The sequence below is a fragment of the Notolepis coatsorum genome, assembly GCF_963971535.1.
Source record: "Notolepis coatsorum genome assembly, chromosome: 13".
In the NCBI taxonomy this organism is placed as follows: domain Eukaryota; kingdom Metazoa; phylum Chordata; class Actinopteri; order Aulopiformes; family Paralepididae; genus Notolepis; species Notolepis coatsorum.
Window position 1 is genome coordinate 41,360,273 of NC_140177.1, and position 144,179 is coordinate 41,504,451.

At 44.8% G+C, this 144,179-nt stretch overlaps 2 protein-coding genes across 2 annotated transcripts; one reads left to right on the forward strand and one right to left on the reverse strand.

The window, feature by feature from the left end:
* The first annotated feature begins 20,310 nt into the window (after positions 1-20,310).
* LOC311238978 (TSC22 domain family protein 2-like) lies at positions 20,311-88,092 on the forward strand. Its single transcript, XM_084327192.1, has 3 exons — positions 20,311-22,779; positions 85,402-85,453; positions 86,003-88,092. The coding sequence occupies exons 1-3, from the start codon at positions 20,933-20,935 to the stop codon at positions 86,354-86,356; spliced, it is 2,253 nt and encodes a 750-aa protein (XP_084183318.1). The 5' UTR covers positions 20,311-20,932; the 3' UTR covers positions 86,357-88,092.
* Positions 88,093-89,085: 993 nt separating this feature from the next.
* LOC311238947 (UAP56-interacting factor-like) lies at positions 89,086-98,791 on the reverse strand. Its single transcript, XM_084327154.1, has 9 exons — positions 98,618-98,791; positions 98,129-98,260; positions 96,940-97,106; positions 95,438-95,574; positions 94,986-95,058; positions 94,021-94,148; positions 93,138-93,212; positions 90,723-90,849; positions 89,086-89,727 (listed from the first exon to the last, which is right to left on the reverse strand). The coding sequence occupies exons 1-9, from the start codon at positions 98,685-98,687 to the stop codon at positions 89,629-89,631; spliced, it is 1,008 nt and encodes a 335-aa protein (XP_084183280.1). The 5' UTR covers positions 98,688-98,791; the 3' UTR covers positions 89,086-89,628.
* Between the last annotated feature and the right edge of the window lie 45,388 nt (positions 98,792-144,179).

The following is a 144,179-nucleotide window of genomic DNA, read 5'->3' on the forward strand; positions in this document are numbered from 1 at the left end:
CCACCACATACATTAGGACGTACAGAAACATGTTTTCGTGACCATTCAAACTCATCTGCCGAAATCGCAGCCTGTCGGAGTGTTGACACCCCCTGCCCATGTAAATAGAGCACAGCTTCGACCGGCAGGGTGGCTTTGAACTGCTCCACAAGTACCAATTCACTCAATGACGCAAAGTCCTTTACCTCACACGCAGAACACCACCGATCAAAATTAAGTCTCTCCTCCCGGGAGAACTCAACATGGGTTTGGGAAGGAGACTTATGGCGGTTGCGAAAATGCTGCCTGTATGCTTCTGGTACCTCTTCGTACACGCGCAAGACAGCACTTTTCACTTTCTCATATACCACGCTGTCTTCATTCGATAATGACCCGCACGCCACCTGAGCTCTACCAGTGAGTCTGTATTTCAATAAAGTCGCCCACTGGTCCTTTGGCCAATGCAAAGCCCACGCCATCTGCTCAAAAGCAGAGAAAAATGATTCCACCTCAGACTCCTGAAAGGGGGGAACCAAGGATATATGCTGACTAATATCAAAGGGTGCCTGGGGGTCGGAAAGTACTGGAGAGGAAATGGTGCTACGTTTAGCGTCACCACACTCCAACTCCAGTTTCCTCATCGCCAATTGAAATTCCCTATCAGCCACCTCCTTTCTCTCCAGCCTGTCTCCCTCCTCCTTTATTTCCAGCCTGTCTCTCTCTCTGTCTCTCTCCCTGTTTCTGTCCTGCCTGTCTCTCTCCTCCATTCTCTCTTCCCATTCTCTCTCCTCCTTTCTCTCTTCTCTGTCTCTGTCTCTCTCCTCCTTTCTGTCCTGCCTGTCTCTCTCCTCCCTGCGCAAAGCCGCCCTCTCCTCTAGACAGGGTAAACGCAGCTCAGCGCTCAGTGCGCTCAACTCACCAGCAGAAGTAGTAGAACCATGGTCTGAACCTAATGCAGAGTCAAAACTCTCAGGATCCGACACACCAACATCCTGATCACAAACCTCCATAGCTCTACTCATGAAAAATCTATACTCTGCACTCTGCACTCTGCACTCTGCACTCTGTACTCTGTACTCTGCACTCTGCACTCTGCACTCTGAATACAGTTTATGAAAGAAAGTATACTGCCGTAGCAACACACAATACTACCCACAATACTACAACAAATCAGACTTCAATAAGCCCCACAAAATAGCCACTCACCTATAGAACTCAATAATGTCCCTGTGCAACACTCAACAGCCACATTATGCAGTATGACAACCTGACCAATTCGATTTAATATCCACATCTAACATTCATGAAAACAATAAATGTCGGTTCTAATCACCTAACTAGGATCACACTGGGTAACACTAACTACCCCGTCTAAACTACTTCCCTAGCAGAATGAGGACTACACATATCTTCAGTCGCTTACCGATTTCATTGCGCACTCCACCGGAATAGACGACGCGTGCCCCCCTCCCCCTAACCAAAGCAGTTGATCCACCCTTTACCTATGTGGAAAAAAAGTAGAATGGTTAAGAGCATAACTCACAACAACGGTTTACAACAGTTAAGTGTGCAGCACAAAAATATGGATATATAATAATACAACTTACCAAATGAAAAAACGCAACCTACCTGACACGCTCCAATCGACAAGTCCACATGTCACATAACAACAAGGAACTATACAATTGTGCAAACTAACGAGCCCCCATGTCATGTACGAAGGTCTAACGACCGCACAGAATAGTAGCTGGAGCAGGCTGTACATGAACAGAAACAGCCTCTCTCAGTAAATGCTTTCAAAATAGTCCCAGGCAGGTAGGTAATAATAAACACAAGACGTTGTTCCAAAAATAGTAAATTATATTTATTATGCCGGGTAGGGATTGAAACCTCCACTGATGTTTAAATAGGCAACAAAGGGAAAAAACAACCCACAAACAATTAACAAACAGGGAGAAGGGTAAGGGGAGAACAAACAAGGTGAGAATAATAGTTAAACTAACCAACCAGCCAGAGGTTGGTACTGGGAACCACCCAGCAAAACGTACCAACAGTATCACTCCACACTCAGTGGAAAATAGGCGCAAGGCCAACAAAAGGATACTCACTCAGGTAAAGAAGTGGCACAAAGGCCAACAATATATATATACATATACCAGTACTTTAGTCCACCCGAAGCGGTAGATAAGCACAGTATCAATTCCACCACAGTGGCAAACAATGGCAACCTCACTCTACTCTGGTCACTGGCAATTGACAGAATGAGGCGCCCAGACGTGTGTGTGCTGTCAGGTATTTGGCTACCCATCCCTCTTGAGGTGATTGCCATCAGCTGTCATTCATTAGGCAATCAGCACTCTTCAGTGTAGGGACGGGCAGCACCTGACAGGGAGAGAAAAGAGACAGTATTAGCTCTCATGTTCACACACACACACATCACATACAAAACAACACATTAAATATACTAACCTGATGTTCAGATGGTGTCATAAATACAGTAATAATGGTAATGACCAACCCACGTACCCAGGTACGTCACATTCTTCTTCTTCATTTAGAGTATATCCGACAGTAGTCTGCCCGGTGGAAGTAGCTGTTCAGTGTTCTCTTGGATGTATAGACCTGAGACTGCGGTACCGTCTGCCAGACAGCATGAGCTCAAGCAGTTTGTGGTTTGGGTGGCTAGGGTCTTTCAGGATCCTGTGTGCCTTGCTGACGCACCGCTCTGTGAATATACTGTCTAAGGTGTGTAGCTTGCATCTGCAGATCTCTTCGACCGTTCGCACTACTCTCTCCAGTGCTCGGCGGTCATTCTGGTTGGCGTTTCTAAATCATGCAGTGGTTTCACATTGCCTTTGCCACATGTAGATGTCAAGATCCCTTTCCAATACATAAAACGAGTGATTGTATGTGGGATAATCCATTGGAACTTCTACATAATTCACAGTGAAATCACTAATGTTATTGCCTTGTGACATTTTCTGTCCTTTGTCAAGTAATTAGAGTCGATTCTGTGTCACAGAGAAGTAACGTAACATTTGTGTGACTGTGTTGTAAGGAGTGACATTTACAGGGGCCAGTTTCTAATTGAAGCCTCTCGTAGGTGCTCTTTGAGAGCGGTTTTGAAGGTGGGTAGGGATTCACATTATTTTACGGATGTGGGTAGGGCGTTCCACATTGATGTGGCATAATTGTCTAGTCCCTTGTTTGAGCCGAATCTGGGTTGAACATGATTTGTGGAACTCCCTCTGGTGTTGTGGTCGTGGTATTCACTGACCTTTGGGAAGTATTTCGACATGTACATGGGTACCTTAGTGGTGTAGTGTATCTTGTAGACCAGGCCCATTGCAAGTTGCTGTACTCTGTCGTCTACTCTAAGCCATTCTAGGTTGTCAAAATGAGCAGGGGTGAGGTGGGTTTTAGGAGTAAGGTCAAGCAGTAGTCTGACCAGTTTGTTTTGTGATGTTTGTAATCTTATTTTTAGTGCCTTTGAGGTGCTTTGGTACCATGAGGTGCAAGCATAGTCGTAGTACCCTTGAATGAGTGCTCCTGCCAGAGTCTTCAGGGTGTTCTTGTTTACCAGAGAGGAGATCCGGTACAAGAATCTTGTTAGTTGGTTGACTTTTTTGATTACATTGATTGCCAGTTTCGGGAGCAGTAAGCTACTGCTTGGTTTGACCAGACAGAGGCTCAATTTGCAATGTAAAAAATCACAGACAATGACACAAAGTATTGTTACGTCGTCTCTTCACTCAGCAGCTCCACCTCAACCAGAGTTGTGAGTATTCTTGAGGACCCCCCCAGAGCATGACAACCTGTGACACTTCCTCTTCAGTACTGATAGGGCAATTAACTGAGCTTTGGCCAACTCTCCAATTAAGGAGTTCCCCTCTGGACACCAGAGCTGCGCTGCTCCGGTCGAGCCAAGCCCCCGGCAAACACCACTGTCGCCACTGCTGCGGCCCAGTGACAGAAGCCTGCTGGCATGTGCTTCTTCTACCACATGCAGTTCGACCGCAAAGTAAGAGCTGCTGGCACATTAGCTGCCACGGGAAACGAGAAGGCTGGCACATTAGCTGCAGTTCCAGCGGTTTGACATACAGGCAGGGAACCATGGCCCTGCCCTCAAGGCCACAATGGCAGTTGCTTGTGAAATTCACATAAAGATCCTGATACCATCATTAAGGTCTTAAATGAAGAACTTAACAAACAATTGATAAACCTAGATCTCTGGACAATCCAGAGAGACTCCATGGGCAATCTGCGCATGCAGAGTTTGGGAGTAGGTGCGGAAAAGTGACTATAGCTCGACTGAAAAAGTGCAGATCGACTTGGGATTGGTCTCTCCGTGTTCAGGAGACTCAGGTGTATAAAAGTCTATTGGATCATGTCTCCAGCACCCCACAGCCGTAGCTACAACCACTTAATGTCAAGGCTCTCATCCACATTCATTCATTTTCTCCCCCCACTCTCTCCTCCATGAGCTCAATGTAACACGGAAGTGCAGTGGTCTATGTCATGGCCCATAATATTGCACTCAGAGCTTGAGCTTAACTACAGACTACTGATGGATAGACTAATTGGTTGGTAAATATTTGTATTGCAAACAGTGGCAGATTAGTATTCAAGGAAGGACAGTGCCACAAGCTAATACTCACTGTTGTTTATAGGTTATGGGTTGTTACTTTCATATATGGCTGTATCAAGCTTCCAGCACCAATGCCTGGCCAAACTATTAATTTTCACATGAGTATATATCCTGACCCTTAGTTATACAGTTACAAAATGTACTGTGCATATTCAAGACCTCTAGAGGAAGAAATGTGTTGATTTTGGTGATCTTGTGACTTTACCTCTAGCGCCACCATCAGGCCAAACATTACATTTGATGTTTGCAGCCACATAGACTGACTTTGAATAGCCTAGACATAACTGCGGTGAACTGTTATTGATATAGGCTATGTTATAATATATATTAAAGGCTCCATCCAATCAATTTAAATTAGGGTTATACTGTATTCACATACCCCATAAGAAAGTTTGGACTACTAGGATAAGATAAGATATTCTCCTTTATTGATCCCCTTGGGAAAATGCAGGTGGCATAGCAGCACGGGGGAAAGGGAAAGGGAGATACAGGCAGGGTAATAGATATTACAATAAATATAGACAATGAAAAATACAACATAAAATATGAGTAAAAAGTAAGCATTAAAAATAAAGGTACATGTGAGGGTCTGTAATCGGTCATAATACACGCTTTGCCACAGTCCTTGCAGGGTTTAGTAGTTAAGAGTTAAGTCAGACAGTTCTCACAGTTCTCGGGCTGCCGTTAGTTCTCCAGCTGCTGGCTGCAGTCCATGCCCTCGGTTGTGGAGCCTGATGGCTACTGGCACGAAGGACTGGCTGAGGCGGTTTGTGGTTGTCTTTTAAAGTGTTTTGAATATTCAGAGGAAGGAAAATGCCTTGTACAATATAATGTTTTTCATTGCCTTAGTTTAGAACAGGGGTCAGCAACCTTTTTGACATGGAGTGCCTGTTTGAAATATAGTTGTAACTAGTGTGCCTCAACAATATTCCATGCATCGTAATTTTTTCTCATAATCAGGTATTTTTAATGAGAATTTTTACATTATTACATCATTATTAGCAATTTTTTGTACTCAAAATGTACAAAAAAATTGTTTACGTTTGGATCACTGATTGGGCCTTTAAAAAAAATACAACAGCCAGCCTATAATATACAGTAGGCGTGGCGTTGCCACAGCCTCTGCCTGCACCTGTCCCTGATGACATGATAGGTCATCTCTGGCAACGTCATCCTGTGAGAGAGACGGGCATTGTCTGCCCATTCTTCCCTTCAATGGAGGCCTACGTGAAACAGGGACAGGTAATCTCCCGCATCACTGGCCTTACCCCCGCCTACGTGCCAGTCACACGGGTGGCGGGTTTGGTCCAGGGACTAAAGGATGGGGTGCCTCGGCTTGATAGCCCGATGACATCCATACTTTGTCCCGAAGTGGTGTGGGAGCCGTTGCGGAAGCCGGTTCCCCAAGGGAAATCGGCTAGGCAGATGGCTAATTGGAGTGACCAGGCGTACATCGCCGCGACTCAGAGCCTAGCTGCGACGTCTAACATCGCACAGCTAGTGCGCTACATGTCGGGGATGATGGCGGGCGGGTCGGTATTGGATGACCACCATCAATATCTTCACGCCCAAGCGGCTGGAGCCATCCTGCACTTTACCCAGCTGCAGGCGATAGCCGCCGGGAAGGGGCGCACCCTGGCCACTCTATCCCAGCGCCACCTTTGGCTGGAGCAGGCGAGGGTGCCGGAACAGAAGAGGATTCCCCTGCTCACGGCCCCCCTCTCCGATGCTGGGCTGTTCGGGTCGGCCATGCAGCAGATGACGGCTGCCTGCAGAGAGATGGAGGAGGAGCACTCTGTGCTCCAACCCCATTTCCCCCGACCCGATGCCACCGGTGATGGGCAACGAAAACAACGCCGGCAGAGGACCGCGACCGTTGCCTCCACCACCACCGCCGCCGCTGCTGGGCCTTCGTCTAAGAAGGCCAGGAGTGGAGGGAGTGCCTCGTCCGTCGCAGCCAGCCGCACCACGCCCGGAGGTGACGGTAGGGATCGACGTGACCAGGTTTCCCAGAACCGTCCCTCCGGGCCGGCTCCCCGTGGGGGCAAGCACCGCGCTGCACGCGGCAGGCGCCGCTAGTGACTCTTCCCGTTTACCCCTGTCCCCTTCCCCTCCCCAACATATAATTTTGTTACTAAATAAAAGGTCCGTCCTGGTGGGGGACTGTTTTTTGTTACAAACTGTGTGTTTATTCACTGTTATATATTGGGGATACGATGTGTAAACCCTCACCTAGCTGTGGGGTTGTGTGTTTGTTTAGGAGAGTAGGACAGTTTCTTGTCAATCGTTCTGGTCGCTATATATATGTGTGCTTGGCAAGGCCTGTGGCTAGCACTTGGTCGAAAGACTTGTCTTCCCTCATCATGAAGAAGACTGTGTTAGTGTGTTCTTCTTGTAATGGTAAACTTTACCGTTTTTTATCTGAGGGGGTTGTGTGTATTCTGTTACGTTGGAAACATGGCATCGAGTCCACAACTTGGTTAGAGTGTTAGCCTACAGAAGTGCTCATATATGTAGCTTGTACCGAGGTCTTGACCCTCTCTTAAACGTCTGTGTTTTTCTTTAGACATAAAACATGGGTGACGTGTTTCGCACATTACATTTTTACATTTTTACATTTACATTTATACATAAGCCTAAAGCCTTGTATATAAAACCCGTTCGCAAACGAGTTTATCGTCTGTGGCTGGCGTGCATTGGTTTAGCTTATCCTAGTGGATATACGCTTTTCATGTAGCATGCTAGGTACACGGGTATCATCGCTGCTGGTTGTTTTTCATCGTATCCGGGGTGTGGGGTCATGAGGGGGTGAACTGATAAACCCTCCCTCCCCTTTTTTCTGATTGGTCAGGGGGTTGGACCTCCTGTCCTTCGGGCTTCCTGTCACGCTGTTGGGTCAGCGTGTCACAGGGTAGGGAGGGGGGGGGGTTCCCTGGCCCCACGCCATATTTGGGCAGGTGGGTCACGGAATTCCCCCCGCCATAGAGTACGTCACTGGGCATGTTTCTATTGGTTGTGAGACTTCCGTGAGTTCTTTTCAGGATCCATGTTGTGGACCTCTGTTATTGTCAAGATGAGTTATGCGGTGCGTGAGAACTTAAAAAAATAAAAATAAACGTTTTCTGCTCTGCGCTCTCTTGCATATGTCTTGAGCTTTTGGTCACGTAGCTCAATGTTACCTTTTCAATTGTTACTCACGTGGGAAGTCTCTCTGGGGGTTCCCTGTCCCCTCTCTTTTATACAGAGCAGGGTTGACAGGGGTGTTTTCCTTCGGACGCGTCATATGGGACCCATTTCTGTGTCTCTTTGCCAGCTTCCTGCCGCTCTCCCAGGCGGTTTGGAGGGAACGTTATCTGGGTTCTTGTTAGAATTACCATTGATATGTTTTGGGTCTCGACGTGTACATAGTGCTGGCCCTGGGTGCTTCTGTGTGCAACCATGCATGGGCTTGCGCGCCTTGGTTACTCATCATGGAAACTGCGTTTTTTGTGGGGCAACTAGGATGGAGTTTGTCTCTTCCGAGCGCCAGTGTACTAGGTTAGTCTCAATGAATTCTCGTTCATCTCTGGGGGGAGATAACGGAATAGATCAAAGCATTGGCGGAAGGGTCTCACGCCCTTGGGGTGGGCCACCGGGCGCGGTGCTTTTATGTTCTGACCATCTTGGTGACGCCCTCTGTGATGTTTTAGATCGACACGCGTACCTACCCCTCTCTTAGGACTGGGGATGGTGGCGTGATTAGGACACAGGGCTGGTTCTGGTCGTGCCGGACCAGGTCAGTTAACCCGTTGTCTGCCGGGGCGCAGATCTGCTGTTCTGGTACCCTGAAGGACTTGTGCTTTTTCGGGGGGAAAATGTCGGGTTGGCCCGGGCGTTGCAGGGGTTGATGTTATGGAGGTGTTCGTGGTTATGTCACTGCGTATTATCCTTCACTGTTGCTTGGTCCATTTTGTGTTGTACCTTGCGCTGTGCTGAGGAGCCTGGTCCTTCTCCATTCTTTTTTCGCCCCTCTCTTCTCCTGCTTGGCGGGGCTGGGATGGGGCTGTCGAGGTGGTTCTTTGTACCCCTCTGGCATCCCTGTGTACGTCCCGGTCCGCTGGGCCCAGGTCCGGACTCGTTCTCGTCGACCTGTTGGCCTGGGTTAACCCCTTCTTGAGAACTGAAACACTTGTACTGCTGTATACCCGCAGTTGTGTTTTGGATTTTTTTCTTGCGGGGGTTATAGGAACAACCGCCTCCTGTTAAACTAAACATAGGGTGGTGGTTGGTTTCCAGGTGTGTTGGTAGCGGAGTCGACTCTCGGGTTAGGCCGGGCTTGACCCCGTCTGCCTGCCAGTGTGCCCCTGCACCTTTCATGACATCTGCCAATGGTGTCAGCCTTCTCTGCCTCTGCCTCTCTAGAGGGTCAGGTTTTTTTTGTGGAGGCTGCGACATGGTGCACAGCATACCGAACGCCCCTTTACGCCGGGGTGCTGTTTTCAGCAGACCCCTTAGTCCGCAGTGCTCCAGGCACAGGTCGAGTCCTTTTGACCTGTTGCCTGGATTGAGGGATCAACCTCTTTGGGGGTTGTCTCCCCGGTGCGCTGCCTGGTCCCGCTGTGGGGGTGTAGCCTCTTTGAGTGCTTCAGGGCAGCGTGCTGTAGGGGGGAAGGGCCTGCTCTTGGATGGGCCCTGTCCGATACGCTGGCGGTGTGGGGGGTGGTGTCACTAGTGACCGCCTGGTGGGGTCTCGATGCTGCGGCGTCGTTGGCCTCACCAGGCCCCCTTTTCCGGGGGGTCCTGACCCTTCCTGGGGCTGGGTCCTCCTTCGCGCTCCGCTGCTACGGCCTTGCCACGGGGTTGGGTTCTGGACCTTGACCCCGTGATATTAGGGATTGTAACAGGTTTTTTTTTTCTTCCCGTTCGTTCCCTAGTGGCATGTGGGTTGCGCGCCTGTGTAGTCGTGGGTTCTTCTGTGGGAAGGTAAGTCCCACGATCTGCTCACCCTGTGCGTTTGAGTTGCTAAACCCTCTTCGCACAGTCGGATCCGATTCCCTCCTGTCCCCCTCTAGGGGGGTCCGGGGGCTTGGGTCCTCCCCGGTTCTGATGGTTGTGGGGGCCTCAGCGGGTACATTTGTCGAGCTTCCGCTCTGCTCAGCTCCTGTCTTCCACTACAAGCAGAGCGTAAGCTATTACAATATATAACATACGGTTATTCTATAACCATAGTTATATGAGTATAGCGAGCGCTCTGCTCGGACTCATTGAGGACCCCGTGGTCTTCGCCTTTGGTGGTGAAAGACTTGGGAAGGAGCTGTTAGTGTGGCCACATCCCCGCTTATGTAGAGGAGCGGATGGGGGTGTGGCCAGGCGGATGGGTGTGTACATGTGAAGAAATGTATTCAGTATTAGACTGATATGGGATAGGGTTCCACTACGAGCAGAGCGCTCGCTATACTCATATAACTATGGTTATAGGATAACCGTATGTTATTCTGTATTTCCCTGTGAGTCCGTTCCTGCTGACTAGCCACGTTTTCCAGCACAGCTGAGGTTTTTGTTTCCGTGTTTGAAGTTTTGTTTTGTTTTGTACCCCTGTAACGTGTACCTTTGTTGACTACTGCGCAGTAAAGCCCTTTCATTGCACCTACTCCGTCGACTCTGCCTTCTCTCTCATTACCATTGTCCAGCATTTGGGTTCTCTCACCTCCCCTTGCCACAAACCCTAACAGAATGGCGCAACCTAACCTGAACCCAGCGGGCAACGGGAGAGACCGAGCAAGCGACGCGCTGCTCACCGTGGAGCGTTTCTTCAAGGGAGATTTCCGCTCTTCGTCGTCGGGGGGAAATGATGCAGCTGCACACGCTGCTCACCTGCGCAAGTGAGACGTGCAGCGTGGAGCAGGCTCCACTGCTCGCGGAACACGACCAGCAGCTGGGACTGTTGATTCTGGCGCTCTGGTCCTCTGCCCCCAGCGAAGCCACGGCTTCCAGCACGCCCTCCCCCTCAAGTAAGACCTCAGTAGCTCCGTCTGCTAGCATGTTAGCTCCGTCTGCTAGCGTAGCTCGCACTGCGCGTAGGTCTCGGAAAGCTAGTAGTGCTAAAAAGGCTAGCTTAGCCTCACCTGCTAGACTACCGGTGGTTAGCACCTCCGCTAGTCCTACTAGCATAGCCGCCACAGCTATTATTGCCCCTGTAGCAAGCGCCGCTAGTACCCCAGTAGCTAACACTGCTTCTATAGCGGTTAGCATAGGCCCCGCGGCCTTTACTGCCCAGGCAGCTAGCACAAGCCCAGTAGCTGGTACTGCCCCTATAGCAGTTAGCATAGGCTCCGCAGCCTTTACTGCCCAGGCAGCTAGCACAAGCCCAGTAGCTGGTACTGCCCCTATTGCAGTTAGCATAGGCTCCGCAGGCCTCGCTGTCCAGGTAGCCAGCTCAGGCCCTATAGCAACCAGAGCCTCTAATGGTGGGACCGCTCCGTCGGCCGGCAAGGCCCCTGTGGTTAGCTTAGCTCCTGTAGCCAATGTAGCTTCGGCAGCTACCCCCTTAGCTCTCTCAACTAACACAGGCTCCATAGCTAACAAAGCCTCTAATGCTGGGACCGACCCGCCGGCTGGCAAGGCCCCTGTGGTTAGCTTAGCCCCTGTAGCCATTGTAGCTTCGGCAGCTATCCCCTTAGCTCTCTCAACCAACACAGGCCCTATAGCTAACAAGGCCTCTGATACTGGGACCGCCCCGTCGGCCGGCAAGGCCCTTGTGGTTAGCTTAGCCCCTGTAGCCATTGTAGCTTCAACAGCTACCCCCTTAGCTCTCTCTGCTAACACAGCCCAGGCTACTAGCACAGCTGCTAGCCTAGCTCCCGTAGCTAGTGCAGCTAGCCCTCTCTCTGCTAACAGAGCCCAGACTACTAGCACTGCCGCTAGCTCCCGTAGCTAGTGCAGCTAGCCCCCTCTCTGCTAACACAGCCCAGACTACTAGCACTGCCGCTAGCCTAGCTCCCATAGCTAGTGCAGCTAGCCCCCTCTCTGCTAACACAGCCCAGGCTACTAGCACAGCCGCTAGCCTAGCTCCCGTAGCTAGTGCAGCTAGCCCCCTCTCTGCTAACACAGCCCAGGCTACTAGCACTTCCGCTAGCCTAGCTCCCATAGCTAGCGCAGCTAGCAGAACCTCTGCCCCCACAGCTAAGTCAATGGTTTCTTCTGTTAGGAGGCTCAGTGTAGGTTCGTTCTCTACCACTAGCTTACTCCCTCCTGTTACTGCTAGCGAGGCTTCTGCAGCTGGCAGAACATTTGGTGATAGAGCAGCCTCTGCAGTAGCTACCTACCTAGCTGCCCTCGCGCGCACAGGCCCTATAGCTAACGTAGCCTTAGATGCTGGGACCGCCCCCTTGGCCGGCATCGCCTCCGTGGTTAGCACAGCCCCTGCCGCTAGTGTAGCCTCGGTAGCTACCGCCTCAGTCCAGTCCGCTAGAGCCCCGCCTGCTAGCGTAACACGCACTGCTAGCAAGTCTCAGAAGGCTAGCAAACCTAAGAAGACTAGCATAGTCCTTCCTGATAGTGTAACCCCTACAGCTAGCACCTCAGTCTCCTCCACTAGGGTAGCCTCTACAGCTAGCACCTTAGCCCTTCCTGCTAGTGTAGCATCTACAGCTAGCACCATAGCCCTTCCTGCTAGTGTAGCATCTACAGCTAGCACCTTAGCCCTTCCTGCTAACGTAGCACCTACAGCTAGCACCTTAGCTCTTCCTGCTAGTGTAGCACCTACAGCTAGCACCTTAGCCCTTCCTGCTAACGTAGCACCTACAGCTAGCACCTTAGCTCTTCCTGCTAGTGTACCCTCTACAGATAGCACATCCCACACTGCTAGCAGACTCTCTGCAGCTAGTACTGCTCCTGCACTTAGCTTAGCCCCTGCTAGCTTACTCCAGATTGCCTATGTAGCCTCTGTAGCTAGCACCTCGGTCTCGTCTGCTAGAGCCCCTGCTGCTAGCACCTCAGTCTCGTCCGCTAGAGCCCCTGCTGCTAGCACCTCAGTCTCGTCCGCTAGAGCCCCTGCTGCTAGCACCTCAGTCTCGTCCGCTAGAGCCCCTGCTGCTAGCCTCTTAGTCCTGCCCGCTAGAGCTCCTGCTGCTAGCGTTTCAGTCCCGTCTGCTAGGGTTCCTACGCCTAGTCCCTCAGTTCCGCATGCTAGAGTTCCTACTGCCAGCGCCTTAGCCCCGCCGGCTAGTGTAGCCCCTACCGCTAGCACCCAAGCCCTCTCAGCTAGTGCACCCTCCGCAGCTTGTACAGGCCCTGCAGCTAGCACTGCCAGGGCAGCTAACCCAGCCGCTATTGCCAGCCTAGCCCCCGCTAGTGTAGCCCTAGCAGCTAGCACAGGTCCTGCAGCTAGCACTACCCAGGTAGCTAACCCAGTCTCTACTGCCAGTTTAGCCCCTGCTAGAGTAGCTCTAGCTGCCCCTGTTCCTCCTCCGGCTCCCGGGGAGACCCCGACGTCTGGACGGGTCGTGCTCCTGCTCCTGTCCCCGGGGAGTCGCCTGCCTCCGGCTCCTCGCCTGGTCCCGGCTCCTCGTCTGGTCCCGGCTCCTCGTCTGGTCCCGGCTCCTCGTCTGGTCCCGGCTCCTCGTCTGGTCCCGGCTCCTCGTCTGGTCCCGGCTCCTCGTCTGGTCCCGGCTCCTCGTCTGGTCCCGGCTCCTAGTCTGGGCCCAGCCCTGCGCCGTGGTCTGGCCCAGCCCTGCGCTGTGGTCTACGCCGTGGTCTGCGCCATGGTCAACGCCGAGGTCTGCACCGAGGTCTACGCCGGGAGGGACCCCCGTCCAGGGCCCTGCGCCCGGTCCCGAGATCTGCACCTGGAGTGTCCCCCGTCCGGGGTCCTAATCCGGGGTTGTCGCCTTCGTCCCTCTTCTCCGGCCCCCCTGGTTCGGTCCCGAGGTCTGCACCTGGATTGTCCCCCGTCCGGGGTCCTACTCCGGGGTTGTCGCCTTCGCCCCCCTTCTCCGGGACCCTGGTTCGGTCCCGAGGTCTGCACCTGGAGTGGCCACCGTCCGGGGTCCTACTCCGGGTTCGTCGCCTTCGCCCCTCTTCTCCGGGCCCCCTGGTTCGGTCCCGAGGTCTGCACCTGGAGTGGCCCCCGTCCTGAGCCCTGCTCCGGAGTTGTTGCCCTCGCCCCTTTGTTCCGGGCCCCCTCATCGGGTCTCTGTCCCCGTCTCCGGCCCCCCTCACCGGGCCCCTGTCCCCGTCTCCAGCCCCCCTCACCAGGCCCCTGTTCCCGTCTCCAGCCCCCCTCACCGGGCCTCTGTCCCCGTCTCCAGCCCCCCTCACCGGGCCTCTGTCCCCATCTCCAGCCCCCCTCACCGGTCCTCTGTCCCCGTCTCCAGCCCCCCTCACCGGGCCTCTGTCCCTGTCTCCAGCCTCCTCTCCGGGCCTCTGTCCCCCTCTCCAGTGCCCCTGGTCCCGTGCCCCGTGCGCCCTTCTCCGGGCTCCCCTCTGGTCCTGTTCCCCGGCCCCCCTGCTACTGTGCCCCTCCTGGGTTCTTTTCTCCACCCCCCGGCTCCAGTTTTCCGTGTCCTCGTCCCCTGTTTTTTCCAGGGTCTCGGCCCTTCACCCTGCCTGTCCCTGGTCGGTCTTATGGGTCGTCTGGGAGCCGCCCCTTCGGGGGGGGGTACTGTCAGAATCTGAACTATTTGGACACAGACAATCCTCTGCCACCCTCTGGCGCTCTGTTTGCGGTACTGCAGGAGTGCCTACTCTGGGGATTATTGAATGTGTGTATTAATGTGTTCCCCTTGTATTTGTTATCGGTTCTGTGTGCTCCCCAGTATGTTCAGATGTCTGCCTATTAGTCTAGTGTCCTTGTATTCATTGTATTATTTCTGTCCCTGTAATATTGCTCAAGTCTACTCCTCATGTATTCTTTGTGTTAGTGTTCTGTGTCCTAGCCTGTCAGCCCCATCTGTTTCTTGTCAGTCTAATTAGTTCTGTATATATTCATGCCGCCCCCTGTCTACCAGTGTTGCGCCATTGTTTTGCTGTCCTGTTCCAGTATGAATGAATGAATGAATGAATGAATGAATGAATGAATGAATGAATGAATGAAAACTTTATTTAACAGATTGCAGAATGGGTACAATACAGTACGGCTCAATACATACAATTGTTAAGGGGATGCAGACCTGAGAAAGACGTTTGTCTTGTTTCCATCAGGGTCCCCCCGTACTGTGTTCTGCCTACCCTGTGTTCCCCCCGTGATGCTCCCTGTGTTATCCTGCCGTGCTACTCTGCTTATCCTTCGAGAAAGCCTTGTTATTCTCTATTTCCCCGTGAGTCCGTTCCTGCTTCCTAGCCACGTTTTCCAGCACAGCTGAGGTTTTTGTTTCCGTGTTTGAAGTTCGGTTTTGTTTTGTACCCCTGTAACGTGTACCTTTGTTGACTACTGCGCAGTAAAGCTCTTTCATTGCACCTACTCCGTCAACTCTGCCTTCTCTCTCATTACCATTGTCCAGCATTTGGGTTCTCTCACCTCCCCTCGCCACCCACCGTAACCGTAGGCTACTTCTAAGTTTGGGCCATTATGACTATAGCCAAAGTTATAGCACCTAAAGACACATTACCACATTATTTTTTACATAGTTGATTTAGGAAATTAGTTTGGGAAATGCCTATTACAGGTTTCTAACCCCCGACTCATTGATCATATACCACACCTTGCATAATTCTTTCTGTTTTGTTTCTTTTTAAATATATGATTTATGCACAGAACTAGTTCTCCTCCAGAACTAGTTACCCTCACAGCGGCATGAAGTTGGATTTGCCTCAACTTGTTAACTCCCTCCCTATTCATGTCATGCAGCAAAGTGCTTATCAGTATAGCACTAGACATAGGCTGCGGTTACACTAGGGCCATTTCATTTTGTTTCATTTAGCTTTTCAGAACGCTGCGTATTGGCAGGCAAGTAAGAGTTAAGTTAGACGTTGTTTTGTCTCGTCTACTATATACATGTAGTACAATGCCAAAGCAGTAGGTGGCGATGTAGTTCAAACATGAAGGCCCTTTTCAACCAATCAGAAAGGTTGAATGTGCCACTACACTTCCTGCTCAAAAACAACAATCCACCATCTTTAAATACCTCGTGTGAGCCATTTAGCCAATGTAGCATTTATTTTTCAGCAAGAAAACAAAGTGCAATAAAAGTGCAATAAACAAAAACGGATACATTCACTGTGTGTTCTGCCTCTCATTTGTTGATGAAACAAAACCAACATCAACACAATTTACCACCAAGAGCGGATAGTTTAGTCTCACAAAAAGATCTCAGATGTTGTTAGCTACATGCTAATGTGAATGGCATTCTCCATGTATATAGTTAGCATCGACGCTATTAACATAGTAACGTTAACGCTAGTAGAAATGGATGAAAACTTTATTTAACAGATTGCAGAATGGGTACAACAATACGGCTCAATAAACACAATTGTTAAGGGTATGCAGACTGTTGTAGTTTGGACTGGGCTCCTTATAACAATAACTTGACAACACGTATAGCCGCAGCTACTTGGGACAGCTCTGCTGTAAACACTGGAAATAACCGTGCGTGTTATACATGAATACGCAATCTGAGGAGGACGCAGCTGATATACTGTATAGCCTCCCCATATGGCCGGTTGGTGTCGGGAGACAGCAAATTATATTAATTATAGCGCGATATTGCAAGTGACTCCCAGAAATAGTTCTGATGTTTGGACTACTGGACGGAGTCGAGGTCCAGCCAGGGGAGAATTTGGCGTCGGTCTCTACTGCGCATGGACGCTGGGCAGAACGGCTCCGTATCCGGCTTGCGCAAAAAACGCGTTTTCCTGCCAAAACTACGTTTCTTTTTAACGTGGACATGCAAACGTAATCATTCGAAAATAAAACGTTGCTGTGTTTCCCCAGTGTAACCATGGCCTCAGTAGGGAGCTCCCTGCACGATATCACCATACTTTGTTGAAATATGTTATTCTTAGTGTTTTGTGGTAAAATGTACAATGTAGAATCCATCGCTCCATTTCTCTTTGTTCTGAACACAGTAAGGAGCTGAAATAATATCCATTAGGGAAATAATATCAAACTCAACGAGTAGAAAATGTCATGAATCAGATATGTGACATTAAGGGCTTTTCTGATTTTCAGTGACTATATGACATTAAGGGCTTTTCTGATTTCCAGTGACTATGTGACATTAAGGGCTTTTCTGACTTCCAGTGACTACGTGACATTAAGGGCTTTTCTGACTTTCATGCAGTCAAGCTGACCTTTTATTATTTGACAGAATACCATTATGAGGTATTTCATTAAAAGCGCTGAAATACCATGAAAAATATTAAAATATGTGGGTCAACGTTCCAATTGGGAAAACATTAATCAAATAATTTACATCTGTTGCAGGTAATTCTTCCAAACCTGATCTGTGTCTAAACAGCCTATAGAAATTCAATGTGATTAGCATTTTGCATATCATTTTGGAACGGGTTAGTATTAGAAACTCCTGACTGCATAATTGTGTGATTTGTATTCAAAATTATTATTTCATTTTGAATACAATTATTATTTAGACCTATACAACTGAGTCTCTAAGCCCATGTCACTGTTGTTGGGTTGATAGCCCTCGGCTGGCTACCATAAAAAGCATGAAAATGTTTCCCATATGTGGCCAAATATTTTACTAAAAAGGACATTTAGATCAATAGTAAATTGTTCAACAATCAGAACTAAAAATCAACCTATAAGATGTATGACACAAATCTATTAGATACAAATGATATGTTTCTATAGCAGTTTTCTATAAAATATATCACACAGAACAGATATTCTAAAAAAACTATAATGATATGTAATGGTAGACAACAACAGAAACTATTGTCGTTGTTCTGGGTTAAAAGTCCTTCAAAAATAGTCTGTCTCCCATGAAAATGATTCATACACATGTCTCTATTTTCATAAGCAAACAATTCGACCATTCTAGTGAATAGTTCATGGCCTGCGCATGCTGAAGCACACAGCGACACGTGAAAGCTCAAATGACTCAACTCATTAAGATTTGCTTGGAGGTTTTTGTCAGACATGGTTCAACAAAGACAGACACTTTTGAGCGATCCCGTATTTGTCAGTGTGAAAAAAGACACACTTTTGCCACTAGGGACATATCCCATGGTTTGTCTTGTGAACATAACTGGTTCCCTTCAAGGGCCCTTACAATTTACAAAGCTCAATTATGTGTATTTAGAAAGTTTATACAGAGGCTATGCTGAATTTACAATAAAGATGTATGTCACAGGATAATATTTAAATTGATAAGATTGTCAATGTGATGAATAGCCCTCTTGCATAGGCTATAATGCTAGTCATACTGTATAAGTGTGTCAGAGTGCTTTCTTTTATTACCGTTCACTTAACGGTACAATGATGTTTTAATTCAGTTATAAATTGCTTATTGTGGGAGTTCCTCTAGTCTAAGGTCTATGGGTTCTGCTATATAAACATATCATTTGTATCTAATAGATTTGTCATACATCTTATAGGTTGATTTTGTAGTTCTGATTGTTGAACAATTTACTATTGATCTAAATGTCCTTTTTAGTTAAATCTTTGGGCATATGAGAAACATTTTCATGCTTTTTATGGTAGCCAGCCGAGGGCTATCAACCCAACAACAGTGACATGGGCTTGTAGAGACTCAGTTGTAGGTCTAAATAATAATTATATTCAAAATGAAATAATAATTTTGAATACACATATGCAGTCAGGAGTTTCGAATACTAACCCGTTCCAAAATGATATGCAAAATGCTAATCACATTGAATTTCTGTAGGCTGTTTAGACACAGATCAGGTTTGGAAGAATTACCTAACAGATGTAAATGATTTGATTAATGTTTTCCCAATTGGAATGTTGACCCACATATTTTGATATTTTTCATGGTATTTCAGTGCTTTTAATGAAAGACCTCATAATGGTATTCTGTAATAATAAAAGGTCAGCCTGACTGCATGAAAGTCAGAAAAGCCCTTTAATGTAACGTAGTCACTGGAAGTCAGAAAAGCCCTTAATGTCACATATAGTCAATGGAAGGCAGAAAATCACATAGTCACTGAAAATCAGAAAAGCCCTTAATGTCATATAGTCACTGAAAATCAGAAAAGCCCTCACTGATTCATGACATTTTCTACTTGTTGAGTTTGATATTATTTCCCTATTGGATATTATTTCAGCTCCTTACTGTGTTCAGAACAAAGAAAAACGGAGCGATGGATTCTACATTGTACATTTCTATGTTTATGGATATACATCAAAGGGCTTTAGTCATAATTTTCACAACAACAACAATAACAGCAGAGGTTACACAGTGTAATAGCGATGTGTCTATCATGCATTGTCTTTCATCAATGGAACGTGCAATAATGTTAATGTTACTGCATGTATAATTTCTTTTTTAAGATCTCCTTATGTTTAGCATTCGCTTGTATTTAAGTTGTTCATTCTAGTTAAGTATTGTGTGATTGTGTGATCTGTGTGATTTTGTCTGTTTAACTGTGCACAATAAATCATCTTGAATCTTGAATCAAAGCATAAATGAATAGCCACTTAGAATTCCTCAGTGCAGGCTGTTCACGTCCTACTTCATGGTGTGCTTCAACATTTTAATTCAGCATGACCAATTGGTGAAAAATATGAACTAGTGAAAGGAGGGGCTTCTGCATGATCTGCCATACGACTGCTGCATTATGACTGATGGTGATGGCATACCCTGCGCATGGCAAGTTAGGAAATATGCTTCAAAACAAATAAAAGTTGCCAATAGGCAAAAGAGAGGCTTAGGCCTCTAGGTTGAAAGTAGATGCTTTTCAGTATTGACCTTTCTTTTGTGTTATCTAAATAAAGGCTTTAGGTGAGCAATTCTGAGACACATATGACAAACTTTAAATAAATATCATCAAGTGTATGCAAGGTTAGGCCTACACTTCAGTCTTTATGATTATTATTTGAATCTTAACAAAAAAGCTTAAACAGTATATAGTGAATGGACCACTAAGTTTGCTAATGTGGTGTTTTGTTTGGTAATAGGCCTATCTGTCGAATTTCTAGCCTATACGCTGCATTATCTGGCAGTGTTCCCCCCAAAAAATAACACTGCTGCTTTACATGTTTGATGGGCAGGCTCTGTTGAGCTAGCTGAATAATTAGATATTTGCATATTGCGGTAAAGAATGTTGTGTAGACCCCCAGGGTTTCTTTTGGGGATTGCTGCTGGACTGGATTCCCTCTCTATAGTGTCATTCAAATCCCATGCATGACTGGTTAGAAAGTGGGGGAGTTTTCAGTGGTACTCCGAGAAAGAGGTTAAATACGGCAAATGCATTATTATACAGTATGTTGCCCACTTAAATGTACTTTATATTCCATGATCATTAATACAAACGCTTTTTGAGTTATCTTTGTGTACACATACGCACGCGCACACAGAGGAGAGAGAGAGAGAGAGAGAGAGAGAGAGAGAGAGAGAGAGAGAGAGAGAGAGAGAGAGAGAGAGAGAGAGAGAGAGAGAGCGAGAGATGGGGGGCGGGGCGGAATTCTCAATCTACTCGTACGTAAGTTTTGTTGCGTACGCTACCCACGATGCAGCGCGGTTACATGTATAGCCATCTTGTCAAGAATGAGGGAGGTACAAAGAGGGACGCTGTTTAGAAATTTCAGTTCCCTGGAGAGTGGTCATTTTATGACGATTTTCTTCGACTTTGAGCAAGAGATTTGCCTTGTAAACAAGTAGAACCTCAGAAGAACCTCAGTGTTGTTGTAAACTGAGCAGGCAGAGACGAGGCTTGTTTGTTTCGCAAGATGTCTTCCATACTTGTTCCAACGTAGTGTTGCAGCCGGTCAGCCAGCAGCTCGTTGGCTTGACGAGCAGCGAGCCTCCAGTAGCCCCTGCAGCGGGGAGCGCACTCTGCGACAGCGGCCGTCTGACAACTGCGGAGCCGGGACACCATCACTCCAATGGACAGGCCTGTTGTCTTTGGATCATTTATTAATAAGGTATTTGTGTTGCTGGACGGTCACAGGGGCGGTCTTGTGTTGTGAGCTCGAGAAATGCAACAGCAGCAGACCGAGAGGAGGAAGAGGGAGGCGCAGAGTCCTCTTTATTGTAGCTAACGTTGACTGTTATAGCTAGACACATTGGATAACCTAACGTTATAACTTTAATCTTTTGAAAGGTCGATACCAGCTCGTCCTTTTTTTTGGGCGGAAGACGCCCATTGCCGTACACGGGAGTTGCGAACACCACCAAGCTGTCAAAAATGTCGAAAATGCCGGCCAAGAAAAAGAGCTGTTTTCAGATCACAAGTGTGACACAGGCCCAGGTGGCGGCCAGCAGTGCCACCGATGACACGGAGAGCCTGGATGACCCGGACGAGTCACGGACTGAAGATGTCTCATCGGAAGTATTCGACGTTTCCCGGGCTGATTACGAGCCTGTATGTGACATAAGTTCGTCTGAAGAAGCCCTAAATCATGTAGGAGGAGGAGAGCCAGAAACTCCACAGAACATACCCCAGGTGGGTCAGTTATCGGCCTTATCGGGGCCTTTCAACGGGGGCTTTCGAAAGGTGGGAGTGGCAGCCTCCACTCCAGGTAGTCAGCCAGCACTGGGAACAGGCGCTGTAGCCGGCTTGCCTCTCATCACTCAGCCTGGGGCCGTGCAACAGCAGCCAGTCCCGGCCCCGGCAGTGGCTGGGGGGCTTACCACCAGCATGTCGGTGAACACGTCTCAGCCAATCCCTGCAACTATTTCAACACCTTCCTTCTCCACGACATCCACAGTGAGTTACAGTTCACGCTTCAGGGTCATTAAACTTGATCCTGGCACCCCAGAGCCCTTCAGAAGGGGCAGATGGACGTGTACAGAGTTCTACTTCTACGAGAAAGACTCGGAGGGCTCTGTTGTAAACAGGACTGTAGATAGCATTAGGCATGCCAACGCAACGGTGGACCCTAGCACAGACCGGGACAGTGGGCTCGGGCAGACGGGTGGCTCTGTGGTTGCCCCGACAACACACTCAGGCCAGGGACTATGCTCTCTGGCAGATGCTCCACTCTCTGCCTCTCACATACACCCAGTGGAGACACTGCTGCAGCAACAACAACAACAACAACAACAACAACAACAACAACAACAGATCCACCATCAAAATTATGGCACTGGGCAACCGGGTGGGAGTGGGACAGCCACACAGAATGCTCTCTCTGGCAACATGCCTGTTGCTGTTCAAACGCAGTCTGTGGGAAGTCTCCAACCCGCCGCACCCCAGAACCTGCTCGCTGTCGGACACAATGGCTTGCCTCAAGGTGGTATCCACTTGCAGACGTCGCCTATCGTACCCAGTACAGCTCAACCCCATCCTGTAGCCTACCCTGCCCAACAGCTGCAGCAACTCCCCCTGGGACACCTCCTGGTTAGCCAGTCCCCCGGAGTGCCACAGGCAGAATACTATCAACAGCACCAGCCTCCTGCTATGCATCCAGGGGCCTCCGCCGGCCAGACCCTCCCCGTGGCCAGCCTCTCCGCAGGGGCACAGTCCGTGGGACAGGGCCCCTCACCGGTAATGACCCCGGCCACCGGAGGAGTCTCTATGCTGGGTCAAGTCGGAGACCTAGCGGGAGGAGGACCTCTACCCACTGGCCAGCCTGCCTTAGGCCTGCTGCAGCAGCAGCCAGTGGGAGCGATGGGAGGCGCTGGGGGCTCACTCGGAGGGTCCACTCTGCAGCAGCAGCAGTCTGCGGGTCAGTACGCCGCTTCCGGACAGCCTCAGTCCCACAGCCTCCACCCTGCGCCTGCTGTAGCGGTGAACTCCAGTGTGCCCACGGCCGTGCCCAGTGCCTCTATTGCAGCCATGCCAAACTTGCCCTTTTCCATGTTGCCTCTGGGTCAGCACCCTCTGGTGCCCCGCAGCAACGCCTATGCTCCGGGGGGCCTGGGGGCTGTGGAGACTGGGAGCGGGAGGAGGTTGGAGGGCCTGGTCGGCGCCCAGTCTCCTTTTGCCTCCGGGAGAGACCTGGTGAAGATTCCTGAGAGCCTGCAGCTGACCACGCCTGGAGTCAACAGCCTGTTTGGAATATCCATACCTGTCGACGGGGACGAGGACAGGTAATGCCTACCGATCTTTACGCCAGTCTGTGTAGTGTCCTGGCACATTATACTTGTTTTCACAAATCGCTGTGTTATGGAATTGGCCGTGCCTCACTGCAAAACTTCACCCTGCCCGGCAGCATTGAATATTTAGGTCCGGGTATGTTTATGTCACTATAATGTGATGTATCTTCAATGTAACTGATAACATGAAGAGCAAGTTAATTGTTCTCGGGAGAAAACATGGAAAAGGCAGAGAGAAGCTAACTTTGGCAGCCAGACCGGGCCATTTCCAGTAATCATAAGGGTCTGTGTGTAATGGACTCAAAGGGGTGGGAGTGTGTTTTGAAATGACGAGGGGACACTGGAGAGGGTAGATATCGAATTGCTTTCCTCTTCCCCAGTGATCGCAATTAAGGTCTCATTACTATTGTTTGTTATGGTTTTGGTAGTAAAGCTGGTGGTCAGACAAGCCAGGCATAGGCTATACAAGGAGAGGAAGAGAAGGAGGGCTGTCATCCCGGTCTCGCAGGAAGGAAATTTAATGTTTGGTGTTTCTCATTAGGGCTCAGAAAAAGTGCTTGAGTGTAGCCGACTCTAGGAACACAGCCATGACCACCCCAGCTTGGAACACAACTGCTTATAGCATGCATTTAACCCCCTGACACAGTGCAAGTCAGTGTATTTGTGTGTGTGTGTGGGGCACAGATTCTGATGCAATTTAGCTCTTGATGTGAGCCTGATGTCTCCAGTTTATCTAACCTCCTCCTCCTCCCTCTGAAGTTATCACGCTCTCGAACAGTCTAAGGTGATGTCCTTGGTTATTATGAACTTCAAACATTTGTTCAAGTTTTGCCAGTCGCTACTGTGCATAGAGGAGCATTCCTTTAGTCTTAGGCTAGTCCCCCGCCCCCCCCCCCCCCCCTCTTACTGAATGTCTGTTTGACCTTTTAATAAGTTAGCTTAGTTCCTGCTCCGGAAAGGACTTTCTAATACAAACATGGCTGTGTGTGTTTGTGTGCGTTGCCATGTTTTATGATATCATGGTTTCCAGTCACAGCCCCCCTCAAGCTCCCCCCTCAGGAAAGTGTTACAGGGGATTTCAGGGGATTGGCAGAACTTGCTGTTGATTGGCCAAATGCTGTAGATATTATGTTGCTTACCCACTACATTGCTCAAGCCGTGTTCCCTGTATGTGTTAAGAGACAAATAACCTTTGATCAACAGTCTGATGGCAATGTTTAGGAAGGAAAGCGTTGCTTTCTTCCTACTAATGTCTTTACTATGCACTCATCACCGCAGCACCCAAGTTTCAGCACTCTTTGATGAACATTGTTACTCAGTTGTAAGAATTGTACCCTTCCTGCTGACCTGTCGTACAGAACTTGTAAGTCGCTTTGGACAAAAGCGTCAGCTAAATGACAAAATGTAAACATTTAATGAATTTCAGTCTTCGATCCAGTTCCGGATAATTCCGGCAAACCGAACACACTGTATCATTCTTGTAGTGTTACTGCAGTAAAGGGTCAAATATGACACAGTCCATATACTTATTTAGTATCCTATATGAATGATGATGGTGCACATGTCAGCAGTCTGTCATCGTTCTGTTTAAATTCAGTTGAAAGGTGCCACTGCACTGGCTTCCTTTTTCAAAAGCTACTTGGCTTTCAGTTCCTGAGTGCACGGTCACGTTGCGCTCAGCTTGGAGGGGGTGCGGGTGGCAAGCATGAGCGGAAATGGTAAAGTGCTTCAAATCTCTTGGTGGTTTCCATTTACAGGCTTTATAGACTAGAATATAGACCAGGCTATGTATGCAGAACATACGCTTTGCATTTTGTTTGCACACGGGCCAGCTACTTGTCTTGGCTTTGTGTTGATTTATTAGCCTAACCTCTCTTTCTAAGGACATAGTAAAGAGTTATTTATTTTATAGGCTTGCTTACCTAGCTTGACCTCCTAGTTGATTATTGAATTCAACCACTTGCCTGCTTAGTAGACGCCTAGTTTACCCAGCACGACCAGTCGTGTCATTAACTAGTAATAACTAGGGATGGGTATCGTTAGGATTTTATCGATACTACTACTCTTATCGATACTGCTTAACGGTTCGGTACTTTATCGATACTCTTATCGGTTCTTTTTGGTTCTTTTTTTGCAAGAAAAAAAGACAATTAATTAAGAACAGAATCAACATTGCTTTATTATTTATAAATACAACTTTATAAATAAGTATTATAAATAAATATAATTTCTTCAGCAACAGCAATGTTCTTTTATATAACTTTATAAATAAATATAATAAATTAATATAATTTCTTCAGCAACAGCAGCAACAATGTTTTAAATGTGTCTGACTCTGAATTATAGACTTTTTATAATAAACAACAAATGCAAAAGGCTAACAGAACTGTGACACTCGTTCACCCTATCCTCTGTCATCCTTCCTCTAGCAGCTGCTAGGGAGAAAGGACTTTGGGTGGTGGAGGGAGGTAGAGGAGGAGGATGTGTGGTGGCCCTGGGCTCACTGGCCTGGGACATAGTGGCTGACGCCTCAGCTTGACGATCTATAAAAAGTTTAGATTGTAGTATTTGTAGCTAAACAATTGTTTTGTTTATTAGCCTATTTGTAATAATTCGTTATTAGCCTAGGCAACTCCGTATCTTGGCTTACGGTTACGGCTGCAGTGGATGCAGATGGAACACTGCGCGCAAGGCAGTCGAATACGCGCATTTCTGCACACTAATATCATGTTTTGCCAACAGATGTTTTGATAAATTGATTTGCTCGTATTGCCACCCTTACTGGCAAATGTTTTGTTGCACTTGTGGCAACGTGCATTGTCGGCATTGACCCTTGTAAAGTATATCCATACTTTAGAACGCTTCGCTCTATCCGCCATGATCACGACTCAGTGCATGCAGAGCTGCTGTCTGTGTGCAGAGCGCTATAGCACGGGGCGTCGGGGACACTTTCATTAAGGAGTACCCGTATGTAGGACCCGTATGTCTATGTGTAGCACTAGCGAGCGACTCGCGAGGAGACTCGCTGGCTGCGGCTCGCTTCTCGTGCAGAGACAGAGAGAGGATCGTTCGCAACTTTTAAATAATAATAATAATAATAATAATAATAATAATAATAATAATAATTTCTCTAGAGTATCGATAGCAGTACCGAGGACGTCAGAGCTTATAAATACTCCGGTATTTTCTAATATAGAACCGGTTCCCGTTTAAAACCGGGGTCCGGGGGGCATCCCTAGTAATAACTAAAGCAATTGTTATTCAGGCTTCATAACAAGGTTCCTTTCTTTTCGGAAGCAGCTTTCTGTAGCTTGTGTGAAGAGCCCTCTCCCAGGCTGATAAGAGCAGGGGTCTCTCAGGGGTCTCTTACGACAGCATGGCCCTATCAGCCAGTGAACAGTGGTCTTTCCACCGGGCCCTCATGCTGCAGATAAGAGACCTGCCATTGGGGTGTGTCAACCAACTACTACTACTGACAAGCTACTAGCTACTCTCCTGCCACAGTCTAGGTTATATGTTATAAAGGATGTGCAGTGGTGTAGGCTGAACAGTTTTTCTTTTGATTTTACACACACACACACACACACACACACACACACACACACACACACACACACACACACACACACACACACACACACACACACACACACACACACACCTGTGTGGGGGAACTTCTAACAGACACACATGCCATCTGGTGAATTCCACATCATTGTGAAACCACAACATACTTAACACTTGGGTTGGCTGACATGACCTGCTGCTTCTCTGACTGTAGTTACCGTTGGTACGGCATCGGTCAGTACTGTGTATACCTCCAGAGTCTTTGTACCGGTTTGGGAACGTCCTCTGCTCTGTCTGGAGCCAGTTGTTCATGTACAGATAAAGTGTTGAATGACATTCCTGCCCAGTGTTGAATGAGTTGTTCACAGTAGTGGAGGGAAGCTGCAGAGTGAAGGCCATTGAGCCTCACTAGAGCAGGCATGTGAATTATGCTGTACCCCCCCCCCCCCCCCCCTGTCTCCGTCTCTGTCTCGGTCTCTTTGTCGGTCTCTCCCTCTGTCTCGCTGTCTCTGTCTTGCTCTCTCTGTCACTTTCTTTCTCTGTCTCTCTCTTTCACTCGCTCTCTTTCTGTCTCTCTCTCTGTCTCTTTCTGTCGTTTTCTCGCGTGCACCCATTATTTTGCATTCTTTTGTGATGCATTATATTCACATGTATTCTTTTTTATTTTTATTATAATAATTTTGTATCCACTTTTTCTCCTTTTTTCTATTTTTCTCCCATCCCAATTCCACTGTGCAAATTCTCCCATCCCCTGTCTTGAACGTTGCTCACATATGCCCCCCACTGGCCGGTTGTAGGGAGGATAGAAGCCTTGCATCACGTGTCCCCTCCGATACACGAGGAGGCAGCCTGTCACATCTTTTCACCTGCAAGCGCGGACTCTCATTGAGGTGTAACGTGTAGGGCTGACCTTCGAATTTGTTTTGGCAATCGAAGCTTCGGGGCCGAGCTTCGATTTTAATTCGAAGCTTTGAATAATTTTATTTTTTATTTTTTTAATCTTATGTTGTGGGACTTGTTAAATGTGCTCTATAAATAAAGTGGATTGGATTAATGAATTAAGTAGCCCCTTTCGTGACTGTGACACAGCCAACACGGCTGTGTGATTTAATTCAAGGTGGATCGCTGTTGTCGTTTGAACAACTTCAGATTTCATGGGAACTACCAATCCCCCAAATCAAGAATGTTTAACACTTTGACTGCCATGAAACGTGTTTAGATGTCATTGCTGGCCATGCTCAAGTTGCCGGAGGACGCTGTACAGCGTCCTTATATCAATATTTCAAAAATCTGCGATCGGATTCATATGTCCCCTCCGCTGGCCTGAGATCCACCAGCAGGACCCACTGAGCTCTCTGGCGGTTCAGAAGCGCCATCTGGTGGCCGATCAGCGCAATCGCTTAACAGGATGTGCCATAGAGGTTGTGCTAGACGTCCGTAGTACTTCCGGGCACTCGCTATAGGTCCCGGGACTCTGGCTCGTCACGCTACACAGTGATCGATTGCCAATAACTCGATAAACAACATGATTTGGACGTATATACCATTATACAAGCTGGAGATGGACCGGGTAAATTTACATCCCATAATGATAAGACTTCTACTCTACGATGATCGCCCAACGGCGCACAGAGACTGGGGTGAGTTTCAGCGTGTAACGTTACCGTCTTCGATACTAACTGCTATTATCAACATTTGACCCACATTAGATGATTGGTATAACGCTGCCCACGGAATTATAAACGCCCCCTAGCCCATCCGGTCAACATCAGATGACGTGTAGTAACTTCTAGAAGTACGTCTAGTTGGAATTTTTTATATCGCGCTGATTGCCATAAAACTGTATTGCATCATCAATATAATGCATTTGGGGCTATAGATCACGTTCTGGAGAAAGCTGCAGAAAGAGATGAAAACATACTTATACATTAGACCATACTTTACTATGAATATGTGAATGAAAAAGTTTAACGTTGCTACACAATGAACAATACATATAGGACTTTGAATGGGCCCTAATAATGGCAATGTAGCAATAGAATTTAAAAAGTTATAGCCATGCAAAGAAGGGGTACTTCTCCATAGACAAATAGAGCCGGCAACCTATGGTATATCATGAATTTAACCCAAGGCAACCAAAGTGTTAAGATGAATGAAGTAAGATTTTGATTATTTGAAATATGGCCTGTGTAGACTAAACTATGCACAGAATTATGTCAGTCTACAAGGTCCGGCAATGTAGACCTTGTAGACTCCACTACAGACCAATTATCAGTGAATGTTCATGCATTTTTAAGAAGGGCTACTTCCACAAAAAAACAAAGAACTCACCAAAACATCTCAGTAGCACCTTATCTAAATGTTCTATTTCATATATGGAGATTCATATTTATTTATGTATTGCATGCATTTCTACATTTTATTTCCTATTTTGTTTATTCATCCCAGTATCTTTCTTTCTTATGTGTGGAATTCTACAAGGTATTTACATTTAGTCATTTAGCTGACGCTTTTATCCAAAGCGACTTACAAGTTCTGTACGACAGGTCATCAGGAAGGATACAACTCTATTAGCTGAGTAACAATATTCATCAAAGTGTTGCGTGTTACAGTGTAGGTTAGTATATTAGGACAAGTGCATGACAGTAAGGTTAGTTAGGGTTAGATTTTTTATTTTTTTAATTTTATTTCAGATAATGGTTGAAGAAGTGCGTCTTTAGTCGACGGCGAAAGATTGGACGGGATTCGGCTGTCCTAACTGGGGTGGGTAGTTCATTCCACCATTGTGGGGCAAGGACTGAGAATAGGCGTGTAGGTGGTGTATATGTGTTTGAGGATGATATCCTTCAAACGGGCAATAGTGATGATATAATTTGGGCAGTGCTGAGCTGGGTTACTTTCCTCCAGTGTATTTGTCCCCCGGCCCCACGCACACACACACACACTGAAGTAAAAAAATAAAAATAAAAAATTGAATTTTTTTTGAAAAAAAAAATAATTTTTTTTTTTTTTTTTTAACTTCGATTTTTTTTTAATGTTCGAAGCTTGTGCCATCGAACAAAGCTTCGAAGTATTTAAGACAGCCCTAGTAACGTGTGGGAGGCTCACACTACCCCCGCCATTTCCTGTCTCTGCTGTGCAGGCGTCCCCAACCGACCTGTAGGAGTCGCTGTCCACAACGTCCAGATTACCACCCATTGACTTCCACCCGCTAACTCTGCCAATTGAGTTAGTATGACGGCTGGCCCAAGCCGGAGGCAACGCCAACAGCCGGAGTCGAACCCGGTGTCTCTTGCGTTGGTGACAAGCGCAATGTCCGCTGCGCCACCCAGTCGCCCTATTCACTTGTATTCTTGAAGTTTTATTTGTAAATGGAGAATAAGCTATTTGAAACATTCTTAACCCATCGTAATTTTTTTTAATTTTTTAATCCAGCAAATTACTATTATCATTATTTCTTCATAGTTCATACAAAGTTTCCTAACTGACTTGGATTAAACCAAGTTGTCTAAATGATTCAGTGATGATGAATGGTCTTTCCCAGTGGAGCAACAATTTCAAAGTAGCCTAAAGTTACACAGGTTGAGCTATGCTATGCTTGCTAATTATGCTAGATTAGATTAGATTCAAATCTATTGTCATTATACAGCACAAGTACAGTACAACAAAAATAAGTTAGGCATCCAACCCGAGTGCAAATCTATCCTAACAAACTAGCACTTCATGATAACTGGGGTGAATGCAACAGGGCGGAAGTCATTGTGGCTCGTGGCAGAGGAGTGTTTTGGCACTGGTACAATGGAGGTGGTTTTAAAGCACGCTGGAACAACTGCCTGGGCTTAGTGGGCTAGTGACAGGTTGAAGATGCCAGTTAAGATAGCAGTGTTGTTAACAAAGTTTGTCTGCCAACAAAGATATTTTTTCATCAAAGAACAAATGTATTCACAAAATGTATCCCCATTCAACATTACTGAAGACTCCTGTGACCAATAAGTAGGCCTACTTATGATTACTTTCACTAAACCATTTTGTCATGCATTTCTTTATGACCGCAGCCCCTAGAGACGCATTAACTGTACATTTTGTTAGCCTTTATGCATGCTTTTTAACAGCTCTGGATTTGGACATTCAATGCGGAGAAATCACAGGAATTTAGCGAAATCGGTTAAGATTAGTCGAATTTGCATTAATTATTGCGATTTGCAGGAGGGGCTGCCTATCCTTCTTACCCCCGGCTGGTAATTCCTGCATGTAATTATTGGGAAGCCGCGGTAGGTGAGAGAGTGACGATGGACTTGTCCTCTCCCACCGTTTATCATGTTCTCATACTTTAGAATTTGATCCGCTCAGGCCTAATGTCTCCCAGATGGCCTAGCAACTTATTCAGTTATTTAGCACAGCTTTTCGTGGTGCATCTTATGTTGCATTAACAGACACGGAGGAGTTCCTATGATTTTATGGCTTAATTGTTCGTGTGTAAATGTTTTATTATTGTAGTTGGGTCTGTTTTCTATTCAACCTCACAGTGGGAATTTTATATTGTCCTCATTCAGCCTAGCCCATGTGCAATCTGACTCCCTGGAGGGAGGGAGAGAGGGGGGCAGAAGGAGGAGGGGAGTGGGGGTCCTTGATGAAGTGAAGCAGTTACTGATGCTGTGAATTGAGCTTAACTGTGTGTGCTGCACGATTGTGAATCACCGTTTTTCCCCCAAATAATTTAGATCACGATTTTCTTGCACGGTTCTTGTTTTTTCAATAAAACATTTATTGTGCTCTTTTTAATATATATATTTTTAATAAACGCAACTTAACATAATTATATCAAAGTGCTTGGCATAAATTTAAACATAACATATATCAAAGTGCTTGACTTAAACGTAGTCTCAGTCTCTTCCTCTTATTTTGGAACACTTAATCAACTTAAATGCTGCTGAACATAAAACAACTAGAATGTAAAGTTTCTGAATAAACTTTGGTGCGATTGCTTCAGCAGTAATGAATGTTCGGTTATGGCTTTAGAGTGTTCAGAGTGAAATAGAATGTTCATTCAGGGCTTTAGTCTAATGTAGCCTGGGTTACTACTATAGTAACGGGGGCTGTATACGCATTGTGGGGATGACAGCGGCAGTGAATGCTGTGAGTGAGGAAGAGAGATGAGAGAACACTGATGGAGTTGTATGACGTGAATGTTGAATTAATGGTGTGTTTTGGGAATGCATAGGTTAATACAGGGCTTCACACACAAAGAAATTTAGGAGCACAAAAAGAAATGTAGGAGCACAGTGAAACATTTTCATGATACAGATACCTTTTTCAGTAGGGTTGGGTATCGTTAGGATTTGATCGATTCTGGTTCTGCTTATCGAATCCGGTTCTTATGGAATCTCTGTTCCCATTTCTAATATTTCTGGTGGGGGAGAAAATGAAATATCAAGATTAAGAACCAAAACTATTCTACCTTTCATTGGTGGATTTAGGCTATAGTCAGTGAACCATGTTAGTGAACCAAATTGTGAACCATGACAGGAAGGTATCTTTTCTTCTTAGGTGTAAAGTGCTGTTGTAGTGTTATGATTTGTGTATGTTAGACAGTTAGTATTTATATTATCTATTAAATCATCTATATCTATGTTCAATACAAATAGTGTACAAGTGTTGAGGCATGTCATTAATCTTGACATTTACTTTGATTACAACTACACTGCAATTCTTTTTATCTTATCAAGTGAACATATCTTGTATTTGGTACATTAAGTCTATATTGAGTAGAATTATCTTGAATTATCTTATCCCACTGGCAGATAATTTAGCTTTTTTTCAGATTTTGGACTTATTGTACCAAATACAAGATATTTTCACTTGATAAGATTTCTTTTTTGCAGTGTACAAATATGCAGCTATACCTGGGCCTCCAGAGCACTTCTGTTCTAGTGCTCAGTTCACCAAAAACATCCTAGCAAATTCACACGCACATGACTCTCCATGAACATGAATAACCTATCTCGAACAATTTATGGTAGTTTTAAGTAATTTCTCCGGCAGCGTGTGCTAATATGGATTCAGGCGGCACATGCGCACGCACAAATATGGATTCCGGCAGAGTGCGCGCAGCACAGCACCGCTGTTGAATTCTTTTTCAGGGGAAACACTGTATTCACTAACTAGTTTGCCAATATTATTCTGTGCATGTTAACCTTATTTCCATTTGATTAATTGGATTACTCGCGTGAATGTTTAGAACGTCGTAAATGCTTTAAAAATATAATTTATGCTAGATGAAGAGAAAGATGAAGAGAAAGGAGACAAATTAAGTGAAAGAGAACAGGGGTAAATGAGCAAAAAATATAATGTTCCCACATCCGGAACGATAGATACCCGATGTTGAATGGGCCATAGTAATGTCGATATAGCTATAATATTTAAAAAGTTATAGCCCTGCAAAGAAGGTGAGCGACTCCATAGGCTTACACCACTGGCAGAGAGTGGTAAAGATGGGCAAACTGCGTGGCACAGAATGTGTTAATGAGTATTGGCCCATCTGGGTATCTTGCCTCTACTATTATACACTTTCTGTCATGGTCAATGTTTCGATTTTTTTTACTGTTTTGGTTAGAGATGTTCCGATACCATTTTTCCCTTTCCGATCCGATTCCGATACCTAAGCTTTGGGTATCGGCCGATAACGATATTTATCCGATACCAGTGCATAATTTTTTTTTTTTTTTAATTATATAAATTATACCCTTTTTTTTTTTTCAGATACTGTTATACTGTTTTTTAGTGATAACTAGAACGTATGGTATTTATTCAACAACAGGTGATTGTATAGATTTGTATTAGTATCATTAATCAATGAGTATGGGCTGCAGCACTGCAGATATACCCTACTCCAATGATCCACACGGACATTAAACGGTGTTGCACTCGCTACTCAGTGGCTCTGCAGATATACCCTATTCAGTCTGTAAGCTAGTGGCAGATAGAACGTTCATGTTGTGATTTTTGATGCAAAATAAATATTCAACATTCTCTTTTGAAACTCCGCCTCAGACTCTTATCCTTTGGCACTTGCTGTACTTTGCTTGCAGGTCTGCAGCCATTATTGCTGGATTATGTGAATAGCACCAACTTTAGACACGGTAACGTTATCAAGCTAAGCTAACTGACCTAGCTCGCCGTCCCGCATTGACATTAAGATAACGTTAGTAATAGTCAGCTAACGCTAGTCCGTAGCTACTTAACTTAAATACAATTCACCGTGGGTGCATTATTGTTGATAGACGGTCACGGACAGTGTTAGGTCCTGGAGAAAGGACAGGCGATCATCTGATTTGATGTAACGTTAAAAGCGGATGTTGTTCCAACTAGCTATCTTTCCAGCTAATGCTATCATAACACCAGCCAAACACATCCCGATTCCCGTCCGAGCTCCCCGTCACACCGCACTGTCGGGGACAATGGAATTTAAGAAAGTGTATCTGCTGTTAAAATGACACAGCATCACACTTTAAAATATGTTCATTTTATAATCCTCACTCTCCGCAGGACTCGGCAGGAGATAAATTACATCATGGGATCGGAGGCTAGAATTTACGTGTACTCGCCGATACCGATACTAGCATTTTAGGCAGTATCGGCGGCATTTCCGATACCGGTATCGGTATCGGAACAACTCTAGTTTTGGTGAAATGGTGCGAAATAAAGAAATACATTTAAAAATAACAATACAAAAATACTTACCTTTTCTCAAACATTTAATTTTTTATAAAAAATGTTTTATTCTATTTATTTGTGGGCTTTCTGTATTTTTCACCCATCCCAATTTGAGTCGTTATGCCAATTCCCTTCCTGGTCGTTGAGCGCATTGCCCCACTGTCGACCTGGGGAGGGTGTAGAATAGGGCTGCACGATTAATCGATTTTTTATCGAAATCGCGATTTGGAATGATGCAATTATCATTGTGTTTAAATTTTTTTTTTTTATTTGTTTAACCAGGAAGTCCCATTGAGATACAAGATCGGTTTGGGAGAGGGATGTAAGGGGTTTTAGATTGTGTGTTGTGAAGTTTAGACTTCAGAGAGGGAGAGTAAAGTACAGAAAAAAAGGTACCGTTGGGTACCGGTATCGATTCCCAGGTAAAAAGAAACATTTTCAGGCTCTGTGTCCCAAAAAGACCCACCGCGTAGGCCAGATGCAAGCCGCATTTTACAATAAACCTCTGTGGGGCTGCTTAATTTTTTTAAATTATAATCGCAAATTTTATCGCAATCGCAATATCTGTCAAGAAAAATCGCAATTAGATTATTTCCCAAAATCATGCAGCCCTAGTGTAGAACTACCACATGCCTCCTCCGATACATGTGGAGTCGCCAGCTGCTTCTTTTCACCTGACGGTGAGAAGTTTCACTGGGGGAACTTAACACGTGCAGAGGTTCACGCTATTTCCCTCAGATCCCCTCCCTGCTGAACCGGTGCCCCGACCGACCAGTAGGAGTCGCAGTTTACAACGACCAGTCCAGGACACGCACCCCACCGGCTTCCCACCCGCTAACACTGCCAATTGTGTTAGTATGACGACTGACCAAGCCGGAGGTACCGCTGACAGCTGGTTTCGATCCCAGAGTCTCTGCAGTGGTAGGCGAGTGCTTAGTCCACTGTGCTACCCAGCCGCACCCTTTTCTCATACATTTTGACAACAAAATTATGTATTACAATTCACAATATAAAAAAACCCTCCTATGATAGGATAACGCATACAATAAACGATACTGGCATGTTGCCCAGCCCAGTTTCTACTCTAGTACTGAGATGGACCAGGCACAGAACCCAAACCTCTGAAAACTTGAAATAGTGTGATTATATCATTAGAACTGAGTTGATAAAGTGTCTCAAGAGGAAGACTGTATCCCTGGAACACACTAGAAATGATCTGCTAGCTGGCTGTGGTGTGTGGTGTCCCACCCTCCCACCACATTAGCAATACAAGACTAGGCCTAGTTGAGCCAGACCCGGCCGCGCCACTCACACATGTGCATGTGTGTTCCAATAATGGGGAGCCAGCCAGCCAGTGACATTGTCTCATGTAGGCAATAAGCATATTTTAATGTTAATATTGGTCATGGTTTAGGTCAGGGTTATTCCTTAAATTTGTGTTGACGATCATTTCATATAATAACATTATAATTTCAAGCATGTTTCTTCCCAAATTTTGCTTAAAATTGGAAAGTCAGTGTTGGCTTGGTCTTAATAGAAAATGTAAAAGAAAACGTTTTTAAATATCTATTTTGGAACCGTGAAAGGAACCCACATCGTTTTGAAGTATCGATTTTGGCACAGGGATAAAAAAGAACCCCCCCCCCCCCAAAAAAAACAATCTCATAATACCCAGCGCTAGTCTCAGGGTTTGAGGAGCATGTGTGTGTAGCGTGTGTTCACGTGTCCCTGCATGCATAAAAGGGGCTTTCCCTCTCTGACCTCTGGGTGTCCTGCTGTATCCTGTTTTGCTGGTTGGAGAGAGGGAACATAACAGAGACACCCGGGTGACAGCAGAGTCCCTCTCACATGGCTCTCTGTGCTTCTGGACGTGTTATTGGCTGTACTCCCCACTCCTAGTCCACTGAGGTTCCTTTAGTCCTGGGCAGCATCAATACCATTACTAGTTCAACTTCTCAAGATTCAAGAGGTTTAATAATCGTCACATACATACACAAGACATATAGTGAAATGAAGGTGGCCATGCCCGCCTTCGATTGTGCAAAAATACAATATAATAATAGAATAAAATAGAATAGATAATATGATAAAAAGTAAAGATACAATGCTAAGCTTACAAAATAAAAGGTTAATTAAATTAAAAGGTTCTGCTGCTGCTTTGAACTTCTAACTGCTTTTACTTGTGTATGTATGTGCATGTGTGTGTATGTATACGTGAGCTTGTGAAGTGTCCCCCCCCCCCCCCCCCCCCAGGCTTAGATGCTATTTTTAAAAGAAAGGTGTAATTGTTCTCCAAGGACTGCCTGTGCCGGTCTATGTGCGTCTTCCTCAGTCATCACCTCCTCCACCCCAGGTATGGATAGAGAGCCCCCTCCATTGTTCTGACTAGCAGCGGAGCGACGCACGCGGACCAGCTCTGGGTTAAAGAGGCCCTTTGAACTGTACTCTCAACCTTGGGATTTACTGTATTGCACTGTGCTGTACTATACTATACAGTACTATACTGTACTGGAATTTAGGTCAACCTTTGTTTTCTGCCGTCTTGGTTGGTTTGAGCTGAATGGTATTTCGGTGGCCTGGTGGTTCGCTAGAACTTGACTTGCGACTATTTTGCGCAACACACACACACACACACGCACACGCACACACGTGCGCACATCTGTTCCCTCCCTGTCCTAACTATCTGTATTTACTTGGGGGTAGATAATAGGCCTACCTGTCAACACTCACCCAGCATTTAAATAAACATATCTGAGGATCTAGTTCTACGCCGTATCCGCTGAGTTGAAAGACACGTGTGGTTTGCTCCATTGTGTCTCAGATGGAGCCCTGCTACCCGATAGCCCAAGGAGCTTAGTTACAGAGGCCACGGTAACATTCCCCCCCGGTGGCCATATTGGAATTTTACAGTGACACATTGGGGGTCTCTCTCTCTCTCTCCCTCCCCAAACCTAGTGGAAGCCCCCCCCCCCCAGGGCAGATAAATCTAAACAGTGGTGGCCTACTTCTCCTCTGATTCTGCTAGAATCAGATGGACGGGGCACAGAACCCAAAGCCTCAAGAACACTAGAGGAGAGGTAGCAACACACCTCCTCCTTCAACCTCTTTCCTACACCCTACCCTCCAACTCTCTAGTAACCACCTAGTCACCTACCTACCGATCCACATTTCCCTCCCTTATTTCCTTCACTTCTCCTACCCACTCATGGGTCGCCCCCCCCCCTCCCCCCTCTCTCTCTTTCCACTTCTCTTCTACTCCCTCCTTTGCACCCCCTCATAAATCCGCTTGGGCTTCACATGCTCAGTGAGTTAGTGAGGTTATTAAAGGGTTTCAACACCCTGCAAACCAGACCACTGAACCAGCTCCACCTTCCCCAGAGTCAGAATCACCTTATTCGCCCAAAAGTTTACTAAATGTGCAGGACTTTTTTTTTTATCTCTGTGGTTTTCAGTGCAGACATGTTAACGGCATACATTACAGGACATTATTATTGATACACGTGGCACTAGTGGCGGCAGAACAAATCGATTCCTGCGAACATCGTGGTTCCAGCTTTGCTGAATAATTTTTTTCTGTCCAGTTGTCTGGGTTTTGAGGGTGTTGTTGTTCCTGACATTGTGTTGTTGAACCGACTTAACAAGTGTCTGAAGTTAATTGATAATAATGTAATGATAATATTTAGGCGTTTGTAAAGGTGAACCTATTGAATCGAAACAAAAATTGTTATTCATCAAGAATCGTTTTGATAAGTGAATCGTGGCCCTAATAATCACGACCAGATTGTGAGATTGCTGGTTCTTCCCACCCCTGCATGGTACAAGACAGGACCTCTCTCACACACACACACACACACACACACACACACACACGCACACAGCACTACAGCAGTGATGTATGAAACCAGTGTGTCATGCTTCACATAGATGTCTGACATCAACCAGCAAGAATGCCTCAAAAGGTTATTTGTGTGCTGCTGGGGTCAGACGTTTGCTTTAGGGCAGTGCTGGGTTAGGCCTGAGCATGTGCAGCCAGCAGGCTTGTTTAAAGTTTGCTTGTGTGCTTAGGAGAGGGAAAAGGCAATGGCAGCAGTGACTGCTGTAGCAGGGTTTCCGTTAGAAAAAATTGTTGCCGGTCTCCGTGACCTGCAAGATTTCAATCTACCGGACAAATGAGATTAATTCCGGTCATAGTTTATTGAGTTTTAAAACAATTGATAGGCAGGCTATATAAAGAATGTCATCCTCAAGGCATGTAGATTTATAATATTATTACTTAAAACTAGGCTACTTTTGCGTATACAGTCATTAATTAATATATTCCAAATAAAATAAGTCCCTCGATACTCCGTGCTGCTGCTGACTTGAAATAAAATAGACCGCGTATCTGTGGGCAGTCGGTCCGACACTAAACAGCAGTCTGTTATAATCACATTTTTATGAGCTAACGAATTCCGTTATATTGGACATTTGTATTAATTATATCAAGCGAAGAACTGAGAAAGCAGAGAGACGGCAACATTATCGTGGTTTGCGTGACGACTCTCTCCACCTCGCAACGACTTATTTGCAAAGAGTATGGCGCTGCAGAGAAGCTGATTTAGCTGTTATTGGCTCTTTTCTGGGAACCGCACAGCAGCGCCCCCCACCCAACATTGGCTGAAAATGGCTGAATTGGAGTACTGCTGGAATACTGCATTGTGCTGTTGCCTCTCTGGCTCTGCAGCTTCACATGCACTCGCACACCCAGCACTAAGCTCTCGCTGACGACGTCGTTGTCATTATTAGAAGCAACGAGGAAACAAATGTAATGATCGTTTCGTTCATCGCATAGGCTATTTAATTTTAGCCTATTTTAATACAATTCAAATAATCAAATTGTGCTTAGACTCAGGGAATTATTTTCACCGGACATTAAGACCGGAGATATTAAATATGTCGGACTTAAACAGATTTTGCCGGTCAAATACCGGTAATTACCGGCTAACGGAAACGCTGTGCTGTAGCTCACTTTTGTGTGTGTGTGTGAGAATTTTTGCGTATGTGTCTGTATCTCGTATTCCTCCTATCCCTTGCTCCCCAGGTCTTACGGGGAAGGCAGCATTTCCTTCACTCTGTTAAACACATCGAAGAAGTTTCAGTAGCCTCGACAAAGAGGGCCTTTCATACAGGGATATTGACACGTTACAGTTTAGTGTTACAAAGAGGGCCATTGAGAGCCGGGGTCCTGAGGGCTACTTGAAAACAGTCAAGAGGATGACTCGTCCAGTTCTGACCTCATTCACCATAAGGTGGCCGGACCCAAGACACCGGAGCTTGCCCCCCTGCCGAGGTCTTCCACCAAGATCTGCCTCCTCAGAGCTTTGTTTTTAGCCATGAAGTGTAGAGAGGGAGGAGAGACTGTGAATGCGCGCACGTGTGTGTGGGTGTGTTAGGGCTTTTGCAGCCTTTTGCAAACGGAGAAGAAGCATGAATAACTGATTGATTGATTCATTGAAAACTTTATTAACAGATTGCAGAATGGGTACAGTTAGAGCTGCCGCGGTTACCGCATTACCGCGGTATCGCTGTTACATCACGCCCACCGCAGAGTTAAGCTGAATACTGCATCACCGCTGTTTTTTATAATAATAATAATAATAAGAAGAAGAAGAAGAAGAAGAAGAAAGGGTCGCCAAATTTTTTTGATTAAAAAAAAAATATATATTTTATATATTTTTTTAATAAAATATATATTATATAATCATACTTGTAGTTGTATTATCTGCGAGACATCGCCACCACGCAATAAGTCAAAATGCTCGCTATCTGCAAACAGCTCCACTGTCTGTGTGTATACTTGAGTAGCCTCCAGCTCCAGCAAGGATTCTCCGGCGCTACAGCTAGACCCTATATTCAGCTAGACCCTACATTCAGCCTGCAAGGATTCTCCGGCGCTGCAGCTGGACCCTATTGGTATAATGTTACGGTTCTTTGGTCAAATCACATTCAACATGCCCTCAGCTAGAATACGCATTGAATCAATGTTATAAGACATTGATATCAGGAGCTATCTGTAGCTACTGCTAGCCCGCTAGATAACGTTAAGACAATTTAGTTTACTGGGACATATAGAGCTAACGTGAGCTAGCTAACGAGGGAACGGAGGTATTATACACTCGAGTCGACTATTGCTGGAGCATTTGTTGATATCAGCAGCTATCAGTAGCTAGCCAGCTAGATACCGTTAGACAATGCCTCGTCATGTATTAAACTAAAAGTGAATAGTTGACTGGGTCATTGTTTAAACAGTAACGGTAGCTCATGGAGGTCCGCTCTAGACTAGAGCAGACTGCCTCTGTGTTGATACGAGCAGAAGCCAATAGTATCCCGCTGCAGGGCTGGGCGGATATGACTCGTTGCCACGTTTTTTTTCAAAATAAGAGTATCATACGAACCGAATGTTGCTAACTGCCGGAGCCATCGATATTATGACTGGAGATGCGCTTGCGGCGGAAATGAGACCTGCACAGATTTTCAAAATAAGAATATCGTTAGGAACTTGATTGATTGATTACACGCCACACGGCGGGCAGACCTCTCAGTGGGAGGCGCCAAACGTAAAAACTGAGCGCCAATGGCGCTTGGCGGGCTCTAGTTTCGCCCCCTGGGTGGTAGGCTGGTAGCGCCCGGTGGTTACCCCCCCCGACCCCTTCTTTTTATTATTATTATAAAGTTACTACTTATGATTAACAAAGGCATTCGTTTTGTGGCATTAACGTTATATAGTTACACGTTCAATAACATCAGCATATTTACCGGACCATAGCAAGGCAAGCATTACTCAATTCATATCTCCGTTCCTTCCTTTGCTCAGAGTGTGCTGAGTTGTGCCCATTCTGCGGTCTGTTAATAAAGTTTTCAATCAGACAAGTGTATAGAACGAAGGGCTTTTATTATAACATTCGTTGCAGTAAAATCATTATGCCTCGTTTAGTACTCCTGTGGACTGGAGCTCTGGTAGTCCACTCCGGCGGGGAGCTAATGTTATTAGCCTTGTTGTGATCAATGGCTAACATCCAGGAAGTAAAAACCGAATAGGCGCCTTGCCGATTGGTGGTAACAGCAGAGGCGGGTGCAAGCGGTGTGACGTAATTGGCAGATTCGACTGTATCAAAATGTTTCCGTTGCATTGCTTTGGTTGAGAGTATTATTATAAAAAACAGCGTTGATGCGGTATTCAGTTAAACGCTGCGGTGGGCGTGACGTAACAGCGATACCGCGGTATTGCGGTAACCGCGGCCGGCAGCTCTAGGTGTAACGGTACACAAAAACCACGGTTCGTTACGTACCACGGTTTTGAAGTCACGGTTCGGTACGGGTTTTTGGTACAGTGGGGGAAAACTTTGGCTTTCCATGTTCCACTCAGGGGTGATGTAGTGTGCACTGCAGTAACGAATTGTACTTGTAGGGCTGTCAACGAATATTCTATATTGAAATTAATAATCTACTTGTAAAAAAAATATATATATATTATATTAGATTGTGGAAAAAAAACTGCCCCCGGTGGGCGGCCATTAGTGGTTAACATACCGTTGTATTTGTTCGGTACACAGCCATTCGGTACGGTACGGTACATACTGACACGGTTCGGTACGGATACGTGTACCACTACCTTTACACCCCTACTGGATGGTTCTTAGGGTCCCTCAAGTTTGTTCTGATCTAGGGAAGTCAGCTTTTTCCTTTGATGCCTCATGGAATGTCCTCTAACTCTCTGAAGTTGGAGGTTCTCCCTTCCCTTGGTATGTTTAAACGTATGATTTCAGACCATTGTGTAAACTGTAACCATTGTGTAACCTGTAACTGTTTTAGCAGATTTCTTTTTAAATAATTTTAAAAGTTTTTTTTTTTTTTTTTTTTTTTTACTCTGGTGTTTAATTTTCTGTGAATATTGCTTTTATTATGTACCATTTACATTTGTACAATCGTCGTTTCTGTAAATGAGGGAAACCTCAGAAGCTTACGATTTTAAATAAAGGTTGAAATGAAAAATAAATGTGCAGGACCGATGGACTCAAACGAACAAACACTAACTAGAGTCCAGACACCGTTAAGCTCCAACAATGTGTTGGTTTTTTCACCACACAGATCAATGCTTATGAAGATTCGTACGGATCAAAAGGTTGATCTGTGATTAGGGCTGGGTAACGCGTTTGCAATTTGCAACATGAGAGCGTACTGTGAAAACCTTGAGCATTGAAAGCTAGCTTAGCGGTTAGCCACTTTTCACAGTGTTCATAGACTACTGATACGGACACGCCGTTCCATTAGCGGAGAGACCTGTTGCAGACAAGACTGGAGGTAATGTAATTATTACAAATGGTAACTAACTGATTTGACTGACTATATGCCTTAAGCAACAAGTATATTGCTGTGCATTGTTTTGTACGCGGAGCGAGACATAATAAAATCGGTAGTGTGTGTGTGACTTCGAGCAATATATCATTATTGCTGCTGCCATTAGGGATGGGAATGGAGAATCGGAATCGATTGGGAACCGGTTCCTAATTGTCCGATTCCTGGAAATGCATGCCTCCGTGACTATCAATTCCTCTTATCGATGCCATGTTTTTCTGACAGTTGCGCATTTAAAAACAATAACGTTAGCGCCACGCATGCAGCCATAGCAGACTATTTGAGTCCTTGTCTCCTTGACTAGGAAAACCTAAAGGGCTCGATATTGCGACCGTTTTGTGTGCAGTGAAAACTGAAAGTGCTTTGCATCCTAGTCATTCATTTACATGGTAAAGTATGTTAGCCGCTAGCTAGCTAAATAGCCATGCTCATTGCAGAGAGAGAGAACACTGAGCTGGCCTTTATTTATACAGGTAAGTTATTGCTAACAAATTATCTTTTGCAATAACAACCTGTTGAATGCAACTACAGTTCAATAGATTAAATTAGTTCTCAAATACATTCTTTTATTTAAGTATATAGTTAATACATTTTTTACAGTTTTTGTATTTTTCTGACATGGGGGGCTCAACAATAAATGATAAATGACGATCAGAAATGTCAAGTTGCCTGTTGTTATTCTAACCAGCTTAGTTCTGTTGCATTTCCAATTTATGTATGTAAATTATAAATGTATCAGGAATCGATAAGGGAATCGATAAAGTAGGGCTGGGCGATAAAACGATAACTATAACTATCGCGATAAATTATTTCTTCGAAATAAACATGAAACGTGGTCGCAAAGTTTCGATATATCGATTTTCCAAGCTTGGCTCCGTTCAGCCTCGGCTCAGCACACTCACTAACAACAACCAACGTTACGTGATGACGTACTTACGCACAACAGCTAACAACCAATCAGTGAAGGAGATGGCCGAGAGCGAAGTAGACCCGGAAGGAGGTAGGACTCACTCAACAACAAGGCTTGCTAGGCTAATTAGCTTGCACGGCAATGTTTTATATATTTACGTGCCGAGTATGTGTGTGGCGTGAATTCTGAGGCCACGTTTATAGTAGTGGGGGTATACAGTGGACGTCGTTTCAATATATTGTGGCGGAAGAGAGTATTTTAGTCAGTGTCATATTTAGCACATTGTCATGGAATACACGCTAAGATAAAACAGGCTGGCTAGTATAACTAGCTTGCACGGCACTGTTTTATATATTTACGTGCAGAGTATGTGTGTGTTTTGAATTCTGAGGCCACGTTTATAGTAGTGTGGGGTATACAGTTCGTTTCAATATATTGTGGCGGAAGAGAGTATTTTAGTGTCATATTTATTGTCATGAGATACTCCGCTTGTCGGCTAACTGCTAACGTGCGCGGACTGATGACGACATCAACTCGACTTGAGACATTCGCAGCAGCATAAGAAGTTAATTAAACTTGACAGACATTATATCGACGATAATTATCGATATCGAATTATATGAAAATAATTTTATAATTTTATCGCGATAACGTTTTTGGTAATATCGCCCAGCCCTACGATAAAGAATCGGATCGATAAGCAGAATCGATAATGGAATCGTATAGATAAAATCTGATCAATTCCCATCCCTAGCTGCCATGCGTTTTAAGATGTGTTCTAAACATTTATTTTCCAAAACAATTACACCGGCACTACTAGAGTAATTCATGCGAGTACTCGATCTGGGAAAACATTACTCATGCCCATCCCACCGCAACACCGGTATCACCGACTACAGCAGTAACTAGCCTAGTGCAAAGGTGACTTTCACATGTTGTTTTAACCAGTATAACATTTTCCTATTGCAGACTAGCCATTAGCCAAAACAACAAACCATATTGAAGAAGGCATATCGAGAGCACGGCAAGTCAGCGGAAGAAAAGGAGATGACTGATGAGAAGTGAACTAGAATTATGTCCCAGACTTTATGATAGGCCCACATCCAACCCAAATCATCTTTATGATAGGCCCACATCCAACTAGAGCCATATGAAATCCGCGTTCACGGAATGGCAGACGGAATCGCGGAATTGAGCAATAAAAATGGAATCAACTTTAAACGTGGAATATTGCAGAATTTGCCCTAATCTGGACTGAAATTCCGTGTTCGGGAGAACATGGAACGTTTGGTGCAACGCGAACATGACCGGGGAGTCGGGACACTACAGCGTGTTACACACAACACGCAGCAATTTCCAAGCGTCTAGCTGCTTCGGTGTTAACGTTTAACGTCGGTAGAAATTCCACACTAAGCCCTAAATTCAGAGCGGCGCATTATCCTAATGACTTGTATATGACCCGCGATAAGGTATTTTGCTAATTCTGTCAACATGCCGTGGACTGGACTCGCAAAACACGTGCGAAGATCACTCTCCAAAAGCCATGTCAGGAACACGGAAAAACACTGTGCTTCAAAACAGAGTAGGGTATATCTGCAGTGCCGCAGCCCCATACACACCAGCTCTCTAACGATGATCCCTGGTGATCACAATAGATACAGCTAGAGGGCGAGGCTAATCACTGACACTATTGTGATGAAATAGCTATGTAACGTTGCAGTACATAAAGTACACAGGACTAGAAATGATAGCTTCTTGCTAAATCTGGTGCACCCATCTATTTGTTTAATGCAAATGATTGTCAGTACACACTCCTTTATAAACTAAACTAAAGGTGCCTAAATTATGCATTACTATATTTCATCACAATGGAATAGATATAGCTAGGCTACTTGCATTGTGATAATGTCAGTAGTAGCTAGCTGTATCTATTGTTTGTTTACACTTGAAATGTGTTTTTATTTTGTCACAATATTATTTGAAAAATATTGTGTAAAATTGAACTGTATTTCTGAGTTGCAGCACTTAAAAACATTAAATTGACTGTTAAATTGTGGACATTTATTCATTCCCACTTATTAGACACTATTTCTGATGGTAAAATGAGCGTACAAAGCAAAATACAGAATTCTGAAATATTAAAACGAAAAAAAAAAGAATTTGGAAAAAAACAAAATGGAATTTGGAAAAAAATTTAGCGGATTTCATATGGCTCTATCCAACCCAAATAATTTTTATGATGGGCTCACATCCAACCCAAACCACCTTTATGATAGGCCCACATCCAACCCAAACCACCTTTATGATGGGTCCACATCCAACCCAAACCACCTTTATGATGGGTCCACTCCACAGCCAACCCAAATCACCTTGGCCAAGATGTTGTTGCCGTAAATTTACAGCTACATATTTCCTGAGTGTTTGTTTAGAAAACGTGGTTCCAGGGCGGCTGATTGGCGCAGTGGGCAAGGCGCTCGCCACTAACGCAGGAGATGCTGGGTTCGAGCCCAGCTCTCGGCGATGCTACCGGCTGGCCGGTCATTCATATTAACACAATTGGCAGTGTTAGAGGGTGGGAAAGCCGGTGGGTGGGGATTGGACGTTGTGGACAGCGAATCCTACAGGTCTGTTTGGTGATGCCGGTGCGGCGGAAGCAGGAAGTAGCGGGGGCAGCGTGAGCCTCCCACGCGTTACTCCTCGCCACAGAGTTTGAGCTTCTGCGGTGAAAAGATGCGACAGGCTGCCTCCTCGTGTACCGGAGGGGACGCGTGATGCAAGGCTTCTGTCCTCACTACAGCCGACCAGTGGGAGGCATAGTCTAGCAACGTTCAAGACAGGGGAGGGAAGAATTGGATAATATGAAATTGGGATGGGAGAAAAAATTGAAAATGGGGACAAAAAGTGAAAAAAAAAAAAAAAAAAAAAAACGTGGTTCCAAGCCGAAGCACGATTTATTTATTCTCATACGTTCTTAGAATCAATGCAACCTGTCAAACATGCATAGTCCTGTCCTGTTGCTAAGGTAACGGTGAGAGACCAGCCAGTAACCTACTTGTCAATAATTACCTAATTATAATCAGGCTACTAATCATAAACAACTAGGTTATTCGTAGTTATTAGGTTATTAATGGTTAGAGAAGGTCACCGGTTCGGTCCCCCGGACCAGCAGGAAAACTCTGGGCGGGGAAAGTGAATGAATGACGCTCTCCCGTCCCTCAATAATACCAACTGCTGAAGTGCCCTTGAGCAAGGCACTTAACCCCCAACTGCTCCAGTGGAGTTGCTCATTGGCCAACAGATTGTGGTTGTACTGGGCAGCTCCCTCCCAGCTGTGATTGTGTGTAGTGTGAAGCAGGGCGTTGCTGAAAAGGAGCATCTGTGCTCAGTGAGCCTACCCTGGGTAAATAAAGGTTAAGAAAACGACTACTGGTTATATAGGCCTGCCTGCATCCCATTTGCCTCAGAGGCCGTCTTCCCTGGTGGCCTATACAGGTCAAATCTCGTCTTTGGGCCTGTGATTCAGAAATTCCAATAAAACCCCCAACTGAATTATAATGCCATAAAATCATATAGACATAGATCGGATTCAGGCTTGCCAGTTTTGGAAATTGACGGCAAATTGCATTTCACCCACTCTCGTACTCAAACCTTGTGCCTCGAAAGGGGTGGGGCTTGGGACATCGGTCAGTTGTATTCTCCCGGTTAAACGATGAATCTATCCTGACGCAGACCTTTTCAATGGGAACAGCTTTGGTCCAAGTGTGTTTCCTGGCAGCCGCTGTATTAGCAAACACTGCAACGGGACATATACTTGGACCACTTTAGAATGTTTATGCTTGAAGCTTGAAACTAGACTTATCTTGATTCTAGTCTCTCATAGCCAGACTTTTTCTTTTTTTTTCTTTTAGATCTTTCCCTGAGAGTCCACATTACAGTTCTACTTTTATTTTGATGTGAAAAGTTATGCTGCATAAGGGCCTGCGTCCATTTACCGCATTTTTATGGGCGCAAGCGTCTTTTTTCAATTGATCCCAATGGGGAGGGTGCGTATGCGGCCGCATGCTGCCGCCTATAGGAAATGCGCTGCAGTCGGCTTCTTTTTTCAGCGCCTTCAGTTTTTGTGCGGCAGCACCCAGCGTTTAAAGTTGAACACTTCTGAACGTTTCAGAGCGATGAGCTGAACGTTTTTTCAGACAACCAATCACAGCCGTGGCGCTCGTGACACATTCGTAACCTGACACCGGAGTTGCCTGCCTGCCCACAAGAGACGGGCCAGGAGCAGTATGAGGGCAAGCGTCTGCTGGTTGGTGGTCATTGCGATTCACGACAAATACACTAATAACTACACAAATACACTAATAAAAAGCGAATAAAAAGCAAAGGGCGAACTGTGGTGTCAGGCAATAACTATATATATATAATTAATATACAATAAAATGTATTCAAATATACTATGTGCAAAACCGGGGCAGTAAAATACGATAAAAAGATGGCTGTCGCTAGATTTCTTTCTCGCTGTCCTCTTGCTACAAAAGGCACGCGCTGCGTTTTTTTTTCTCGCCGCAAGCGCTTCATCCCAGCACTACCAGCGCTCCGCCAGCGTTTTTCAGCTGAAAATATGCAGTAGGTGGACGCATGCCCTAAGATGACTGCACTTAGCACTGACTGAGAAAGTACATATTACAGTTCTACTTTGACGTTTTAATGTTGGACCAAAGCATTGCATGTAATTAGAATACAGACAAATAAAAGTCATTTAGTTTAAAGTACAATCTTGGCTGTCTTTTTCTCTCAACGCTTCAATAGGTAGATCTTTCCTTCACCAAAAAAAATTAAAGTGATCTTGGGCTTAAAGGTTGGTGACCACTGCTCTAATGTTTTTCCAGTGAGTGTTTTCTCTCACCCAGTCATCCATGTTTCTCTCACGTAAAGTTGTGACTGCCAAACCACACAATTCAGTTCAAAGCAGTTAAATTCTAAAGAACGGATGTATCGATTAGGGATGCACCGATCCAACTTTTTCAGTCCCGATACGATACCGATACTTGGGTTTGGGTATCGGCCAATACCGATACCGATCCAATACCCATTGTCCAAATATTTTTTCCAAAAAAGAGACATTTATCAAAGTTTTTTTTTTATTAAAATATATTTTCTTTTTAAGAATTGTAAAGGATCACAAGTGTGTTGATTTGTTGTAAACAAAGACGGAAAATAAACTTCATTCATTCAATTAATAAACTGTATGCCTCACTGTCACTGTGTGGAAGAGACTGGGATCATTCTTTTGTGCAAGGCAACATCAGGCTTGACTTAAAACATTACTTTCCTAACTTAGTGAAACTAAATGTAACAAATGAACACATAGATATAAATGTACTGAATGGTTATTTCTTATAATTTCTTTTATAAAAATCCGATATATACCCGATCCAGCTATTTTACTGATATCGGCGGCCGATACCGATACCAATATCGGATCGGTGCATCCCTAGTATCGATCCACGGGAGGGAAAAGAAATCCCCATTAGATGTTTAGTTTTCGTGTGATTTCAACAGTGTGCCAGTTATGGTAATGGCGTGTGTGTGTGCTGTATGAGCCAATCGGACGCTTTGTTACATTTTGGATTGGTTGAACAGAAGAAACGGCTAATCGCCAGCCTTATTATATGATGAGATTAACTACTTAAGTATCGAAATTCGGTACCCAGTGACGCAGCATTTTTCAATATTCGATCAGTATCGAAGCAATGCGATCGATGCCATAAAAGGTATCTGATTTCCATACCCAGCCCCCATCTGTGATGAGAATCCAATGCCTTGCGAGAGCTTTCCATGGACGCGCAGGCGGACTCTTACGTATTGTTGGCCTCTCGCAGCGCTCCTTCATGAAGTAAACTTGGGAGGAGCTTTAGAAGAGTGTTTAGTCATGAGGTAATGAGACAAAGGCAGGTTGTGCCAGAGATTTCTAGGAAAAGAGCCTTGGCTTTATTTCAATATTCAAACACATGCTGTAAATCAACTCCTTGCTCCCCTGTGTTGTGTGTGTGATGTGTGTGCAGTGTGTGTGTAAATGGTAAATGGCTGTGTGTGGTGTGTATGTAGTGTGGTGTGTGTGCATTGTGTGTGTGATTGAGCGACTGCATGTTGTTGGCTCAGATAGATATGTTGTTTATGATGAGCCACACCGCCGAGGCCAGTGGAATGTGTTTTCGGTACAGTATGTTATGGCTCTGCAGCACAAATAACTGAATGGACAACGGCAGACAATCGACATATTACCACAACGCGATACAGGGATGCAGTCGAAGGCAAAAACACACAACCATTATATAGGTGCAGTACTGTATGTGAGGAGAATGTGAAGAGAGGGCTAAAAGGACTAGTCCTGATAGCTAAGGGGGGGGGGGGCATTGGTTTATCGTGGAAGAGGTGATGAGCAGGATTTCCACTGTACGTTGTGAACGTGTGTTCATGTGTTTACGTTTTTAAAGAGTGAGAAAGAGAACAGAGAAAGGCATGAGTGGATGGACTGTGTGTGTGTGGAAGGAGTTGGTGGGGGGGGGGGGGGGCATTTCTCTTCCCTTTCCTCTTCCCCACATACATCCATTGGCAGTAGAACACGGCGTACTTGTGGCCTCGTCCAGTAGGCCCCATAATCAGTCACATAGGAGGTGATGTTAACCATCTGAGAGCCGGGCAGGCGTTCAGCAACACAGTGGGGCCACTCGGTCCTCAGCGCTCCACGGGGCTCCGCAAGCTGCTCTGTGGCCGCGAGACTAGAGGTTATATAAGAACACAGTTTGCTGTGCGTGTGTGTGTGGGCCATGTGCGTTTTGTCCTCCTCGAAGGTACAAGATATGGGTTGCCTAGGAACGAGGGACGGCCACTATACAGAAATGGCCCCAGAGGCAGACTGAGACTCCTTTTTTAAGTCCGCTAAGCTGTTCCACCTTTTGAACATACATTCCTCTGATCAAGATGTTCCTCAACCCACGCTAGGGCTCTTTCTCCTCCTCATCCTTCTCCCTCTGTTTTGTTGTGTTCGGTTGGTTGGATTTCTGTGAATCCTCTTTTTCGCGCAAGGTCAGCCGCCGGGGGGAATCCAACTCTGAGCGACGGAATGTTCTGAGGAAGGAAGGGAGGAGGTGAGAGAAGGAGAGGAGTCGAGGAAACTTTCTCGGAATCGACCTTGTCCGGCAGTGTTTTCGCCTCCCAGTGTGTTTTCACCGTTTACACTCCTCCCTTTCTCCCTCCCTCCCTCCCTCTTTCTTTCCCTTCTCCTCCTCCCTGTTTTCTCTGAATCTGGTTGGCACAGGAACCCATCCAAGGCCTTCTACAAGGTCTTCCAGTCTGGCAGTAGACTGAGGGACTCTGTGGCACAAAGTGATAGGTACAGTACTGGACAGGCCAACGAGTGTGTGTTGTTGTTTTTGTGTGTGCGTGTGGCCTATACGCCTGTGCATGTGTGTGTGTGGTTCAGTGCTCACATGCATGGATGGAATTTGAAAACAGCCTGGCAGTGAAGGAAATGTTGGTCAAACCCCGCCCCCTCTCTATCCCTTTCTCTCTTACACTCTCTCTCCTTCTGTTTCTCTCCCTCTCCATGTAAGAACACAATGTCACTTAACATGTCACTTAACACTTAGTCCTCTCCATTCCCAAGTGGATATCACTACTAGAAATGTGCAGCAGGCATAGGACTTGGAACAGCAAGGTGAACCCAATGCTGATGCGTCATCTCTCATCTGAGTCATTGTCTGCAGTCAGGGCCCACTGAACTGAGTTCTACAGGCCAAATCATTCGGAGTTATCAAAGGGTTGTTTGACATAAATGAAACATTATGATAAATACAATAGTAACAGGTTTACATTATATATATTATATATACGGGGGGCTTGAGAGAGCAGAACATTCTTGAGATACCTTTTGAAAAATTAAAAGGGAAGCGCATAAAATCATACGAGTGACGGGAAATGAAACTGCTTTTAGAGAAATGTTCAGTTGACACACCATCGCCTGTCACAGTAGGAACTGCCCACATGCAGTCATTTCTTTACAATTTTTGCACAATAAAAATAAAAACAATAACATTGCTTGTGCAAGGCCATCTCCATCACTAGGCACGCTCTCTCTCGCATGCACACTCTCTCTCGCACGCTATCTCTCTTTCTCTTCTGCCAATAATGTTTTTTCAAACATTAACACTTTCAGTGCCACCAGGTGGCGCCAGAGTTAGCGCTTGAATGCCACCATCCACTTTAATGTTAACGTTAATATCGCCTAATCTATGTTTTAAATTATGGCTATGTGTCTAATCTGCCCGTCGCTTATCAAAGAATCCTTTTCCAGTCAGTGCTGTCAAGGCAGATTGGTTTTTTATCGCTTCATTTCCGTTTGAGAGCATTTTGAAAAGCACCCGTTTTGAGGTAAAAAACAGCCCATTCTGGGCCATTCTGTGATAATCGTCTTTTACTGGAATATTCCAGAACGTTGATATTTGTCGGCCTATTTATGAATCGTTTTCAAATAAACGCTAGATGATCAATATTATACATACACGCACGCCCATTCGAGCTGCACGCTGATAATAGCCGTGGTCATTTCCTCATGGATTTTTACAGTGAAACCGATAGAGGACATTTCACAAAACGGCTTATATCTTCATCAAAATGAGTCTGATTATCCTAACACTGATAACATAGATTCCTTACCTGACATCAGATGGTATCCAACTGGTATATTCCAATTCCTGATTCCTGAAAAAATCGATAAGTGTATAGATCTAACGTGATACAGTAGAATTCATGATCCGCGGCGCTCAGAGGATCCATAATGAACTGTGGTAACCCTGGCTGCATCAGTGGACTGGAAAATGTGGAGTACAGGATTTTTTTCCCCATCCATTTTCATTGAGTCCATTCCAAAATCCCTTATGTCATCTGGGAGACGATAGGGGGCGCTTTTTTCCACATCTGATCGCCGGCTAGGGTAGGCTCGCGTGATGCAATATGATTTCAGATCGCAAAAAAAAAAAATCAGAGAAATCTTGAGTGGCTTTCAACGTAATATTAATAAATCCGAGAAAACTCGTGAGTGGCATAGAAAGTGTTAACTGTGCACTAATTAACCATTCCACTCAGGGCACGAAATTAAAGCCCGCCACCCACCATTGGCGGGCAGATTTTAGGTTTGGCGAGTGAGACTGAGCGGCAGGGGCGGAGCTAGGGGGTGGCTACCTGGGCTCAAGCCCCGGATGTATTCTGAAAAGCCCCGAATCTATTTAAAAAAAAATTAAAAAAATGATTTTTTTTTTTTTTTTTTTTACAATTCATCATTGTTACATGAAAATATGTTTGCACCAGATTTAGCAGAAGCTAATTTCCATCTGTGGTCTATCCAGCTGCTAACTGTATTTGAGTGAGTTAAGTCTTGGTGTTATGGTAGACTCAGACCTAAGATTTAAATCACAATCAACAAGTTGACAAAAACCTAATTCTTCCACCTTAGAAACATAGCTAAAGTACGGCCATTTATAAATCAAAAGGACGCTGAAAACCAGATCCATGCCTTTATCTCAAGCCGACTCGACTACTGTAATGCACTCCTTACCGGCCTCCCGAAAAAATACGATGATAACTATTTTATTGCAATGCACTATTGCATTATTTTATTCTATTTTACTAACTATTTTATTGCACTGCACTATTTTACTTTGTATCAGTGAATCATAGACGCCTGGCCATAAGAGCATTCGGAGCATCTCTGCTCTCCCACTATTGAACTTGGGGGAGCAAAGGTATGCTCTTGCTCCACCACTTTTTGATCATATGAAAAATATTATATATCCCCCCCCAATATATAAATCTAACCATAACTACGTTATGGTTAACTGAGTTTTATAGTGAAAAGAGCAGCTTTATTGGTCAAGACTGAAGGCTCTATATTGCAGGAAATTGCACGTACAGGTTAATTAAATTAAAAAAAAATCAAACCACCCCTTGCCTGCACAAAAAATAATAATAAAAAAAAAAATTGTAAAAAAAGAAAAAAAGGGGGGGCCCATCTGGGCTAAGCCCCGGATCTCCTACAATCCTAGATCCGCCCCTGCTGAGCGGTCTGTCCGCCATGTGGCGGGGCAACAAATAGTCATGTGAAAAACCAATCGAAAAACATGATCCAATTCTTAGCGGAGTTCTCACTCGCTGATTTCTGTCTCAAGCACACAGACCTGCAGCGCACTGCTCCTCCTCCTCCTCCTGCCCCTCCCAAACCCGTGTAAACACAGAGGCTATTGCCTCTGGCAGTCTGCTGACTGCTCTAGTCTAGTGGGACCTCCGTGAGCTAACGTTAGCTACCGTTACAAAATGACCCAGTCAACTATTCACTTTTAGTTTAATACATGAGGCATTGTCTAACGTTATCTAGCCGGCTAGCTACTGATGGCTCCTGATATCAACAAATGCTCCAGCAATGATACCTCCGTTGTCTAGGTAGCTCACGTTAGCTCACGTTAGCTCACTACGAAATGTCCCAGTAAACTAAATAGTTCACTGAGGCGTTGTCTTAACGTTGTCTAGCCGGCTAGAAGTAGCTACAGATAGCTCCTGATATCAATGTCTTATAACATTGATTCGATGCGTATTCGAGCCCCTGGCTTCCATCGCATGAGGGCATGCTGAATGTGATTTGATCAAAGCAGAGTATAGGGACCAGCTGCAGCGCCGGAGAATCCTTGCTGGAGCTGGAGGCTACTCGAGTATAGAATAGAATAGAATAGATTTTTAATTGTCATTGTACAGTATACAATGAAATTTCAGTGTAGCTCCCACAGACCGTAGTACAATATATACATACATGAACACATAACACATATAACACTGTACATAACAGAATATTTTAAATAATAAAGTGCATGATGAGTGGTAACAGTGATTATCAAGTCCAGGTAAGTGCATGGTGCATGTGAGGGGACAGTCAATGAGCGTTTAACAGTCTGACTGCTTGGGGGAAAAAGCTGTTCTTAAATCTTGAACTCTTGGCATGTATGGACCGGTATCTCCTCCCTGAGGGAAGGAGCTGAAAGAGGTGATGTGCTGGGTGAGACTGGTCCTTGATGATACACTTGGAGCGGTGAAGGCAGCGGCTATACACACAGACAGTGGAGCTGTTTGCAGATAGCGAGCATTTTGACTTGTTGCGTGGTGGCGATGTCTTGCAGATAATACAACTACAAGTATGATTATATAATATATATATTTTATTAAAAAAAAAATCCCATCTACCCGCCACTGGCCGGTGAGTCAAAAAGTTAATTTCGTGTCCTGCTTCCACTGCCACACTACAGAAGGTTAACCCTTTACGATCACACTACCGACGGTTACCGTCGGTAGTGTGATAGTAAAGGGTTAACCTAACCTTCTGTAGTGTGGCAGTGGAAGGGTTAACCGGCTGTTGTGTGGCAGTGAAAGGGTTAACCTTCTGTTTATTAAAATATTGTGGTCAATGGTATCAAAGGCCTTAACTCATTCAGCGCCAAAGACGAGTTAACTCGTTTTTGCCCGCCATGCGCTGAGCGCCAAAGACAAGTTTTTAGATCCCCTTTTCTTTTATTCGATTTTTTTTATTCATTACCGGCTCACGGTAGGGCTGGACGGTATGGTCAAAAATGTATATCACGGTATAATTTGAAGCATAGACGTAACGGTATATATCACGGTATATTAACTTATCTTAAAATGTCTATATAAATGCTTCTGAAGGGGTAAAACACTGGTATGGCAGCTGTTATTCTGTTACAGCTGCTGAGCTATACTATAGCTAATGTCCATCAATATCATCCGTTTGAATTAAATAGGTTGAAGTGAAATAGTCGCGCTGTGGTTACATGACGTCATTGCTATTTTAGAGCTGCTCTACCGGTTACAAGGTATAGTCAAAATCCATACCGTAGCACAAATTCATACCGTTTATACCGTCCACCCCTAGCTCACGGACCTCGGTGTTACCATAGGAAATCATTCTGAGATCCCGAGAGTGCAATACCGCATTTCTAAACGCGTTCAGCACACTTGAAGCATATCTTGTGCCACGTCATGTCAGGTACCCGATCGACATCAATACTGGAAATCACGATCAGACAATTGGAATATTTTTTTTGGAATAACTCTGATCAAAGGTAAGGACTATCTGACGTCAATTCCACCTTGATCCTACAATGATTTCATATCGATCCAGTCGATCAACGTATGTAGCAGGGCCTAACTAAATTAATAGTTGGTTTCCGGTTGCCGACCGACCCTGCCGATTTAGGTGCGACCCAATATATTTTATGAGTTTTAAATTTTTTTTTTTTTTTTTTTTTTTTAAGAATAACGTTTCATAGAAATCTTAGTCAAACATTTAGTATTATGGATATTAAACATGCTGGCAGAGTACATGCATCCATGTTGTTGTGAACATTTTAATTAAATAAAGAAATTCCCTATCCATAGTCGCCGTGGGAAAGAATAAAATAAAAAAATTAAATAAAATAAATTCCCTACCTACCCATGGCCAAACTGACAACCAACAGGAAACCAACAATATATTTTACTTTGCCCAGGGTTTCCGTTAGAAAATATTGTTGCCGGTCTCCGTGTCCTGGAAGATTTCAATCTCCCGGACAAATGTGAGAAATTCCGGTCAGTTTATTGAGCTTAAAAACAATTGATAGGCAGGCTATATAAAGAGTGACATCCTCAAGGCATGTAGATTTATAATATTTTAACTTAAAACTAGGCTACTTTTGCGTATACAGTCATTATATTCCAAATAAAATAAGTCCCTCGAGACTCCGTGCTGCTGCTGACTTGAAATCAAATGGGTGTCTGTGGGCAGTCGGCCCGACATTAAACGGCAGTCTGTTATAATCACATTTTTATGAGCTAACGAATTCCGTTATATTGGACATTTGTATTAATTATATCAAGAGAAGAACTGAGAAATTTGGCAGAGAGACGGCAACATTATCGTGGGGTTCACTGAAACGTTCAACGAAGCGATAAACTAATCCCAATAGTATGCAACTGCAGAGCCAGCGGCACTTTCAGGTCCGGTCTGGGGACCGCTCAGCAGCGCCACCCACCCAGTGGCTGAATTGCCAATGGCTGAATTGGAGTATTGCACTGTGCGGGCACAACTGTGAGCTCTGCGGCTCTGCAGTTGCATGCTTCTCGCTAATCCAGCATCAGCTCCCGCTCCGCCATTCTCATCAGCAAACCACAGGTCGCGCTGCAAACTTGCTGTGCGCGGCAGGGTTAGAAATTAAAAAAATATTTCAAGGGCTTTTTTTGCCCCCCTTAATTGATTTTCGGGGGCTTTTTTTGTATTTCGGGGGCACTGAATTTTTATGATGAAAATTAACATAAGGATTATAAAACATTGTTGACACTTTTTTTTACAGTCTTCGTCCCTATGTTTGATAATGTAATATATATACATATATAGGGCTCTACGCTAACCTTTTTCCCAAGGAGCACATGTGCTCCTAAATAAAATGTTAATAAATAAAATCTAAATAAAAATTTAGGAGCACACAAAGAAATTTAGGAGCACAGTGAAAATTGTTCAAGTAACAGAGTTTATTAACTATTTATCTCATGCATTATTATACTGTGCGTGTGCACACTATGAATTGAAAATGGGGGACCCTGATGTAAACAAGACGAAAGTCTTTCTCTGGTCTGCATCCCCTTAACTTGTGTGTATTGAGCTGTACTGTATTGTACCCATTCTGCAATCTGTTAATAAAGTTTTCAATCAATCAAACGCAAAGGATATCGGTTGTCAAGCTGCTTTTGTATGTTGTAGTGTTGTTATGATACCAACATTTTGACTTTGATACAGATAGGAAAGGTAATGGAATATATTATTAGATGACAGAACATTGAAAATTCTTTATTTAATTCATTATGAAATAGAAATTCCGTTTTCGGGTGGAACGTTTGTTGCAAGGAGGGAGGAGGCGGGGACCGCTGTTTGTTACACACAACACGGAGAAATGTCCAAGCGTCTAGCTGCTTCGGTGCGTCGTTAACGTTAACGTCGGAAGAAATTCCCCACTAAGCCCTAAATTCAGAGCAGAGCAGTATCCTAATGACTTATGCTTCAGTCGATAAGGTGTTTTGCGAATTCTGTCAACATACCGTGGGGACTGGACCCGCAAAAACACGTGCGAATATCACTTCAAAAGCCATGTCAGCCGGATTCCTCTCTTTCTCCTTGTCTCTCTTTTGCTCAAAATAAAAATGAATGGGCTTCATGGCTGGCTGATTTTTTTGCGTTGTCTGATTCTGAATGTATAACTTGCCTAAGCCGGTACCGTGACTTTGTTTTTGGGCGCTACTGTGATTGGACGTTTATGCGCCTTGTGTAATGTGGGACTATTATAACAGCGGAGCTGTTTTGTAATCGTCACTCGTCTCGAGTAAATGATTTTTCCGGGTGGCGCACACACACATATTATTAGGGGCAAATACAAGGGAAATGCTCACACTGTAGATCATATATATAGTTATATATATAATTAGTAAACTGTCGGGGGCATTTTCTGCCCCCCTTAACTGATTTTCGGGGGCATTTTGTCCATTTTCAAGGGCATTTTGCCCCGAGCCCCCGTTAATTTCGAACCCTGTGTGCGCGTGATATGATATAGGAACACACATCGTTGTCATTATTAGACCTGCTTGGTGAAGCAACAATGAAACAAATGTAACTATTTTAATACAATTCAAATTGTGCTTAGAGGGAATTATTTGCACAGGACATTATGACCGGAGATATTTAAATATGTCGGACTTCAACAGATTTCCCCGGTAAAAAAAACTGTAATTACCGGTAGAGATGTTCCGATACCATTTTTTTCCTTTCCGATCCGATTCCGATACCTAAGCTTTGGGTATCGGCCGATACCGATACTTATCCGATACCAGTGCATACATAAAAAAAAAAAAAAAACGATATTATATAAATTTATCAATATAATTTTTTTTTTTTTTTAACAAATACTGTTTTATATATACTGTTTTTTAGTCATAACTAGAAAGTAATGGTATTTATTCAACAACAGGTGATTGTATAGATTTGTATTAGTATCATTAATCAATGAGTATGGGGCTTCAGCACTGCAGATATACCCTACTCCAATGATCCACACGGACATTATACGTTGCTGCACTCGCTACCCACTGGCTCTGCAGATATACCCTACTCAGTCTGTCTACAAGGCTCCGTTCAGTAGCAGTCGGATCTGTTGTGATTTTTGCACAATAAATATTCAACATTCTCTTTTGAGACTCCGCCTCAGACTCTTATCATTTGGCACTAAAAGCTAAACATTGTCGCCGATATGGCTGTCCGCAACATGTCATTAATTGTGTACGCGACGTGCAATTGTGCAATGACGACGTTACCGTTAGCTAGCATGAGCTACCGGTATATGGGAAGACCATAGAAGACTGTAACGTTACTGGTGACATTGTGATTTAACTTGGAATACTCCTTTGCCAACTTGCTGTACTTTGCTTGCAGGTCTGCAGCCATTATTGCTGGATTATATGAATAGCCCCAACTTTAGCCAAGGTAATGTTAAAGCTAGCTTTCGGTTAGCTGTTCAATGCTAATAACACCAGCCACCAAGCGAACCCATGAGCTCCCCGTCAACACCGCTCTGTCGGGACGATGACATTTAAGAAAGTATCTGCTGTTAAAATGACAAATGGCATTGACACTTTAATCGATTAAGCACACGTTTGTTTTATAATGCTTACTCAACAGACCACAGTGTTGTTGATAAATTACGTCATATGGTATCGGAGCGCAGCATTAGAGGGTACTCGCCGATACCGATACCAGCATTTTAGCCAGTATCGGCGGCTTTTCCGATACTGGTATCGGTATCGGAACAACTCTAATTACCGGACAACGGAAACCCTGGTATGTAGTATTCAAAAGAAATGCCGTTGCTGGCGATCAAAGCATAAAAAAACGACCCCCCCCCCCCTTTCATGCATTCATGATGAAACGATACCTATTATATACCTTTGATTTGGAAATAGTAGCGTGTTCAGGTGAGCAACGCAAACGCTTTTAGCAACATTCACATATCGCTCCATAACGGAGTTACCAGGAATTAGCCAGGATCACTCTGAAACGATACAATATTCACCACGGTATAACACGCAAACGTATACATGAGAAAAAAATATTTTTCACATGTTGTACGAGGGATAGTTATTGTCAATTGTCAAATGAGCCATAGTATTGTCTCCATAGCTATAATATAGAATATAGATATAGCCCTGCAAACACTGCGACGCACAGTGAAAATCCCTATCTTTTACAGCTGTGGCCCATTGAGTACAAGGATGGATAGAACGGCTGGCTGTGAATGAGTTAAAGAAGTCTATGAAAGGAGAGACAGCACTGCTTATCTTGTTATATCATTTATGACCTTCAAGGCAGCAGTAATAGTACTATGGTTCTTGTGAAACCCTGACTGTAAAGTAGACAAAATAAGAGTTTGTAGCCAGGTATTCTTTTACTTGTTTAATGACTAGGAATTCAAGTACCAAGCCAAGACTGAGAGTATAGAGAATAGGTCTGGGGATAGTTGGGTCACCTCCTTCTTAACTCATTGAACGCCAAAAACTAGTATACTAATTTTTCAAACCACCGTGACTCGTGACTGGAGACTAGCTCTGCTAGCACACATAGCCTACTGTGTATAGACAGTTTCAAACTGTATTTTAAATTCGAAAGCAAACAAAATAAATGGACAAGAGAAAAATAAATCTCAATTTGGTCAGTATTGTCATTTAGACAAGCAAAGCCATTATTTTAAGTTGCAGGCAAGAAAGACAAGTCTGTCCACTGTCTCTGGTTTTAAAACTGCCCTGTTGCAGGTCACAAAAAAATATATCACGATAATTATCGTTATCGTTTTATCGCCCATCCCTAAATGAAAGTACCAGAAAAAGTACCGTCGGGTACCGGTATCGATTCCCAGGTACTGGTACCCAACCCTACTTGTGACTTTGACCAACCATAACGGCAGATTCGTCTCTCATTGTAATCGTCTCCTATGAAAAAGATATTCGCCTGTGGGCTGAAAATGTAAAGAGGGCCTCGTGAGCTTTAAAGATGTTATATATGTTTATAAACCTAACCCTTATCTTAACCTTTTTTTTTATGATCATACATTTTAGAATTCTTTCACAACCAAGGTGTGGGAAGGAATGCTGTGTGGCAGAAACCACTGCATAGAAGCTGGTCTAAGTGGAAGAAAGAACCTATTTTTTTTCCTAGGGCTGTACCGAATGCTTCGAAGCTTCGATCATAATGTTGACATTCGAATTCTAAATCAAATTTTTTTATAAATCTTTTTGTTGTCTATTCAATCTGTTTAAACCAATGGGGGTTTTCTTCACAGTTGCAGTTAAAGATTAGGCTACACTAATATTATACTATAAGACGACGTCACCATCACTTTCATACCAACCGTGCCCTTATTGTTATTGGATTATTTATGTTGACGAAACTGATGAGTTATATTCATTAAAGAAAGTTGATTTAATAAAAGAAAAATACTAATTTAATCAGATTAATCACTTTATTCAAATTGAGGATTCAGTTAAAAAAAAAAAAGGGTAATAATATATATAATATATATTTTTTAATAGACATTCAAAGCTTCGTTCGAATACTTCAATCGAAGCTTCGAATGTTAAAAAATTACATTCGGTACACCCCTATTTTTTCCTAGTACAAATTGTCCTTTTTGACCGAATTAACCATTCTGTGTCATCAATAATTTACCAGTGACTTAAAATATGACCGAAAAACAATGATGCATATACGACCGATTCTCAGATACATGTATAGATGCCCGAGACGGGGGTCTAGTCTTGTTAGTGTTGTTGGTCCCCGTTACCAAGATGGGGGCAGAGTGAACTGACTTCTCCTCAGACAAGACTTTGTTTTGAGTAGTGTCCTCGTGTTCTATGGACACACTGTTCCACCAAGGCCTGTTTTTGTTTTCCGTAGTAGCAAAGATGAGCAGGGCTTTGTTTGAACGGCTGGTAAGTCACAGCGCTAGGCCCCTTTGGTCCTGAACTCTGAAATCCGCATTACATTTGTGATCACAAACTCGTCATGTGTCATTATATTACGGGAGTTGTTAAGAAATGAGTGACAGCATCCCGGGGGCATTCTGTCAGTTTCGCTCTGGTTATGAAAGGCATCTACTGTCACATAAGCTTAAAGGAATTTGGCTTGTCCTGCAGTCTCATGGCAGTGATTGAGTAAGAGCAGAGTGTTCGCGTTAAGAGCAGGTGTCGAAGCCTGGGAGGTGTCGAGGTGCATGGGGCCAAGCCCACCTGTGGTCTCTGAGCAGGTTGCCAGGGCCTCACCTGTTGAGCTTTGATCTCGTTTTATCATGTGCCAGGCTGAGTTACAGACGCATTACCTTGGCTTTAGGGTGGCGGCCGCACTGATCCGTCACCAAGCGGAGATAAAACGGACGGAAGGTATCGCAGGTCATCGGTTTGTGTGTAATTAGAACCCAGCTAACGCAATTGTGCATTGTGCAGCGGTGGCAGCTTTGCTAACGACGTCGGCGGTGACTCATGCGTCGGTTCCAAACCGCTCATCCTCAAAATTTACACAAATCTGGCGGAGACGAAACACGACGTCGGCTCTGTCCAACAAAAGGACACGACTCATTGAGAAGTAATTAAACACAGATGTAGACCCACAGACCCAATGGATCAGTATGGCTGGCCCCTTACTCTTTGTCACTGAAGTTACATACCGTGTTCAGGTATGCTAAATTTTTTTGCCAGTGGCAAGGTATGACTACTATCTCGTGTCCAGGTCTGTCTCCACCCCCATAGCTTTTCGTGACTATCAACTCCTGTGTCTTGAATACATCTTTTATTACAAATTCTTCTTTTCAACCTCATCACATTCCCCCCCCCCATCCCCCAAGTGGCCTTTCATAGCTAATACTGTGTCAGGAACACCAAACCCTACCTAAAGCTCTAGAAACGTCTGCCCTGTTATTGCACAAGGTAAACTTTACAGAGGAGCGTGTTGCGCAACGCTCACCATGATAAGCGCAGCTTTATCTCACCCCCGGTAGCGTGGTGTCTGGCCCCGGTGTCTGGCCGTTACCCCTCTAGGGCACGCTGGCTCACCAACAGGCCCCGGTCCCTGGCCGTTACCCCTCTAGGGCACGCTGGCTCACCAACGGGTGGGTTTTACATTGTTTACCTCTCCACTGGTAAGACCTGAGGTGGCAGTGACTCGTACAAGAATTTATTTTCTTATTCTTTTTGCTTTATGACACGAGACAGAAAAGCAAGGTCATGTGTGTCAGGAGGGTTTTTATCCAGGCCAGCTTGAGCTCCAAAACACTCCCCATTCCCCCGCCAGCGCTGGTTGTTCTTGAGGATCTACAAGAAACACAACTACTTGATTTAGTATTATGATGCCAGGACATTTGCTGCTGAAGTAAGGTGTAAACCATCCAACCCACCATGACTTAAGGACAACAACCTCATCAGATTCTGCGTATCCAGCCCATTATGATCCCTGGAAATCAAATATGCTGTTATTAATACTGCGGCCTGTCGTCAGAGTTTGGCCCCAGGCACTTTGAATAAGACACACACACACATTATAAATAGGGTGTGAACAATAAAAATGACAATACAAATATTATTGTTATGTTTGACAATCACCATAGCGACATGCCCACCAGTAACCAATGACATGTCCATATGGTTGTTATTGGATAGTGTCTAGGTCCCATAGCCCGGAAGGACGTTTCCATGGAAATCATCACTTTTTGACCTAGCTGCAATGCTGTAGGTTTCACCTAAAAAGTAGTTTTTAAGCCTATTCCTTAACTTAACCCTAACCATTCCCTTAACTTAACCATAACCACTCTCTTACCTTAACCATAACCATTCCCTTACCTTAACCATAACCACTCCATTACCTTGACCACTCCCTTACCATAACCCTAACCACTCCCTTACCTTAACCATGACCACCCCTTACCTTAACCATAACCACTCCCTTACCTTAACCATAACCACTCCCTTACCTTAACCATGACCACCCCTTACCTTAACCACTCCCAAAATAAATGTCCTCCAAACAATCCTTCCCAGCTATGGGATCTAGCCGCTACCGTGTTGATGGGAGATGTTAGCAGCTGCGACCGCCGGCCCTCGATTCCGACCGCACCGACACATGCTTCTTTGCGCCGCTTGCGTGTGCCAGAGAGGTCTGTGACATCAGAGGCTCTTCCCGTGCGTCACGTGAGGTGCGTGCCCTAAATTCACCTCTTGCCACCACCGGGGTTATATTTAGACTCTTCCGTCGTCCCTGAAATAGTGACCAAGAGAGGGGACTGCCTTCCAATTCCCTTCCTCTCTGTTGGCTTCATCCAGAATCATCTGGAGTAAACCGTCCGGAACGGGCATGAGACTTTGACTAGACCCACTGCTGTTATTGTTCCGTTTTCTCCCATAAACCACCAGACCCCTCCTCTGTTTCTCTCTCTCTCTATTTGTCTCTCCCAGCCCTCTAATTAAAACGAGTAAGCAGACTCGTTCTTCGTATTCTGTCCCCAACATCTGTAATTGAGAACATTGGTGTGACTGTCTCTCTCACGCTCTACCACTCAGGTCATCTTCTCAGGACTAATACGTTGTGAAATACTAGTGTTGACTCTAGATGTCCCAATATTTCATTCCTTCATTTATTATATGTACAATATTTTCCTTAAAAGGGGTGGGACTTTTATATTGACCGAAAATGAGGCCTTTATTGTAAAAGGCAATGGGGTCAATAATTGTATTGAAAACAAGCTATTTTAACTCTGTTTGTCTGGAGCCACTGGTGAAGGAACTATGCTTTAGTCTAGAGCAGTATTCCTGTTTCCTGATGTCTGTGTTTTAGCCTAGAGCAGTATTCTCCAGGTCTGTGTTTTAGTCTAGAGCAGTATTCCTGAGGGCTGTGTTTTAGTCTAGAGCAGTATTCTCCAGGTCTGTGTTTTAGTCTAGAGCAGTATTCCTGAGGTCTGTGTTTTAGCCTAGAGCAGTATTCCTGAGGTCTGCTTTAGCCTAGAGATGTATTCTCCAGGTCTGTGTTTTAGTCTAGAGCAGTATTCCTGAGGTCTGTGTTTTAGCCTAGAGCAGTATTCCTGAGGTCTGTGTTTTAGTCTAGAGCAGTATTCCTGAGGTCTGTGTTTTAGCCTAGAGCAGTATTCCTGAGGTCTGTGTTTTAGTCTAGAGCAGTATTCCTGAGGTCTGTGTTTTAGTCTAGAGCAGTATTCCTGAGGTCTGTGTTTTAGTCTAGAGCAGTATTCTCCAGGTCTGTGTTTTAGTCTAGAGCAGTATTCCTGAGGTCTGTGTTTTAGTCTAGAGCAGTATTCCTGAGGTCTGTGTTTTAGTCTAGAGCAATATTCCTGAGGTCTGTGTTTTAGTCTAGAGCAGTATTCTCCAGGTCTGTTTTAGTCTAGAGCAGTATTCTCCAGGTCTGTGTTTTAGTCTAGAGCAGTATTCTCCAGGTCTGTGTTTTAGTCTAGAGCAGTATTCCTGAGGTCTGTGTTTTAGTCTAGAGCAGTATTCTCCAGGTCTGTGTTTTAGTCTAGAGCAGTATTCCTGAGGTCTGTGTTTTAGTCTAGAGCAGTATTCTCCAGGTCTGTTTTAGTCTAGAGCAGTATTCTCCAGGTCTGTGTTTTAGCCTAGAGCAGTATTCCTGAGTTCTGTGTTTTAATCTAGAGCAGTATTCCTGAGTTCTGTGTTTTAATCTAGAGCAGTATTCCTGAGGTCTGTGTTTTAGTCTAGAGCAGTATTCTCCAGGTCTGTGTTTTAGTCTAGAGCAGTATTCTCCAGGTCTGTGTTTTAGTCTAGAGCAGTATTCTCCAGGTCTGTTTTAGTCTAGAGCAGTATTCCTGAGGTCTGTGTTTTAGTCTAGAGCAGTATTCTCCAGGTCTGTGTTTTAGTCTAGAGCAGTATTCCTGAGGTCTGTGTTTTAGTCTAGAGCAGTATTCCTGAGGTCTGTGTTTTAGTCTAGAGCAGTATTCTCCAGGTCTGTGTTTTAGTCTAGAGCAGTATTCCTGAGGTCTGTGTTTTAGCCTAGAGCAGTATTCCTGAGGTCTGTGTTTTAGCCTAGAGCAGTATTCTCTAGGGATGGGTACCGAATTTGGTACTTTTAAAGGTACTTACCGAAACACGTCGGTACTACAGAGTATCGATTCACGTGAGATACCGTTTAAATTTATTTTTATTTTTTTACATTATTTTATTATTATTTTTCATGTCAACGTTCACACGCATTGATAATATACACTTACCTAGGATTTGACTTTATTCAACAACAAAGCAGTCGGGGCAATAGCAAGCCGAAATGGTAGAAACTAGAAAGTGTGGTTATTTGAAGTTTGGATTTTCTTTTTCACAACTGAGGTAAGTAGATTAGATTTTTAGAGACTAAAGTACCGAAAAAAGGTACCGTTGGGTACCGGTATCGATTCACAGGTACCGGTACCGTATTGGTTCAAATGTGAACGGTACCCATCCCTAGTATTCTCCAGGTATGTGCTTTAGCCTAGAGCAGTATTCCTGAGGTCTGTGCTTTCAGGGAGTGAGACAATCATCAGGTCAGATCTCCTGAAAACGTACAGCAGGCAGGAATTTCAGAAACGTATAGGAGGGCCTGTGTGACGCCCCAACCTAATTAAACACACATTTAGGTTCAGGGTGAAGTCTAGGTTTACACTCATTTTCCCTCTACTGTTTTTCAAGCTTATGTAACGACTAGGTCATTGTGCCCCCCTCCCAAAGAAAAAGAAGAAAAAAAGTAGTGTGAGTAATTAGAGTACTCTGTGTAAATCTGCACATGTTCTTGTGTGTTTTTTTGTTGTCGTTTGTCTTTTAAACTAACAGAGGCATGTCTGTCAGTGTTCTTTTATATGGAACAAGTTTATATCTTTTACTCTTGATTTGCTCGTATGCATTACCCCGCGTGTTACGTTTAGTTTTTTTTTTTTTTTACATCGTCTTCTGTCCCCGAGATCAAAGGCGGAGATTTGTTGGGATAAAAGACATGAGTGACAGTGTGTTCCATAGCAACGGAGGTATAGGACATGAGTGACAGTGTGTTCCATAGCAACGGAGGTATGGGGAACATTCCTTCCTCGGCCCAGCCTGCCGATGGTAATCTAGAGTGCATCCGCTGGCCCCAGATCGCTAAATTGGATGGTGTGGAGGAACAGAATGTCTTGTGCTCAGGAGAAGTCAAGGGTCAATCAACGTGTGTGTGTGTGTGTGTGCTTACCTTCCACATGGTGGCATTACTGCTTCGGAGCACCAGGCCTGCGTACTAGGGGTGTAAGTTAACTAGGGATGGGTATCGTTAGGATTTTATCGATACTACTACTCTTATCGATACTGTTTAACGGTTCGGTACTTTATCGATACTCTTATCGGTTCTTTTAGATTATTATTATTTAAAAAATATATATACATTATTATTTGAACGGCTTAAGGCCATATCTGTACTAGATGTTTGTTTGTTGTATATTTGAAATAAACTTCAATCAAATCGAACCCCCCCCTCTTAAAAACAAAAACCTGTGTTTAACCTAGCCATCTATAAAACATCATGTTAAAACTGTGAAACAAATGTCCTACTCCCCTAAAGAAAGAAATACATAGCAAACATGACTCAGTTATCCAATAGTGCTGCTGCTTTTTATTTTGTTAAAATATTTTAGTTAATAAGACAAAGACTACAATATGACTAGAAATAAGTTCATGCCGGCTTCCTGTCCTCGCGTTTCCGGTGCTATGCACAGAGATTTTTAATGTTACATTTTCAACAACAGATTGCTGCTAATTAAGCACTTCATGGAAACGGAGTAACGTTAATGTTATGTCGAGTTCATACGTGTAGTGACTAGTGTAGTATGAACTTGACACAGGGTTCGAAATTAACGGGGGCTTGGGGCAAAATGCCCTCGGAAATTGACCAAATGCCCTCGAACATCAGTTAAGGGGGGCAAGAAAAGCCCCCGACAGTTTACTAATTATATATATAATTATATATATATGCTCTACAGTGTGATCATTTCACTTGTATTTGCCCCTAATAATATGTGTGTGCGAACCGGAAAAATCATTTATGTAATCATGTGTGCGCGAGTGAAGATTACAAACAGCTCCGCTGTTAATAGTTCAGAAACTACAAGTCCCACATTCCACAAGGCGCATAAATGTCCAATCACAGTAGAGTTTCCTGCGGTGACGCGGCTGGTTTCATGCGAGTGAAAGGAAATGAGAACACAGTACGCGCTGGAACAGAAAGTCACGGTATAGACAACTAGGCAAGTTATACATTCAGAATCAGACAACGCAAAAAATTCAGCCAGCCATGAAGCCCATTCGTTTTTATTTTGAGCAAAAGAGAGACGAGGAGAAAGAGGAATCCGGCGAGGCAGCTAATGTTACTGAGGCGGATAACGTTAGCGAAGTTAGCACACGCACATACACGCACACTGTGGGCCAGCCAGTGACTTTGGTGGTGTGTGCTATTGCACATATGTGTGTCCCTTTCCCATTTGCATACGCACATACATTTACATTTACATTTGGTCATTTAGCTGACGCTTTTATCCAAAGCGACTTGCAAGTTCTGTACGACAGGTTAACAGGAAGGGTACAACTCTATCAGCTGAGTATTCATCAAAGTGTTGCGTGTTACAGTATAGGTTAGTTTATTAGGACAAGTGCATGACAGTAAGGTTAGTTAGGGTTAGATACATTTTTTTTTTTATTATTATTTCAGATAATGGTTGAAGAAGTGCGTCTTTAGTCGACGGGTAAGCCATCACTGGGAAAGCCACATAGTAAGCTATCACTGGGAACGCTCAGTGGAAAGGGCTGAGAAATATATCTGTCTATCCGTGTGTGTCTCGCTCTCTCGCTCTCTCTACATCTCTCTCCTGAACCTATTTCATTCAAAAGGAAGACATTGATGGACAGTAGCTATACGTATAAATTATAGCTCAGTTGTAGCTGTAACAGAATAATTGTATTAACTATTAATGAACTATTATTCAATAGCGTTTAAATTATAATGAATTAAATAATTGTATAAAGAATTGTCCATGTTCTGTCATCTAATAATATATTCCATTGCCTTTCCTATCTGTATCAAAGTCAAAATGTTGGTATCATGACAAGACTACAACATACAAAAGCAGCTTGACAACCGATATCCTTTGCGTCTAGTAGACATGGGCCAATTTGTGATTTTGGTGGTATGTGCTATTTGCACAGATGTTTGTCCCTTAGTATTGCACACGCACAGTATAATATGCATGTGATAAATAGTTTGTTAATAAACTCTGTTACTTGAACAATTTTCACTGTGCTCCTAAATTTATTTGTGTGCTCCTACATTTTTATTTAGATTTTATTTATTTAAATTGTATTTAGGAGCACATGTGCTCCTTGGGAAAAAGGTTAGCGTAGAGCCCTATATATGGAGAGGACAGTAAGAAAACGTGTCGACAATGTTTTATAATCTTAATTTCCATCATAAAAATGATGTGCCCCCGAAATAAATAAAAAAGCCCCTGAAAATCAATTAAGGGGGGCAAAAAAAGCCCTGGAATTATTATTTTTTCTAACCCTGACTAGACATAACATTAACGTTACTCCGTTTCCAGTGTTGCTGCCACCGTTGCGTCGCAGATGGATGGTACACTCTGTTAGCTCCGTAGCTAATCCGCTCCTAGACTACCGATAGCAGTACCGATAACGTCGGAGCTAATCAATACTCAGTTTTTTTCTAATTTAGTACCGGTTCCCGTTTAGAACCGGGTTTCGGGGGGCATCCCTAGGTGTAACGGTACACCAAAGCCACGGTTCGGTACGTACCTCGGTTTTGGGGTCTCTGTGCGAGTTCGGTACAACAGGAATTAAATATTTATAATTATATATTTCTAATCATTATTACAATTATTAAATATAATTATCTTTTATTAAGTTATACTTAGTTCCACCTAGGCCTGGAACTAAGACTCTAGAGAACCGATGACATGTGATGTTACACAACAATGGCAGAGGATTTATCAATATTTTGGATTTAAACACTGCAGCAGCTCGACTGGAGAGGAGCTCAGCAAAAGTGTTTTTCTCAGATCAGCTGTGAGTGAAAGTCGAGGGGAAGAAAGTTGGTGTGTGTTATTTGGCTAACAAGAAAATTATGAAAATGTTCAGTAAATGACCCTGCTGTGTTATAAACTTTTGGGAAGGGGTGAATTTGGAGTTTTTAATTAAATTCTGCATGCAAAAAAAAAGTTCTGCATGTGTTAGTGGTTAACAATAACATACTGTTGCATTCGTTCAGTACACAGCGCATACTGAACCAAAGGTCCAGTACTGAAACGGTTCGGTACGGATACTTGTACCGTTACACCCCTACTGCGTACACACATCACATATTTCTTATAGATGCTGGATGTGCTGCTGCTGTTCAACCTTCCCTGGATGCATCTTTTTACATCTTTGTTGGAAACTGTATTGGTTTTGTGTGTGTGTAGATATTAGTGTTGTCAAAAATATCGATTTTTCTATACATATCGATTCTGAATATTTAAAACAGTTTCAATACTAATTTCCCGCAATATCGATACTTCGATTTTCAAAAAGAATTATTATTATTATTTCACTTTTTATTTCACAAAAAGTTATGTTTGGTGAAGTTAGATTTGCACTTTATTAATCCCAATAGGGAAATTCATTCTTGTTTGATGATCAAGAGGCACCTTTTATTTGTTTTAAGTGAAGTTTGGTGAAAAAGCAAGTTATTGCACTATTAATCCCAATAGGGACATTCATCTTTGTTTGATCAAGAGTAACCTTTTATATATATATTTATATATTATTATTATTATTATTATTATTATTATTATTATTATTATTATTATTATTATTATTATTATTATTATTATTATTATTATTATTATTATTATATATTATAATATTATTATATTATATTTTTTTAAATGAAGATTGGTGAAAGTTAGGTTTGCACTTCAATCCCAATAGGGAAATTCATCTTGGTTTGATATAGTTTTTGTGTCAAATAAAAACAAAGGTTATTTTAATGATTTCTAGTTTTCAAGAGAAAAAAATCGATTAAAATCGTAAATCGGATTAAAAAAAAAAATAATCAGATTTCATTTTTAGGCCATATCGCACCAGCCCTAAAACAAAGGGTTTTAAAAGTGTTTTTCTTCTCTGAGGAGAATCGACCAGCAACAAAAGCTAAATTTAAAAAAAAGAAAATTAATAAAGAAATTTACATTTTAAGATTAAAATCTTTTCCTCGTATCGAAAATGGTATCGAATATCGATACTTTTCAATGTATCGTATCGAAGTTAGAAATTCCAGTATCGTGACACTAGTAGGTATATGATGGCAAATTTATGTAATTGTGAAGATTTTAATTTTTTTTATAGGAATATAGTAAATACTATAGGAATCTCATTCCCTTAGTAACCAATATTGGGCACCAAAAGTCTTGACATGGTTATATTACAATCGAGGCCTATTTCCAAAGAAGTGCTGACTATTAGGTTTGTTAAATGCTATGAGAATACAGATACATTTGTCCCTTGTTAAGACTTGATTAGTCATTCGCACACAGATATGCTGTAAACTGCTGAGACGGTGTGATTTATGACGAGCTGACTCATAAGACACCCAATAACCAGTAGGGGAGAGCGGAGCACAACCTAACATTTTAAATCATTTTTATTTTTTTATTTATTTGTTTTTTTTAAGTTAGATTGCTCCTGTTTTTTTACAAGCAACATGCATATCTCTGATACAAATGGGATACTTTGAACTTTATCTATAGCACCTACCGTTCTTGTACAATTTCACCGAACGTGGTGAGGTGAAATGTTGCAACTGACCCCATGTAGATCGATGTAAAGAGGGATGTAAATGTCTGCAGTGCAGCAGCACCCTTATACTGTTTCAGCAGCTATGTTCATAATCAGCCATATGTGTCTTGAGCTATTCATCAGACCATTTCATGTAATGTTAAACCTACATATAGTGTGAACAATTGCTGCATTACCCCCAGACCCAACAGGTGTTATTTTATTGTTTCACAGGCTTTTATAGTTTCATGGGCAAGGCATCATCTTTTCAAATCAGCTGAACATGATCTTTTGGAGATAATTTTCAAATTCACCATCACCCCTATTTCTTCTTTAAATCCAATGTTTGATTGTGGAGGTGTAAACTATGTAAACCATTCAGCCTAAATGCAGCACTAGTGGCTACTGGCTACATCAGGCTACATCACTTGGAAATTATGTAGCCCTAATTGAAATTGTGCTCCTTGAAAAGTTTAGGCAGATTAAAGAGAAATTGACAAATTGAGGTATCAACAACCAACTATCTGTATTTTTCTTATATTAGATTCAGATGTATTGTCATTTGTCATTATACAGCACAAGTACAGTACAATGAAAATAAGTTTGGCATACAACCAGAGTGCAAATGTAACAGTAAAGTGCAACAGTAATATACAATCGGATGCATGTACAGTGTTAGTATTATTATGTTCAGTGATAAAGGTATAAACTAAAGTCACTATGATAGTAAGTCATACTGGCTAGCGGTATAACTACCGGTAGTAAGAGTAGGTAAGGGATATGCACAGATAAATTATATAGATATAGTATTTATTTACAGGTATGTAAAAAGGATTATATGCAGTGAGGTATATACAGACAGATGTTGATAAATATATTAGGGCTGTCCCCGACTAAGGATTTGGATAGTCGACTATGATTGGCCAAAATTTGCTGTTAGTTTAAAAAAAAAAAAAAAAAAAAAAGCATAATATATATATATTTTTTTATCATTCCATTTGGGCTGTGGGGGTGCTTAATGTCTGAAGGAGTCGACTGAAGGCTTCTTGTCCTCTGCAAAAGCATGTAATTGGTCCACTGATGGATACATCTAGATATGTGTAGTGTGTTCATTAAATGGGTGAAATCCTCTTTCAGTGCCTCTGTGCCTGTTTTCTTAGGCAGTTAGCCTCTGGTATGCATGCCATTAGCGTTAGCCACGCTTCTATGCCTCTTTTCTTTTGGAAAGAATGATAAAAAAAAATATTAAAAAAAGAAAAAAAATATTGTATTCGACTAAGAGGTTGGCAGTCGACTACGGCTCCTTTCGACCGATTAGTCGGCTAATCGACTAATAGGGGTCAGCCCTAATATATATATTAGGGATGTCCGATATTATCGGCCGATATCGGCAGTAAAATGTGATATCGGAAAATATCGGTATCGGTAAAAAAAAACTAACAATTTTTTTTTTTTTTTACATTTATTTAACCTTTATTTACCCAGGCAAGCAAGTAAGAACCAATTCTTATTTTATTTATTGTCAAAAGTATGCATGTTGGTTTAATTCAACAAGAGATATGTAATGTTAATTTTTACTTTTTTAATTATCATATTTTGCACAGATAATGCTTACATTTAGAAAGCCTTTTGAATGCATCCAGTGAAATGATTAGTTACCTGAAATTATTCCGTTTTTTTGGGGGGAAACCCTGCATATATCGGTATCGGTTGATATCGGTATCGAAATTAAGAGTTGGACAATATCGGAATATCGGTATCGGTAAAAAAGCCAATATCGAGCATCCCTAATTATTATGCATTATTATGCATGCTATCATACAGAGTTATATGATGATGGGTAGACTATAGTTTGAGGTAGGTAGTTATGATTACAGTGTAAGGCAGTTGTTGTAGACGGTGAAATCATTAGGCAGGTATAAAGTGAGTATAGGCAACAGAGTTAAAAGTTTGTACAGTATGGGTAACGGAGCTTTCATAAGCCTACATGCTTGACAATATAGTGCCACTGTGTGCTTGACATGAAATGGTATCATGAGTAACACAAGACAGATATGAGTTCCTTGGTTTTCTTGGTGTTGAAGGCCACGTTGTTGTCAGGTGCACTACACTGCCAAGTGCTGGACCTCCTCCCTGTAGGCTGACTCATGATGAGGCCCACCACTGTTGCGTTGTCTGCAAACTTGATAATGGTGTTGGTGCCATGCCATGTATAGAAGTGCAGTCGTGGGGGAAGAGGGAGTAGAGGAGGGGGCTCAGCACACAGCCTTCCGGTGGTGAGGATGGAGGAGGTGAGATTGTCTAATGGTAGGCCTGCCACGATAACACATTTTGCTGGCCGATTAATTGCCCCCGAAAATATCGCGATAAGCGATATTATTGCGACCGGTTAGAGAATTTTTTTTTGAGAAATTTATTTCCCAAAACTTTTATTTTGAAGCCCACCGCTCCGTCTTTTCCTGTGTTTTAGACTTTTATTTTGAAGCCCACCGACCGGACCGGAAGTATTGTTGTGATTATCAGGTACTTTGGGTACCAGAAAAGTCACGTGAAACACTGCAGACCACTGATTGGTCAGAATAGAGACGCGTCTCTAGGATTTCATAATCATTATGTTTGCAGCAGGCACAAGTGCAATAAACAAAGGATACAGTCACTGTGTATTCTGCCTCATTTATTGATTAAACAAAACCGACATCAACACAATTTGCCACCGAGCGGAGAGTTTAGTCTCGCAAAAAGATCGCTGACTTGTTAAGGCTTGTTGTTAGGTTAGGTGCTAATGTTGTGCTAGCGTTTTAGCATGGCTATCGTACATAGCGTGATCAATATAACTCGCTATTGATTGTTTGTATGAGTAACGTTAATGCTAGTAGAATAGACACAACGTGAGGTAATCACCATCCATTTTAAACCGGTTATTACCTAATGCTAACGTTAGCAAATAGACGCGACTGGTAACGTTACAGCTTGTTAGCCTAATGCTAACGTTAACGTTAGCATAGACAGCCTAGCTAACGTTAACGCTTATAGAATAGACACAATGAGAGGTAACGTTAGCGTTAGCAGAATAGACACAACGAGGGTCTCGTTAATGTTGTTATTGATTGATTGAAAACTGTGTTTACTCTGTTTGTATGAGTAACGTTAATGCTAGTAGAATAGACACAATGAGGGGTAACGTTAGCCCCACGGAGCTCCTGTGCTGTGCTCTGTAGTAAAGCCAGCGGCCCGCCTCCCAACACGGACAGTGACTGACAAGGGGCAATGGGTCCGCCTCATTAAAACAAACGCGCAAATAGCAATTAATCGCGCCCGTCAAAATCATTGCATTCATTTTAATTATCGCAGTAATTAATCGATTTATTGCTTATCGCGGCAGGCCTATCTAACGGTTAACCTAACAAACTGGGGTCTGTTGGCAATGGTTAGCAAGTCAAGTATCCAGTTGCAGACAGAAGGGTTAATGTCATGGTCCTTGGTTTCCACAAGGTCACCAAGTTTGGAGATGAGTTTGGAGGGGATGATGGTGTTGAATGCTGAGCCGATGTCGATGAACAGCATTCTCACATGGGTATTGCTCTCATCCAGGTGGGAGAGGGCAGAGTATAGCACTGAGATGGCATCCTCCATGCTCCTGTTTTCACGGTAGGTGAATTGTTTTTTATCCAGTGAGGGTGAAAGGCCAGATTTGAGGTAAGCCAGGACCAGCCTCTCGAAGCACTTCATAATGATGGGGGTGAGTGCAACAGGGCGGAAGTCATTGAGGCTTGTGACAGAGGAGTGTTTTGGCACTGGCATGATGGAGGTGGTTTTGAAGCACGCTGGACTAGTGACGGGTTGAAGATGTCAGTTAAAACCTCGGTCAGCTGCTCAGTGCAGTTCCTAAACACACGGCCGGGGATGCCATTAGGGCCAGCCGGCTTACGTGCATTAGTCCTGCTCAGTGTGGTACACACGTCAGTGGGGGAGAGTGGGGTTGGGGGTTAGCAGGGAGAGCAGCCTTGATGTGATGGCCTTGATGTGATGGCCTTGATGCCACATGCGTCAGGGGTCAGAATTGTTGAAGTGCTCTTCAACTCTTAGCTTGTGGCTGTGCTTGGCCCGCTTGATTCCCCTATTCAGGTTAGCCCTGGCTGAACAACAGTAGGCCTGCGTGTCACCAGATCTAAAAGCAGTGTAATGTGCCTTTAGCAGAAGACAGACCTCTCTGTTCATCCACGGCTTCTGATTGAGGAATGTATTAATTAGGGCCGTCAGTTTATCGCGTTAATTAGATTAATTAATTACACAGCAAATTATCGCGTTATGAAAATTAACTCAAAATTAATTAAAAAAAAAGAATTTATTTTTATCTCATTCATTCCATAAGAACGTAGAATACACATTTACAGACTTTTTTTTTTTAATATGGGCCATTTGCATGTTCTTGGTATCTGATTCTAGGGGCATCTATGGATCTCAGGGAATGTATTCCCAGTGTCAGAAATACTGTGTCTGTTACTAGGCTTGAGTAAATTGTAATGAACCAAATGAGAATATCAATTGCATTTTATTTATCTTTGACTGTGAATAACACCATACTAAAATTGACCAGACCTGAAAAATCTAAGCAAATTAATAAATGGAAGATGATTAAACGGAAGGTTTTGTAGATACAGTACTGAATTCTGCCATCCGGACACATGCAATTTGAAATATGATTATAGAATATCGGGCATAAAATGGTTATGCGATTAATTAGATTAATTAATTACAAATCCTGTAATTAATTAGATGCATTTTTTTTCAATCGCCTGACGGCACTAGTATTCATCTGTTTGAGGGTGGTGACACTGTCAATGCTGGAGTTGATGTAGTCCAAAATGGAGGAAGTGTAGGAGTCGATGTCCGTATAGGAATCCAGGGTGGTCTGGGTGGCAAACGTACTCCAGTCTGTACCAGTGCTGCAGCTCAGTCTGTCCCTCAGGCCATATTTGAACTGTTCTGACTGAGGGCTTCACACGTTGTGGTGGGGTGAGTGGGTGTACTTTGGTGGAAGGAACAACGAAAAGGTGGTCAGATTGCCCCAGGTGGAGAGGGGAGCGGCTTTGTGTGCATCGGTTATGTTGGTGTAAACATAGTCTAGTGTATACATATATATACTGTATAGCCAAAACAATTGGTTTAGGGCCATAACAACTATGTTTCACAAAGGGCCAGAACTGAATGTCAAACGTTGACAACAGCATAGGTCAGCAGAGGATGGAGCAATTATTTTTAATTCCCATATCCCTTAAAAAAAAATTATATATATAATTTTTATATTCATTATTTTATAACATTGTATACTATAGATAGCTTAGTTGTAAGTAACGCCATGTTAGTTGTAACAATATGTTTCAAAACTGTGCTATATTATAGGCAACACGATGGTGATTAGAATCAAATGAGGGTGGATTCTGTGACACGGTTCAGACATTGAAAAACAGTCATTACCAAAAAGAAAAATCTAAAAACGTTCATGCCTGTCCTTTCTCTTTGAAAATACCATACCTAATTTTTGCATTTTTAAAAAGTTTGCATTTTGTACCTCATTGTTTGTACCTCATTTTGTACTTTAGTTTGTATTGTATATATATTTTTTTTTATCCACTTTTTCTCCTTTTTAAATTTGTTTCTCCCATCCCAATTCCACTGTGCCAATTCTTCCCTCCCCTGTCTTGAACGTTGCTCGCATATGCCCCCCACTGGCCGGTTGTAGGGAGGATAGAAGCCTTGCATCACGTGTCCTCTCCAGTACACGAGGAGGCAGCCTGTCGCATCTTTTCACCTGCCAGAGCGGACTCTCATTGGCGAGGTGTAACGTGTGGGAGGCTCACACTACCCCCACCATTTCCTGTCTCTGCTGTGCAGGCGTTGGTGACGAGCGCAATGTCCGCTGCGCCACCCAGCCGCCTTGTATTGTATATTTTGTAGTGTTTGGCCTTTATTCTTTTTACTGTATGAAGCACATTCTTAGGAGGCTCATATAGAACCAAGCATTTCAGTGTAATGTGTATACTTTATATGTGACAACTTGAAACTTGACGGCAATGTGTGAGGTGATGTGCCTGGGAACACTTCTGCTTGGACCCTGTGTAACTACATAAGGTCCGTGTTGCCTCATAGCCCCGCTCACCCCTATTCTAAAGTGGGCGGAGCCGAACACATTGTAGAAACCTCTCTGCGTCTCGTCTCAGTCCCTTTGACGATCTCACGTTTCATTTTTCTAAATGCGGTCCTACTTCAGTAACCTCGGTGTGCTCCGCTCGCTCTCTTTCCACTGTTGCCGATGAAGGAGCACTATCCCACTACTCACACAACCATGCGGTGCATAATTTCCTACAAGCGACCGTGCTGCCCCGGCTACCCGCACAGTTATAACAACAACTCCAAGTCGCTGGTTCCGTACGGAGGATGCCGCAGGTAAATGATGGGAGGTTGCGTTGTTGCGTGCAGCCCACGCATGCGCTTCATGCACAGATCGCTTCATTGTAATGTCTAATCCAAGTGTGGAATGGAAAAATAGCCATTGCTGGTTGGCATCCTGGTTGGCATCCAACCAGAGTGCAAATCTAGCAGTAAAGTGCAACTGCAATATACAACGTACAGGTGATTTAAACTGGGTACAAAATATACAGGTTAGTACTACTGAGTGTAGTGCTAATCAGATGTATGTACAGAGTTGTATTATATAATTAGAGACCGTATGACTACTACTGGCCAGCATTGTAACTAGTAAGAGTAGGATTAGGATATGTATAGATACAGTAGTAATATATATATAGTATCCTCATTGAGTTAGGTTGTTAGGTGAATTATTAGCAGGCCAACTTTGAATGTGTCTTTTTAATGTGTTAATTGTTGAGAACTTGTGACTGGTATTGCGATCAGGCTTCTATTTCTTCCGCTTTGACGTGACTTAAAATACACATACTTTTATGTGCATGGCCTCACCTAGGTCAGCTGTCACGTCACATCCCTTGCCCTAGATTCCAGTGCTCGTATAACTGATGATAGGTAGCTTGATTGATTGACTTGACGGAACGCCTCAGACGAAGAACCACATGACTCCGTTCTTAAGTGGAGCACTGAGACTTCTATTATCTAAAGGTGATAAGTTCTTGTGTTCATTCATAGATAAAGACATTATAGGTTAAGGTTTGAGTACTCTCTCTCTGGTGATATATCACATTTACACTCCACAGGGCTGTCCAGAATATTTTACAAACAGAGTTATATGATTCTTCAGCGCAAAAAGTTTATGATGAATAATGTATTAATAATTCATTAATGTTGTAATGGATAATTAATTATTATTCATTGCTATCTTCTTAACCCTTTCACTGCCACACAACAACGCATTAACCCTTTCACAACCACACTACAGAAGATTAACCCTTTCACTACCACACTACATACGGTTAACCGTCTGTAGTGTGGTAGTGAAAGGTTAACCTTCTGTAGTGTGGTAGTGAAAGGTTAACCTTCTGTAGTGTGGTAGTGAAAGGTTAACCTTCTGTAGTGTGGTAGTGAAAGGTTAACAGTCTGTAGTGTGGTAGTGAAAGGTTAACCTTCTGTAGTGTGGTAGTGAAAGGTTAACCGTCTGTAGTGTGGTAGTGAAAGGTTAACCTTCTGTAGTGTGGTAGTGAAAGGTTAACCGTCTGTAGTGTGGAAGTGAAAGGTTAACATCCCGTAGTGTGGTAGTGAAAGGTTAACCTTCTGTAGTGTGGTAGTGAAAGGTTAACCTTCTGTAGTGTGGTAGTGAAAGGTTAACCTTCTGTAGTGTGGTAGTGAAAGGTTAACCGTCTGTAGTGTGGTAGTGAAAGGTTAACCTTCTGTAGTCTAGTGTGGTAGTGAAAGGTTAACCTTCTGTAGTGTGGTAGTGAAAGGTTAACCTTCTGTAGTGTGGTAGTAAACGGTTAACCTTCTGTAGTGTGGTAGTGAAAGGTTAACATCCCGTAGTGTGGTAGTGAAAGGTTAACCTTCTGTAGTGTGGTAGTGAAAGGTTAACCTTCTGTAGTGTGGTAGTGAAAGGTTAACAGTCTGTAGTGTGGTAGTGAAAGGTTAACCGTCTGTAGTGTGGTAGTGAAAAGTTAACCGTCTGTAGTGTGGTAGTGAAAGGTTAACCTTCTGTAGTGTGGTAGTGAAAGGTTAACCTTCTGTAGTGTGGTAGTGAAAGGTTAACCGTCTGTAGTGTGGTAGTGAAAGGTTAACCTTGTGTGGTAGTGAAAGGTTAACCTTCTGTAGTGTGGTAGTGAAAGGTTAACCTTCTGTAGTGTGGTAGTGAAAGGTTAACCTTCTGTAGTGTGGTAGTGAACGGTTAACCTTCTGTAGTGTGGTAGTGAAAGGTTAACATCCCGTAGTGTGGTAGTGAAAGGTTAACCTTCTGTAGTGTGGTAGTGAAAGGTTAACCGTCAGTAGTGTGGTAGTGAAAGGTTAACCGTCTGTAGTGTGGTAGTGAAAGGTTAACCGTCTGTAGTGTGGTAGTGAAAGGTTAACCTTCTGTAGTGTGGTAGTGAAAGGTTAACCTTCTGTAGTGTGGTAGTGCAAGGTTAACCGTCTGTAGTGTGGTAGTGAAAGGTTAACCTTCTGTAGTGTGGTAGTGAAAGGTTAACCGTCTGTAGTGTGGTAGTGAAAGGTTAACCTTCTGTAGTGTGGTAGTGAAAGGTTAACCGTCTGTAGTGTGGTAGTGAAAGGTTAACCGTCTGTAGTGTGGTAGTGAAAGGTTAACCTTCTGTAGTGTGGTAGTGAAAGGTTAACCGTCTGTAGTGTGGTAGTGAAAGGTTAACCTTCTGTAGTGTGGTAGTGAAAGGTTAACCTTCTGTAGTGTGGTAGTGAAAGGTTAACCTTCTGTAGTGTGCTAGTGAAAGGTTAACCGTCTGTAGTGTGGTAGTGAAAGGGTTAAGGATTTATGTTTCCAGACACAAAACTCCCTGATTATCCCTCCTCCATTCCCTGCTGTTTAATAACCACGTCCTTCTATTGCAAGTGGACTTTTACTGTTTGTTGACTAGGGCTGAACAATTATTTGAAAATGTTATCGAAATTGCAATATGGTCTATTATGGAGATGTCCTCCTGGCCTACAAATGGTATTCTACAGAGTTAAGAACACATCTTTGTTTGGTACAGATCCCTGCAAAAAGCTCAGTTATTCATATTCACTGAGAATAATGACGCAAAAATGATCATTCCCTCTAACACACATACACAGTTACTTTTATTTGTGCTTTATTTTATTTTTATTTTAGCAATAGGAATATCAATAGCCTATACAAATAGGTGGTATGTTTTTATAAATAAGTGTTTATTTCGTATGTATATCCAGTGCCTATGAATCAGAGTAAAATACTAGTATATGTATGTTTATGATTTCTCACTGCTTGTGAATTTAGTGCATATTAACCCATTCTCTGCCAGGCATTGTACCCATCATTGTACCCTCTCTGCCAGCGCTATTTGTCTATGGAGATGTTTACCTTCTTTGCAGGGCTATAACTTTTTAAATTGTATTGCTAAATTGACATTACTATGGCCCATTCAACATAAATTATCTATCGTTCAGGATGTAGGAACGTTTTACTTTTTCATTCACACATTCACACTAAAATACCATCTAGACTCTAGAGTATAAATATGTTTTTATCGTTTTCTGCAGTATTTCATAGAACGTGAGATATAGGCATAAATGCATATATATTAGATGATCAAATGCAGTTTGATACCGATCAACGTTATATTAAAAATTTCAACTGTACATGGTCCTATAATTCAATGACCGACGTTAAATGATTCATGTAGTATGGGTGATATATTGATTGATTGATTGAAAAGTTTATTAACAGATTGCAGAATGGGTACAGTACAGTACAGCTCAATACATACAATTGTTAAGGGGATGCAGACCAGAGAAAGACTTTCGTCTTGTTTACATCAGGGTCCCCCATTTTCAATTCATCATAACATATATGACATACATGACATACAGATAGACAGTACTGCTACATCTATACATTTATGACATATCAGATTTGCAAATACAGTACTGTTTGTGATACAAAAGTGTCCAGAAAAGGAGCGTATATACATTTGGCGTAGAAACTGTACATTGGAGGAGGTTGGTTGGGTGGGGTGGGGTGGGGTTGGGTGAGGGCTGTACATTGGAGGTGGGGGGGGGGGTTGGGTAGGGGACACACACACATTTTACACTGTACATTGGAATATTGACAAAGCCTTACTTGGTCATTTACTGTACAACTAGGTTAGGACATTTGTAGAGCAGTTTGTATCGAAAATGGTAAAGAAAAACGCTGAAACTCACCCCAGTCTCCTCGTAGCGTTGGGCGATCACACTGGAGCAAAAAGATCGCTATTATGGGATGTTGATCGATGCGATCCATTTCCGGTTTGTATATTACTAATACACGTCCAAATCATGTTGATTATTGAGTTATGGCAAAGATTCATATCGACGGTGTCTGTATTGAGCCCCGGGACGATAAGCGAGTGGCCGGACGAAAATAGGGGACGGACCGAGCACTTCCGGTTTGGCAACTCGTCGATCGGCCACGAGGTGGCGGTATTGAAGCGTTGCAGAGTTGTGATGGCCCAGACAGCATCACCCAAGACTCCGTGGGTGAAATATGAATACCATGACGAAAATATGAAATATTGATCTCAAAAACGCCTTACGGAGTTATTGGCAGACAACGCATGGCGGAGAAACCCGCCTTAACACGTGAATGGCGGAGAATGGGTTAATACTGTATATACTGTATTATGTCATATATATATATTGTAATTAGGGCTGTCAGTTTATCGCTTTAATTCGATTAATTAATTACACAGCAAATTATCGCGTCATGAAAATTAACTCAAAATTTATTACAAAAAAAGAAATTTTATAATTTTTTTTATCTCATTCATTGCATAAGAATGTAGAATACACATTTACAGCAGCGTTTCCGTTAGCCGGTAATTACCGGTATTTGACCGGCATAATCTGTTGAAGTCCGACATATTTAATCTCTCCGGTCTTAATGTCCGGTGAAAATAATTCCCTGAGTCTAAGCACAATTTGATTATTTGAATTATATTAAAATAGGCTAAAATTAAATAGCCTATGCGATGAACGAAACAATCATTACATTTGTTTCATCGTTGCTTCTAATAATGACAACGACGTTGTCAGCGAGAGCTTAGTGCTGGGTGTGCAAACTTTTGTGAAGCTGCAGAGCCGGAGCAGCAGCAGCACAGTGCAGTACTCCAGCAGTACTCCAATTCAGCCATTTGCAATTCAATGTTGGGTGGGGGGCGCTGCTGTGCGGTCCCCAGAAAAGAGCCAATAACAGCTGAATCTGCTGCTCTGCATCGACATACTCTCGCAAATAAGTCATTGGGAGGTGGAGAGAGAGAGTCGTCACGCAAACCCACGATAATGTTGCCGTCTCTCTCTGCCAAATTTCTCAGTTCTTCGCTTGATATAATTAATACAAATGTCCAATATAACGGAATTCGTTAGCTCATAAAAATGTGATTATAACAGACTGTTGTTTATTAATGTCGGGCGACTGCCCACAGACACCTATTTGATTTAAAGTCGGCAGCAGCACGAGTCTCTGGACTTATTTTATTTGGAATATAATGACTTTATACGCAAAAGTAGCCTAGTTTTAAGTAAATTATAAATCTACATGCCTTGATGATGTCATTCTTTTGTTTTGTTGTCATTCTTTTGCCTATCAATTGTTTTTAAGCTCAATAAACTCTGACCGGAATTTCTCTCATTTGAGAAACTGAGGCCGGCAACAATTTTTTCTAACGGAAACCCTGATTTACAGACTTTTTTTTTTAATATGGTCAATTTGCATGTTCTTGGTATCTGATTCTAGGGACATCTATGAATCTCAGTGAATGTATTCCCAGTGTCAGAAATACTGTGGGCTAGATCCACAAAGAATGGATTGCACGGTGCAAGTTGCACCCTTACTTACAATTCATTATGAATTGAAAATGGGGGACCCTGATGTAAACTAGACGAAAGTCTTTCTCTGGTCTGCAAGCATCCCCTTAACAATTGTGTATTGAGCCGTACTTTATTGTACCCATTCTGCAATCTGTTAATAACATTTTCATTCAATCAATCAATCTGTGCGGTGATTGATTGAATGACAATTTTATTTTGAGTAAATTGTAATGAACCAAATGAGAATATCAATACATTTTGTTTTATCTTTGACTGTGAATAACACTATGCTCAAATTGACCAGACCTGAAAAATCTAAGCAAATTAATAGATGGAAGATGATTAAACGGAAGGTTTTGTAGAGACGGTACTGAATTCTGCCATCCGGACACATGCAATTTGAAATATGATTATAGAATATCAGGCATAAAATGGTTATGCGATTAAAATGCGATTAATTAGATTAATTAATTACAAATCCTGTAATTAATTAGATAAAAAAAAATTATCGCCTGACAGCACTAATTATTTAAGAATATGTTATGTATAGTAATATGTTTGAGAGAAAAGGATATCGTCACTTTCTGATTTACTTGGTTGTTTTGTCTGTAAATGTCATCTATTGTCATGTTTATAACTTTATATTGTTGTGTGTGTTAAGGAAGAGTAGCTGATGTTCTGCATGAGCTAACGGGGATCCTAATGAAATCATAAAAATCTTATAAAATCTGTCAAAAAGAATCCAAAATCGTTCCGCCCAAAACATTTTTTTAAGAGCATTAAATGGTTTGGAATGTGGACTCACATTAACACTATGGGTGCCGGCCAGAAATCCGGAAAATGACTGTGGATTGCCAGCGCTATTTGTCTATGGAGAAATTCCCCTTCTTTGCAGGGCTATAACTTTTTAAATTCTATTGCTACATTGCCATTATTAGGGCCCATTCAAAGTCCTATATGTATTGTTCATTGTGTAGCAATGTTAAATTTTTTCATTCACATATTCATAGTAAAGTATGGTCTAATGTATAAGTGTTTTCATCTCTTTCTGCAGCTTTCTCCAGAACGTGATATATAGCCCCAAATGCATTATATTGATGATGAAATACAGTTTGATGGCAATCGGGGCGATATAAAAAATTTCAATTGGACGTACTTCTAGAATGATCTACGTATGATCTGATGATGACCGGATGGGCGGGGGATCGTTTATAATTCCGTGGGCAGCGTTATATCATTTATCTAGTGTGGGTGATATGTTCATCATAACAGTTTATATGGAATACGATCAAAAATAACGCTGAATCTTACCGTATCCTCCAGAGTGCCCGGAAGTAATATGGTCGACCAGCACAACCTCCATAGCACTTCCTGTTTGGCGATTGCGCCGATCGGCCACCAGATGGCGCTCCTGAACCGCCAGAGAGCTCAGTGGGTCCTCCTGGTGGATCTCAGGCCAGCGGAGGGGAAATATGAATCCGATCGCAGATTTTTGAAATATTGATATAAGGACGCTGTACAGCGTCCTCCGGCAACTTGAGCATGGCCGGGAATGACGCTTTAAAGCATTTTCCGGCAGTCAAAGTGTTAATTAGATACTAAACTACAACATGGAATGCATTTTTTTTTTTTTTTTAACAAATGTTTTTTATTTTCCCCCTTTTTTTTTTACATGAAACAAGACAAACGATACAATAACAGTAATAATCAACGATAAATCACAGGACAATAACATAAATAATAATAACAATGACAGTTCAGTAATTAAATCAGAATGAAAGTAGATTAAAAGACATAAAAATAATAAATACAATACATGGGCTCTTGCTCGCTCCCCCCCCCTCAGGACCCCCACTTGGACTAATACATCCACTACTTCATTCAGCATCAGAAAATTCCAAATTTATCTGCGTTCCTTTATCTTATCCACCACAGCTACCCAGACTGCTATGCTGGCTTCGTTAACACCTAAAATTACATGGAATGAATTCTGACGTTATTCTTGTTTTTGTTTTCTCTTTCTCCTGCAGTGCCTCCGGAGCCAGTGTTGTTGCCATAGATAATAAAATAGAGCAGGCCATGGTGAGTGCACTGTTTTTACAGGTCGATCTTACTCTTCTGTGATTAATTGATAGGAATTTCATCTCCTATCATGTCAAAATATCATAAAATAGCCATATTGTTGAATTGGAGATGCAACAATACACCCCCCCCCCCCCATCAAAGTAATCAAACTGTGGTCTTTTACCACATTCCCCAGTTGATGGTAATTGACCTATCAAACCTGCCCTCTTTTCTCGATCCTCTAATCACAACCGTCGCTTTCCCTCGGACCAACAGTTGAGATGGGAGGAACGAGAGGAGAGAGCGGGGGTTTGAGGCGGGTCAATTCACTGCCTGCTCGGGGGGGGGCTCTTATGTCTTGCATAACATGTACCCGCAGCCCCCCCCCCCCCTGCTAAAAGACTAGCGTTTAGCTTCACTTTGTGCCCCCAATACCCCCCCCCTACAGTTATGTCTTGATGTCCACATGATATGCATCTTTAGAAGACGTCACGCAAACAGCCCCCAGTTTGTACTCGCCTCTTCTCTCATCACGTGTCGTTTCCTCTCTCTCCTCTCCTCCTCTAGGATTTGGTGAAAAGCCATCTGATGTACGCGGTGCGCGAGGAGGTGGAGGTCCTGAAGGAGCAGATCAAGGAGCTTTTTGAGAGGAACTCTGTGCTGGAGAGGGAGAACGCTGTGCTGAAGTCCCTGGCCAACAAGGAGCAGCTGTCTCAGCTCTCGGTCCCGTCACCTCCCCAGCAAGGACTCTCCCACGGCCAGCCGCTGTCGTCGTCGTTGTTGTCGCACCTACCGGCCCAGAGCCAGCCGTCCCAACCCCAACAGCAGCTTCATCCCCAACAGCTTCAGACCCAGCTTCTTCAGACCCAGCCTCCGCTAGACCCCAGCCAACAACTCCAGCCTAACGTCACCTCCGCTTGAGGAACATCCTCCCTCCCATCTGCTTCGTAGAGGGAGAGATAACAATACGAGAGCGTCTTCAACTTAACAACTTATTACAAGTAGTATATGTGAAAGAATTGAAAGAAAAGAAAAAAAACTTTTGTCTTCTTAGCCACCAGCTTGACCACAAAGAAAGTGCAGTGCTTCAGTATGCCTGTGTGTGAAATGGTGAGCACAAGTACCAACGTGTATCTGTGTTTTGAATGTGCGTGTGAATGCATTGTGTATTGTGGGCCTTTCCAGTGTTAATGCAATCATCGAGAGAGAGCGAGAGAGGGAAAGAGAGAGAGAGAGAGGGTGAAGGAAGGGGCTTTTGTCACTCTGCCCTGTGCTGGACTGCCGGACTGGGTTGCTGCCGGGTCACAGCCTGCGGACCACATGCCTCTACTTGGGCCCTGACGGCCCTTCCGCGTGACCGGAACCCAGCGCCGACCCCAGGCCTAGGGGAGTGGGGGGGACAACTCAGAAGGGACTAATGGGGAATGAGTGTCACAGAGTGATATTTTTTTAAATGAAATAATTCAGTGGGTGAGAGGGGGTATATTTTTAGCCGTGCTGTTTAATGTTGTAAAGTAAGACGAGGGAGAGGGAGAGGGAGAGTCTATTTTTGGAACGCCACCGCCGCCATTACCTTCACATCAAGTCCAATTCATGCATCACGTCTTGAGTTCTACTGTCAATGTTTTATTTATTACAGGGCTGCTATTTTCATAAATGAACAATAAAAAAGAAAATACAAAAAAATATCAAATCGACACACCCTCCCCTGTTGACCATATTCACACAGCGGCCATTTTGCTCTTGCTCAGGATTGGATTCAGGGTGGAAAGGAACCCCATCCTGAGTGTGACACATGAGCGAAATGGCCGCTGTGTGAATATGGTCAAATGTTTTCTTTTACAGTGTTTCAACTGATTGACCGTACTTCCAAAGGGCAATGTATTACATTGAATTGTTAAAAGATTTAGGCAATAATAAAGAAATTCTGACACACGTCTAACACTAAATAAAATCTTAACTCTGGAATTGTTTATTCACAGTAACAGTAGAGATCCATATGAATGTACTTTTTTTTTTTAAGTAAGTATTAGAGGAGCCTAGCAGGTCTGTGAACACCAACTCTTTGCAACATGTAATCTCAATGAGCCTGCAGTCAGTAGGCGTTTGAAGACTTCAGTTCTGTTGCTAGTTTCTTCATCTAAAAGAAAATGGAGATTTATTGCCATACCCCCCCACCCCCCCTAACTTAATTTTTTCCTTCTGTTTTCTTTTTGGGGGGTGGGGGGGGATAAAGCTGTGAAATCATTCAACCTACTTTGTAACCAAAGATGCAAAGCTGTGTAAATTGATTTATTATTTTTAATGCACACTTATGTATTTTTTTTTGTTTTTGTTACTTCCTCCTTCACAACAAAATATTTTGTTGCTGTTCAGCATGTTCTGCATGATCTGTAATCTTCAAAAACCACTTTCTTACCTCATTTTTATTCAGCACTCTTATTGTAAGATAGTAGTCTGTGAACAATGTAAACAGGGGAATGACGCGGTAAGAGTTGGAGCTGGTGGAGAGCAAACAATCTAGTGTTAACAGACACTAGCTACAGAAAATGAAGTGAGCCATGTTTCTGTTCATTTAAATGGTGTTTGAATTTCATATGCCAATAGTTTTGTTACATTGCAAATTTTAATGTATTTAAATAAATGCAATATTCAGATTCCAAACATCTGAAGTTGAAGGTTTTGTTTTTCGTGCTTTTGGTAAAGTGCATCACTATAAATGGATAGTGTGTAGAAATACGGTAACTAGGGATGGGTACCTTTCACATTTGAACCGATACCGGTACCGGTACCCAACGGTACCTTTTTTCGTTACTTTAGTCTCAAGAAATTTAATTTACCTACCTCAGTCGTAAAAAAAAAATCCAAACTTCAAATAACTACAATTTCAACAGTTTTCGGCTTGTCATTGCTCCGACTGCTTTGTTGTTGAATCAAGTCAAATCCTAGGTAAGCATATATTGTGCGTGTGAACGTTGACATGAAAAGAAAAAAGTAAAAAAAAAAAAGTAATAAAAATTAAAAAATATTTTTTTTTTGGTTTCTCACTTGATTCGATACTCTGTAGTACCGACGTGTTTCGGTTCGGTACCTCAAAAGTATCGAATTCGGTACCCATCCCTAACGGTAACACATTTTCACAGCATAATTCTCAAATCTGTAAAGGTCAATGAATACATAACGTCGATGTCGGATGGAAAACGCTTATCTAGTTTATTTTAAAAAAGGAATTTACTGGGAATGAATGGTTACATGGTTATCTATCATGTGAGCCAGTTTCACGACCCTAGGCCCTATGAAATGCATTGAAAACCCAATGTATGACTTTAAAAGTACATGGATGTCAATCTGAAAATGAGGCTTTTCTGAATTCCTTAATTATATTTTTGGATAAGTGTTTTTCATCCAACAGCAACGGTCAGGATATCGCTGTCCCTGTAACCTTGCATGCCTTTGCCAATATATTATATAATTCTACAACCATCTGCCTCAAAAAAAAGTTTAATAGTGCACTTCTCAACTAAACGGGTGAGAAGTTTTGCATCCTACCACTAGATGGCATTATTTGATTGCAAAACAAGATGGACTTTCACATTCAAAGCAGCTGGTCTCAATTTAATGAACACTACACGATTTTAAAAGGAGAATAACTGTGTGGCAATTGTTTATTTGGACAAACTTTACAAAACAAACACTTTTAAAAATGTCAATCAAAAAGGGAGAGGAAAAACACATGTACTCCCCATGTAACTAAACGGAAGCTTTCTTTCTGGCAATAAAACATCCAAAACAGCCTTCATAACCGTGTCAACGGGCCCCACTTTCAGAGGAAACAAAACAACAACAATTGTCCCTTCCATCCCAGTATAGTGTCTCCAGAGAACACAAAGACGACGAGTCGAGCACAATAATAATAATCACAGACGGGAGGTCAAAAAACCGAGAGAAACGTTTCGTCTTCCATAGTTACTATCTGCCGCGCCCCGGGGCCTCTTGTAGTTGTGCACTTTTGTACTTGTATGGTGCATTTCTCCCAGTCGCCTCCACCTACGAGTAACTGGCGGGGGGTCACGTCGGGACCAGTCTGCACTACTCCATCCTTCAGAGGTGTGGTTCGTGAGCGGGAAAAAACAGGGGCTCAGAGGATTAGTCTTTCTTCTTCTTAATTTCTATTCCCCCCCACATCTCTGTAGCTAACCCACAGTGACGAATCGACTGCCTTTACTGCTGTGTGCCGTGGCTGTGCGCTGATCCTTCAAAATGCGGAACCGCTCGTTCAAAGTCATCGCCGTCTGTTGTAAGGGAAGTTAAAAGAAAAAAGGAGAGAAAAGAAAAGTCAGAAAAAGCACGTCAGCTAAATCTAAATTAACACATTTCATTCACTCGTCTTTCAGCATAACATCAAGATTCAAGACATGTAATCGTCATATGCACCGTTAAACAGACAAGTTACACCGTACAATGAAAATCTTACTTTGCTAGTCCCCCTCCCCCCCATTGACAGGATCACAAAATATAGACTTAAACTAGAATAAAAAATTGTGGTAGAAGGGTATAAAGTGCATTTAGCAAATAATGGTAGTGGAGACGAGTGGAGTCACTTGATAATATAGTTATGCCTTTGGCAGATCATCTTTTTTTACCATGACAGTAAACCATAAAGAAATCATGAGTCCCCCAAAAGGACATTGAGAATAAAAAATCTTTTAAAAAGTACTTTGAGAATTTGTACTTTGAGGATCATGATGGACCCCAATCTCAAACCCCACCCTCTTTTATTCTCTCTTCCCATAGACCACTGCAACACTTCCGGTATTCTGAAATCATGGGAGAAAGCGGGGGGAGAAAATGAATGAATGTGGATGAGAGCCTTTGGTTGTAGGTACAGCTGTCTGTGGGGGTGTGGGAGACGTGATCCAATAGACTTTTATACGCCTGAGTCTCCTGAACACGGAGAGACCAATCCCATGACTATTGCTCGGCCGAGAAGGTGCCGATCGACTTGGGATTGGTCTCTCCGTATTCAGGAGACTCGGGCGTATAAAAGTCTATTGGATCATGTCTCCCGCCCCCCCACAGCCGTAGCTACAACCACTTAATGTCAAGGCTCTCATCCACATTCATTCCTTTTCTCCCCAAGCTCTCTCCCGTGAGCTCAATGTAACGCGGAAGTGCAGTGGTCTATGCGAGGCAAACGTTGTAATTGGAGGATCAAGAAAAGAGGGCCGGGTTTGAGATGGGGTCCAACATGATGCTGGTAAATACATACCACCCGCCACGCTCTTACCGTCTTCGCCACACTGTTGATGTCGAACTGTAGAGGGACTCCTTTGGGGATCTTCTTCTCAACCGCCTCCACCTTGACAGGAGCGGGCCTCGCAGCCGGGGGGTGCAGAGACCACGCAGAGGGTGGCCTGGGGGGAGGGGGTGTTTTGGTGAAACTGTGCACACGTCTAGAACTGTTAAGTATCCCATCTGTACTCGCCTATCTGTAAGGTGTCAGCGGTTAAAAAATATGCTGCATGTTACGTGTGCAGCTTTGAGCGTAAAGTGAGCTGAGGGGTTGTGTTCAACACCGCATCGTGCATAGTATTAGTTCAAGTTCAAGTTTCTTTAATAGTTGTCATACAGAAGTACAGAATACTTTTATACAAAATGCTTCTTACTGTTACTGTTCTGAAGGTCCAGATTAACACTGAAAGTCTGCGTTTATTATTTTGTATAACTTGTATATTGTTTATATATATAAGATATATATCTTTACGCCATCCGTTTGCATAATAGTATTCTTCGCTCGCCTCATTGGGTCCCGCCCTTGACATTGGAGGCGCCACCAGACGAGCCCCCCAGACATGGTTCGAGACATGTTCAGACAAGTTCAGACTTGCCCATAGCAGGCGCATTGATTCCGGACAGGTAAATCGGCTGCGCCCTAGAAATCAGTCTGAGTATATATATTGTAGATGGTGCAAGCAGCCGCAGAGAGCAGTAACATAACAGCAGTGGAAGTAACGAGTCGGCAGTATCAGAACAGGAGAAGCAGCAGAGCGAGAGCGTGATACGTCCGGTACAGTTGTACACAGACCTACCAACGGTGTATCGTTACAGATAGCTAGTAGCTACTTAGATACGACTATAATATTGTAGAACCATTATTGGCGCAGTATAGTGACTTGTGTAAGCGAAGTAACGTGGAGAAACGTATAGTTGAACCCAGCGGCGTTTGGATCTAACTACTCATTGAAGACCGTCTGCGGGCTAGCTTCCAGTACAAACGAAGCTAGCTAGCTACCATCTATGCCATCGGGCTTTTGGATTAATAGCTATTAACCCTGCCATCGGGCGCTAGGATTACAAGGACCGGTTCCGTACGAGACCCCTTTTCTTCCAGTGACGACAGGATTATCCGACCAGTCTCCAATTCCTCCGGAGCTTGGAGCTCCAGAGGGGAACCATCGTCTCCAACTACCCTTGCTTTGCCCCGTATCGCCTTGTCTCTCCTCACTCCCTGCAGAGCTCCGGTCGAGTATTCGTAACCTAGGAACTATTCATTACCGCTGACTTTGATACTCTGACATTCTATTATTAAAAGAGAAACGTGATAATTCAGTTGTATGTTGCTATGACGATTAAAATGCTTATAAACCAGGTATCCTTGTCCCCGTGCCGTCCATTGAGTGTCCGCCATTTTGTCTAACTATACTGTCTGGCTATTAATATTCTTTAGTAGTGGTTTAATCTAAACAATCTTTAATACAGTCCGGGTTGTGTAGCCCCTTAGCTACAGTTACGCTCCAGAGACTGTGCAAGACAAGATAAGTATGAAATAAAATAACATGTAAATTAGAAGTAAAAAAAATGAGGTCACAGTGTTCAGTATAGACATATGTACAATGTTCGATGCAGAATAGACGTAGATAATACGTAATAGAATATTAGTAAAGCTGTGCACTTATTTAGCATCCTTCTCTAAGGAGGGTAAAACGCCATTTTGCACGGTTACAATTAGTCCACATTGCCATTCACAGGGTTCCCACAGACATTGCTAAATGAAATTCAAGGACTTTCAAATACTTTCCTAAGCACTATTTTTCATTTTAAAGGGGCATTTAAAAGGATACAATTCACTTTTAAATGCTGTTTTTAATAGAAAAAAAATCTGATCCAATATTTATGGCAACCAAATTCCGACAATTAGTTACTTTAAATAGAAAAATATTTATTTCTTGATTCAGAATTTATTTATCATGGATGAACAAAACTTTCAATGTGAATGGTTGATTTGAATTTCAAGGACTTTTTAAGCACCATGTTAGAAAATTGGCTGTTTTCAAGGAATTCACAGGCTTTTTTTTTTTATCACTTTAAGCACTTCGAGGACCTTGTGCGAACCCTGCATTAAATTTGGTCATACACTCCACCATCGCAATCTGAGCATGTGCCGTACTCCCATCGGGTGGCTTACTGGTGACTTAGCCTCCAATGCATTAGCCTTGCCCTTATCTACCCTAGTGGTTGATATTTTCAGCCTGCTGCACACTCTTGCCCCACCCCAATTGGTGATGTCAGTCTGCCTCTTTTTTTTTCTTCTTTGATGGTACCTCCAAAGAGGGACTCTGACATCACTGATTGGGGCGGGGCAGAGTGTGCAGCAGGGTGAAAATATCAAACACTAGGTCAGAAAAGGTTTGCATTTACTTACTCAGGCTGTGTTCTGGCTGTGGGGTTGTCGATGGAAACGGTCAGGATTCCATTGCTGTTTGTTGACGTGCGCCACCTAGACAGATAAGAGAACACGATGAGGAGAGATAGAACACACTGCTGAGGATGGAAACACAACACTAGTCTGAGGAGTGGAACCAAACACCCCCTCACCCCTTTCAAATTACTCGCATCTCTAATCTGTCCATATCTCCATCTCTCTCTTTCAAATCTTCAAGATATCAGGGTGGTCAATGGGAGACTTATTCTCTCATGCCTGATGTGAAATATTGGGGTCCTGCTGGAAGATTCCAAGTCAGTAGCTGTAATTTCTAGAAATAACATGCGATTTAGCCAAGGATTGGCACAAAATACTCCAAATGGGGGAAAAGGTCACTCTAGAGAGCTTCACTGATTCAATTCAATTCAATTTCAAATTAAAAAATGTAATTAAATATAAATGTATCTTTCAAATACATTTACATTTTCAAATACATGCATATTAGAGGTTGACAATATTATTTTGCTTCAAGTGCTGGCTGGTGCCTCTAGACCCCTCATGTGCTTTGTAACTGTTCTTAGGATGGTTCCCTCCATCTCCCATTACCGCTATTACCTCGAATAAGGTCTTCTAATATGTTTCACGTTTGTAGGTTAAGTATTTAATATTTGCTATCGGCCAATTGTCCTCCGTCATCTTGTTATAAAGCAAAGTCGATAATCTTCCTCAGCAAATCTCTTTTCAACAACAGTCTTTAGGTGTTTAGAATGTTCGCTATTTGGCCCAACGAGATGGCTGTTCAAAAGTATGGGCAGAAGAATATGTCCGCAGTCTCGCTTGATTGGTTGAGCCATGCATTATTGGGGGGGGGGGGGGTACTCACTGGCGAGTTCTGACGGGAGATCTGACGGGAGATCTGACGGGAGATCTGACAGGAGATCTGACAGGAGATCGGACAGGAGATCGGACAGGAGCGGTCCATGGAGTTGGCTTCTCCACCTGAGCCTGCACCTGAACCAAGGAGGAGTTCACAGGCCATGAAGAAACAGCAACATTCAAGTTCAAGTTTCAAGTTCATAGCTGGATGTATAGGCTGTGCTCCGATCTGACGCCTTTTTCTTTTTGAGGCGCGGCGGTGTACATAGAGAATCAAAAGTGCATAGCGAGCGATACCACTGATTACCGCTGCTACCGCAGCTAACGTTACATAAATTACTCACAGCCCTCTAGGCGTTGCTGGTCATGGTAAGACCTGGTCGTACAAACAAGGTTTGTCGGAAACTGACAAAATTAGCTTCTCCTGGACTGGTCCCTCGACAAGAAGGTGACATTGACTGGCTCCGTGGCTAAAGTTGAAACAAAAAAAATGTGAGACTCGTAGTTTGGAGGAGACACACGCCTGTCACGGCAAAACCATTGAAAACAATAGGGAAAAAATGCAGGCGTGTTTAAAAAGATGTTTAAAAAGGCGTCCAATGTGATCACAACCATAAGAGAGGACTAAATGGGATAGGTCACTAAGAGATGTGGTTGTTAATAAAGGGTATATATGATGCGATGCACAAATACTATTGTTCCCCACCGCAAATACAGATTTCAAGCACTAAACCATAAGTTTGCTAAACCGTGAGCTGATAAGAGAGCACCAATCCAAGCTTGGGGTCAATGGACAGATCAAACGTGTGATGTAATCCATATTTCTCTATTAGAGATATCCAACATACAGGTGTGTGAAAAGGGGAGAAAACCAAGTCACACTGCTTTGGTGTCTTGGCATGCACGCATGGTACCTGCCTAATATCCAACACCAACATCAGTACCTGTGCCTCCCTAGAGGCCACACTGTACCTTCAGTCCTCTGTGGTAGAGAAATGTGGCCTGTCTGGCTTCCCTCTGGGACTGGTAGACAGGTGGCAGGGGTCTATATGGTTGGGAAAGAAATGTATTTAGAATATAGATGTATTCAAATGAACCGATATTCTGTGTATGGAGATGGAAAAGCACATGATGTTGATGTTAATTGCCTGCATTTATATAGCAACATTTTTTGGACTCTTCTGAACACACACACAGGTAGGGGTTAAGTGTCCTGGTCAAGGACACATCAACATGAAGTCGGGAGGATCAAACCGGGAACCTTCAGATTACCAGACGACCGCCGTTACCTCCCGAGCCTACTGCCGCCCCTATTTAAATGATAACACTGGTACAATTTCAGCTTTGGCCCATTGCTAGCATCAGACGGCACTAGTGGAATGATACCATCGTCATCCTTTACCCACTATCTTCGCACGTCTCACCTTCTCCGCAGCTGAAACGGTTTCCTGACTGGCCCGGTGTTCTGGCCTCTCTGCATGTCCATCTGTCTGTAGGGCCTCCTCTGGGCCTCCTGCCTCCTGTACAGGGTTTCATTTCGTTGGATGAAGGGCCTTGTTTTCTGAATAAGGAAGTTTAATGGAATGGTGATTTGGGTGGAGTGAAAGAGGCTTAAAAGGGGCATTTCACAACAACAAAAAAGAAACCTGAATCCTATTGTTCTGTTGTGTGGAGGATGTGATAATCGGACATAAAACGTACCAATGTGTTTCTGTGTCTTGAGAGCTCGGCCGCATCAGTCTCCCGGGAAACGCCAGCGGCAAGCAGACCTCTAGTGGTCTAGACGCCGTTTCCTCAATTATTTTCAACTGCAGTCCCAAGTCAAGACACTTGAAGAAATAGTTGAGGCAATAGGTAGGTAGGCCTGACCGGTTAAACTGCCTGTCACAGACATATCGGTTATCGACGTATGTTGGCCGATATGAACACTTTTTACAGAACATAATGCAGGGCTCAACTGTGTGAGCGTTTCACTTGCGACAAAAAATATATGTGTGATAGATGATATGTGAACCGGAAAAGATATTTAGGAGCACATGTGAGAGATGATATAATAAAAACAGACAATTCAATGATTTGGTGATGAGGTTGAGCTCTAGATTTGATGTCAAATTATCATATGTCCTCACAACAGAATGATGATTCGGGTAAAAGAAATTGGCGAAATGCCCCTTTAAATATCAAGTTTGTAAATTATTTATTGTTATGTCCATTGTCCTCTCTCCTCCACAGGATAAACAGAAAAACATAGTAGTAGCAGAAGCAATAGTAGTAGTAGTAGTAGCAACAGCAGCAGAAGCAATAGTAGTAGCAACACCAGCAGCAGCAATAGTAGTAGTAGTAGCAGAAGCAGTAGTAGTAGTAGTAATAGTAGGTAGTAAAACAAAACAATCGCTAAAACAATCACTTTAAACAAAATGTCACTTTAAATAATGGAAAGTCACTTTAAAGGAAGGAGGTACTGCATAGTATAGTTTAGATACATTAATAGTTAAAATTGTAAATTGTATATTGTATAGTAGTGTACATAGGAACCAGTTTCTCAGGAACTTAGCATGTCTTTTTTTATCATGCATATCTTGTGTCTTACCTATTTTTTTTTCTATGCCTATTTTTATGATTGTATTTTGCACAATCAATGCGGGCATGACCACCCGCATTTCACTGTATGCCCCGGTATGTATGTGACAAATAAACCTCTTGATTCTTGATTCTAGTAGTAGTAGTATTAGCAGACCAGTAGTAGAAGCAGCAGTAGTAGTAGAAGGGGTAGTAGGTATAAATAGTAGAAATAGTAGTAGTAGTAGTAGTAGTAGTAGTAGTAGTAGTAGTAGTAGTAGTAGTAGTAGTAGTAGTATTGAATCAATTGAACCTGCTGTGCAAGACTGCAACTTGTGAGTGAACAAAGATGTTCTCGCTCTGGTACCTGAGTGCCATTCGGTCTGTTGAGTGGGCTGATGCCTTTTTGTAGTGTAGTTGTCCTCCTTGCTGCCAGTCCAGTAATGACCCCTTGACCCCGACGTCGACCCCCTGGAGGGGGGACCTTTCTGCCTCGCACACCTAACTTTGTTACTCCTTTTGATACACCACCTCCTGAAAAAGATGACAATATAGAGAGTTTAGACTGACCATAGCCTCTGTGTAGGTTAGAAGGGGCCTCATATTTTAAGCACAAAACCAAACTACAAGGGCACTCAAAAGAGATGCCTACCCATCTCGGTAATGTCAGCTATATACACCTACTATGAAAATTAGGGATATATTTGATTCCTGCCGTGGGGCAAGACACCTCACTAGGATTTACATTCACTTGGGAGCCGCTGTCCGACGGCTCCGCTGTGTGCACACACACACACACACTACTCACTAGTAACCACTGGAGGCTCCGCTGTGCGCACACACACTACTCACTAGTAACCACTGGAACGTCTCAGTTTATGAAGCACAGCGGTGAACTTGATTATGTGCCACATCCAATTCTACAGTGGTGAATGGTCTCTTAAAATTGTAATAAGAGACTCTCCTTCAGTGTGCCTTCCCTTCTGGCCCTCCATTAGACCAGCCATCTTGTTAGGCCAAAGATTAAACATTCTAAATACTTCACCTTTAAAACACAACATTGGCCAACACAATCTTGTTGTAACTATGAGATTTTCTGTTAAAATGTGTACATAGATGACTAGACTTCTCAACGTATAATACACATTTCCTGATAATGATAATTGGCCAATAGCTAACATTAAATACTTAAACCTACAAACATAAAACTGTTGTGACGGCACAATAATGTGCTAAGAGAGGTATTTCACCTACAATATGATGCCGACTCTGGCATGGTGGCATGTTGTAAAGCGTTGCCAGAGAGATTATTACATGAGTCTAAGTGAAGCATTGTGTAGTAGCGCCCTCTTGCATGTATGTTTAGTTTCATTGTTGATTTCAATGGACAATGAATGGTGGAAATTAATAACAAAATATTAGATCATTGAGGTCCTGGGCCTAAAGTCAGCCTATAATGTGCAAGGTTTCAGCCTAATGGAATCAGAAGTGTAGGAGTTAGGGCTGGTACATATACCGACAGACACACCAGATGTAACGAAAAGCTTGTTGCTGACCCCAATGTACTTGTCCAGCTGCTTTAGGTGCAACTACTTTTGCCTGGTGGGCGAAACGACCTTTCTTCACTCCCGTCCTGGCCTGTCTCCTCTGTGACTGTTGTTCTTTCTTGTTCAAGCGAATGATGTCATCTGAAATAGTCAAAATAAGGACAATGAAGGTGGACACTGTGAATGAGATGCATTCAGCTATAACGTCGACGTTCATTAACGTTAGTAGATATTCAACAGTTAACGTAGCTGATGGGAGGGAGACTACGTGGTCAAATTTGTGTTCAATAAGCTGGTTATCGTCACTGATTAGCAGATACCTTAGCGAAATAGTATCAGCGGTAACGTACGTTAGTAGCGTTAACTAGGTTAACATTAGTACTAACAGTTAGCTGGTTAGTAGCGTTCACTAGGTTAATATTAGTACTAGTACATTAGATTGTGCTAGTAGCTACTAGTTAGCTAGCAGTTTGATAACACGTCGAGGACTAGCGTTACCTAATGACATGTCGACCTTATCAGGCACCACTGGCGTTCTGTCCCGTCCTGCGAACCCATTGTTGCTCATACTTAAAACGATGATAAATAATGGAAATATTTAGGGATATGAAATGGTAAACTGCCCTTTCTACTTTATGGCAATGTTGCTACTAGCCTAATCCCTACACTACATACGGACACTGACGCACACTACTGACGCAACGTGACGAGCGACCGACGTGGGAGGTGTAGTCTGCTTCAACCAAAACACAAGCGTTACACAATCTTCTTCTTCTTCAATGGATTTAATGACGGGTCGCGACCACAAAAGGCGCATACCGCCACCTACTGTACAATCCATTCTACAAGCGTCACAATCTCATTCAGACTTACATTTCACGCGGAGGAGGTCAGTAATGACAATTACAGTATTGCTAATATATGTATGATAGTAACCAGTTACACCCGTTAAATCCAGGTTAACGTTACGCTCTTCCTTTAGTCTTTTATTGTCTGAATAACGTTAGGTGTTTGCAATGTCACCAGTTTTCCTGTAACATTAATACAAGTCAAATGTGCATGGTTTTGGTTGGTAATTATCGAAGGTGCACTGTATTTTCTATTATTCAGGTTGTTCTCTCCGCACTCGGGCATCTATTGAAGTTCGTGACACACACCAAAGACCGCTACTTGACCAAGTTGTTTACCTATCAAACCACACGATGCCAGCTGAAAAACGCATGGCGTCAACAACTGTTAAAGCCTCCAAGAAGGCAAAGCAGCCGAAGTTTGCTCCCCTGCATGCAGAGGCCTGGCTGCAGGGACAAGTAGCGAAGCAGAGGAAAGACGCAGAGGATGCATTTAACGAAAAGCGCCTTCGTTTTCTGTCGGGAAAACAGAGAGATAAAACAGGGCTCAGAGGGAATTCTGTACTGGATGTCAAGAGATGAATGAATGAATGAATGAATGAAAACTTTATTTAACAGATTGCAGAATGGGTACAATACAGTACGGCTCAATACATACAATTGTTAAGGGGATGCAGACCTGAGAAAGACGTTTGTCTTGTTTCCATCAGGGTCCCCCATTTTCAATTCATATAGACATTTATGACATACACAACATACATGACATTTATGGCATAGGGACATATAGGTATTTAGTACTGATACATTTGTGACATAGGCGGTATTCAAATATACAGTACTGTTACCCCTAGATCCTGACAGAGTATATACATATGATGGGGAGGGGACTGTACATTAGGAGGGGGTGGGTGGGTGGGAGGGAAATATACATACGGCGGGGAGGGAATATATACATGCGGTGGGGAGGAGACTGTCTATTAGGAGGTGGTGGGGGTTTTGGGCATTTATGGTGGCCAGTTTCGAATTGCAGCCTCCCGTAGGTGCTCTTTAAGGGCGGTTTTGAATGTGGGCAGGGATTCACATTCCTTTACAGCTTTGGGTAGGGCGTTCCACATTGTTGTGGCATAATTGCGAAACGTGTTTAGTCCCTTGTTTGAGCCGAATCTGGGTTTAACATGATTTGTTGAGCTTCCTCTGGTGTAGTGGTTGTGGTATTCACTGACCTTTGGGAAGTATTTTGACATGTACATGGGCACCCCGGTCGTATAGTGTATCTTGTAGACCAGGCCCATTGCAAGTTGCTGTACTCTGTCGTCTACTCTAAGCCATCCTAGGTTGGCAAAGTGGGCAGGGGTGAGGTGGGTTCTGGGGTTCAGGTCAAGTAGTAGTCTGACCAGTTTGTTTTGTGATGTTTGTAATTTTGTTTTAAGTGCCTTTGAGGTGCTTTGGTACCATGAGGTGCACGCATAGTCATAGTACCCTTGAATGAGTGCTCCTGCCAGAGTCTTCAGGGTATTCTTGTTTACCAGAGAGGAGATCCGGTACAAGAATCTAGTTCGTTGGTTGACTTTTTTTATTACATTGGATGCCATTTTGTCACAGGAAAGATTTGCCTCTAGGATGGAACCCAGGTAGGTAATTTCGTCTTTCCTTGTGACAATATTGTCACCCACTGTAACTGAGAATCCGTCGGTCTTGCTGAGTTTGTTATTTGAACCGAAGAGAATGGACTCTGTTTTGCCCATGTGTAATGATAGTTTGTTATCAGCGAGCCATATGCAGATTTTGCCTAGTTCCGTGCTGAGGGTTTTTTCAACCTGCAATTTGTTCTTGTCAGAGACCAGCAGGGCTGAGTCGTCCGCAAACAGGAACAAGTTGCAGTCACAGGCTGACGACATGTCATTTGCATAAATTAGGACATAGACATAGAGTCCAAGGTAACTACTATTGACCAAAGGTCAGTGAATACCACGATCACAACACCAGAGGGAGCTCCACAAATCATGTTAAACCCAGATTCGGCTCAAACAAGGGACTAAACACGTTTCGCAATTATGCCACATCAATGTGGAACGCCCTACCCAAAGCTGTAAAGGAATGTGAATCACTACCCACTTTCAAAAACACTCTCAAAGAACACCTACAGGAGACTGCAATTCGAAACTGGCCCCTACAAATGTCATAACCCAGTTGTACAGTAAAGACCAAGTATGGCTTTGTCAGTATTCCAATGTACAGTACAGTGTCCCGTCCCGTCCCCCCCTACCCAACCCCCCCCCCCCCCCACCTCCAATGTACAGCCCCACCCACCCAACCCCACCCCACCTACCCAACCTCCTCCAATGTACAGTTTCTATGTCAAATGTATATACTGTAGTGACTGTACATAATTCACACAGAACTGTTGGGAATAGTAGTTCCCCCCGGACGATATTGTGTGTAGCACTTCCTGCCTCGAGCATTCATTCGATCTATCGATTCGACTACGTTGACATTGTTGTTATGCTGCTGTTGAATAAAGGAATTAGGTTCAACTTCGATACACCGCCTCCGACTCCTTTATCCCAGCGCTACACTGGTGACCCCGACATTAGTCTCGAGGAAGTTTCCGAGACAGATAATACGACGAACATGGCAAACAACGCTGTTTTTCTCAGACTGCCTGAGTTTTGGGAGCAGTCAGCAGCTGCATGGTTCGCCCAAACTGAGGCGCAATTCGCCCTACGGGGAATCGTGGATGACGCCGCAAAATACTTCCACGTCGTCTCAAGCCTGAACAACACTACGGCGGCGAGGACGGTAGGCTTCATTACCGCTCCACCGGCCCAGAATAAATATGAGGCGTTTAAGACGCACCTACTCAGGATTTTTGAGTTATCACAGTCTGAGCGGGCCCGACGCTTGCTGGATATATGAGGCTTGGGAGACAGCAAGCCGTCAGAGCACATGGAGATGATGCTGAACCTACTGGGCGCCGAACAGCCGAATTTTTTATTTAAAGAGCTGTTCCTCAGACACATGCCGCCACGGGTACAGACGGCACTTGCCAATACAACCATTGTGGATCCCCGTGCTCTAGCAGAAGAGGCGGACCGGTTCTACCTGGCCACGCAGCACTTAGCCCCAGAGGTGCTAGCCCCGACACGGGCGCACATGCCCAGAGGGGGAGGGGCGAAGATGGAGAGAGGCGCCGCGGCCGACGGCAATAATGACACAGGCCTGTGTTATTTCCATGCGCGCTTCGGCGCGAGAGCAACAAAGTGCCGCCCACCTTGTACTTTTGTCAGGGCGGGAAACGCCAACACCTGCGCCCAGTAGCGGCCGTGAGCGCAGGTACGTCGAACAGGCTACTCTTCATTAAGGACACACTTAAAATTCCTCTGCGACACCGGAGCACAGAGGAGCGTCCTACCGGCGACGGTGGAGGACACCGCCGGCGGGGATGGGCGTCCGCAACTGACGACCGCCAACGGTAACCCGATCCGCACCTACGGCACGAGGACTGCGGAGTTGTGTTTTGGGGGACAGCGGTTCACGTGGGAGTTTGTCACGGCCGACATCTCGTTCCCACTACTCGGGGCGGATTTCCTCTGTGCACATGGGCTCCTCGTGGACGTGAGGCACGGCCGCCTGGTAGACGCCCAGACATATGCTTCCTTGACATGTGTGCGCAATGAAGTAGTATACAGCGGGCTGGCCAGCTCGCTCGCAGAAGGTGACGTGTACCAACGCCTACTGCGGGAGTTTCCCGGCTTGACACAGCCTACGTTCTCGGCCGCGACCACCAAACACAGGGTCGAGCATCACATCGAGACTCAAGGAGCTCCCGTGTACGCTAGGGCCCGCCGGCTCAACCCTGACAGACTAGCAGTCGCTAGGTCAGAGTTCGCCAACATGGAGAGGTTGGGGATTATCCGACACTCGGACAGTCCCTGGGCCTCGCCGCTGCACATCGTGCCCAAAGCGGACGGGGGATGGAGACCGTGCGGTGACTACAGATGCCTCAACGACGCTACCACGCCAGACCGCTACCCGGTCCCCCACATCCAGAACTTCTCAGGGCACCTGGCGGGTAAGCTGTTCTTTTCAAAAGTAGACCTGGTACGCGGTTACCACCAAGTGCCGGTACACCCCTTGGACGTCCCGAAGACGGCGGTGGTAACACCCTTCGGTCTATTCGAGTTCCTACGGATGCCGTTCGGACTTAAGAACGCGGCACAGTCTTTCCAGAGGCTAATGGACTCGATGCTCAGAGACATGCCGTTTATTTTTGTCTACCTGGACGACATCCTCGTTGCCAGCTCCTCGCCCGAAGAGCACCTGGCGCACCTCCGATGCCTCTTTACGAGGCTTGGCCAACACGGCCTAATCATCAACCCGGCTAAGTGCCAGTTCGGGTTGACCTCCATACAGTTCCTCGGACATCTCATCGACAGGAGGGGGGCCGCCCCCTCCCGTCGAAAGTGGAAGCCGTTTCCGCTTTCCCACGACCCCCGACGGCCCGAGCACTCAGAGAATTCCTCGGGATGGTGACGTTTTATCACCGGTTCATCCCCCGGGCGGCCCACACCATGCGGCCGCTTTACGAGGCTCTGAAGGACAAGTCCCCCAACCAGCCTGTCGACTGGACGGCCGAGAGGACGACAGCCTTTGCGGCCACCAAGACGGCCCTGGCGGATGCAGCCATGTTGGCTCACCCGTCACCGGGGGCCCCGGTCGCCATTACCACCGACGCGTCAGACTACGCGGTGGGCGCGGTTCATGAACAGTACGTTGACGGCGCCTGGCAACCGCTGGCGTTTTTCAGCCGTCAACTGACCCCCAGGGAGCGCAAGTACAGCGCATTTGACAGAGAGCTCCTAGGCCTCTGGTTGGCGGTGCGCCATTTCCGTTTCATGCTGGAGGGCCGGGAGTTTACGGCCTTCGTCGACCACAAACCCCTCACGTTCTCCATGTCCAAGGTGGCTGAACCGTGGTCCGCGCGACAACAGCGCCAACTCTCGTATATTTCTGAATACACGATAGACATACGGCATATCGCCGGGAAAGCCAACGTGGTCGCAGACTGCCTATCCAGGGTCGTCATCAGAGCTGTGCAACTGGGCCTCGACTACGTCGCCATGGGCTCGGAACAGGCCTCTGACCACGACATCCAGGCCCTCAGGACAGCGGATACCAGTCTGCGCCTCAGAGACGTCGCGATTGGCGGCTCGGGCGCGTCCCTGCTCTGTGACCTCTCCACCGGGCACCCCCGGCCGCTGGTCCCTATAGGCTGGCGCAGGCGGGCTTTCGAGGCGGTGCACGACCTGTCTCACCCCGGTAGGAAGCCTTCGAGCAGGTTGGTGTCACAGAAATTTGTGTGGCAAGGGCTCAAGAAAGACGTGATGGCCTGGGTCGACGCGTGTGTGTCCTGCCAACGGGCTAAAGTGCACCGACATACCAAGGCCCCGCTTGTGACATTCGTAGTTCCCGAGAGGAGATTCGACCACGTCAACGTTGACCTCGTGGGCCCGCTTCCTTCCTCTCACGGGTTTACCTACCTGTTCACTATGGTGGACAGGACGACCCGATGGCCGGAAGCTGTTCCCCTCGCCTCGACATCTTCTTCCGACGTGGCCCGCGCCTTTATCAGCACGTGGATCGCACGTTTCGGCACCCCGTCCGACCTCTCCTTCGACCGGGGCTCGCAGTTCACCTCGGAGCTCTGGAACGCGGTCGCCAGCGGCCTGGGGGTTAAGCTGCACCGTACAACCGCGTACCACCCGCAGGCCAACGGGCTATGCGAACGTTTCCACCGGTCCATGAAGGCAGCGCTGCGCGCAGGCCTGACGGACGGCAACTGGGTGGATAAGCTGCCGTGAGTCATGCTCGGACTTAAGAGTGCCCCCAAAGAAGACCTGCAGTCCTCGTCCGCGGAGCTGTTATACGGCCAGACATTGCGCGTCCCGGGGGATATCATTCCGGACGCGACAACCCCTTGGTCCGCGGCCAGCCAGCGTTCCACCCTGCGGGAAGCGGCTCAGACCTTCGCCCCGATTCCCACGTCGCAGCATGGTACCCCCGTTTCCCGGGTGCCGCGCAGCCTGCACACGGCGGAGTACGTAATTGTTCGCCACGATGCGCACCGTGGGCCCCTACGCCCCCCTTACGATGGCCCGTTTAGGGTCCTGCGACACGGTGATAAGGACCTCATGGTCGACATGGGCGGTAGGACGGAGACCGTGTCAATAGACAGGATCAAGCCCGCTCACGTGGACGTTTCCCAACCTTTGGAGTTGGCCCTTCCCCCCCGCAGGGGTCGTCCGCTGTTGCCCCGGGAGCCGCCTCCCACAAAGCCACTGGCAACCTCACCGATGCCAGTGCCCCCGGGTGTCGGAGAGGGTACGGGCGCTTGCGACGCTTTCCCCTCTCCGCCCCCGGTTTTCCGCCCTCGCCGAGGCCGTTTCGTGCCCCCGGGTGTCGTGGAGGGCGCGAGTACTTACGCCGCTCCGCCCTCCCCGCCCCCGGTTTTCCGCACACGCCGAGGCCGGGCAATTGTTCCCCCACGCCGGGGGGATTTTGACTATGGGTGAATTCTGGGGGGGCTTGTGTAGTGACTGTACATAATTCACACAGAACTGTTGTTGGGAATAGTAGTTCCCCCCGGACGATATTGTGTGTAGCACTTCCTGCCTCGAGCATTCATTCCATCTATCGATTCGACTACGTTGACATTGTTGTTATGCTGCTGTTGAATAAAGGAATTAGGTTCAACTTCGATACACCGCCTCCGACTCCTTTATCCCAGCGCTACAATACACTCTTTTTCTGGACACTTTTTGTATCACAAACAGTACTGTATTTGCAAATCTGGTATGTCATAAATGTATAGATGTAGCAGTACTGTCTATCTGTATGTCGTGTGTGTCATATGATGAATTGAAAATGGGGGACCCTGATGTAAACAAGACGAAAGTCTTTCTCTGGTCTGCATCCCCTTAACAATTGTATGTATTGAGCTGTACTGTACTGTACCCATTCTGCAATCTGTTAATAAACTTTTCAATCAATCAATCAATGCTTGTACAGGTGTACAGTGTCCCACCCCACTCACCCAACCTCCTCCAATGTACAGCCCCCCCCCCCCCCTCCACCTACCCTCCAATGTACAGTTTCTACGTCAAATGTATATAGTCTCTTTTCTGGACTCTTTTGGTATCACAAACAGTACTGTATTTGCAAATCTGATATGTCATAAATGTATAGATGTAGCAGTACTGTCTATCTGTATGTCATGTATGTCATATATGTTATGATGAATTGAAAATGGGGGACCCTGATGTAAACAAGACGAAAGTCTTTCTCTGGTCTGCATCCCCTTAACAATTGTATGTATTGAGCTGTATTGTACTGTACCCATTCTGCAATCTGTTAATAAAGTTTTCAATCAATCAATCATGCAAGCAACTATGAATGAATGAATGAATGAAAACTTTATTTAACAGATTGCAGAATGGGTACAATACAGTACGGCTCAATACATACAATTGTTAAGGGGATGCAGACCAGAGAAAGACGTTTGTCTTGTTTACATCAGGGTCCCCCATTTTCAATTCATAGTGACATTTATGACATACCGGTACATGACATCATGACATTTATGGCATAGGGGACATACATGACATACAGGTATATAGTCCTGTTACATTTGTGACATATATGATATGCAAATATACAGTACTGTTACCCATAGATCCTGACAGAGAGTATATGATGGGGAGGGGACTGTACATTAGGAGGGGGTGGGTGGGTGGGAGAGAAATATACATACGGTGGGGAGAGAATATATACATACGGTGGGGAGGAGACTGTATTAGGAGGGGGGGGGGGGGGTTGGACATTTACGGTGGCCAGTTCCATCAACAGGGAGACATTTTATTTGACACTTTAAAGTCACTATCATTGCCAAACACTGATAGAGCTGTTTGTGTCTCTGGTGGGATTCTGTTAAGTGTTGTGTAGATAACTGGGCGTTGATTCACGCTCAGCGACTAGCCGTGGCAGAGGAGGTGCCCCTGCACATCTGTGTCTGTCTGGCTGTCCCCAAGTCAGAGGTGGCCACCCTGCGGCACTACAGCTTCATGCTGAAGGGACTGGAGGAGGTGGCTAAGGTAGAGGCCTCTGGCATGTTCTGGGATGTATTGATGTCACACGAGGGCTGTTATTATCCATAGTAAAAATAGATGTCACCACCCCATGTACCTAGTATAGATTACAAGACTTTGATTCATGTTTGTTACATGATCTGTGAAGAGGAAAGGACGAGGGCACTATAGGAACTTAGTTCATCTTAATGTGCTCAGCTAATTTCTGTCTCTTATTAGGCTGATTTAGGGAGTGGTGAAGCTGAACCACTTCCATACTAATTTATATATTGTGTATACCCAGTTTAATCACCTGTACTCTTACACCTGTACATTACTATTGCACTACTGTTACATTTGCACTTTGGTTGGATGTCAAACCTCGCTCTTTTCATTGTACTGTACTTGTGCTGTATAATGACAATACATTTTAATCTAATCTCCCCCCCTCACAGGAATGCAAAGCCCTTGATGTTCAGTTCCACCTGCTCCATGGCCCAGCAGGGGAGGTGCTGCCTGGCTTCGTGTCTGACCGCAGTCTAGGCGCTGTGGTGACAGACTTCTTGCCTCTCCACTGCAGTGGTTGGAATTGGAAGAGGTCAAGAAGGGACCTCCGGAGGCTCATACAGGTATTAACTCCTCACTGCTTTCTCAGTTGGGGCTCAAACGGTTTTGATTCAAGAAAAAGGGACACAATTTACCACCTATTTTAACAATTGATTGGCAGCATGTATACAGCGGTAATCACTCAACACATGGAGCTACACAGGGCCAACAATTGCGGCTGTATTTATAGACCTGTTCGCTGTATACGTCAGACCAATGGGGCAGACTACAATATATAGCATTTGTTAGCCATGCTAGTGATCTAAACAATCAATCCATGCCAAAGCTAGATATGTAAAAGCTGAAAGACTCACACTCACAGCCATGCTGATTTGACAAAATGACATCCAGCCGTTTTTGTTTTAAACAACTTTTAGTCAGGGGAGTGTCATGGTTTCTCCATAGAGCCCTGTCATACTTTTTAGCACAGCAGGTCGCGCAGGTAGGGGCAACTTAGTCACGTGACCAGTGGTGCAGTTGTAATATCAGAACTGCCTGGACGCCACGTGCACGCGCGCTCCCACGCACGCGCATACATGTTCCCTCGCTTGCGCACAGAACAGATGATTATTATGCATAAATAGTAGGAAACATGTTTGTATAGGAAATTACTAGTTTTAGTTTAGTTTTTGTAAATATTGCCTTGAAATAGAGAAGCTGAAAAAGGTAGCAGGATGTAGCCTTCAATATATAAAGAAATTATATTGTCAACAGATATGGTTGAAAAACAAACAATGTTTTAAATGTAATTGTAGTTACAATTTCTTTAATTGAATTAACTTAAACTTAATGCCTCATCCTTCCAGTCGGGACCATTTGTCACATAGTAAGAGGTTCCACAGATCAAGCAAACCCCCACAGGGCTTGTATATTGGTTTGGCTCTTTTCGTTCTTTGTTATGCTATCGGTATCCTATTATTATGCAAAGTCTAGGTGAAAGATAAGTGCTGGGTACTTGGCGCACGGCGCGACGAGTCCAGTGAAAATTGCATTTTTGTGTGCGCGCGCGTGCACATCCGTGCACGTACTTCTGCTCAGAAATAATTGCTAGGACGGCGTGGTACCGAGTGGGACCACCACTGCATCACTGCACGTGACTCAGTTGGTATTGCTGATTGGCTCGAACACGGTATGTTTGTATACAGCGAACAGGTCTATAGCCAATGTCTAGAGCTAGTATATTATCACACTATTAACCATATAAAGAAAAAATATTCTTTAATAAACTTGAGTTATGTTGTAGTCTTTTACCTCTCATATTTATGATTCTGTTAGGTTGACACCCATAATGTTGTGCCTTGCTGGGTGGCATCTAGTAAGCTAGAATATGCTGCTAGGACCATCAGGGGGAAGATCACCAAGCTTCTTCCGGAGTTTCTCACTGAGTTTCCTGTGGTAGACAAACACCCTCACGCAGCTACCAGAGCCGCCAAGGTAAGAGGGTCATTCAAGATAGAAGGCCTCATTTGAACCCTTTTAGGTGTACGTTTTTAGCTTTCAGTAACCACCAGTTTAGTCGAGTCACTAAATCTCGAGGTCGAGTCTCGAGTCCCCAGTGTTCAAGTCCGAGTCACCAAAGAAGAGCCAGAGTGGAGTCCCCATTACCCTAATCCGAGTTCGAGTCCAAGTCATCAAGGTTGAGTCCACTCCACTCTGGCAGTCAAAGAGCTGACGTACAAATAAAAAGAAAAGGTCTACATTAAACATAAATGACACAGCGGTCACCATTTCAAAGGGAGTTTATTTACTTTGTGACACAATAGCCAAACAAATGCACTAGCCATCAATATCGTATGCCAAATGATTAGGGCCTATTACAAAAATAATTATAAACAAATAACTATTTATCAATTAACAAGTCAGAGTCCTTGTCTGCACCTTCAGAGTCCCAATGCAGTCAAAACTCGAGTCCAAGTCCAATTCCGAGTCATCAGTGCTCAAGTCCATGTCGAGTCACGAGTCCTGAAAATCAGTCCAGGACTCGTACTCGAGTCCTACAACACTGGTGACCAATCCTTCACCACTGACCGGTAGCCATTATGATATCATCATGAGAACATCCACGCAGAATTCCAACTTCACATGCACACCTGAAAGGGTTAATAAAGCCACTCCATCAGACACGTGGGATTTTATGTTGTTGATACAAGTCACTATTTAGGTAACACTACGTATGTCATTTTAAGAAGAGACTAAATGTGAATCCTGGTCCTAGAATCTATCTAGGTCGTCCTAGGTCGTCCTAGAATGATCATTTGCAAATGGTTAGAACATAACATAGTACATACAAAATATGTCTCATCTCAACAAAAAATCTTCATAATTCATAGGTGTGTTGGAAAATAACAACACAGTATGCCGTTGTGATACTTTCCCCCATGATATTATATCAATATGTGATTTCCATTATCGTGATATCCTTTATATTAACTTAATGAATCCTGCAAGTACCTTTCCTGTCCTTTTAATGAATACAAATGCTAATTCCTCCATTCGGATTGCACAAAAAAAACTAAAGAAAGTCAACTTTTTCACTCAAGACTGTGTTTATTGAGGTGTTTATTGAGGTGTTTATCTATTTACAATTTTCCCACAGAATCTTCAGATATTCTCTGTATTGCAGTGCTTATTAGGGCTGTTAATTGTCCCTAATAAAACCATTTGACTATGAATAGGCTGAAATGAGGCAAATTCTAATTAAATTAGAATAGTAATGATAAAATGTATAATTATTGCCCCATCAAAGCAGGTGAAAAACGCTTAAAATGAACAAGTTCATTGTGTGTTGTATTTCCTATTATGGGTAGTACCAATAGGAAACACTCATTAGACATTAGGCTGTGCTTTGCAACACCCATTTATTGGCTTGCCCTGCAAGCACATTTGTCTAAAATCACGAAGTTATTTATTTCTGGTAAAGGTCTGGTAATGGCCAGGCTAACGAGATGCATGTTTGTTTTGTAAACAGGGGTAGATGTAGGTTCACTGCAATCATTTACTCAAATATTGTAAACCGTTCAACTTTCTGGGCATGTAATGTATTTACACTACGTTTGAAAGATCAGACTACGTGAAACAAAACTCGACGAATCAGTGAAAGATCCAGAAATTGAAATAGAAAACTACTCTATAGTCAGAAATGATAGGAACCAGTACGGAGGTGGTGTCTGCGTGTATATTCATAAAGATACCAAATTCATTAACCGTACTGACCTGAATCATGAGACGATTAAAACTGTATGGGTTGAAATCTTGTTCGAAAGGGCTAAATCTGTACTAGTCGGCACAATCTATAGACCGCCAGAACAGAGTGGCTTCTATGATACACTTGATGGGTGTTTAGCTGGGGTTGAACATGTAGGGAAAATAATCTTATTGGGGACTGGAACACGGATATGCTACGTAAAGAAGCACCCGTCTTCAAGTCCTTCAGTAGGTTTTGTGATCTGCACAGTTTCAACCAGCTAATCACCCAACCCACAAGCGTGTGTGATTCAACACAAACTACCATTGATCCAGGCCCGGACTGGCCATCGGGACGTTCGGGACGAATCCCGATGGGCCGGAAGTAAAGTGGGCTAATTTTTTTTATGGGGGGTTCGACTGGCCCATTTAGTCCACTCCGATCGTCCCACTTTGGTAGGGTAGGGCTGAAAAAGTTCGATGTAAAAATGAAAATTGACACAGAAAGATGCTTAAAAATAGCCTACTAGCTCTTGCAGTGATTTCAGTCATCTCCCAGGCTACATGGTCTGTACGGCGGGCCGGTGTGGGCCAGTGTGAGTCGGTGTGTGGGCCACTAATGTGGGCCGGTATATGGGCCGGTGTGTGGGGCGGTGTGTGGGCCAGTGTGTGAATCGGTGTGTGGGCCAGTGTGTGAATCGGTGTGTGGGCCACTAATGTGGGCCGGTGTATGGGCCGGTGTGTGAGTCGGTGTGTGGGCCACTAATGTGGGCCGGTGTGTGGGCCGGTGTGTGGGCCAGTGTGTGGGCCGGTGTGTGGGCCAGTGTGTGGGCTGGTGTGTGGGCCGGTGTGTGGGCGCCGTCTAGTTTTTTACCAACCCATTTCCAGTTCCGCGATCTGATTGGCCACTCACGTTTCTGGTCGTGTGACATCATGTGCGGCCAATCGTGTGACGCCTGTTTCTTTCACCGGTTAAGCTTAGGCACTCTTTCCAAGTTGGTTAAGGTTAGAGTTTGTCTTAGAGCAGGGCGATAGAACACCAGCCCTGATTCCAAACTCTAACCTTAACCAACTTCGAAAGTGTCGCCTAAGCTTAACCAGTGATAAACTAGGCGTTAGGTAGTTTGCATGCTGTTCGAGGCGGAAATGGGCAAAGACACAGGCGTCACGCGATTGGGCGCACATGTCACATGACCAGAAACGTCAGTGGCCAATCAGATCGCACCAGAAACGTCAGTGGCCAATCAGATTGCAGAACGCGAACGCGGAACTGGAAATGGATTGGTAAAAAACTAGACGCGTGTGGGCCGGTGTGTGGGCCGGCAGTGTCGCCGGCAGGATTAAATTCCATAGTATGCATGCTTGCTTGCACAGAAACAGTCCATCCAGATGATGTAGCCTACACAGCGCTCTACTACAGATACACTACCCAGAGCGCAACGACACACAGGTGACAATAGTGTGTGTGCGCGCGGGCCGGAGTGACTCTGAACGTCTCAGGCTGAATTTGTGAAACACAGAAAAAAGGCATTTATAATGCATGTCCCCTTTAGATCAACTTTCCAGCCCCCTGTCAACTGTCAAATGATGTCAACTGTCAACCTGAATTAACATTCAGTATTCAATATGGTCTGATATTAACATTCAGTATTCAATATTGTCTGATTCAATATTAACATTCAGTATTCAAGTAGAACAGCTAGCTAGCCGTTGTGGACACTCACCTTTCCACAGCAAAACGGTAGGCAAGGCACCTTGGTTGAGAAATGCAGGCTTCAATCTATGTTGTTTAGTCTATCTGTTCAGTACTGTTCAAAGATGCACAATGAGATCTTCTTCTTCTTCTTCTTCTTTAGAATTTCCGGCAGTGTAGACGCATCGTGGCGTATTACTGCCCTCCGCAGTTCTTTTGATGAGCTCTTCTTCTTCTTCTTCTTCTTCTTCTTCTTCTTCTTCTTCTTCTTCTTCTTCTTCTTCTTCTTCTTCTTCTTCTTCTTCTTCTTCTTCTTCTTCTTCTTCTTCTTCTTCTTCTTCTTCTTCTTCTTCTTCTTCTTCTTTTGAATTTCCTCTATCTCCTCTTCTCTGCTCCTCTTGCCTGTCCAATACTAATAAATACAATAACGCTATATCCTCTGATACAACTCTGACGCGTGCAGAAATGTCAGCACTGACTCTATGATCAGCTGGTGGTTCTCATTATCCATGCCAAAGAAAGATTTAAGAGAGAAGGAAGAGACTCCCAGCTCTACCAAACTTTTATAAAAGATTTCCCTCTCTTTCCTATACCTTTCACATTCTAGGAAAACATGCCTGACAGTTTCAGTCTCTCCACATTCACACCACCCATCTGGATGTTTTCCCACAATGCACAAGGTACTGTTCAACCCACAGTGTCCCAGCCTCAATCTACACATCTTCACCCTATCGCTCCTAGACCCATATCCATCCACCTTGATTTTGACCCGAGGAAATAGTGCCTTCCCTTGGTCCCCTTTTCCCACTCAGCCTGCCACTCAGCCTTAACTCCTTTCTTTATCTTCTCTCTGAGTTCTACTCTTCCCATTGAAATGCCTATCTCTTCCTCCCTTCCCAGGCTCTGTTTGGCAAGGGAGTCAGCCATCTCATTTCCCGCAATCCCAGCATGCCCCGGAACCCAACAAAACTCCACTGAACAGCCTGCCTTCGCAATCCTATATAAAACCAACATTATTTCCTGAATGAGATCAGGGCGAGCTTTAGACCCACCTGCACTCAGAGCCATCAGTGCAGCAGCCGAGTCAGAACATATGATCACCTGGCTTGGTCCCACTTCCTCCACCCACCACAATGCCCAGAGAATGGCAAGCAACTCTGTCACAAATACAGAGCTGCCATCAGAGATTCTCTGTCCCTTACCGATCCCTAACCGAGGCACACACCACCCAAAGCCTGCCCTCCCACTTTCAGGATCCACAGAGCCATCAGTGAAAACCTCCAGAGACCCTGAGGCCAAAAGGAACCTCTCTATTTCTCCCACAATCACGTCCTTGTCAATCTCCATCAAGAACCTAAATTCAATGACTCGATCAGGCACTAGCCAAAATGGCACTGACAGCCAACGAGTGTGCTCCGCAACCCCCACCTGATGCAACCTCAACTTCCTGGCCCACTGATCAATACTGGACAAAAAAGGCATATACTTATCCCCATCTCCTGAAAGTAAACACCTAGCTGGGAAGGACAGGCTAGTCCCTCTCAATTTTGCCCAGTACTGTAGCCCTAACTTTACTCTCCTCAGGTTTAAGGGCAACTCCCCCATTTCCACCAATAGTGCTGGAACTGGGGTAGTCTTAAAAGCTCCACAACAGATTCTCAGAGCCTTGCACTGAAGCACATCCAGCTTTCCTAAATTAGACTTGGCAGCAGAACCATACACAAAACAGCCATAGTCAATTGCTGACCTGATCATTGCCTGATATATCATGCACATGGTCTCTCTATCCGCTCCCCACCCACTCCTAGCCAATCTTCTCAGCACATTCACTATTCTTTCACACTTTGCCAGGGTTTTCTCTATATGAACAGCCCAATTCATTCTTTCATCGAACCAAACTCCAAAAAATTTAAACACCTTCACTTTTTCTAAGGGAGACCCATACATAACCAGCCCACCTTCTTCTTCTTCTTCTTCTTATTTGAATTTCCGGCAGAGTAGACGCATCGTGGCGTATGGATACCCTCCTTGCCCCCTGCTATCTTCTTCTTCTTCTTCTTATTTGAATTTCCGGCAGAGTAGACGCATCGAGGCGTATTACTGCCCTCCGCAATTCTTTTTATGGGCTCTTCTTCTTCTCCTTCTTATCCTTCTTCACCTTCTTTTTCTTCTTCTACTGGACCCCGTCATCAACTACATTGTCCATTGGAGTGCATCTACTGCTGCTACTTCCTGTCTGAGCCCCCCTCCGCGGGACCCTCCTTGCCCCCTGCTATCTTATCCTGGGCTGCTTTGTCCCTCGCAGCCTTGTCCCTCGCAGCCCCCTCAGCCAATTCTTTACACACCTCCTTCCAGTCCAGACCTTCCAATCCCAGATGTTGAACCGCTATCCTAACAATCATCTTCACCATCTCTGTTCTACCCGTAACCTCTGCCATACCAGTAACTACCCCTGCCACGAAGGCCACAATACCTAATTTCTCCTCCCTTCCCCTGTCTCTTTCCACCTGCTCTACCCTCACTGCCAAATGCCCTCCTTCAACCCCCTGCACCCTTTCTTGGCTCCCCTGTCCTGCCCTGCTAACCGCCCCAGCATACGTCAACTTACCCTCCCTTCTCTCTCTCCGATCCGCGACCTGCTTCATCATCACCTCGCACCCCCGAAACGCTACACTGTGCTCCCCACCACAACTACAGCACCTCGGCTTCACTCCCTCTCCACATTTCCCATATTCATGTTCCCCGCCACACCTAGCGCACCTCATCCCCTTCATACACGTGGTAGCTATATGGCCAAACCCCTGGCACCTATAGCACCTAAGAGGATTATGAACAAATTCCCTAACCCTATACATCCTACGCCCTACTAATACCTCCCTAGGAACAACCCCACCCTCAAACGTAATCACTACCGTCCCCGTCACTGCCCTCTCCGCTCCCCTCTTCATCCTTGCTGCACTCTTAACTATGCCATTACGCCTGTCCTCCTTTAGCTCTTCCACCAGCTGCTCTACTGTAACCTCGACCGGTACCCCAACTATCACCCCCTTACATCCCCCCCCTAGGCGTCCTCCTTTTAAAACCAAAAATTGTTGAATATATATAGAACACAAATGTTCTAGAATGTTTGATTATGACATCATACTGTGACATCACAAATGTTCTAGAATGTTTGATTATGACATCATACTGTGACATCACAAATGTTCTATTATTATTATTATTATTATTATTATTATTATTATTATTATTATTATTATTATTATTATTATTATTATTATTATTATTATTATTATTATTATTATTATTATTATTATTATTATTATTTTTTGTATCTCTCTTTCTCCGATTTTCTCTGTTTTCTCCCTGTCCCAATTTAGTCGTTGTGCCAATTCCCCCCCCCCTACCTGGTTGTTGTGCGCATGTTCTCCTACTGGTCGGTACAAGGGAACCCTGAAGTATCCGCACGCTTCCTCCGACACGTGCGGCGACAGCCAGTGGCTCTCTTCTCACCTGGCAGCGAGGGCTCTCATTGGTGAAGTGTAACGCGTGGGAGGTCACGCTGCCTTCCTCAAGTCCTGCCTCCGCTGAGCAAGTGCCCAGACCTGACCTGTAGGCGTCGCTGTCCACAACGCCAGTTTCCCACCCACGGCTTCCCTCCCCCTAACCCAGCCAAACGAGTTAGTATAGCGATCAGCCCAAGCCAAGGCAATGCTGACTCCGGGAGTCGAGACCGCAGCCTTTTGCATTGGTGACGAGCGCAATCTCCGCTACGCCACCTGACCGCTATAGAATGGTCTATTATGACATCATACTGTGACATCACAAATGTTCTAGAATGTTTGTTTATGACATCATACTGTGACATCACAATGGAACATGTTTGAGAGACATTTGAATAATATAAATAATGTTTGGTAAGGCTGTCCCCGAAGCCTGTTTTTGGGATTCAAACTTCGTCAGGGTTCTTCGAACGGACGTTCGAACCTTCGTTTTTAATTAAAAAAGGAAAATAAAAAAAAATAAAAGTATAATTATTTTTTTTATATATATATCCTCAAACTAAATCCTCAATTTGAATAAAGTGATTCAAACTTCGTCAGGGTTTTTCGAACAGACGTTCGAACCTTCGTTTTTAATTAAAACATTTAAATAAATAAAAAAAAATCTCATTTATTTTTATAAATTCTTTATTTTTTTTTTTTTTTATATCCTCAAACTAAATCCCCAATTTGAATAAAGTGATTAATCTGATTAAATGAGTCATTTTTCTTTTATTATTTTGTTAGTGATGTAATCAAAAATAACACTTGGAACAAACAAAAAAACGATAATATACGATTGGTAAACACTCTGATTAACCAAAACACCTAAAAGAAAACTGGATGAATTATTATAATAATATGTGGTTGGCACTTCTTTATCGTTGCTATTGTAGATAACTGTGGCAATTCTAGAGTTAATACATGTAAAAATTTTTATTCATTGATAACCCAAAAAAAACAGTATCTACTTGAGGAGAGAATGTGTATATCTGTGTTTTAACTTTGTGTACACACTTACCGCCCATAATGAGAGTAGGTATGCGTTACTCATAAATTGTTTCTGCTTGGGGAGAAGTCTTGGTTTTGGGGAGAGTAATACTTAGGGTTTCCAACCTGCTCTACTTCTAGAAACAAAACGATAGGTTATGTATATAACCTAGTTATATGAGTACTGGCTGAGCGTCCTGCTCTTCGCCATCGAGATATACCTCATCTCCAGTACCTAGTGTACTCCATCAACGAATAAAAACAAATACACCCAGCACCTGCCAGGCCCCGCCCTAGTGACGTACTATATAGCACTAGGCGTGGTCACCACTCGCTTTTCCTCGGAAAAAACCGTTTCCAAAGAAAAGTTTCCCCAAGGGACCTCAGGGCAAGCTAAGAGCAGGACGCTCAGCCAGTACTCATATAACTAGGTTATATACATAACCTATCGTTATATTAGTCGTACTGGCGAATCGCGTCCTGCTCTTCGCCATCGAGATATGGGGACAGAGCAGACGCGAGGACCGACAAATGCACCCCCTGAGGACCTGAAAGCCCACATCAGGGGGGAGGGGAGTCCCGTCACCCCATCCTTCCTAATGAAGAGGGGGCGGCAGTCAACTCCACCGAGTGCGAACAAGAGGGAACTAGAACCTCTTGAACGCACAGCACAGGCGGAACCACGTGTGACACAACACATTGTGGCCCACACCCACACACCCCTGCTACCCCACCAAAGGACGGGAAGCAGGAGAGGTTCCAGACCTCAGAACCGCCTGGGAGACAGAACCCCCGGTCATGTCCATGAGGTAAAACCTTACGAAGGGACTCGGTGAGGACCACGAAGCCGCAGCACAGATGTCCTCCACCGAAGCCCCACCCAGCAGGGCGGCAGAGGCCGCCACCCCACGAGTGGAGTGCGCCTTGACGCCCCCAGGGGTAGCCAGCCCGGCCAACGTGTAGCAAAGGGCAATGCCCTTGCACAACCAATGGGACAGGCGCTGTTTCGACAGGGCCTGAACCATAATATCACTGGAGCGGAAAGAGCTCCGGATATTCTTTGGCACGAAGACTGGATTAGGCCTCAGAGTGGCACCGCTATCGAAACGAATAGACAGACACTCAGGCCGCACCGAGAGAGCACAGAGCTCACCCACATGCTTAGCGGAGGTGACGGCCAGCAGGAACGCAGTCCCAAAGGCCTTGCTCAAGAGGCTCAAACGGGGCCTCGGACAACCGACCGAGGACCAATTGAAGATCCCAACTCGGAGCCAGAGAACGTTTCACCGGCTTAAGGCGCCGAGCACCAAGCAGTAAACGCTTCACAAGAGGGTGGCCTTACACCACTCTTGGAAAATACGCCACCTACCCGCGTAACCCGCGATAGTGGAGGGAGCATGCGCGTTCCGGATGGTACCAACCACAGAAGGATCCATCCTCTCCAGACTCACCCTCTCACCAGCCAACCCATCAGTGGCTGGCCCAGCACAGGGAACTAACACAAAGACCCGTGCGCTTGAGAGAGGGCCCGCGATGACCAAGGAACAGGCCATGACGGGGATACCAAGAGCTGGATCAGGACCGGGAACCACACAGCTGCGCCCCGGTCCGGCGCAATCAGGATCAAGGACCTGCGCTCCTCAACGTACCCGCCCCAACAACTGACCTAACAGATGTATGGGGGAAGAATCCCAGGCGGCACGGCATCGGTCCCAGACCTGCCTGACTATGTCCGGACGTAATCCCCACCCGTCAGGGTGAGGACCGCCCCGCGACATCACACCTGTACCCACATTCACCCTGCCAGGGATGTGGAGAGCCCTCAGGCCGCGCAGATGGAGAACGCCCATAGCCAGCCGCCCGGTGCAGACGGGGGGAGCGTACTCCTCCCTGTCTGTCGATATACGACGCTGACGTCGTATTGTCCGTCCTGATCAAACACCGTTTGAGGACCAGAAGGACCGCTTTCAATACCAACACATTGAACATAGCGCAGACCGGGCAGCATGGCTTGCCAGTTGCCCCCTACTGCGTTGGCCCGACACGTCTCCAGCGAGGGAGGCGTTGGTGAAAAACGTGACGTGTGACAGCCTACTGCCCATGGGGACCCCCCTGGCGAGGTCCCCAGGCCCTCCCCAGGGGGCGAGGTCCCCCAGTACTGACACAGGAACCTTAGCCGCTTCCACTTGCCTCTCACCGGGTCTATTTCCATACTGGAAAAGAACCACCTCCGTAACCTCCTCCTGGGGTGAAGAGGAGGCCAAAAGGGACCACGGAATGAGCAGATGCCATCATACCGAGCAGGCGTATCACGGACAGCGCCGTAACCGTCCTAGGACGGAACCTCCCGAGCGTGTCGACAACACGCTCTGAGAGGGATGCCCATAGCACTCCACCCGTTGACTGGGAAGAGGAGTACTCTACTTCCAGTCTACAGCAACCCCAGGCTGGTAGGAAACCTGCCTGGTATGAGACCTGACGATCCACCTTGACCGCCAAGGACCAGAACGTCGTCAGGGCAGAATACACTTCGTAACCCCTGACGACGCAGAGGCCCCAGTGCGGCCTCCACGCACTTGGTGAAGATGCGGGGAGCCAGAGAAAAGCCGAACGGCAGCCCCTGGTACTCATACGCTAACCCTGCAAAGGAAGCGTAGGTAAGCCCTAGGATGGAAGATCGGGGATGCGAACACGCATCCTACATGTCTATGGAGGAGAACCAGACCCCCACCTGACAGTGTTCAACAGGTAGGAGACGATCCAAAAAATGCTGAACCTTCCCATGGGACAGGTCCAGCATGGGTCTGGCACGCCCCCTCCCGATTTCTCAGGCACCAGAGAACACTGGGAGGAAACGCCACGACGATGGCTTGCTTCGTCCACAGAGATTGGATCTCGTTGACCAGAGCTGTCACTGCTGGTGACCCTGACAATAGGGTCTGTACCAAACCCGAAAACGGGTGGGGTTGTGTAAATACAAGTCCCCGCCTCAGCGTTCTCTCCATCCACCTCGACATATGGTACTGCTGTAGCCATATGTGATGACACTCCCAATGCACCCGCCGCCATGTGGCGCAGGTCCGCTAGGAACTGTAGATAGGCGGCCCGGTCCCACCCGCTGTGCGTAGCCAACCCTGGACCTGTGCGAGCAGAGCGTTCCGTGTCGGGACATCTGACCCTGACACTACCCACGAGGCAATCGCACCCAAGGGGGGACCCCGACAGAAAGGGCCGGTTTGATACGGGGGAAGCTGACATCAGTCTAGGTGACAAAAGCTCCCCCACTGAACACCCCTCCAGAACATGCTGAGGAGTTGTTCTGCAGCCGGACATGCAAGGTGTTGCACGAAATACTCACCACACGTAGTAAGCTCACGTACATCCTTATAGGTGATCCATTTATCATCTGGTTGCAGTCCATCTCGAAGGGCTTTTGTGAGCTTTATGTGTTTAGGGGGCCATAACACAGTCTGGTCTTTAGCATTAAACCAGCTCTCTAGAACTACTGCTGTCCCACCATTTGGGAACTGTACAACTGACCACAGCACCACCTCACCATTCATCTTCAAAGGGCTGAAATGAGAATTTACGGTACTCATAATGATCTCTCCTTACAAGCCATTCCCATACCGTCCTAAACTAATATAATCCAGCCTTATTTCTGTCTGTAGTCGTCGGTGTAGGTTATCCAGTGTACATATCCACACGGTTCTCGTCTAGGGCTCCTCGGGTGAAAGCGCCAGGGTAAGCAGCCCAGCCTGGATAAGCACACTAGCTGGTACGAGGAAACGTTGGTAATGCTGGTCACTGTAGAACGGTAGCCGCACGATACACTATACATAATAGACTAATACTTAATAATAGAATAGGTCGAACTCGACGATACAGCTTTAAACTCTGACACTTCAGCTATCAATTTGCACGCGGTCTCAAGGCTCTATTTTGGGGCAAAACGGGCACACTTCACAGCACGTTGTATCGTGGTGAAGGCTTCAACTTATTGGGGTAACTAACTGCTGTATCCACCTGCAACGTATTTATACGTCTTAGCGGTGACTTTGAACTAGACATTGGGGGTATGGCCGTGGCGCCTAGGGGGGTCGCTGTCCAATAGGAGAACGAATATTATGGTCTGGCCTGTACTAGGTAAAGGGATATTCCGTGTATATGTACAAAGAATATACAAGGGATATCAGACGATATACAAATACTATACAATATATCTCAAGTAATAAATATATATATTCGGTTTAATCTGACCCTTTGTAACAGCCGCCTCCTAATTAGTCCGCACACATTGCATTTTTTAAGCATTTAAAGGAAAACTCCAACATTTTGTGAAATTAGCTTATTTGACATCTTCCCTGGAGTTATAAGAAGATACATACCTTTTTCGTCTCTCTGCATGCATTGGGCTTAGGGAACGCCTGGACAGTTAGCCTAGCTTAACTTCATCACTGGAAGTGGGGCAGACATCTAACCTAGTTCACTACAGTCAGGAAATATACTCCAAATACAATCAAAATACAACTCCCAAACGTTCCCGTAAACATGTTGTGACCTGTGTATTTACCACGTCTCCCAGTCACACGAGTCACACAAGTCTCCAAGTCACACAAGTCTCCCAGTCACACAAGTCTCCAAGTCACATGAGTCACACAAGTCTCCAAGTCACACAAGTCTCCAAGTCACACAAGTCACACAAGTCCAAGTCTCCAAGTCACACGAGTCACACAAGTCTCCAAGTCACACAAGTCTCCAAGTCACACAAGTCACACAAGTCCAAGTCTCCAAGTCACACGAGTCACACAAGTCTCCAAGTCACACAAGTCACACAAGTCCAAGTCACACGAGTCACACGAGTCACACAAGTCTCCAAGTCACACAAGTCTCCCAGTCACACAAGTCACACAAGTCCACGTCTCCCAGTCACACGAGTCACACAAGTCTCCAAGTCACACAAGTCTCCCAGTCACACAAGTCTCCAAGTCACATGAGTCACACAAGTCTCCAAGTCACACAAGTCTCCAAGTCACACAAGTCACACAAGTCCAAGTCTCCAAGTCACACAAGTCACACAAGTCTCCAAGTCACACAAGTCTCCAAGTCACACAAGTCACACAAGTCACACAAGTCACACAAGTCCAAGTCACACAAGTCACACAAGTCTCCAAGTCACACAAGTCACACAAGTCTCCAAGTCACACAAGTCTCCAAGTCACACAAGTCACACAAGTCACACAAGTCCAAGTCACACAAGTCACACAAGTCTCCAAGTCACACAAGTCACACAAGTCTCCAAGTCACACAAGTCTCCCAGTCACACGAGACTCATGTGACTGGGAGACTCGTGTGACTTGTGTGACTGGGAGACGGGGTAAACACACAGGTCACAACATGTTTACAGGAACGTTTGGGAGTTGTATTTGGAGTATATTTCCTGACTGTAGTGAACTAGGCTAGATGTCTGCCCCACTTCCAGTGATGAAGTTAAGCTAGGCTAACGGTCCAGGCGTTCCCTAAGCCCAAAGCATGCAGAGAGACGAAAAAGGTATGCATCTTCTTGTCCAACTCCAGGGAAGATGTTAAATAAGCTAATTTCACAAAATGTTGGAGTTTTCCTTTAAGCGTTTCAATTGGCCAGCCAAACATGTTATCTGTGTACATGTAATATTGTACTAATTGTGTATTTATTAATGAGGTAAGTTATGCCCCGAAATCCGACGTTAGAGTCAGTGTGTCAATATAGTTACTGCACTTTAGCTTTGTAGGGCAGTATGGTTATGCTGTTAAATGAAGTAGTGGTATTGCAATGGCACCATCTCCGTCTGGAGAGAGAAGACATTTGCGCTTGATATAGCGAAGTTTACCTATCCCTATATCTTCTTGCAAGCCACTGACCTTGTATGTACCAATGTATGATGATTCACAGGGATACATGTAGTATGGCTGTTTGTGTCTGTACTTTCTGTAAATTATATATACCTCTTCCTCTGATTTAAGAATATTCTCTACTAATGCAAATCCATCTCCAACCTCAATACAATTGTCTCCTTTCTTTGTGGACAAAGTAAACCGATGAGTGGAGACCTTCCTGTACTGTTGTGAAGAAGTAAACTGTGGGGGGACAGGCCCATCAGTGTGAATATTACGCAAAATTGGATCATCTGTGGGACATGGGGATCCAACATGTGGAATTTCAGACAACCTTTTCACTACCTGTTGTAGAGGCTGATGTGGCTTGCGTAGAAGATGCTTAATTTGTCCAAGATAGTTCTCAAAAGGGAATCCTGAGATATTATCTAGAGTGCCAAACTTCCTGTATTCCTCAGCCAAATGAATAAGCTGGTGTACATTGTACACAATTTCACCTCTTCCATACACTGTCCCAAAGTGTTCAACAAAAGAAACCATCAACTTGTGCGCAAAGGCCAACATTTCCTCAGAAATACTAGAGGACAGCAACAAGTACATTCCAACAGAAAACAACATGAAGTTGTCATACAGCTCACTGGGGAGGGAATCCTTCAAAACAACAGGACCCCAATACAACATGAAGGATCGCAACTCAGTAGCTTTCCAGCGATCTAACTCTGACAGTTCCCTTGGTTTACGGTTAAATTCACAAGGCATGTAGGGACGTAGCTTTAGCAGTTTACCTGAAATGGCTTGTACAGTTTTGGAAGGGACCCTTGTTGCCAAATTCTTCCCCTTTAACCATATATTAAGCAGTTTCCTTGTAACTCCGAGACAACAGAGATGCATGTAATCAGTTGGAAACATAGAAACCATCTTAACTAAACCTGTTAAAGGGCTCGTCCCATTGTGATGTGCCTCATCAACCATGTCTGAGAAACTGGAGTCTGTCCTAAGTCTGACTTTTGTTTCAGGATATGTCATTTTATTTCTCCATACACCCTCCTGAAAACACTTGTCACAACCAGAATAGCCATTAAATGCCTTGGTCTGCTTAATATAAGCTCTAGCCGGGGCATCACAAATGAAAGAAGAAATCTGTACATCAAATTGCTTGTCATTATAAATAATGCCATTAGACAGTACATTCTGAAGATCTTTGACAAACTGCTCTAGGTACTCAAAAACACTCTTTGGCTTGCTTAGACCACAAAAAATGCCAACAACAAATGGGGACTTTGTGTAGTCACATTTGAGACTTCCAAGTATGGGCCAAAACTGAAGTTTAGAACATTTGAATAAAGGTAAACCATCTATATTAAACTGTAAATTAAGAGTTGTCAGAGTTGCCGGTAAAATCAAACATGCCAACCGTGAAAGCACCCCTTTGACTAAACCAAAATGATAGTATTCTCCCCCTTCAATCTTAGTGGTAGGCACATGTTTTTGTGTTCCTAGCAATGTTCTTCCATCTTTAGGAAGGGTGGGGTGAAACATCTTCAAAAAGGACAGCAAAGATGATAGTGCAACCAGAGAGACTGAATAGGATGTTGCCCAATATTTTAAACTTGTCATGAGGAAATCTTCATTATGCTCATCACTGTCAAAGACATGTTCAGGTTCAATTTCGTCATCCCCAGCTATACTTTCAAAATGTGCATTTGACTCACCTGGTGAGTCAATATTTTCACTTTGATCACTGATAGTTAGTGGTCTGTTTAGTGGCAAGTCTGAAGTTGATAAATCTAGTGGCAAGTCTGATCTAGTTGTTAAATCTAGTGGCAAGTCTGTCTTTGGTAAATCGAGCAGGCACTCAGTATAGGCTGTGACAGGATCTGTGTTCTCTAAAGAGTGATGGTTTGTCCTTGAATTAGCAGCAACAATTAACTTATAATCAGTGAGGATAGCCTGCTCTGTCTCTCTCACTAATTTGTTGACTCTACGTCTTTTAGCCCGAGATAGTGATGAGGTGCTGTAGTCAATGTAATGGTACATACATTGTGCTATTTACTTGGCTAGAACAGGTCTTTGCTTCAATTGCTGCAACGTGCGGCTTCTTGAAACTGGTACGTGATTCTGGAAAAAGAAAGAAAAAAGGGGGGAGGGTCGACATTAATGTGCTGCATTGCAATGTGCAGGGTGAAACGCTTGCATAATTCTACATTTTGATCAATATCAAGAGAGTCCATTATTATATTATTGTTATATTGTTCATTAGAAAATACCATGTATATAACCAAACGTCTAACTATATAGTCAATGTAATGGTACATAAATTGTGGTATTTACTTGGCTAGAACAATTAAGTCTTTGCTTCAATTGCTGCAACGTGCGGCTTCTTGAAACTGGTACGTGATTCTGGAAAAAGAAAGAAAAAAGGGGGGAGGGTCGACATTAATGTGCTGCATTGCAATGTGCAGGGTGAAACGCTTGCATAATTCTACATTTTGATCAATATCAAGAGAGTCCATTATTATATTATTGTTATATTGTTCATTAGAAAATACCGTGCATATAACCAAACGTCTAACTATATACTATCTGTATGTCATGCATGTCCCTCCCTATGCCATAAATGTCATCATGTGTATGTCATAAATGTCACTATGAATTGAAAATGGGGGACCCTGATGTAAACGAGACAAAAACGTCTTTCTCTGGTCTGCATCCCCTTAACAATTGTGTGTATTGAGCCATATTGTATTGTACCCCTTCTGCAATCTGTTAAATAAAGTTTTCATTCATTCATTCAACATTAGTAGGACCAGTGGCACGCCAAACAGCCTGCAAACTACCTGGCGTTCTATCGCCATGCTCTAAGACAAACTCTAACCTTAACCAACTTAGAAAGAGTGCAAGGGGAGATGAAGCATATAGCGATATAAACATAGTCATAGCATCAAATTAGTATTTAGATAAGCCACAGAAAAAAATCACGTTATAAAAATAAGCAGTTTCTAAGAAAAAACGATTTGTTATGTGAAGCGCTTTATCAACATGGGCGCCGCCATTTTGTTTGGTGACATCACCGTCGCGGTGCATTTAGCTAGCTGGCTACCTAGCCGCAGCCGGGATTCAAAGCCAACTAACTGGCTAACCCAGCTCGCTAAATACTGCATGTAGCTAGCAGAACTGTAAAATTAGTTTGAACAGCCATACAAAAAGAAACACGCGGTCCCGTTGTCTGGTAGGCAACGTTGCATTTACGGATCCACGTGTTTACTAGCTAGCCAGCTAGCGCGTGCTTCCTTGACTACTTCCTGTTCACCCAATAAGCATGCTTTTGATTGGCTGAGTCGCACAACGTCATTCAGTACCAACGCACGCAATTGGACCACGCAATTGCTATTCGTTTGGCGCTAGAATATTTACATCGAAATAACTTAAACAACCGTACGATTCCACTTGCACACTCTCCAGAGTTATATTAAGCACACGCTAACGAATATTCATGAATATTTATCTTAGTTGACGTATATATATATTTACCTACCAAACTGCAGCATAAGCACATGCACAACGCCGTCAAGATCCACTGGTCACACTCACAATAACGTTATTTTTCACAGAACACAGTTAAGATAAAAGTAATATAGCCAAAACTTACTGTAAAGCACTCAGTAGAATCAAATCCGGGGGAACCAGACGTGCTGTTCTGTTGCAATGCAGTTCACATTGAGAGAGTGCTCAGCTGCATGCTGGGACGTACGTCTGTTTAAATTGGGGGGGGGAATTCGGATCGGTCCAACGTAATGACGACAAACAGCATACGTTGAACAGCATGCGTTGATTCAACATTTATTAGATATTGGCATTTCAATCATTAAAATGCAACCACAAAACAATATTGATTCAATGATATGTTTTCAACATTAGTCAATTGCTTCAGCGGTTAATGGGTGATTCACCATCAATCGTCGACCTTAACCAAAAATCAAGCATTGTGACCATAAATCAACATTGAATTAACACCTTTTGCTATCTGGGCCCCCTCCAATTGTGCGTTCGGCTGAACGTGTCACTCTTTGTAGTCTGCTACGGTCTTGTGCAGTGCTATTCCCAAACCAGGAGGTGATGTTGCCGGTCAGGATGCTCTCTATTGTACATGAGTAGAAGTTCCTAAGGATCTTCTGACTGACTTGGAACTTCCTTAGGCGCCTGAGGAAGTAGAGGCGTTGTCGTGCCTTCTTCACAACACTGTCAATGTGTGTGGTCCATGTCAAGTCCTCGGATATGTGGGCTCCGAGGTACTTGAAACTGTTCACTCTCTCAACCGGTGCCCCGTCGATGCTGAGGGGGCTGTAGTCCTTGACCCCCGACCTCCTGAAGTCCACAATCATCTCTTTTGTTTTGCTGACGTTCAGGGAGAGGCAGTTCTCCTGACACCACTGTGACAGGTTCTCTACCTCTTCCAGGTAGGCCCTTTCGTCGTTGGCAGAGATCAGGCCCACCACTACTGTGTCATCAGCAAATTTGATGATGGTGTTGTTGTTCCGCTGTGCTACGCAGTCATGTGTGTACAGGGAGTAGAGGAGGGGGCTCAGAACACAGCCCTGGGGGGCCCCTATGTTGAGCGTGATGGATGAGGAGGTGCAGTTGCCGGCTCTTACCACCTGGGGTCTGCCCGTCAGGAAGTCCAAGACCCACTGGCAGAGGTCATAGTTCAAGCCCAGGTCCCTGAGCTTGGCTATGAGTTTGGAGGGGACTATGGTATTGAATGCTGAGCTGTAGTCGATGAACAGCATTCTCACATAGTTCCCCTGCCTCTTGTCCAGGTGTGATGCTGCTGTGTGCAGCACATGGGCTATGGCGTCCTCCGTGGACCTGTTGGGGCGATATGCAAATTGCAGAGGGTCCAGGTTGATGGGGAGGGAGGAACAGATGTAGTCCAAGAGAGGTCCTCAGATATGTGGACTCCCAGTGATTTTAAGCTGGAGACACACTTGACCTCCATCCCGTGCACTGGCTCTAGTCTTCCTGAAGTCCACAATGAGCTCCTGGTTTTCTTGGTGTTGAGGGCCCGTTGTTGGTGCACCACGCCACCAGATGCTGGACCTCTTCTCTGTTGTTTTTTATTAGGCCCACCACCGTTGTGTCATCTGCAAACTTGATAATGGTGTCGGTGCCATGTATAAGGCTATTAATCACCCCAAAGTACCCCAAAATACCCCAAAGACGTATACCCCAAAATACCCCAAAGTACCCCCAAATACCCCAAAGTACCCCTACCCCAAAAGACACAAAATTACCCCAAAATACCCCAACGTATACCCCAAAATACCCCAAAGTACCCCAAAATACCCCAAAGTATACCCCAAAATACCCCAAAGTACCCCAAAATACCCCAAAGTACCCCAAAAGACCCAAAGTTACCCCAAAATACCCCAACGTATACCCCAAAATACCCCAAAGTATCCCAAAGTACCCCAAAATACCCCAAAGTATACCCCAAAATACCCCAAAGTACCCCAAAGTATACCCCAAATTACCCCCAAAGTACCCCTAAGTACCCCAAAATACCCCAAAGTATACCCCAAAATACCCCAAAGTACCCCAAAAGACCCCAACGTATACCCCAAAAATACCCCAAAGTATCCCAAAGTACCCCAAAGAACCTCAAAGTTCCCCAAAGTATACCTCAATGTACCACAAAATACTGGCTCAGAGGTAGAGCAGGTCAACTAATGATCATATGGGTGACAAACTCCAGTCCGTGTGTTGAAACCGGTGCTGCAGCTCAGAGTCTGCCATATTTGAACTATTCTAACTGAGGGCTTCACACATTTGGGGTGTACTTGGGTAGAAGGAACAAAGAAATGTGGTCTTATTATCCCAGACGGGGGAGGGGAACAACTTTGTATACACCATTATGTTGGAGTAAACATGGTCTAGTATACTGGGGTTCTCAAACTCAAACAAAATTTTTTTTTAGCCACTTTTTCTCCTTCTTTTTCTGTTTTTCTCCCATCCCCCAATTTAGTCATGCCAATTCCCCCCTCCCCTGTCTTGATCGTTGCTCACATGTGCCCCCCACTGGTCGGTCGTAGGGAGGGTTGAAGAATCTATCGCATGTCCCCTCCGATACATGCGGAGTCAGCCAGCCACTTCTTTTCACCAGCCAGCGCGGACTCTCATTGGCGAGGTGTAACGTGTGGGAGGCTCACACTACCCTCAACATCTCCTGTCCTTGCTGTGCAGGCAACCCTGACCGACCTGTAGGAGTCGCTGTTTACAACGACCAGATTACCACCCATCGACTCCCCTCCCGCTGACTCTGCCAATTGAGTCAGTATGACGGCCGGCCCAAGCCGGAGGCAACGTTGACAGCCGGATTCGATACTGGTGACGCGTTGGTGACGAGCGCTTAGACGCAGCCGCCTGGTTCTCAAAACTTTTTTATACCACAACCCCATTTTATTTAGGATTTTTTTTGGCGACCCCACACTTAATGTATCGCGTAATTTCAACGTGGAATTAAGGAATATCAAAATAAAAGCACACGTTGTTGAACTTGATCATGCATATTTATTAGAACATTTTATTACAGCACTATGTTATCAATACACATTTATAAAACTAGGCATATTTAGCCAAAATATGTTGCCAGAACATTAATAAAAATAAATATATATATACAAATGATATATACCGACCCCACTGTCACCTACCCACGACTCCACTTTGGGTCGTGACCTGTAGCTTGAGAACAGCTGCCGCTGGTCTAGTGTTTTGTCTCCTCTTGTGGGACAAGAGACATGTTGGTGGAATTTGGGGAGAACAGTCTTTAGGTTGGAGTGATTAAAATCTCCTGCAACAATCAAGGTTGCCTCTGTGTGTGAGTTCTGTTGTTTGCTAAAGGCAGCATGCAGTTCCTTCATTGCTAGCTTGGCATTAGCATCAGGAACAGGGCATCAGGAACAAACATAACGATTTTTAATAATTGTTTTAATGTTATTGCTGTCACCTGGGGTACAGAGCTGAGCAAAGAATGCGACACATTTGAATGGAATTGTGTTGATTAACAGTGGCAATGTTCAACGTCTGGTCCTCTCTATCAGCTTAAATCAATTTACATAATTACACATTTGGCCTTTCTCTGGCAGAGGTTGCTATACTTTCTCTCACCGGTATTGACTTTTAGTGAGGGTAATCATGATGAAGTGTATCCAGGCCCTGGACACACAAACTGGGGGGAAATGGAAAAGTTTCCTCGGGGCCCCGGTGGCAGTATAGGTCCACGTTTATTAGGAATATAAATGATAATCACCAAACTTGACCATTGCTCACTAAAACAAATAGAATTCACAATTTGATTTACAACTTTGATCAAATATAGCCTATGTGCATGAGCAGCCTGTGTGTGTGTGTGTGTGTGTGTGTGTGTGTGTGTGTGTGTGTGTGTGTGTGTGTGTGTGTGTGTGTGTGTGTGTGTGTGTGTGTGTGTGTGTGTGTGTGTGTGTGTGTGTGTGTGTGTGTGTGTGTGTGTGTGTGTGTGTGTGTGTGTGTGTGTGTGTGTGTGTGTGTGTGCGTGCGTGCGTGCGTGCGTGCGTGCGTGCGTGCGTGCGTGCGTGCGTGCGTGCGTGCGTGCGTGCGTGCGTGCGTGTGTGTTTATACAATGGCATGCAAATTTCTTGATTCTGATTGGCTGAAACACTTGTTTCAGACGTTGTTATTTCTCATAACACACTCCACGTGATCCCAGAACCCGCCCACAACCGAATTACTTTGTTTCCGAATCACTCCGCCGACTCATTCAAAATAGATACATTTACCTGGAATATGTTAGTTGTTTACACAATATTGGATTATGTAATTGGTTTGTCATGACTCATTGTAAAACAAAATATAAATCGTGGGGGGGGGGGAGTGGCCACTGGCAGTTGCAGAATCCGACTCCTCTCGGGTGAACGCGCAGACACTCTATCAGCCTACCCAGCATGTAATAGAACTCAACTCGTTATTATTGGCGCATAGATTGAAGAAATACGGGAACGTTATGATTATATTTAACACTATTGGGACCGGCCACGTATAAATACGTGTTTCGAATCCATGCGTTGTGGACCAGAGGCACGTATATAGCCGTGGCAAGTTGTTATTGTTTTATTCCATATTAATAACCGGATCTAGATCCCCGATCGACTCCCCGATCGACTCTGCAGATCTACCCTCGGCAACATGCAATACCGGCCAGATCCTCTTAGGGGCGCCATCGCTCCACTGCAGTATCATTGTGGGCGAATGGATTTTTAATTTTTTTTGCCTCCAACAGAGTATCATATTACTCTGATCCCAAAGCAACATCATGCACCGTGTATCACGTTTCGAATTGCAGATCTCACCATGGAATAAGGGGATTTATCATCAACCAATGGACATATCAATCTACCAGATGCCGATCGATAACGGGGAAATGCTGTAGGGTATCCCACGGGCTGACGGTAAGACCTTATTCGCTTAAATTACAGCCAGATTAGACATTGTTGTGAGACGCAAGCATTCGATCAGTGAATGTGGCTACTTACACTGACACTCTATTATTGGTAATCAATAATACTAATCGACGTTCCCCACCGCCCCCCTTTCATCCATAGATGCTATGGGATAGTCCGGAACATAAGCAGTTTGTATTATTTCATTAGTATATACAGTATACAACAGAAATGCAGTTGAATATAACGTTAGTAGCCTTTAGCTCTATAAGTAGCTTTCCAGAAAATATATGAGACGAAATCTGCGATAAAGCTTATATTCACGGCGCTATAAAATGACAACCTATTGATGGATTTTTTTTTTCTTTAAGCCATTTTGAAGGGACGGTTTATGAACTCAAGTGACAATGAGAATGGACAGATAGCAATACTATAAAGTATAGATATAGCTCTACAAAGACACATCGGTTTGTTGACAAACCTTGGTCCTCTAGCACCATATTAGACGGCGCCGAACGGTCGTCAAAGTGTTAAAAGGCTTTGACATTGTAAAACAAAGTAAGTGGAGTTTCGAAGCTGTAAGCAGAATACAAGTCATAGGAACACCCACGATATAGTGTTCTTTCCCCTTCCTATTGTATAAGAAATAATTAAAAACGCATTGCAAGGAGAACAGAGGTTATTTGTTTCATGTGATTTAAAAAAAAAAAAACGCTGTATTAAAAGAACCAATATAAGGATCCATGCAAGCTTTCTACTGTGGGTACATCTTGGCGTCCCGCAACTATTCCCCAATCACTTCTATCACCGAAAATGCTTTGAAAAGGAAAGCCGACAGTTGTTATTTCATATAATACACTCCACGTGACCCCAGAACCTCAATGTAAATAAACCATAATCACCCTACAAAAACAGTACTGTATTTGTAAATCTGGTATGTCATAAATGTATAGATGTAGCAGTACTGTCTATCTGTATGTGATGTGTATGTCATATATGTTATGATGCATTGAAAATGGGGGACCCTGATGTAAACAAGACGAAAGTCTTTCTCTGGTCTGCAATTCCTTAACAATTGTGTGTATTGAGCTGTATTGTACCCATTCTGCAATCTGGTAATAAAATGTTCAATCAATCATTCCAATAACAACCGCTAACTTCACTGTTAGATGGCATGCTTTGAAGCAACCTATATAGATGTAGCACTGTCTATCTGTAATAAAATGTTCAATCAATCATTCAAATAACAACCGCTAACTTCATTGTTAGATGGCATGCTTTGAAGCAACCTATGTATAGATGTAGCACTGTCTATCAATTTTCAATCAATCAATCAATCAATCAATCAATCAATCAATCAATCAATCAATCCAATAACAACCGCTAACTTCACTGTTAGATGGCATGCTTTGAAACACCGCACCTCCCAGCTGCTTCTAGACACGGAGGCAACTTCTTTTCTTTCTTTTTTTTACCTACTTTTTCTGCAGATGGTTTTGTGAATAAATCTCCATTATGCTTCAATTAATGTGTGTTTATTGTATAGCAATAAGGTTGGATGAATTCGGCAATTGTATAAAAGACATTACACCACTTGTAGTCGTGTGTTATAAGAATTAGAGCATGCCTAGGGCGGGGGGTTTAACAACCCTCGGCTGCGCCTCGGGCCTAACAACCACCCCTAGGCATGCTCTTATAACACACTCCTGCGCGTGATGTAATGCTGAAGTAAGCACCTATAGCCCCCAACACTGACTGACTCTGTTTGCATGCATGTGCTCATACTATAGTCTATCCATATACTCGGTATGATAGCATGTACAACAGAATATGTACATTTTTATATTTATATTTACAGCATATATATATATATATTAGTGCTGTCAATCGATTAAAATATTTAATCTGATTAATCGCATGATTGTCCATAGTTAATTCGCGATTAATAATTAATCACATTTAAAAATAATAATAATAATTGTATCTACCAGTGTGCTGAAGGGTCTGCAATTAGGTAAAATTAGACCTAAAATAATCCCCCTTTAAGTTAATATGTGGGAGTTAAGTTATTATTTACCACATAATGTTACACTGTCTGCCTATTGATGGCATCTCAGGTTATATGACGGTGCTGCCATCTAGTGGGCCAGAGGTGGTAGTGTTCCCTCGTATCTGCGTCACTTCCTCTATGAGCTTGTTGACGTTGAACTTGACCGGACACGTTAGAGAGAAACGTACACCCAGCGTTGCTCTCGTTAACGTTATAGTTTGACGGTGACCAAGTATGTAAAGTGGCTTACCAAGCGGACATTATACCACCAAGAGAGAGTGAGTTTTAGTACCCAGCTAATTCGATGTTTAGTAAACGTCTGGGATTAGCACATTACAGCGGACTATAGTATTCCCCATCTATCGTTACCAGTTAGCCGAAGCTAGCTAGCTCGGCGCTAATACCTAAAGTAGCTTCGGCTCATGCTTCGATAGCTGCTCTATACTGGACATATCAGTCGATATATAACACAGACCAGAGAACATTTAGATAGGGTCTGTGTCGCTGTAAAAGGACACAACTAGTCCTAAGTAGTAGCCATAGCAGTAGCCTGTGGTACAGAGGGGACCAGCGTGTCTGCAGCAGCTGTCGGCGTGCGCCGTGCAGCACCACGGAGCGGAGCGAGACACTCGGATCCACCACAGCGGAGCATCTGGTCTGCAGGAGCAGACTGGTGGCGCCTATTGGACCGGGCAGCGTCTTCCCGCCCTCATCACCACGCAGCGGTCTACTACTCCTCATCACAGAACTCATCCGGGTCCTTTTCTCACCCCCAGGATTATTAACTCTCTCCATCTCTCTCATCCTGCAGAGGGAATTGTTCCTCTGACAGTGGTAACCGCGGCAACGTTTGGCCAGAACACTTTAATAGAACTATTTGGGCGCCCATCTAAATTTAGTAATAGTATTTAATTAGGCATTGTGTAACGTGATAACAATATTTTGTATGTATCTTTTTTCCCCTTTTTTGCTTATATAAAAGCATTATGATTCAAACAGTTTCCTCGCTCTTTCTAGTTTAGGTGACTCCATTTTAAGTTATTCACTCAGTTGTGTATTTGGTACAATTAGTTTAAGAGTTAAGGCATCCTACCACACCCCCTAAGGTGAAAATTATATACAGTCCTCTAAGCTCCCGCAGAATTTGGTCACTTCGAGCCGGAGTTAAACCAGATAGGATGTCACGAAAGAGCGAGGTAGGTTCAAAGGGTCCCCCCCCCCCTTCCCTGAAGGGAAGACACATGCTCCTAGGGAGCGTAGATTACCCTCCCGACTAGATGACTGTGTCCTGGGTACACCCAGTAGCCCTAGTTCGGAGAGCAATCAGCATGTGCTAAACACATCAGCTGACCGGACAGTAGGGGACTTTACAACCCAGACGGCAGGCACACCCCAGCTAGTAGAGGGTGCTGCTGCCACACCACAGTTAGATCAGACGGCAGGCACACCCCAGCTAGTAGAGGGTGCTGCTGCCACACCGCAGTTAGATCAGACTCTGAGAACAGAGTCAGACCCGACTGACACCCCCCAGCGGCCTGAAGAGAAGAAGAGACACCAGGTGGCAGTCTCATGTAGTAAAGACATAACTACCTTCTCGCCACTGGATACCGCCAACCAAGATGAGTATGAGCAAGATGAGCCTGAAGAAGAAGAGGAGAGTGACTCCGCTGAAAACGACTCGCAACCTGGAGAGGATATCAATCCCCCAGACAGAGTGGAGCCACGCGGCAGGCAGGACTTCAATCACTTCCAACCGGGAGAGTTCTTCTTAGACACTCGCAGAACTAGTAGGCCCCCCAGCAGAGCACAAAGCAGAGGGAGCGTTACCAGCCAAACAGAATTCATATTCCAATGCATGCAACAACAACGCGAAGATGCGCTCGACAGAGAGAGAAGAGCCGCGGAAGCACTGGAGCGGGAGCGCGATAGAGCGGCAGCCCAGGCCTTGGAGTACACCCGGCTCGCTACCGCCCAACTGCAATCGGCCTCTGCCTCCAGGCAATCATCAAGAGCATCCACTAGGAATAACTCACCCCAGCGCCGCCAGCCTGAAAGGGAGGAGCACCCGGCTACGTATCCCCGACCCCGAACAAGAGACAAGGCCGACTCCGAAGACCTGGAAAGGCGGCTGGCTCGTCTGCAGGAGGAATATACGGCACCAAGAGAGGTGCCACCCCGCTCTCAATGTGAGCGGCTACCCGCCACACACAGAGCAACCTCCAGATCCCATCAACATTGGCCCGTAACTGCACCGGCCCCTAGGTACGACCCGCTCCCACAGCGACCACCAGGGAGCGCCATCCCATTCTTCAAAGACAATTCTAGAAGCCAGTACCACGACATGAGGATGTGTCTGGAGTTCCTCCTGGGCGCCGCCAACCACAGCGAGCAACAGAAGTTCCTCGAGCTGTCTATGCACTGTACGCTGCCTGCGGCCAAGCTCATATGCACTGCCAACGCATACTCCCCCACCCCCTATACTTCGTCTCTCCAGGCCCTGGACGAGCGCTGGGGACGCCCGTGGGACCACATATTGGATGAGATCCACGAGCTGGGAGAAATGGCAGACATAAAGGACGACCACGCCCTGGACGCATACTCCTTGAAGGTACAGGCTCTGGTGAGCCTCCTGACGTTTCAAGGAGCCGCCGGCCGCACTGAGCTCTATGCAGGCTCCAACGTAGAACGCTTCGTCAGGAAGCTTCCAAAGGAAAGGGAAGAGAGGTTCCGACGGGAACACGAGCGTCTCCACCCCCAACAGCCACTGTCTACCCTGATGGAGCTCTCAGAGTTCCTGAAGTCGGAGATGAGGCACATCCGCCTCCCCAAGCGGGAAGAGCCGAGAGGCAGTGGACGAGACAAGTCCGACCGAACGGGGCGGCCCGTTAGGGTGCTGACCACCGTACATGAAACCAGATCAAAGGAGCACCAAGGGCCCCCGAAAGGCCAACAAGGCTTCTCCTCCCAGAAGAAAGGAGAGAAGAAGACTCCGCCGCCATGCCAGTGCTGCACAGAGGTCCACTGGCTAGACAACTGTCCCGTGTTCAAGGAGAAGACTACAGAGGAAAAGAAACAGTGGATAATAGAGAATAAGCGGTGCTGGAAGTGCGCCCGTGAGCACAGAGCAAAGGACTGCACCCTCAAGGGACCCTGCAGACAGAGCGGGTGCGGGAAGATCGACCTCACGGCCCTCCACGACCTCAACAATAGAGACGACAAGGCTAAGCCTTATGTGGCGGAAGTCCGTGATGAGCCCTCTAGAGAGCTACGCAACTACTACGTGGGCCCCGTGAGAGGCAGCACTCCCCGCGTGCTGTTGAAGATTGTGCCGGTGGTCCTGCGGAACCGCGACAAGACTCTGGAGACCTAGCTGGTTATTGACGATGGCTCGGAGCGCACGCTGCTGATGCGTGAGGCTGCCATCGCCCTTGGACTCGTGGGCGACGCAGAGGAGCTGGATCTCCTCACCATCCAACCAGGGCGCACCACTATTCAAGGAGAAAGTGTGGCCCTCACCCTCACACCGGCCGGACGGCCGAAGGAAGTCTTCAAAGTGAGCCGCGTATTCACAGCTGCCGGGTTGTGCCTCTCCAGTTACGGCTACCCGATGGAGTCCCTCATGAAGAGGTACCCACATCTCCGTAATCTGGGGATCAACGCTGCAATGGAGGTGAAGCCCACCCTCCTGCTCGGCTCCGATAATGTGAACCTCACTTTACCCAAGCACATCATCCGGGGTCCACCCAGATGTCCCGTCGCCCTGGAGACTCCGCTAGGCTGGACCCTGCAGGGCCCCATCAGTCTAAGAAATCTGAACGCCCGTCAGACCCACTGCCTCTTCATTGGAGCGGGGCACGAAGACGAGGCATTGCTGGAGAATGTTCAGAGGTTATGGCAGCTGGACATTGCTCCATACAAAAACGAGAAGATACACACTCGCTCCAAAGAAGATAAGGCGGCGATGGATCTTCTCCAAGCCAAGACCAATCGTGTCTGCGTGCGCTGTGTCCTCAGATACGCCACACCGCTCTTGAGAAGAGAGCCCATGCCGACCTTCCAGGTTCCCCCAGGAGTAGCGAAGCCGTGTCTGCTTAGCACTGAAAGAAGACTCAGCAGAGACCCCGAGACGGCTGCCGCCTACGCCACAGAAATGAGCAAGCTCATAGAGTCTGGACTCGTCAGGAGGCTGAAGCCTGAGGAGGCGGAAAGGAGTACCGAGTCATGGTACCTTCCACACCATAACGTTAAGCACAACGGAAAGAACAGAGTGGTCTTTAATTGCAGCTTTCAAGTGCGCCAGCAGAACCTCAACCGCTATCTCCTGCCCGGTCCGACTCTGACCCCTCCTCTCCTCGGAGTCATGGTGCGCTTCCGACGACAGAAGACCGCCATCAGTGGCGACATCAAACGCATGTTCCATCAGGTGTGTTTGCTCGACGAAGATAAGCCACTCATGAGGTTCTTGTGGAGAGAAAACCCAGACGACCCGGAACCGTCCATCTATCAGTGGGAGGTGCTGCCCTTTGGGACGACCTGCAGCCCGTGTTGCGCCACCTACGCCCTGCAGCTTCATGTCGACGACGGCGCCGCACCCCCCGGAGTCTCCGATGCTGTCCACCACAGTTTCTATGTGGACAACTGCCTCCACAGCGTGGAGACCGCGGAAGAGGCCTACAAGCTGGTGCATGACATACGCACCTTCCTGGCCACCGCTGGCTTTGAGGTCCGCCAGTGGGCCACCAACGACCCTGAGGTCGTCCGAGACCTCCTAGACGAAGCGAAGGCTGACAGCAGCGAGACCTGGCTCTCCCAGTCAAGTGAGGACGCCCAGGAAATGACTCTGGGTCTCCTCTGGCGTTTCAAGTCTGACACCCTGTGTTACCGGCAAAAGAAAATCGAAACTCGCCATTACGTAACCAGGAGGTCGATCTACAGTACTCTGGCGAGTCAATATGACCCGTTGGGTTACATCAACCCCTACACGACTCGTGCCAAGGCTCTGGTCAGCGAGCTGTGGACTGAGGCGAAGGGATGGGATGACCCCCTACCAGAGACACTCGGGGCGAAGTGGAAGAAGTGGGAAGAAGAGCTCCCCACCCTCCAACAGATCGAGTTTCCCAGGAGCTACTTTCCCTCGAGCGTCAGTCTGACCGGCAGCCAGCTCTCCCTTCATGTATTCTGTGACGCGTCTGAGAAGGCATATGGTGCAGTAGCGTACCTGCGCGCGGTGGAGCCCAACGACACAGTCCACGTCTCCTTCATTCTTGCACGCTCAAGAGTTGCACCCAAGAAGCAGCAATCCATTCCCCGGCTGGAGCTCTGCGCAGCTCTAAGTGGAGCCCAGTTGGGAAAGATGCTGAAGGAAGAGCTGCACCTCCCCCTTCACGCGGTGTCGATGTGGTCTGACTCCACAACAGTCATCCAGTGGATCCAGTTGACTTCGTGCAGATATAAAGTATTCGTGGGAACAAGGGTGACAGAGATCCAAGAACTTGTGGGGATCAGCTGCTGGCGATACGTTTCGACAGATGTCAACCCGGCGGACGTGATCACCAGAGGTGCGACCCTCGAGGAATTGGCACGTCCCAACCTCTACCACCGTGGACCCGACTACCTACGCAAGCCAGAAGAAGACTGGCCTTCTCCTCCGAACTTGGAGAATGCAGAGGTGGAGGTGGAACTTAAGAAGTCCATCTTCTGCGGCCTCACCGGACTCCAAGACCCTTCAAATACTGACGGTCCCAAGGTTGAGGATTGCCAGACCCTAGAAGAGCTCCAAGTACGTACCTTCCACCACCGGAACCCCGGTCCCGGAGACCCGACCCCTCTCAGCGCCGACGACTACGCCGCAGCTGAGATCATGTTGCTGCAGTGGGTGCAGCGGGAGGTCTTCCAGATCGAGATGGCGTGCTTGGGACGGAAGATGGAGCTACCAAGAGACAGCAAGCTGAGGCTACTGGCCCCCGAACTGGACGAGAAAGACCTCATACGTGTCGGAGGCCGCCTACGACGGGCTCAGGGCCTCACTGAGGACAGCAAACACCCCATCCTACTCCCCTCAAAGCATCCGGTGACTAACTTGGTGATTCGTCACTATGACACCAAATTGTATCACCCTGGAGCGGAGCGGCTCTTCGCGGAGCTCAGGAGAAGGTTCTGGATACTTCGCGGCCGGGAGGCTGTGCGGCGTTACCAACGGTCATGCACAGACTGCCAGAAGCTCAGAGCCCAACCCATCATGCCACGAATGGCTGACCTCCCATCCTGCCGCCTCCGTCTCCAAGAAGCGCCCTTCCACAACACGGGCATGGACTGCTTCGGGCCCTTCACCATCAAGGCGGAGATCGGGAGAGCAACTGCTAAGAGATGGGGAATCATCTTCAAGTGCCTCACCACGAGAGCCGTCCATCTCGAGGTGCTGGCTGAAATGACAACAGACAGCTTCCTCCAGTCATTCCGTCGATTTACTGGAAGGAGAGGGCGACCCCATACCTTATGGTCTGATCACGGGACGAATTTCAAGGGAGGAGAAGCTGAACTCATCAAGAGTTACCACCAGATGAGTGAGGAGTTGAGGGACGAGCTGGCCTCCCAACAGGTCACCTTCTCCTACAACCCTCCAAATGCACCCCACTTCGGTGGAACGTGGGAGAGAGAGGTCAAGTCAGTAAAGGCTGCTCTAGCAGCCGCGCTCAGAGGACAGGTTCCGAAGGCAGAGGTCTTCAACACCGTGCTGGTGGAGATTGAAGCCATTCTGAATTCCAAGCCACTGGGGTACGTCAGTAGCGACGCGGCCGATCTCGACCCCATAACACCCAACAGCCTTTTGATGGGGCGGCGAGACGCGGCCCTTCCCTTTGCGGTCTACGCCTCCACCGAGATCATCTGCAGAAGACAATGGAGGTATAGTCAGGCTCTAGCCGACCAATTCTGGAAGAGGTTCACCACCGAATATCTCCCATCGCTGCAAGGCCGCCGCAAGTGGATCACTGAAAGAGGCAACCTAGAACCAGGAACCCCAGTCATGATCGTGGATCAGGCACTCCCCCGAGCCCGCTGGCTCACCGGAGGGGTGAAGAGTGTGGTAAAAGGGCAAGACGGAAGAGTCCGCTCTGCTATCGTGGATGTCGGAGGAAGAACATACCACAGACCAGTGGCTCGACTGATCCGACTACCCCCGTACTCTGACTCTGACCAGCCTGAGTGACTACTAGACATTCAGCAGACCTCAGTACTGATTAGCGCCGCAAATCAGGGGGCGGCTGTGCTGAAGGGTCTGCAATTAGGTAAAATTAGACCTAAAATAATCCCCCTTTAAGTTAATATGTGGGAGTTAAGTTATTATTTACCACATAATGTTACACTGTCTGCCTATTGATGGCATCTCAGGTTATATGACGGTGCTGCCATCTAGTGGGCCAGAGGTGGTAGTGTTCCCTCGTATCTGCGTCACTTCCTCTATGAGCTTGTGGGCGTTGAACTTGACCGGACACGTTAGAAAGAAACGTACACCCAGCGTTGCTCTCGTTAACGTTATAGTTTGACGGTGACCAAGTATGTAAAGTGGCTTACCAAGCGGACATTATACCACCAAGAGAGAGTGAGTTTTAGTACCCAGCTAATTCGATGTTTAGTAAACGTCTGGGATTAGCACATTACAGCGGACTATAGTATTCCCCATCTATCGTTACCAGTTAGCCGAAGCTAGCTAGCTCGGCGCTAATACCTAAAGTAGCTTCGGCTCATGCTTCGATAGCTGCTCTATACTGGACATATCAGTCGATATATAACACAGACCAGAGAACATTTAGATAGGGTCTGTGTCGCTGTAAAAGGACACAACTAGTCCTAAGTAGTAGCCATAGCAGTAGCCTGTGGTACAGAGGGGACCAGCGTGTCTGCAGCAGCTGTCGGCGTGCGCCGTGCAGCACCACGGAGCGGAGCGAGACACTCGGATCCACCACAGCGGAGCATCTGGTCTGCAGGAGCAGACTGGTGGCGCCTATTGGACCGGGCAGCGTCTTCCCGCCCTCATCACCACGCAGCGGTCTACTACTCCTCATCACAGAACTCATCCGGGTCCTTTTCTCACCCCCAGGATTATTAACTCTCTCCATCTCTCTCATCCTGCAGAGGGAATTGTTCCTCTGACAGTGGTAACCGCGGCAACGTTTGGCCAGAACACTTTAATAGAACTATTTGGGCGCCCATCTAAATTTAGTAATAGTATTTAATTAGGCATTGTGTAACGTGATAACAATATTTTGTATGTATCTTTTTTCCCCTTTTTTGCTTATATAAAAGCATTATGATTCAAACAGTTTCCTCGCTCTTTCTAGTTTAGGTGACTCCATTTTAAGTTATTCACTCAGTTGTGTATTTGGTACAATTAGTTTAAGAGTTAAGGCATCCTACCACACCCCCTAAGGTGAAAATTATATACAGTCCTCTAAGCTCCCGCAGAACCAGTAAAGGTAAAATGTCCTCAGTTGTGCCTTATTATGTACTATATATATATCAATGTGTTCTCTGTATATATCATATATCAAGTGCAGTAATGTTGTTGTAACACTATGGGGCGCTCTAACTAAAGGTAGAGGCGCACATCTGTTTCACCGGTGCTGAGCTTATAAAAGGGGTGTGTCCACCTGCTCAGCTCTCTCTCTCTCATCCTCTCAGCTGCACCTTGGAGTAGCAGGTGCACGCTGCAACAATGTTTATGACCAATGTGAAATAAACCAAGCCAAAAAGGCTAAAGAGTTCATCGTCTCTCATCGATTCCTTTCCTCCAAATGCAACGCAAAGATAAGCTGCAGTCATTATCTTAACAGGTTATGGGCCCAGGAGTCATTCGGAGAGAATTAACGGTATTTAACCAACGTAGAAAGTCGCAACAGACCGCATGCTAACGGGATAGCAAGACAAAGCTAACATGGAACATCGAGGAACAAGCCGGTTGCCTCGACTGATGTTCGACGGAGATGAGACTAAGTATTAACTATGGGAGACTAAAGTGTTGGGGCACCTTCACCTATTAGGGTTGAAGAAAACTATCCTGGGACAATCGAATGGTGAAGAAGAGGTAGCGACAGACGCAAAGAAAAATGCGGATGCCTACGCAGAGCTAATCCAACTGCTAGACGACAAGAGCCTTTCATTAATTATGAGGGATGTGCCAGATGACGCGAGAGAAGCCTTAAAAATATTAAGGCAGTATTATGCCGGGAGGGGAAAACCCCGGATAATTAACTTGTACACCATGCTAACGTCGCCACGGAAGACGGGTAGCGAAAGTGTTACAGACTATATCATACGAGCGGAAACCGCCATCACAGTGCTACGTAACGCAGGTGAAATGTTAATTGACGGACTGTTGATATCGATGATATTAAAAGGACTACCAGATGTGTTTCGGCCATTCGCAATACACGTGGCCCACATAGAAGCAAATATAACGTTTGCAGAGTTCAAAACCAAACTAAGAAGTTTTGAAGACACCGAGAAAATAAATACGACGGAGTCAAGTGATAACGTGATGAAGACTCTAACCAGACCCGGGCGGGGTCCCGACAACTCAAGGTCGTATGTAAAGAAATATGAAGATACAGAAATGATATGTTTTAAGTGCGGCACAAAAGGCCACCGAGCTAGAGCATGTCGGCGGAAGACATGGTGCGGTCATTGCAAAAGTGACACGCACAAAGACGCCACACGAGAAAAATCTCAGAAGAAGAAGGCCACGATGACCCAGACTGCGCCTTCAGGATCAGAGACGGCGGGACCAGGATCCAACGGCAGCCAGCACGAGACATCCAGAGGAAGGGCCTGATGGTAGACACAGGAGCTACATCGCATATCATCACGAACATAGCCATGTTCAAGAACTTCGACGACACGTTCAAGCCAAAGACCCACTGTGTAGAATTGGCAGACGGCACCCTATGCAACGGCGTCGCTCAACGCAGAGGAGACGCAGAAGTATGCCTGATCAATAGTGAAGGACGGCGGCGGAGAGCCACGCTGAGGAAAGCGTTGTTTGTACCTTCCACCAGATTTGACATTTATGTGTATGACAGACTGTATTATTTACATACCGATGGTGAGAACAGTGACAAATGTAAAACATGTCAGGACATACAGGGGTGGCATGAGATATTAGGCCATTGTAACTATGATGATGTCATTAAGTTAACAAATGTTAAAGGTATGGATATAAAGCGGTCGGATGGCGTAGCGGAGATTGCGCTCGTCACCAATGCAAGAGGCTGCGGTCTCGACTCCCGGAGTCAGCATTGCCTGCGGCTTGGGCCCATTGTCATTGTTTGGCTGAGTTAGTGGGAGGGAAGTCAAGGGTGGTAATCTGGCGTTGTGGACAGCGACGCCTACAGGTCAGGTCTGGGCGCCTGCTCAGCGAAAGGCAGGAAATGGTGAAGGCAGCATGACCTCCCACGCGTTACGCTTCACCAATGACAGTCCTCGCTTCCAGGTGAGAAGAGAGCCACTGGCTGTCTCCACATGTGTCGGAGGAAGCGTGTGGTAGACTTCAGGGTTCCCTTGTACCGACCAGTAGGAGGAACATGCGCACAACAACCAGGTAGGGGAGGGGGGGAATTGGCATAACGACTAAATTGGGATGGGGAAAAGAAATTGAAAATCAGGCGGAGAAAAAAAAATAAA

What these genes read in the sequence shown, in the direction of transcription:
- LOC311238978 (XM_084327192.1), top strand. Translation starts at nt 20,933, where the DNA reads ATGTCGAAAATGCCGGCCAAGAAAAAGAGCTGTTTTCAGATCACAAGT. An exon ending in GTCGACGGGGACGAGGACAG is followed by an intron (nt 22,780 to 85,401) that starts GTAATGCCTACC and finishes TTTCTCCTGCAG; the next exon opens with TGCCTCCGGAGCCAGTGTTG. An exon ending in ATAAAATAGAGCAGGCCATG is followed by an intron (nt 85,454 to 86,002) that starts GTGAGTGCACTG and finishes CTCCTCCTCTAG; the next exon opens with GATTTGGTGAAAAGCCATCT.
- LOC311238947 (XM_084327154.1), bottom strand. Translation starts at nt 98,687, where the DNA reads ATGAGCAACAATGGGTTCGCAGGACGGGACAGAACGCCAGTGGTGCCT. An exon ending in TAAGGTCGACATGTCATTAG is followed by an intron (nt 98,261 to 98,617) that starts GTAACGCTAGTC and finishes TGACTATTTCAG; the next exon opens with ATGACATCATTCGCTTGAAC. An exon ending in TCAACAGTGTGGCGAAGACG is followed by an intron (nt 89,728 to 90,722) that starts GTAAGAGCGTGG and finishes CCCTTACAACAG; the next exon opens with ACGGCGATGACTTTGAACGA.